The sequence below is a fragment of the Lissotriton vulgaris genome, chromosome 3_1 (genome assembly GCF_964263255.1).
Source record: "Lissotriton vulgaris chromosome 3_1, aLisVul1.2, whole genome shotgun sequence".
NCBI classification, from domain to species: domain Eukaryota; kingdom Metazoa; phylum Chordata; class Amphibia; order Caudata; family Salamandridae; genus Lissotriton; species Lissotriton vulgaris.
The window spans coordinates 849,434,401-849,578,579 of record NC_141689.1 but is presented as its reverse complement, the minus strand read 5'-3'; positions in this window follow the sequence as shown (position 1 = coordinate 849,578,579).

Below are 144,179 nucleotides of genomic sequence, written 5' to 3'. Positions count from 1 at the left end.
CACTGCACGAATGCAAGTGGGTCACTAGCTGGGGATCTCCCCATTTTCCAGCGGGAACCAGTGCTGATCAAGTGCTTACTGAGGGTCAGCCCATCCAGGGTACACATGAGGGATCCTGATCTTCCGGCACCCATTCAGGGTTTTATTTTGCGCCGCACTACATTGACCACAATTCTGTGGGGAGTGCCTGAAAAAACACTAGCCTATCAGGAGGCAGCAGCAGCATATGTGAGGTGGGGCACGGCCGTAGGACACAGGTGAACGGCCAGTGAAAAAGTGATATGAAATTAAAATGCATCTGGCCACATTTTCCTCTGCTGGGGCCTCTAGAGGCGTTGCTGGTTCTGGAGTGCTTTCCTGCCACGTGGGCACCTTGGGAGCAACAATTTAAATACAGATGTCCAGCCGTAAGGAAAGCACAACCGCACAAATGCAAACAGGTTGCCAGCTGGGGATCTCCCCATTTTCCCGAGGGAACCAGTGCCGATCAAGTGCTTACAGAGGGGTCAGCCCATCCAAGGCGTGCATGAGTGATCCTGATCTTCCGCCACCCATCCAGGGTTTTATTTTGCGCCTCACTACATTGACCACAATTCTATGCTGACTACCTGACATACACTCGCCTATCATAAGGCAGGAGCAGCATATGTAAGGCAGGGCACGGCTGTAGGACACAGGTGAATGGCCATTGAAAAAGTGATATGAACTAGAAATGTGTCTGGATGCATTTTCCTCTGCTGGGTTATCTAGAGGCATTGTTGCTTCTGGAGTGCTTTCCTGCCACGTTGGCAACTTGGGAGCAACAATTGAAATGTGGCATGTCCAGCCGTGAGGAGAGCACCACTGTACGAAAGCAAGCGGGTCAATAGCTGGGGATCTCCCCATTTTCCAGAGGAAACCAGTGCTGATCAAGTGCTTACAGAAGGGTGACCCCATCCAGGGCGTGCATGAGGGATCCTGATCTTCCGACATCCATCCAGAGTTTTGTTTTGCACCAAACTACATTGACCACAATTCCGTGGGACTGCCTGACACACACTTGCCTATCAGGAGGCAGCAGCAGCATATGTAAGGCAGGGCACGGCTGTAGGACACAGGTGAACGGTCATTGAAAAAGTGATATGAACTCAAAACTCGTCTGGCTGCATTTTCCTCTGCTAGGGGATTTAGAAGCATTGCTGGTTCTGGAGTGCTTTCCTGCCGCATGGGCAACTTGGGAGCAACAATTTAAACACGGCAGGTCTAGCCACGAGAAGAGCACCCACGCACAAATGCAAGCGTGTTGCCAGCTGGGGATCTCCCCAGTTTCCCAAGGGAACCAGTGCCGATCAAGTGCTTACAGAGGGGTTAGCCCATCCAGGGTGTACATGAGGGATCATGATCTTTCGGCACCCATACAGGGTTTTACTTTGCACGGCACTACATTGACCACAATTCTGTGGGGATTACCTGGCACACACTCGCCTGTCAGGAGGAAGCAGCAGCATATGTAAGGCCGGGCACGGCCGTAGGACACAGATGAATGCCCATTGAAAAAGAGATATGATCTCAAAATTCATCTGGCCGCATTTTCCTCTGCTGGGGCATCTGGAGGTATTGCTGGTTCTGGGGTGCTTTCCTGCCACGTGGGCACCTTGGGAGCAACAATTTAAATACAGATTTCCAGCCGTAAGGAAAGCACAACCGCACAAATGCAAACGGGTTGCCAGCTGGGGATCTCCCCATTTTCCCGAGGGAACCAGTGCCGATCAAGTGGTTACAGAGGGACCAGCCCATCCATGGCGTGTATCGGGGATCCTGATCTTCCTGCACCCATCCAGGGTGTTATTTTGTGCCGCACTACATTGACCAAAATTCTGTGGCGACTGCCTGACACACACTCGCCTATCAGGAGACAGCAGCACATATGTAATGCGGGGCACGGCTGTAGGACACAGGTGAATGGCCATTGAAAAAGAGATATGAACTAGAGACACGTCTGGCCTCATTTTCCTCTGCTGGGGCATCTAGAGGCATTGCTGGTTCCGGAGTGGTTTCCTGCCACATGGGCAACTTGGGAGCAACAATTTAAACGCTGCAGGTCCAGCCACGAGGGGAGCACCACCGCACGAATTAAAGCAGTTTGCCAGCTGGGGATCTCCCCCATTTCCCAAGGGAACCAGTGCCGATCAAGTGCTTACAGAGGGGCTAGCACATCCAGGGTCTGTATGAGGGATCATGATGTTTCGGCACCCATACAGGATTTTACTTTGAACTGCACTACATTGAGCACAATTTTTTGGGGATTACCTGACACACACTCGCCTATCAGGAGGCAGCAGCAGAATATGTAAGGCTGGGCACGGCCGTAGGACACAGGTAAATGGCCATTGAAAAAGAGATATGAACTCAAAATGCATCTGGCCGCATTTTTCTCTGCTGGGGAAACTAAAGGCATTGCTGGTTCAAGAGTGCTTTCCTGTTACGTGGGCAACTTGGGAGCAACAATTTAAATGTGTCATGTCCAGCCGTGAGGAGAGCCCCACCGCGCAAATGCAAGCAGGTCCCCAGCTGGGGATCCCACATTTTCCTGAGGGAACCAGTGATGATCAAGTGCTTTCAGAGGGAACAGCCCATCCAGGGAGTGCATGAGGGATCCTTATCTTCCGGCACCCATCCAGGGTTTTATTTTGCTCCACACTACTTTGACCACAATTTTGTGGGGACTGCCTGACACACACTCGCCTTTCAGGAGAAAGCAGCACCATATGTGATGTGGGGCACGACTGTAGGACACAGGTAAACAGTGATAGAAAAAGAGATATGATCTTGAAATGCATCTGGTCGCATTTTCCTCTGCTGGGGCATTTAGAAGCATTGCTGTTTCTGGAGTGCTTTCCTGCCACGTGGGCAACTTGGGAGCAACAATTTAAACGCGGCAGGTTTAGCCGTGAGGAGAGCATCACGGCACAAATGCAAGCAGGTCACTTGCTGGGGATCTCCCCAGTTTCCTGAGTGAACCAGTGCCGATTAAAGTGCTTCCAGAGGGGTCAGCACATCTAGGGTGTGCATGAGGGATCCTGATCTTCCGACACCCATCCAGGGTTTTATTTTGCGCTGCACTACATTGACCACAATTCTGTGGGCACTGCCTGACGTATACTCACCTATCAGGAGGCAGCTGCAGCATATGAAAGGCGGGGCACGGCCCTAGGACACAGGTGAAGGGCATTAGAAAAGAGATATGAACTCGAAATGCGTCTGGCCGCATTTTTCTCTGCTGGGGCATTTTAAGGCATTACTCGTTCTGGAGTGCTTTCCTGCCACGTGGGCAACTTGAGAGCAACGATTTAGGAGTGGCAGGCCCAGCCGTGAGGAGAGCACCACTGCACAAATGCAAGCCGGTCACTAGCTCGGGATCACACCATTTTCCTGAGGGAACCAGTGCCAATCAAGTACTTACAGAGGGATCAGCCCATCCATGGTGTAAATGAGGGATCCAAATCTTCCGGCACCCATCCAGGGTTTTATTTTGCGCTGCACTACATTAACCACAATTCTGTGGGGACTGCCCAACACACACGCAGCTCTCAAGAGACAGCAGCAGCATATGTAAGTCGGGGCACGGCTGTAGGACAGAGGTGAATGGCCATTGAAAAAGAGATATGAACTAGAAACTCGTCTGGCCTCATTTTCCTCTGCTGGTGAAACTAGAGGCATTGCTGATTCTGGAGTGCTTTCCTGCCACGCGGGCAACTTGGGAGCAACAATTGAAATGTGGCATGTCCAGCCATGAGGAGAGTACCACTGCACAAATGCAAGCGGGTCTCCAGCTGAGGATCTCCCCATTTTCCCGATGGAACCAGTGCCAATCAAGTGCTTACAGAGGGATCAGCCCATCCAGGGAGTGCATGAGGGATCCTGATCTTCCGGCACCCATTCAGGGTTTTATTTTGCATCGTACTACATTGACGAACTTCTGTGGGTATTACGTGACACAGACTCGCCTATCAAGAGGCAGCAGCAGCATATGTAAGGCGGGGCACGGCCGTAGGACACAGGTGAGCGATATTGAAAAAGAGATATGAACTCAACACGCATCTGGCCGCATTTTCCTCTGCTGGAGCAACTAGAGGCATTGCTGGCTCTTTAGTGCTTTCCTGCCACGTGGGCAACTTGGGAGCAACAATTTAAAAGCGGAAGGTCCAGCCGTGAGGAGAGCACCACCAAACGAATGCAAGCGGGCCACCAGCTGGGGATCGCCCAGTTTCCTAAGGGAACTAGTGCTGATCAAGTGCTTACAGAGGGGTCAATCCATCCACGGCGTGCATGAGGGATCCTGATCTTTTGGGCACCCATCCAGGGTTTTATTTTGCGCCGCATTACATTGACCACAATTCTGTTTGGACTGCCTGACACACAATCGCCTATCAGGAGACAGCAGCAGCATATGTAAGGCAGGGTACGGCCTTAGAACACAGGTGAAGGCCATTAAAAAAGAAATATGAACTTGAAACACGTCTGGACGCATTTTCCTCTGCTGGGGCATTTAGAGGCATTGCTCGTTCTGGAGTGCTTTCATGCCACGTGGGCAGCTGGGGAGCAACCATTTAAACGTGGGAGGTCCAGCCGTGAGGAGAGCACCATTGAAGAAATGCCAGCCGGTCACTAGCTGGAGATCTCACCAGTTTCCTGAGGGAACCAGTGCTGATCAAATGCTTACAGAGGGATCAACCCATCCAGGGCGAATGAGGGATCCTGATCTTCCGGCACCAATCCAGGGTTGTATATTGCGCCGTACTACACTGACCACAATTTTGTGGCGACTGCCTGACACACACTCGCCTTTCAGGAGGCAGCAGCAGCATATGTGAGGCGGGGCACGGCCGTAGGACACATGTGAACGGCCATTGAAAAAGAGATATGAATTTGAAATGCGTCTGGCCGCATTTTCCTCTGCTGGGGCATTTAGAGGCATTACTGGTTCTAGAGTGCTTTCCCGCCAAGTGGGCAACTTGGGAGCAACAGTTTAAATGCGGCAGGTCCAGCCGCGAGGAGAGCACCACCACACAAATGCAAGCGGGTCCCCAGTTTCCAGAGGGAACCAGTGCCAATCAAGTGCTTATAGAGGGGTCAGCCCATCCAGGGCGTGAATGTGGGATCCTGATCTTTCGGCACCCATCCAGGGTTTTATTTTGCGCAGCACTACATTGACCACAATTCCGTGGGACTGCCTGACACACACTTGCCTTTCAGGAGGCAGCAGCAGCATATGTAAGGCAGGGCATGGCTCTAGGACACCGTTGAAGGCCATGAACAAAAAAATATGAACTCGAAACGCGTGTGGCTGCATTTTCCTCTGCTGGGGAATTTAAAGGCTTTGCTGGTTCTGGAGTGCTTTCCTGCCACGTGGGCAACTTGGGAGCAACAATTTAAATGCTGCAGGTCCAGCTGTCGGAGAGCACCACCGTCCGAATGCAAGCGGGTCGCCAGCTGGGGATCTCCCCAGTTTCCTGAAGGAACCAGTGCCAATCAAGTGCTTACAGAGGGATGAGCCCATCCAGGGCATGCATGAGGGATCCTGATCTTCCTGCACCCATCCAGGGTTTTATTTTGTGCCGCACTACATTGACCACAATTCTGTGGGGACTGCTTGACACACAATTGCCTATCAGGAGGCAGGAGCAGCATATGTAAGGCGGGGCACGGCCGCAGTACACAGGTGAACGGCCATTAAAGAAGAGATATGAACTCGAAAAAGCGTCTGGTCGGATTTACCTCTGCTGGGGCACTTAGAGGCATTGCTGGTTCTGGAGTGCTTTTCTGCCACGTGGGCAACTTGGGAGCAACAATTTAAATGCAGTAGGTCCAGCCGCGAGGAGAGCACCACCGCACAAATGCAAGCGGGTCACTAGCTGGGGATCTCCCCAGTTTCCTGAGGGAACTAGTGCTGATTAAAGTGCTTACAGAGGGTCAGCCCATCCAGGGTGTGCATGAGGGATCCTGATCTTCCGGCACCCATCCAGGGTTTTATTTTGCGCCGCACTACACTGACCACAATTTTGTTGGGACTGCCTGCCACACTCTTGCCTTTCAGGAGGCAGCAGCAGCATATGTGAGGCAGGGCATAGCCGTAGGACACAGGTGAATGGTCATTGAAAAAGATATATGAATTTGAAATGCGTCTGGCCGCATTTTCCTCTGCTGGGGCATTTAGAGGCATTGCTGGTTCTTGAGTGGTTTTCTGCCACGTGGGCAACTTGGGAGCAACAATTTAAACTTGGTAGGTCCAGCCGGGAGGAGAGCACCACCGTACGAATGCAAGCGGGTCACCAGCTGGACATCTCCCCAGTTTCCAGAGGGAACCAGTGCAGATCAAGTGCTTATAGAGGGGTAAGCCCATCCAGGCGTGAATGTGGGATCCTGATCTTTCGGCACCCATCCAGGGTTTTATTTTGCGCAGCACTACATTGACCACAATTCCGTGGGACTGCCTGACACACACTTGCCTTTCAGGAGGCAGCAGCAGCATATGTAAGGCAGGGCATGGCTCTAGGACACCGTTGAAGGCCATGAACAAAAAAATATGAACTCGAAACGCGTGTGGCTGCATTTTCCTCTGCTGGGGAATTTAAAGGCTTTGCTGGTTCTGGAGTGCTTTCCTGCCACGTGGGCAACTTGGGAGCAACAATTTAAATGCTGCAGGTCCAGCTGTCGGAGAGCACCACCGTCCGAATGCAAGCGGGTCGCCAGCTGGGGATCTCCCCAGTTTCCTGAAGGAACCAGTGCCAATCAAGTGCTTACAGAGGGATGAGCCCATCCAGGGCATGCATGAGGGATCCTGATCTTCCTGCACCCATCCAGGGTTTTATTTTGTGCCGCACTACATTGACCACAATTCTGTGGGGACTGCTTGACACACAATTGCCTATCAGGAGGCAGGAGCAGCATATGTAAGGCGGGGCACGGCCGCAGTACACAGGTGAACGGCCATTAAAGAAGAGATATGAACTCGAAAAAGCGTCTGGTCGGATTTACCTCTGCTGGGGCACTTAGAGGCATTGCTGGTTCTGGAGTGCTTTTCTGCCACGTGGGCAACTTGGGAGCAACAATTTAAATGCAGTAGGTCCAGCCGCGAGGAGAGCACCACCGCACAAATGCAAGCGGGTCACTAGCTGGGGATCTCCCCAGTTTCCTGAGGGAACTAGTGCTGATTAAAGTGCTTACAGAGGGTCAGCCCATCCAGGGTGTGCATGAGGGATCCTGATCTTCCGGCACCCATCCAGGGTTTTATTTTGCGCCGCACTACACTGACCACAATTTTGTTGGGACTGCCTGCCACACTCTTGCCTTTCAGGAGGCAGCAGCAGCATATGTGAGGCAGGGCATAGCCGTAGGACACAGGTGAATGGTCATTGAAAAAGATATATGAATTTGAAATGCGTCTGGCCGCATTTTCCTCTGCTGGGGCATTTAGAGGCATTGCTGGTTCTTGAGTGGTTTTCTGCCACGTGGGCAACTTGGGAGCAACAATTTAAACTTGGTAGGTCCAGCCGGGAGGAGAGCACCACCGTACGAATGCAAGCGGGTCACCAGCTGGACATCTCCCCAGTTTCCAGAGGGAACCAGTGCAGATCAAGTGCTTACAGAGGTGTTAGCCCATCCGTGGCGTACATGAGGAATCCTTATCATCCGTCACCCATCCATGGTTTTATTTTTCGTCATGCTACGTTGACTACAATTCTGTGGGGACTGCCTGACACACACTCGCCTATCAGGCGGCAGCAGCAGCATATGTAAGGCGGGGCACGGCCGTAGAACACAGGTGAACGGCCATTGAAAAAGAGATATGTACTTAATACGCGTCTTGCCGCATTTTCCTCTGCTGGGGCATTTAGAGGCATTGCTGGTTCTGGAGTGCTTTTCTGCCACATGTGCAACTTGATATATTAATTGTTATACTTAGGCCCTAAGAAAACATTTTTATGATTTGCCAGTATCTTTGGCGCCATTTGATGAATCTTCGCAAAATTTTAGAAACTAATGGGGTGCTCCGTTCAGCTCCTGTCTTGAAAGTTTTGGAGTGATTCGTAAAGCGGGGGTTGAGAACAAAGGGGGGGTCCCAGAATGTGTCTTCCCCTGGTTTATTTCCATGGGATTTTTGGAACAGGCTACAGTCCGAACTGCTGAATGGAATTACACCAAATTTGCAAAAAGGTAGCTCTCCGTTCAGAAAGCAGCTTTTTATTTACTGGTGTAAATCTGTTAAGTAGTTCCAGAGAAATGTAAAAAAAATAAAAATCAATATCTTAGCACTGAAAAGGATTTGCGACTCCTCCCGAGCGCAAGCTGACTTCTGATTGTCTGCCAATACTCCAAACCAGGAAGTGTTGGCAGCAATCTTGTGACTCGGTAACTGAGTAACAAGAAATCAGTGGAAAAAAAGATGAAAAACTAGAAAAGTGGGCAGGGTAGAAGCACCCTTATCCCCTAGGCCTGTTCAAGGAGTCCCACAGGATGCCCAAGCCCAAAGAAAAAAGCATTTTTTTAATGGGCACATTCATGCTGGGTGCGCAAATCCGGCTGGAAAAAAAAAGAAAACGAAGAGTGGTCTCCAGCCCATCATTGTACTTAGGCTCCTGGGTGGGCCAGGTCACAGATGCAATATTTATAATGTATGCAAGGGCCTCTGGGGGCGCCCACAGCCCCTGGGCCTGCCACCTCCCCGTGCTTTATTCAAAAATATGCGGGGGCACGCAGCCGCCCTGCAGCACCGGGGACTACCACCTCCCCGGGGCTTAATTCAAATAAGGGTGGGGGGCCTCTGTTTTGAATGAATTAGTAAATGAATTAGTGAAAAAGAAATATGAGTATAATAAAATAGTAAGTAACAGGGATGGGGCTTGAATCAATAAACAAAAAAGCATTCAGCTTTGTGAATCAAACAAGGCAGGAAAGTGCTTAGCTTCCTACTTAAAGAACAAATTACAGAAAAATATGATTAAGAACTTATTGGACCAGAAGGGAGTAGCTCATTCTGACCCTGATAAAATAGCAGACATTTTAAAGAATTTTTACAGTACATTGTATAGTAAAAAACAAAACTTGGGAACGTCAAAAGCCCAAGACTATCTAAGCAAAAGCAACCTACCTACCCTCTCAGAAAAAGCTAAAGACGAAATTAATGGCCCAATAATCGCAAACTAAATTTGAGACACGATAAAAGCCCTTAAAGTAGGAAAGGCGCCAGGACCTGATGGGTTTGATGCTAAATTTTATGTCATTCTCTTCTGCTTTGATACCCCCTCTTCTAAATATGTTTAACAAATGTAATGAATCCGGCCAGATTAATAAGACGCATGCAGAGGCTATCATAGCACTGATACCCAAGGAAGGAAAGGACCCAGCAGGTCCTAAAAACTATAGACCTATATCACTGATTAATATAGGTTGCAAAATGTATGCAATGATTCTTGCTAAACATCTCCAAAAATAGTTATCCAAACTTATTCATTCTTTACAAGTTGGATTACTAAAGAACAGACTTTCTAGTGATAATATTCGTACTTTATGTCACGTCCTGGAGAAAGCCAAACTAACAGATTTTCCCACAGTGGCAATCACGTTGGATGCCGAAAAGGCTTTCAACAAAATTGATTGGTCCTATCTCAAGGCAACACTCAATAAATTTAACCTAGGTGAGCATTTTATCCGCATGATAATGTTGCAGTTTTTAAACCACTTCCACCAGAGTTAGAGCAGGTGGATGCTTCCTCGCCTCTTTTAAGCTGGAACAGGGTACTATGCAAGTGTTTCCTCTCTCCCCTTCCTTATTCCTGCTTGCAATAGAACCGTACCTTTATCAACTCCAGAACAACGACCAGATCACAGGAATACACTTCAACAAAAGAACGGTCAAAATACCAGCTTAAGCAGACGACGTGTTAGTCATCTCCGAGACCGCGGAGGCTGCTATCACTGCACTGATGTCCTCAATAGAAGACTTCTCTGCGGTATCTGGCTATATAAGCTGAATAAAGACAAGACAGAATAGAATAGAATATTTATTTTGCGCAATTAATTAAAATCGTTGCAATTCACAGAAAAAAACAAGTTTAAAAGCACTTTCTAAGTTCTATTAAAAAGAGAAATTCATGGTAACAAAGGGGTTCATAGCCTGGCAAGGCAGGGATTCATGGTGGTCATCTACTGGTAACATGGAATTGATCTCAGACATGTATTTTACAAAACGGGCAGCCATCTGAGCTGAATCCCCCTTTATACACTCCTCTAGAGCTTCTTAACATGTCCAGAGGTTCAGGACCTGCCAAATTGGACGCACTGAAAAGGTTCGCAGAGGTAGTACGATTCTGCAGGTGCACAAGACGTGGATTAAGTTCTCTTCCCCGTTGTTACAAAAACAGCACTGTGAGGACACATCTACCTTGTACCTCCGGTCATACTTGTACACCATCAGTGGAATTAGGCCAAAACATAGTCTCATTAGGTGATGTTTCACTTGTGGCTTAATAGTTGATGACAAGTAGTGTGGCAGGGTTTTTAATAATAATAATACTGAGCTTATATAGCCCCTGGTTACGCTAGCCAGTGTGTCCCCGCGCTTCCAGTTGCCCAAGTACTCCCAGCCAGACTACTGACCCCAGAACAAACTAAACCCTAGGAAACAGCAGAGTTTTAAGCTCCCTCCTGAAGGCTGACTCCACAGGCTCCATACGGAGCCTGAGGGGAAGAGTATTCTAGCTCCGCGCCGCCAAATAGAGGACAGATCTGCCCCCCATTCTCGCCCTTCTAATCTTGGGGACCTGTACCAGAGAGGCACCCTGCGACCTCAGTTGCCTAGTAGGCTCATACGGTGTTAACAAGCTGTGCAGGAAACTGGGACCGGTTCCCTGAACAATTTTGTGACTGATACACAGGACATTAAACTGAATCCACTTTTTAATAGGCAGCCAGTGCAGTGCTCCCAGCACCTGTTTGGTAGAGCTTCTCCTAGGGATCATCAGTATCAGTCGTGCGGCAGCATTCTGTATATACTGCAGTCTCTGGAGACACCTCCCACTTGCTCCCAGATAGAGGGCATTCCCATAGTCCAGCATGGAGGTAACCAAGGAATGGACCACGGCCCTCCTAGCTGACATCGGGAGCATGTCGAGTGTTTTCCTCAGACTGCCAAAGCAGGTGCCTGCCACACGCCTAGCATGGTATTCAAACAAGATTTTAGAGTCGATCCACATGCCAAGGTTTTTAACTTGATCCCTAGGAACCGGCAGGGGCCCTAGGTCCTGCGGCCACCACGCAGAGGTCCAGACCGATGGGGACTTGCCCACTATGAGCACCTCGGTTTTATCCCCATTCAGTCTGAGGCAATTCTTGGCCAACCAGCTAGCCAAATCCTGCAGGCAAGCCGCAAACCAACCCGCCGCATGCTCATGCGCATGTCAGAGCCACAACCAACTGAGTACCGTCGGAGTAGGTTACAACCTCCACCCCATACTGTTCTGCAATAGATGCTACTGGAGCCACGTACAGATTAAAACGGGTGGGGCTGAGGCTCGAGCCCTGTGGGACCCCTTGAATCAGTTCAAAAGCTTCTGACCTGTGGGGCTCCTGCTCAACACAGAAGCTGCGCTCATAGAGGAAGGATTCCAGCCATTTCCATGCCAACCATGCCTCAGACACTGTAGCAGGGTGTGATGCGCCACAGTGTCAAACGCGGCACTGAGATCAAGAAGAATCAGTGCCGCTGTCTGACCCTCATCCACGTGTTTGCGCAAGGCTTCCGTGGAAAATAGGAGTGCAGATTCTGTAGAGTGGCAGGCTCGAAATCCTGCCTGTGTGGGATGTAAGAGCCTGCGAGCCTCAATGTGTGCCGAAAGTTGCTGGTTGACCAGCTTTTCAGCTATCTTAGCAAAAAACGGGTGAAGAGAGATCGGTCGTAGGTTGCTCATCTGGGAGATACTGATATGGGCTTTTTTCTTAAGAGGAAGGACCACAGCATGTTTCCAAGTTATCGGCACCCTGCCTGATTCAAATGATGTCGTTAAGAGGTGTCTGATATACGGGAGTAACACCTCAATATTTCCTCTTAGAATTTTAGCTGGGGCCGGGTAACGTGGGGATCCAGATTTTACCCCTCTGGCTACTTTGATTAACAGCTCCCCCCCAGGAACCGCAAATGCACTCAAACTGTGTTCTTCCAAGAAAGCCTCCCCAGATGGCTCCCTGCCTAGGGAGCCTGTCCTAGCCTCAACGGGAAAGGAAGAGTAGATATCATGCACCTTTTTAAGGAAAAATTCAGTTATCTGATTACAGGATTGTACTGAAACCACATCCTGTTCTCCTATAGACGCCAAAGATAATATTTCTTTGTAGACTAGGAAGAGCTCTTTAGCAGAGCAAACAGCCTTGCCAATCCGCTCCGTGTAGTAGGCAGCCCGGATTTTCCTTACCAGGGCGTGATTCACTCTCAAGCCCTCTTTATACTTCCTCTCGGGTGCCGGTGAGTAATTTTTTCTCCATAATCTCTCAAGGCATTTACAAGCAGTCTTAGCCGCTTTGAGTTTGCCATTGAACCATGCTGCGGTTTTCGTTCGCCGCGCGGGTCCCATATTGGACCACGGGGCCGATTTATCCAGGGCACGCTGAATACGCTGGCCCAGAGCTTCAGTAGCCCCATCCATATTAGAATCGAGTCCTTCTGGAGGGCCTTCCTGAATCAAAGATGCAGCAAAGTTTTCAGGGGAGAACTTAGCCCACTTTCTCTGTTTTTTGGAGGTCCCACCCCGTTTCTCATACTTAATGCCCCCAGGGCAATCAAAATGAAATGGCACTATAAAATGATCCGTCCAGATCAACCGTTCCGGAGGATCAACCTCCAAAGATTCCCAGTTGCAGAAGATAGGGTCTAACAAGTAACCTAGCCGATGTGTGGGTAGCTCAGATTTTAAAACTAAATGAAAGGTATGTAGATCGTGGCGAACTTCCTGGGCCTGAATGTTAGAGGCATCGTCAAAGTGCAGATTAAAATCCCCTAATAATAGGAATTTGTCATAACGCATGGCCGGAGGAAGTACGTTTTGTATAAGGCTGGCAAGGAACTGAGTGCTGCCTCCAGAGGGTCTATACACCAATAGACCTTTAATAATGTAGTTATTATTGATCATTATGGAGAAGACACCCGGGGCATAGAGTTTTGATGCCCAACTGCCATGGGAGAGATTGTTCATGGCTAGCGCATCATGTTACAATGGCAAGATCTCCGCTTGTTTAGTCAGGACTTTTGCAACCATCCCTATGGGCAGCGATCTTGCCCATATGTCTTGAGATTCTAGTGCATCAAGGCAGAATGTAAAAAATTGGCTCCAGGAAGTACTAGAATTGTTTATCAGGGACCATATGCAACTCTTTAGTGTAAAGTCATGACCGTTTTCGTTTTTAAACAATAGGCAATACATCTTGCTTTCATAATCCAGTGTTGAGATGACAAGGAGAACTCCATACAGATTTGGGTGTGAGAGTTCGAGTTAGGTAGATGGAACATTCTGCGAAAACATGCTGACTGCACTCTGTCTAACCAGGTGAACATTTTGTCTTTAAAGGTTATGGCGCCGAAGGCTATTGTCGGTAAAATTTTGGCGCATATGACTCTGATTAGCCATGAGAAATCTGGAGAATGAAGAGCTTTCTTAGTTCTTATGAAAGCCCCCTACAAGCAGTGGGCCACACCCTGCATTGTGGCGATATGTATCCCTCTGTGATCTATCCAGACACCCAGATACTTACATGCAGCCACTATCTCTATTGACTTCCCTTCAAAGTACCAGAAGCACTTTCCTGCTCGTGAACCCGAGATTATCATCACCTTATGTTTTGGTGATGTTAATCTCCAAAGTGTTTGTTTTACAGTACAGTGCCAGGGAATCAAAGAGTTTTTGAAGGCCCACCTGGGTTTGAGCGAGAAGAATCGGGTCATCTGCATATTGCATTGATTGGATTCTAGTAGATTCGCTTCAAGGTGGAAATACTCGAGAGAGGGTCAATCCAATCGGGCAGGTCTGCTAGATACAGAATTAAAGAGTAGAGGAGTCAATATGCATCCCTGATTCAAGCCTCTGTTGGTCATGATTTTATTGGTAGTTGACCGTCTCGATGAAACTTTTACCCAGGTATCAGTGTATAGGGCAATGAGAGCATTCAGTAAAGAATGCGGGATGCCCAATTTTGTTAATGTATCCCAAAGTTTGGGACAAACAACGCTATCAAAGGCTTTTTGGAAATTGATGAATCCCAAATATAGCGATTTTCCTTTGGTAGCAAGCGTACTCTCAATCATGTGAGCTAAGCAGATCCAATTATCTTTGATATGGCAGCCCTTTTGGAAGCCGGTTTGAGTGAAGGGTATTAATCTGTGGTCTTCCACCCAAGTAGTCAGTTCTTGTAGTAGAACACGTGCTTATGCCTTCCCTTCTATATCAAGGAGGGCAATTATCTGGTAAAAGTCGGGATTGAACCGCAGGTCTTTTTTGTAGATGGGGGCAAGAAGAGAGCTGTGCCATGAGCCCGGAATGGGCCCACAAATTCTGCTTGCCTCAAATAAGCTGGCCAAAACTACGGCCCACTTGTGAATAGATGCTTTGTATATCTGTTAATGTTAATGTTACTGTGATTTATAAAGCGCATGAATACCTGGAGGTGTCTTGGCGCTGAGGACAAGAGTGGACCTGCTTGGGCGTCTAGTTCTGGAACAGCCAACAAGGAAGAGAGGGAGCTCGCACTTCTGAACTCACTCTGAAGATAGTTCTCAAGTTTGGAGGTGCCGAAGCAGAAGCTGCAGCCACCGCAAGGTGATGTACGGATTCTGGGCACTATCAAGAGTTTGGCTCCTGAAGAGCGAAGATATCTGGTTGGTTCATACCAGACCATAAGGTTTTGGAGAAAGACAGGACCTCTGTGGTTTAGTGCTTTGTAAGCCAAGCACAGAGCCTTATATTTTGATCCGCTGTGCAACCGGAAGCCAATACAGACTGAAAATCTCCTTGAAAACAGATTTGCACTTGGGGGTGTTAGAGAGTAACTGCGCAGCTGTATTTTGTACACTCTGAAGCTTTTTTAGGCACTGCTCCTGAATGTTCACAAACAGCCCATTACAGTAATCCAGTTTAGACTGAATAATTGAAGTAACTACAGTTTTCCTGGTGTCTGCAGGAATGTAAGGAAGTATCTTCCTAACTTTCTTGATGATGAAGTGGGCGGAAGAGACGGTTTCATTTGTGTGCTGAGTGAGTGAAAGTTTATTGTCAAGCCACACTCCCAGGTTCTTGGCCTTGACCGCAGGTTTTGGTGGCTCTCCCATCTCTGCTGGCCACCACAGATAACCACAGTTTGGTTGCATGTTGCCAAAGATCAGACTTTCTGTTTTATCAGAGTTAAGTTTAAGACAGTGTGTGCTCATCCATAGGTTAATGGCACACATACAATTCTGAAATTGCTGAGTAGGGGGGACCTGATTTTTTATATGCCGCCACCACAATCTGGTTGTTGTCAGCGTACAATGTGAGATTGAACCCGAAGTTCTGGATCAGAGGGGCCACTTCGGATACATATACATTAAATAGCGACAGGCTCAGAGAGGAGCCCTGTGGCACTCTGCAAGGGAGGGTATAAGGCTCGGAGTGATACTCATCGACCGAAACTGTTAACCTCCTATCCTTGAGAAAGGAGGACAGTAGGGCCAGTGCAGTGCCCCTGACCCCTAGACTCTCAAGCTGCTTATGCAAGAAAGAGTGATCGAGAGAGTGTTGGTATGCCCCTCTGAGGTGCATTTTCTTTTGAGTGCAACGTGGTTTGAAGTTAGCTTAATAGTGGAAGCCAATCTAATATATTAGTGTGGTTAGGACTGAAGAAGCTGGGCCAGTTGTTTCTGAATGGCTCTACGTAGATTGCTTAATATTAATGTTATTTTACTGTGATTTATAAAGCGCATGAATACCTGGAGGTGTCTTGGCGCTGAGGACAACAGTGGACCTGCTTGGGCACGAGAGATGTTTGTTACAGTGGGAGCTTGAGCAGATTTAATGCCCTTGTGTAAACAGCTCCAGAATCTCCTTTGATCCTTTGATTTTGTAATTTCATGGGCGATTGCCCAATGGTGTTTCATCCTCTGGGAGGTGAACCTTGCCTTCCTGTATTCCTTGTGAGTGATCAATATCTTTTCTCACAGGGATTTGTAATCTATGTCGTTGTAGGGATGCCTGCGCAGTAAGTTATTTCATTTGTGCTTAATGTTCGTGTTAAATTGCTTGCAATCAGAGAGGTAGGGTGTGATTGGAGTGGTGTTTTTTGGCCTTTTAATGATCTTTTTGGCTATGTTTTCTCTGAGGTACACCACTGGCATTTCCCATGACAATGCGATCAATTGGTCACTGGACTCCTGTTTCAATTTGACCAAAAATTCATCCAGCTTCTCTTCAATTATTTCCTGATTATCCAGGGTCCACCACAGTTTTCTTACAATCTCCAAATTGGATTCTTTCCCAATCAGATGGATTTTTGGGCGGTAGCACTGCAGGGATAACATTTTGCACGCTAAGATGGCATGGTCACTTTCCATTGAAGAAGTTACCACAAATTCCTGCACACGATGAAAGTGGGCAACCGAGATCCATATAATGTCCAGAGTGGCCATTCTGGAGGGGGATACATGGGAATAAGCAGCAGGCAAATCCGAATCAAGAGTTCCATTTAAGAGGAGGAGACCTTGTTGGTTTAAGTACGATGCCATCTTTATCCGTCGACAGTTGTTCCTTTGGTACTGAGACCTTATCAAACTAGACAGAGGTAAAACTTCTAAACAATCTTGGCAGCAAGGAAATAATTGGTAACTCAGGCCTTTCATGACAGCCAAATAGTTTCAAATACATAGGCTTAGACTTCACGAGAGACCTAATTTCCACCCTACAGACTAATTAGAATGCTCAAAAAAATTCAACGCTACTAGATGGTCGGTCACACAAGTTTTTAGCATGGTGAGGAAGAGCAGAGACATTAAAAATGATTACCCCATTAGAAATCTTTTTGGCCAGTATGTTACCAATGACACTCTTTAACAAATTCTTGAAAAATATTTAAAAGATATTCAACATGTTCCTCTGGAAAGGTAAGAGAACCAGAATTTCCTTGAAAAACTATCAACTACCCAAAGAAAAAGGAGGTCTGTGCCTTCCAAAGTTCAGGAACTATCAAACTGCATATCTCTGCAAGCAAGGAGCTAACTGGCTACTCCACTGCTATGACTACATCCCAGTATAGGTGGAAATAGAAAGATCAATCAACAACGAATTCCTTTTACCTGCTCTCCTAACCATGAATGTCTCTTCCATTCCCCATTGTAAATATATCATAAAAAATTCCAAAAGAGCCCTGCTACGCCTGGATCAATTATCTGCGGTAAAAATTAACAAATCAAACTTAACCTCTCTTTGGCGCAACACTTATTCGAGGGTACACGGAGAGATGCTTCTCTGGGAAAAATGGTCAAAAAAGGGCATAAATCTAATCAAAGACCTCTTTACAGGGAAGCTCCCTTTGTCTTTCTCCAAAAATCAAGCACAATATGATCTAGACTCCTTAGATTTTTATACATTTCTAAAACTAAAGTCACAACTCACGCTACGATCTATAAAGCCCACCGACCCATCGATCCTCACAGGGATACTACAGCTACTAAAGTCAAAACACACTGTCTCTAAAAACCTCAAACCTTTATCCCCTAAACCTTGCAAAACACACCTGAGGAGTGAGGTAAAATGGGAATCCAAATCTAAAACCAAAGAAATTCTCTTCGACTGGGACAAGATATATATAACTCCTTTCTCAAAATAAATTTCACCAACATTATCCCAAACAAAACATATGCTAATAAACAGGACATACTGGACACCTGAAAGGATCTTTAAACTTATCCTTAGCCAGATGCCTACATGGTGAAACTGTACTACACATGTTGGTGACCTTCTCCACATGCTCTTCCGATGCCCCACCTTACTAACATATTGGGACAAAATATACGAGTGTCTGAGCAAAACATTTAATATTGACTCCCCAAGGGAATTTTCCTATATCCTTCTGGGTTTTCTGCACCCAATGCTTCCAGATGAGAATGACACTATCTGTTAGATCTTATGCTCACACTGGCCTGCAAAATAGTACTCAATAAGTGGAATAATTCCAAAGAAGCCTCCTTCAGTATGTGGCAAGAATGTCTGTCCTCCCTCAGAGGGGCGGACAACATCTCTCTACACTCCTCTCCTAGGCGCACTCCACATAGGATGCCTTTTCCTTTGCATATGACGCACTGTGAAACCCATCTCATTGCAAAGATCGTTTTGTATACGACTTGTTTCACGATTTCCTATAATGTATTGTATTTAATCTGCTATCTCCTCTATTGTACGCCTGCAATGTCTTTTATTCTTATTATACAACAATGAAGATTGCAATGTTCATAGACCACCTGTCTCTCTCCAACGTAGCTGCAACACCTACTGCAACGCATTTGGATAACTTTTTGTCTTTCCTTCTTCTTTTGCTTTCTGAGGACCTCAGGACACAAATGGACTTCATCCCCCAAGCAGCAGCGCACCAGGAGCTGGGTTTGCAGAGTGGTTCAAAAAGGGGGCATGGCCTAAAACCACTCTCAGCAATCCAGCTGTGTGGCACTTACTGGAGTTACCTGGGGGCTAATTGGCCCCCAGGGATCCCCCAGGAATGAAGGGGACTTAATACCCCCACTTAGAACGCGCCAGGAGGTGCGTTTGCAGAGTGGTGGGGAAAGGGGGTGTGGCCTTTGTCCACCTCTCAGGAATCCCACTGTGTGGGGGTTACTGGAGGTAAGAGGTAGGCTAGTTGGCCCTTAAGGACCCTGAGCTGCGAAGAGGACTTCAATCCCCATCCAAGAGCACACTAGAGAGCATGTTTGCAGAGTGGTGGGCAAAGGGGGCATGGCCTGCTATGAGAACGTAGCAATTCTGCTGTGTGGGACTTACTAGAGGTAATAGGGGGGGTAGTTGGCCCCCAAGAATGTCCTTAGGGGCCAACTACCCCTTTTGGGTAGTTGGCCCCCAAGGATGTCCTTGGGGGCCAATTACCCCTCTTGTTACCTCCAGTAGGTCACACACAGTGGAAATGCTAGGATGTCTTTGGAGGCCATGCCCCCCTTTCTCCACTACTCTGCAAAAGTACCTCCTGGCAGACTACGGGATGGGGAAGAAGTCCAATTTACTCCTGAGGGACTTTGGGGGCCAAGAAGCCCTCCTGGTACCTCCTGTAAGTCCTACGCAGTGGAATTCCTGAGCGCTGGTCGGAGCCCTTTTCTCCACCACTCTGCAAATGTGATTACTAGTTAAAGAAGTGTTTGCACTGTAATAGGTTTTGCATTTGCGAGAATTAGAGCTATTGGCTTTGTAAATGTAAAAGTTCTTCACTAATGTAAAAAACTTGTATGTTATGAGTAGTGAAATTATGTGGTATGTTAATGTAAATTGTAAATTGATACTTGTATAGCGCACTACTCACCCTCAAGGGTCTCAAGTCGCTTGTACAAATACCGCTGTGGAACCCATCCTGGCTTTCCCTGTGAGGCGTCCACTCCTGGGCACCCCCAAGGTGGAGGCCAGGCATCCTTAGCGTTGTGGGGGCCGTTGTGGAGATTAAGCAAGCTATTGCCATAGTTGCAGAGTGGGACTCCATGATTGGAATAGGCACCGAGGCGAGAATTATCAGGTCAGTGGAATTTTTGAGCCCAAGACCCGCTGAGGCGGGGAACTGAACCCTGGTCCCGGGCTAGACCTCTGCCTCAGGGTCTGCCGCTCTAATCATTGAGCCACACTTCTCCGTTGTGCAGTGAAAGTATGTGGATAGAAAGTATGTGGTATTTAGTGTATAGAAATTATGTAGAGTGGGACTATGTGTTATGAAGAGTAATTATGTGGCATGGTAGTCGTGTTGTGGCGTGGTAACGTCAGGTTTAGTCTTCCTCGTTTCCATAGAAGTTCAACTATGAACTGTGAGACAAAAAAAAGATGGAATCACTGTGGACCTAGTCAGAGGTATGATCAGGGTCACTGGAATTATGTGACTGTTTGGCTGCACCGGTTTTTGCACAATTATACATTTTCTGCTTTAGCGACATAATTCATCATCTGCACCCTAATCTGCAATTTTAACAAAAAAAGCCTTGTTTCTAGTTCAAATGGCTCAAACGTTACCAAAAATGCAGCGATTAGTGTTACAGCATGGTGGAAGATCCTTTGCAAACCTAGAATGGTCACCTTTTACTTATTGCTAAACGTGGGTGTTAAATTGATACTAATGGTTTGCAAGCCAATCTTGCTTCCTTCTGCGCCTCTCTTGCCTCTTTCTGCATTTTTGTTGCTTCTTTCTGCAGATTTCTTTCTTTTTCTTCACTTCTATTGCATCATTTTGCAAATCTCTTCTACTTTCTGCACCTCTCTTTCTGTACCTCTCTTGCTTTTCTCTGTACCCCTGTTATGTCTTTGTGCACCCTTTTTGCCTCTGTATGCACCCTTTTTGCCTCTTTATGTACCTCTGTTCCTTCTTTCTACACTCTTGGTTCTTTCTGTACCCATCCTGCATCTCTCTCCAACCCCCTTACCTCCTTCTGCACTTCTGTTGCTTCTTTCTGCACTTATCTTGCTTCTTCCTGTACCTCACTTGCCTTTTTCTGCACCTCTATTGCCTCTTTCAGCAGTTCTCTTGCCTCCTTCTGCACTTCACTTGCCTCTTTCTGTACCCCTCTTGCCTTTTGTACACATCTCCTACCCCTTTCTGCACCCCTCATGCCTCTTTTTCCACCTCTGTTGTTTCTTTCTGTACCTCTTTTGCTTTGTTCTGCACTTCACTTCCCTCTTTCTGTACACCTCCTGCCTTTTTCTGCACCTCTGTTGGTTCTTTCTGTGCTGCTCTGGCTTATTCCAGTACCTCTGTTCCAAATTTCTGCATCCCTCTTGCCATTTTCTGTACCCCTCTTCCCTCTTTCTGCACCTCACTTGCCTCAGTTTGCCCACCTGTTCCCTCTTTCTGCACCCCTTTTTCCCGTTTTTTGCAACTCTTTTGCCTCTTTCTCCAGTTCTCCAGTTCTCTTGCCTCGGTGCGGGTAGCAGTGCGCTTTACAAGACACACACAATTTACAATTTACAATCCTCCTGCACCTCATGTGCCTCTTTTTGAATCTCTATTTGTTCTGTTCCACTGCTCTTGCTTCTTTCTGTACCTCTCTTGCAAATTCTTACACACCTATTGCCTCTTTCTGCACCCATTTTCCCTGTTTCTACACCTCTCTTGCCTCTGTCTGCACCTATGTTCCTCTTTCTGTACCTCTTTACCCTGTTTCTGCAAATCTCTTGCCTCTTTCTGCAGTTCTCTTGCCTTCTTCTGCACCTTTTTTGCTTCTTTCTGTACTTCAATTCCATCTTTCTGCATTCCTGTTGCTTCATTCTACACTTTCTATGCTTCTTAATGCACCCCTAGTTTCTCTTTCTGCACTCTTCCTCCATCTTTCTGTACTTCTCTTGCCTGTTTCTTCACCTCTCTTGCCTCTTTCTGCACCATACTTGCTTCTTTCTGCTCCCCTCCTGTCCCCTTCTGTACTTCTCTTGCCTCTTTGTGCACCTCTCCTACCTCTTTCTGCACTCATCTTGCCTCTCTTTGCACCTCTGTTAGTTCTTTCTGCACTGCTCTTGCTTCTTTCTGTACCTCTTTTGTAAATTTCTGCATTCCTCATGCCTCTTTCTGCACCCCTCTTCCCTATTTCTCCACCTAGCTTGCTTCTTTCTGTACTTCACCTGTTTCTTTCTGCACTGTGTTTGCTTCTCTCTGCACCTCTCCTGCAAATTTCTGTATCCCTCTTACCTCTGTCTGTACCCCTTTTCCCTCTTTCTGTACCTCTCTTGCCTCTTTCGGCACCTCTGTTGTTTCTTTCTGCACTTCTCTTGCCTTTTTCTGCACCCCTGTTGCTTTATTTCGCATTTCCATGCATCTTTCTGCACCTGTCTTCAGTCTTTCTGCACCTCTCTTTCCTCTTTCTGCATCTCACTTGCCCCTTTCTGCACTTTTTTTGCATCTTTCGACACCTCTGCTGCTTTTTTCAGCAATTCTCTTGCCTCTTTCTGTACTTTTCTTGCCTCTTTCTGTACCTCTCTTGCTTCTTTCTATACCTCTCTTGCATCTTTCTGCACCTCATTTGTTTCTTTCTGCACCCCTCTTGCCGCTTTCTGTACCCCTCTTCCCTCTTTGTGCAACTCGTTTGCCTCTTTCTACACCTCTCTTCCCTCTTTCTGCTGTTCTCTTCCTCTTCCTGCACCTCTGTTCCTTCTTTCTGCACTTCTTTTGTTTCTTTCTGCACATCTCTTGCTTCTTTCTCCACACCTCGTGCCTCTTTCTACACCTCTCTTCCCTCTTTCTGCAGTTCTCTTGCCTCTTTCTGTACCTCCTCTCCTTCTTTATGTACTTATTTTGTTTCTTTCTGCACTCCTTGTGCCTCTTTCTGCACCCCTTCTCTCTTTATGCACCACTCTTGCCTCTTTCTGTACCTCTGTTGCTTCTTTCAGCACTACTCTTGCTTTTTTCTGCTCCTCTCTTGCTTCTTTCTGCACCACTTGGGCTTCTTTCTGTATCACTCTTCCCTCTTTCTACACCCCTCTTACCTCTTTCTGCATCCCTGTTCCTTTTTTGCTTTTTTGTTTCTTTATTCACATCTCTTGCTCCTTTATGCACCCCCTTGCCTCTTTCTCCATCCCTGTTCCCCCTTTTTGCATCCCTGTTGCTTTTATCTGCACTCCTCTTTCTTAACCTCTCATCCCTCTTTCAGCACCTCGGTTGCTTCTTTCTGCACTTCTCTTGCGTTTTTCTGCACCTCCGTCCCTTCTTTCTCCAACCTTGTTCCTCTCTCTGCACCCCTCTTCCCTCTTTCTGCTCCCCTCTTGCCTCTTTCTGCACCTCTGTTCCTTCTTTCTGCACTTTTGTTTCTTTCTGCAACTCTCTTGCTATTTCTGTATCCTCTTGCCTCTTTCTCCACCCCACTTCCCCCTTTCTGCATCTCTGTTGCTTCTTTATGCACTTCTCTTACTCTTTCACCACCCCTCTTCCCCCCTTTGATCTCTGTTGCTACTTTCTACACCCCTGTCACCTCATTCTGCATCTCACAAGCTTCTTTAGGCACCTGTATTGCTTCTTTATGCACCCCTGTTGTCTCTTTCTGTACTCAACTTCCCACTTTTTGCACCTCTCTTGCGTCTTTCTACATCTCACTTGTCTCTTTCTGTACCTTTCTTGCTTCTCTCCACACCTCTGTTGCTTCTTTCAGCAATTCTCTTGTCTCTTTCTGCTCTTCTCTTGTCTGTTTTTGTATCTCTCTTGCCTCTTTCTACACCTCTCTTGCCTCTTTCTACGCCTCTCTTGCATCTTTCTGCACCTCTGTTGCTTCTTTCTGAACTTCTCTTGCCTCTTTCTGCCCCCTTCGTGCCTCTTTCAGCACCTCTGTTGCTTCTTTCTGTACTTCTCTTCCTTCTTTCTGTACCCTTTGTGCCTCTTAATGTACCCTTTTTCCCTTTTCCTGCTTCTTTCTGCACCCCTGTTGTCTCTTTCTGCACTCAACTTCCCACTTTTTGCACCTCTCTTGTGTCTTCTACATCTCACTTGTCTCTTTCTGTACCTTTCTTGCTTTTCTCTAAACCTCTGTTGCTTCTTTCAGCAATTCTCTTGTCTATTTCCAGTCTTCTCTTGCCTGTTTTTGTATCTCTCTTGCCTCTTTCTACACCTCTCTTGCCTCTTTATACACCTCTCTGCATCTTTATGCAACTCTGTTGCTTCTTTCTGAACTTCTCTTGGCTCTTTCTGCCCCCTTCATGCCTCTTTCAGCACCTCTGTTGCTTCTTTCTGTACTTCTCTTCCTTCTTTCTGTACCCTTTGTGCCTCTTAATGTACCCTTCTTCCCTTTTCCTGCACATCTCTTGGTTCTTTCTGCACTGCTCTTGCCTCTTTCTGCACTGATCTTGCCTCCTTCTGTATCTCTGGTGGTACTTTCTGCACTGCTCTTGCTTCTTTCTGCACCTCTTTGGCCTGTTTCTGCAACATTTGTGCCTCTTTCTGCACCTCTGTTGCCTCCTTCTGCACCGCTGTTGCTTCTTTTTTGCACTTCTATTCCTCTTTCTGCATCCCTCTTGCCTCTTTCTGCACCTCTATTGCTTCTTTCTGCATTTCTCTTGCTTCTTTCTGTACTTCTCGTGTTTTTTTCTGCACCCCTCTTGCTCCTTTATGAACCACTTTTGCTTTTTTCTGCACCTCTCCTGTCTCTTTATGCACCTCTTTTGCTTATTGCTGCACCTCTTCTGCCTCTTTCTGTACCTCTCCTGCCTCTTTGTGCACCTCTCCTACCTCTTTCTGTACCCCTCTTGTCTCTTGTTGTACCTCTGTTGGTTCTTTCTGCACTGCTCTAGCTTCTTTCTGCACCTTACTTGCTTCTTATTGCACTTCTCTTGGTTCTTTCTAAACATCTGTTGCTTCTTTTAGCAATTCTCTTGCTTTTTTCTGCACTTCCAAGCTTGTTTCTGCACCTCTCTTGCGTCTTTCTGCACTTCACTTGCTTCTTTCAGCACCTCTCTTGCCTCTTTTAGCACCTCTGTTGCTTCTTTCTGCAGCGCAGCTCTCCTGCCTCTTTTACTATGTCTGTTGCTTCTCTCTGTACATCTCTTGCTTCTTTCTGCACCTCTGAGTTAGAGGTAGTTTTAATCCCCCTGCCCTATTATGTACTAGGCCGTTACAGGGGAGGTCATGCTAATCACAGGGGTACCCCAACCCATAATGTACCCTAGTATATGTAGTTGTTTTCACTGTATTCTAAGTGTCTTTCAGCATAGCCCTGGCTCCATTCCTGGTTAGTCAGAGTCAGTTACCACCTGTTCCGGTCAGCAAAAAGTTGGGGGCACATGATGACTTTGCAACAAGGCCTCTTCCTGCACCTCTGTTGGTTCTTTTTGCATATTTCTTGCTTCTTTCTGCACTTTTCTTCGTCTTTCTGGACTTCTGTTGCCTCTTTATGCATTTCTCTTGCTTCTTCCTGCGCCTTTCTTCCTCTTTCTGCACATTTCCTACCTCTGTAGGTATAGTTAGAAATTAGCATTTAAAAAACCTTAGACATTCACTGAAAAACATAGGTTTCAGGGATGTTTTAGTTAGAAATTAGCATTTTAAAAAACCTAAGAAATTCACTGAAAAAAACACTAGTTTTAGGGACGTTATAGTTAGAAATTAGCATTTAAAAAAACCTTAGAAATGTCCTTAAAAAAACACAGGTTTCAGGGACGTTATAGTTAGTTGGATATTTCACTTATACAAAACCAGAGAAATGTTTCCATTATAGTTAGTTTAGCTAGCTATAACTCGTGTCCCTGCAATGCACTGCTGATGACATCACATATTACATCATTCATTACATGGTCAGTGACATCACTGATGATATCACTTATGACATCTCAGATGACATCACTGATTACATAATCCACGTGATAATCTGATGCACCTCCTCATACCCTAATATAACCTTTGATACACCCACTCTAAAATACGGACTACCATTTTTTAAATCATAGACACACTAATACTAGTTACTACATAGCCACTCACTGATTCCTAGGTCTTGACACACATCAACTCATTCACCCCTACAGTCACTCAGACATGCAGTCACTCATCAATACAGCACAATCATATGCACTCATATATACCTATACAGACACTCACATACCACCACTCATCCACAGAGGTACTCACATACCTAGTCAGTCATGCAAAGAATCAATCGCGCTCCCATTTACTCACCTATACAGTCATACACACACCACCTCACTTATTCATACAGATACTAACACATACTTACTATTTTATACAATCACTGATACAAGCACACACTCATCCATACAGCCAATCTCACAACAATCACTCACTCTTACATATAGTCATTTATATATTCCAACACTCACATATGCTGCCTTTCACATATGTAGTTACTCACACATGCACCACTGAGACATCCATTTACTCACCAACACACCAATACAGACACTCACCCACCCACACAGCCATTGCCATATGCCGTCTTAAACACAGACACCCATTGAATCACCCACTCACACATCTATGCACAGAGTCACCAACACAGACACTCCGGCACCCATACAGATAGTCAGACAACCAATCAATAACCCATATAGACACTCATGTAGCTATTCAACAACCCATGCAGCCACTTACACACTAATTAATAGACTGATACAGACATTTAAACACTTTAGTCACTAACCTATGCATTCATTAAGACATGTTTAATCACTCACTTATACAGTCAGTAACACATCTACTAAATCATCCATTCAAACACTCATACACCCACTCATTCTTCACAACACCTTAGCATTTAGATATATAAAACATATTTAAACTTTACAGAATCCATTAAAAAAACCATAGGTGTCAGGGACGTTATAGTTAGTTGATTCAGAAAAGGGGGTGGTGATGAACAGAGTGTCTGAATTAAGCAGACCACTCTTACCCAGTCCAAAGATCAGGGCTTGATCCATCACTGTTATTTATCTCACTGCACCATCCCAGCTCAGAACCTGGCTATATGCAAATCAGTCTGTCCCTGGCCCAGTGCATCATGGGAACAGGGCAGACTAAACTACCAAGCCAATTCTTCACCAGAAAGGAGACAAGCTACCGGGGACCGGTTTCTGGCATTTCAGCCGTCTTCGGCCCGGCTTGCTTGATTCCTGATGGTGGACAGGAACAGACTAATTTGCATACAGCCAGGTTCTGAAACTGGGATGGTGCAGTGAGTTAAAAAACGGTGTTGGATCTAGCCCTGATCTCTTGACTGGGTGAGAGCTTTCTGCTTAATTCAGAGACTCTGTCCCTCACCACCCCTTGTTGTAAATATTTTTGTCCACCCTAAGCGTGGAAGGGCATTCTCAGATGTGAGACCCTTGCTCATTGCACCATCAGGATTCAAGCAAACCGGGCCGAAGACGGCTGTAATGCCAGAAACCGGTCCCCGGGAGCTTGTTTCCTTCCCAGTGTAAGAATTGGCTTTTGTAGTTTGGTTTGCCCTGTTCCCATCATGCACTGGGACAGGAACAGACAAATTTGCATACAGCCAGGTTCTGAAACTGGGATGGTGCAGTGAGCTAAAAAACGGTGTTGGATCTAGCCCTGATCTCTTGACTGGGTGAGAGCTTTCTGCTTAATTCAGAGACTCTGTCCCTCACCACCCCTTGTTGTAAATATTTTTGTCCACCCTAAGCGTGGAAGGGCATTCTCAGATGTGAGACCCTTGCTCATTGCACCATCAGGATTCAAGCAAACCGGGCCGAAGACGGCTGTAATGCCAGAAACCGGTCCCCGGGAGCTTGTTTCCTTCCCAGTGTAAGAATTGGCTTTTGTAGTTTGGTTTGCCCTGTTCCCATCATGCACTGGGACAGGAACAGACTAATTTGCATACAGCCAGGTTCTGAAACTGGGATGGTGCAGTGAGCTAAAAAACGGTGTTGGATCTAGCCCTGATCTCTTGACTGGGTGAGAGCTTTCTGCTTAATTCAGAGAATCTGTCCCTCACCACCCCTTGTTGTAAATATGTTATAGTTAGTTGGACATTTCACTCGTTCTAAACCAGAGGAATTCAGCGGTTTTCAATTCTGGCTGCGGGGACCCCATCACCCGGGGCCATCCCTGTGGGAGCCGGTATAGTTTTTGGGTGAGGGGAGCAGCTGACATGCAGCTTCCTTTGCCCAAAAGCAAATCTGCTTTGCTTTGTGGAACCAAGAGCAGGTTTCCTGCACTCCCTTCCAAAAAGCAAAGCAGGAGTTTGCTATGACACGGTAGGAGTCATGCTCATACCCTGTCCTAGCAAAGGGCAATGTCCTGGCGGTGGGCACCCCAGGACATAGCAGGAGCTGGCCTGGGGGTGGCAGTCCCCAGAGCCATCAAGGGCTCCTGGAGAGGAGGCGGTAGTCCCGGGGTTGGGTGTCCATAACTGACCCCCGAATTTAAATAAATAGTGCCCACAATATTTATTTCAGCCCCGGGGAGGTGTCGGTCCCCGAGGCTTGGGCATCCTGCAAGAGCAAATAGAAAAAATCACCCTGCCAGGAATGATAAGTGGTGGTCCCAAGTGGGATCCAGTTTTGATTAGGGGGGAGGAATATCAGGTGAGTACCTAGGACCAAAGGGACGAATGGACCACAGAGAAAATCATTTATAGAAAATATATATTTTTTTAATTTATTTAGTTTCATTTAGTGCAATTAGTCATATTAACAAGGTATTCAAAGATTATGCATATAAAAATTCATAAAGACATCAGTGCTGTTCATCATTTTTAGAGATAATATTCATGGGGGGTAGACATAGGAGAAATATAAACAAAGTATACAGTGTTCCACTCACTCCGGGGAATAAAACAGGGGGCTCAACAGGCACTCTAATCTGGAGATTCATTCATACTCTAACACATTCAGTCACTTCATACAGGTAGATGACATAAGACCTTCAACAAAAAAGGAGATGGAATTATGGTTGCATGGACGTGGGTACACTTTAGGAGAGGCAGGGAGATGGAATATTATTGCCGTTCCTGATGGTAAACGCCGTAGTAACGCCAACGCGTGTTTCGGTGAGGGGCACCTTCGTCAGGGCTGGCATAAGAGAGTGGGGAGGGGGACACACTGGCTGAAAGAATTCAAATAAAAAGTATATAAGTATATCACATGTTTAAAAAGTTTAATATTGTGCAGATTGTTACATGATACAGGTTGGTACATTTTCAGAATTTTCTTAGGATTTCCTATAGTGGATATTCAGTTGATATATAAACAAGTTATAATGATCGGGTCTATGTGGTACATCAAACAGAGGTCTCAGTCTAGGTATTCATAGATGGCTCCCAGGATAGAATACCCAGAGGGTTGGCAGTTAGTCCAAACCAACGGGGTTAGAACGGTGAAGACACAATTTCTAATCATACTACACACATTTCTCAATCATACTTCCTATTGCGCATTTTCATATTTACGGTCCCCTTGCTAGACTGAGGAGTGCTATGGGGGATTAAGTTCTAAGGTCATACCTGGGGGAGATGGGGGTCAAGACGTCTAATGGACAAGGTCCTTTCTGAAGGATCGTAGAACGTAGAAATAGGTGACAATGGTTCCCAGCGATAAAAGAAAGGAGGTTCACGCTGGAAAGATAAGAAATAGAGAAATTCCTGCTGCAGTCAGAACGTTAAGGAGGGGAATAGAGAGTTTTTTTGGGGGAGGAACAGATGGGCGGGCCCGCTTACCTAGTACAGAGGTGAAAGACTGATCAGCGGTGGAGTAGCAGTCGATCAATTTTAAAGGGCGGGAACTTCCTTTGTTAAGGGAGCACTAAATAAATGATAAGGCATATTTCAGAGGAAGAGCATGGGTCGAGGTATGGATACAACATATAAGGACAGATGGAAGGAGTCTCAGATGGGCGGGCCTGCTTACCTGGTGTACAGGTCGGAAACGGATCAGCGATGAGGTAGCGGTAGATCAATTTTAAAAGGCGAGGGGTTCCTTTATTTGGGAAGCGCTAAAAGGATGATAAGGCATATTTCAGAGGAAGGACATATGACGTGGTAAAAGTAAAAAATATAAGAACAGATTGAGGAGGTCTCATAGGGGAGCTTACCTGGATATGATATAGTAAGCGCAGCCGCGTCTGGAAACTGGAGATGTGGAGACGTAAAAGGGACGATAGGTAGGTAAAGCGGATAGCGACTAGATAAAAAGCAGAATGCAAAGAACAAGAATGAGTATTATAGTTCCCCATATGAGGTATGAGCGATCTTCGGTGGTTGGGGTATAGTTCGATCGTATCTCAGCGTGAGCTCACCTGAGGTTGTGGGGGTTCACGCTGCCTGAAAGGCGTATGGAGGCGGCGTAGAGCTCATCATATGTTCAGCGAAGCTTTTAAATGTTTAAGTTCAGGTCTGGAGGCAGGGAGAGAAAGATAAAAAATGTGGAGTGGGTGAAGGAAAAATTTGGCTAAGGTGAGGTTTTTTTGGGGGGAAAGGACGGGAGTGTCCTATGCTTACCTCAAAGGGAATCCAGATGGCTCGAATCCACGACGCGGAGCGATCCGATCAAGGTGCTGGCTGGGATCAGGATACCAGGATGTGAATGCAAGAAAAGATCGGTCATCTTAAATATCGGTCCGATTAGGGGGATTATGTACACCTGGATGTGATTAAAGTGGTGTAGATAAAGGAGGGACTAAAAGATTGCGGTCCGCAAAATTTGAGCGCCATCTTGGAACAGGTTGCTAAAGTGAAAATCAAGTTAGGGTAAAGAGCGTGAGATAGCAAAGGCCAATATAAGGCAAGAGGCGAGAGGATCGCACTGAGATAATGCGGTGAAAGCCGAAACTGAAGGATCCCGATTTAGGAGATTTTAGACGTCATCAAAATGAGGAATTACTAATGCTGGACCCACTCACATAGCGATAATATGAGTAGATAAGGAACTTGGGTTAGTCTAGTTAGGGTACCATCTAGGGAGAACGTTTGTCAGAGGAGGAGCTTAATAACCCTGGGGTAATACAGGTAAACGACGGACTGAGAAATCGCAGTCCATCGGATTCGGGCGCCATCTTGGAAAGGGATTACAAAGGTGAAGAACAAAGGCACGCGATGGGCTTCAGGGGCGATCAATAGGTTCAGCAGGAGATATGGGCAGTAGAAGGGAACGTCAAAGTGGATGGCTGGGTATAATCTTTAGTTAGGGGATTTATCTGAAGGTGAAGTGATGGAGGCATAGGAAGATATCCGTACCAGAGGAGGGAGAGAACAGAGTTAACTTCATAGAAACGTATTCTGCCATGGGCATTCTTCATTGAGACCTTTGGAGACGGAATCCATCAGGAAAATCCAGAAGACCTCCCTCTTTTTTTGCGGAGGTTTGTGGGATCAGTTCCAGATCTTGTTTTTATTTTTTCCAGTATAAACCAACGGAGGTCATTTTCCGTATGTCCCTTTTCCATCCAATGGGATACAATGGGGGCGGTAGTCTTGAGGTTTCTGATGTTGGACTTATGCTCCCCGACTCTCACCCTGCATTCTCGTCCAGTTTCTCCCACATATGGCAGATTGCATGGGCATAAGATGACATACACCACATTACTGCTTCGACAGTTGGTGAATGTCTCATTGCGAGCCACTGAGATAGTTTGTTCTGTGGTGATTATGGAGTCTCCGGTTATGGCTTATGGACAAGCATGGCATGAGCCACATCTGTGGTTTCCAAAGACTGGTTTCATCTTGGTTATAGCAATTTGGGTGCCAATGGTGGTCTCAGTTATCTTCCCTCGAACAAGATGGTTCTTCACATTTTTGTTCCTTTTGAATGGGAGGATAGGTCTTGGTATCGGGGTTCTGTTCTTCTCCAGGTTTAGAAGGTGCCAGCTAGAGTTAATGGCTTGACGCACTTTGTGATTTAGATTGGAGTGTCGGGTAATGCAGATTAATTGATCAACATTCTCAGTAGGTCTGGGTTGGAACATATTCTCTCTGTTCGTGTATCTTGCTCGTTTGAAGGAATCCTTGACCAGTTTGGGGGGATATCCGCGGTGTAGTAGTTTTTCTTTAATGATGTCAGATTGGGTGAGGAAATCATGGATGTTTGAACAATTTCTCCGGATGCAGATCCCGCAAGGCCTGCCCCACTGTATTTTAATAAAGCCCCAGGGAGGTGGTGGTCCCTGGGGTTTGGGGGGCCACGAGGCCCCCACCCTAATATAATAAAGCCCCGGGTAGTGGCGGTCCCAGGGTCTGCGATTGGCCGCTTGCCCCCATGCATAAATTATAAAGCCACAGGGATGAGGCAGTCCCCCGGGCTGTGGGGGCCCTGGGTACTGCCACACAGAAATGAGTATTGCCCTCTGGACCTGGCCCACCCGGGGGCTTTAAAAAACAAAGTGTGAGAGCCTGGGCTTTGTTTTTTTTTTCATTTTCGGCAGGGTTCGCTCACCCAGCGCAACCCGGACGAAATTGTAAAAAAAAAATGCTTTTATTGGCCCTGGGGGTCCCTGTGAGACCCACTGAGTAGGCCTGGGGGGGACTGGGTGTTTTTACCCTGCCCCCTTTTCTTGTTTGTAATGTATCTCTCACCTTTTTCACTTTCATTGGGTCCAAGGCACGAGATGGCTGCCAACACTTCCTGGTTTGGAGAGCTCGTACTCGGGAGGGCTCAGCCAATCAGATGTCAAATTCTCAAATATTGATATCTGTAAATCTTTAAATATCTCATAAACGACAGAACATATTTACACCATTTAAAAAAAATTTGCTTTCTGTACCATTAGCTATCGCCCTGCCAAATTTGGTGTAATTCTGTTCAGCAGTTCGGGCTGTAGCTATGTCTAAAGTTTCCTATGGAAATAACATGGAGAAAACAAGTTTTGGGAACCCCTTTTTTCTCAGCCCCCGCTTGACAATCATCACAAAACTTTAAAGACAGGAGCTGACCTGAGTGAACAATTAATTTTGAAAAGTTTGTGAAGATTTATCGAACGACATCAAAGTTATTGGCGAATCAAAAAACGCTTTTCCTATGGAAACTAGGTTCTAACCATAACTACCTACTGTCTACCGCAAGTAGGTAATATTTATATATTTATTTATTAACAGTTTTATGTAGCGCGTACGTGACCCATGGGTATCAGAGCGCTTAACAACATGTGATATAAATACAAAAAGAAGTGTACAAACGAGCAGAAAACATGTTGACTAGTAAATGGCGATTTAGACATAGTAATTACTATAGCTTAAATATCTTGATAAGCAACATTTAAGGTATTGATTCAATACCTGAGATAATAAAGTTCTGAGGTAGAGATTAAAGGTGTTACATCAGATCCTATGGGAATAAAATCCATGAAAGTCTCCGGTTTCGAATTATCTAGATTATGGGAGGAACTTGTTCATAAGAAAGATCTTTATTTCTTTCTTGAATGTTGTTGTGTTTCTAATTTTTCTGATGTTTGCAGGGAGGGAGTTCCAAATCCTGGGCACTACGCCTGAGAAGGTCCTTTCATTAGTTTTTTTCTTCTTAAAGATAGGGGGTTTCAGGAGCAGATAGTTGGCATTCCTGACAAGTCTGTTTCTTCCTGTGATTTCTATTTTATGGGCGAGATATTTAGGTGCGTTGTGATGAATCGCTTTATGGGTTATACAAGCCATTTTCATCTGTACTCTGACTTCAAAAGGTAACCAATTTAAGGCCTTCAAGTGAGGTTTAATGTGGTCAAATTTCCTCGAGCCTGTTATTAGCCTTGCCGCTGCATTGAGGCAGGCTTTCAGGGGTGCCGTTGAGATTTTTGGTAGACCAGCCAGTGTAGTACAGCCGTATTCGATCCTGGAGATAACCAGAGAATGCACCGCTAGTTTCAGATCTGTTTCCGTTAAAAAGGATTTCATCTTTCTCAGATAGTTCAAGTGGAAACAAGCGTTTTTTGCCATGGAGTTAATGTGCGTTTTCATATCCAGGTTCTCATCCAGAGTGATTCCGAGAGATTTCGCCGAGTGTACTAGCGTTGGGATGCAATTTAGAGCTGTAGTCATTTTGGACCATTCTTTCACTAAGGATTGATTTTTATGTGGTGATATGAGTAAGAATTCTGTTTTGTTGGCGTTAAGCTTGAGATGATTGTTCGTTAACCATTCCATCGATAGATTGAGGGCATCATTCATTGTGGTTATGTTTTCTAAGCTAGCAATCTTGATGTACAATTGCGTGTCATCTGCATACATGTGGTAGGATATTTTTGATTTCCGTAGAATTTCTGTGAGAAGTTCGATGTATAAGTTAAACAGAGAAGGAGATAAGGTGGATCCTTGCGGCACTCCGATTGAGTTTGGGCAGGAAGGCGATAGTGCTTGGTTTACTAGGAATCTCTGAGTTCTGTTCTTTAAAAATGATTCAAACCATTTTAGTACCGTGCCTGACATTCCCATCCTAACATGTAGTCTGTTCAGTAATTTTTCATGATTGACTGTGTCAAATGCTGCTGACAAGTCTAGGAGGATGAGTAGACAAGATTGATTTTTATCTAGCGCTTGAAGTGCATCATCGACAATGTGTAGGATTGCTGTTTCCGTGCTGTGATTAGCTCTGAATCCTGATTGGTAGTCATCTAGTAAGGAGTAGGTGTTGATATGTTTATTTAGCTGATTTTGTACACATTTCTCTATGAGTTTGGCGAGAAAGGGGATGTTAGTCACTGGGCGATAATTGTTTGGATCTGTTGGGTCCGCTGTGGGCTTTTTGATGATTGGGACAACTTGTCCCGTCTTCAGGCTTTCAGGCATGCACCCCTGTGTGAGAGAGGCGTTTATGATGTCAGTCCATATTGTAATCATGTTATGGGTAATTTTTTTCAGGCATTTTGATGGAAGTGGGTCGTTATAGTGGTTGTTGGGTTTCGTGGTTGCTATTATTTTGGCAATTTCCATCTGGTCTAATGGTTCGAAGGTGTTCCAGTGGGCATTGTTTTTAGTCGTTAAGTTCTCAAAATTTGGAACAGAATTAAATGAATTAGTGTTGCCTTTGATATTATCAGCGGCGGTCTTAGCTCTTCTTCCAACTTATCTGCTTTGTTACTGAAGAAGGTAGAAAATTCATCGCAGCTTAGTTGTGTTTTAGTAACCTCATGGGCAGATTTTGCCAGTATGTTGGATTGTTGTTTTATAATTTTGAATAATTTGAGAGGTCTATTTTTGGCGTTATCCAGTTCAGTTCTGATAAATTCCTTTTTAGTGATAATAATCTTCTTGTTATATTCATTTCTGATTTTTCTGAGTGATTTCAGTGTAGGGGAGGAAGGGTGTTGTCTCCATATTCTTTCTGCTCGTCTCAGATTTCGTCTTTCTTCATTCAATATTCCATTGAACCATGGATTTTTATTCTTTTCCGTTACTCTTTTTAATTTGAGTGGTATGGTGTCATTGATTGAAATCACCTAAAAATATATTGTTGATGTCAGCGTTGGCGTTGGTGGTGATGATCTCCATCATTTGGTCAATGAAATTCATATTGTTTCCTGGTGGGTGGTAAAGGGCGTGTAGGTTGCAGATATGTTTGTTAGCCGATCTTACGTTGAGCCCTAGGTATTCGCATGATTCTAATGGATCTGATTTAAATTGGCTAACTTCAAAAGTCTGAGCTTGCGGCCCACAGGTGGGCATTTCAGCCATGGGTAAATCCCCACTTTTCGGCCGCAAGCTCTGCCTCCGGCCGCAAGCTCTGCCTCCGGCCCGGAAGCTCCGCCTCCGGGCCACAAGCTCCGCTCCCAAGCCGGAAGCCCCGCCTCCGGGCCGGAATTTACGGCTCGAGTTCGAACGTAAAGTTAGTAGTCTTAAATCTATTCAGTGAATACCGAAAGTAGTAAGTTCATTCTGTGAATCCCGAAAGTAGTAAGTTCACTCTGTGAATCCCGAAAGTAGTAAGTGCATTTTGTGAATACCAAATAGTAGTAAGTTTAGGATTTAGTCTTAAGTTCATTCTGTGAATCGGGCCCTGTATTTTTGAATATAAATTATTTTTTGCACTAGCACTAGCACTTTTCTGTACACACATTTTTTGACCTCTTTTTATGCCGGTTTGTGGTTAGAACAAGGGCGAGTTTTCAATAATTCAATTATCAGCAACAGTAGGCTTTAGCCCACTTGGGCTTTATCTGTTCTTCCAATGTTAAGCACACACTAGAAGAAGTGAGGTAGTTTGTAAGACAAAAACACAGAAATAACTGTATTGGGATTCGAAAATGAGAATTAATTATTGAACCTTTTTCAAAGTCTTACTTGTATTTAAACATGAATTTGCAATGAATTTTAAAATATTTAAATACTTATTTATGTATTTTATAAATTGTTCAATTGTGTAAATAGCATTGTTTTTGCAAACACCACAATGTACAACATTTTGCAAAAGTATTTCTTCCATGTTGTTTGCTGTAATTTGTAAATTGCCCGCGCACTAGCACTTTAAATACCGGCATTAGCTCTTAGCAACTTGCCATGTGATCAAGCTTTGTGGAAAGCGAAACGCGTAATGGCGGCTGCTTGCTGGAGGAAATAAAGCACCTTGATTAAGCACGAAAAAACGGGTCTGCTCTTTCGTCATTTGAGATTGGGCTGGGGCGGCTGCCTCAATTCGTTTTGGTGAATTTACCTGCACCAAGCTTCAGACTATCCAGAATGCAGCTGCACGTCTGCTCTCGGGGACACCCAAGTTCACTTCCATAGCAAACACCATTGATGATTACTTGCAGCTGCAGTTAGGTGTAGAGAACTGCAGATCCCAGCCTGCACTTCTTCGGTTGGTGCCGGCAGCGGAGCTTCGTTATGCTTCAATGCATGCTGATGTGCCTGGAAAAGGAGTGAGAGGGCTAAGTAACGCCTCAAGTGTCCCAATTTAAAAGTGTTCATAGCCGCCTCGAGTCCCCACCGTCTTGGCCCCAGTTCCAAGGATCCAATCGGGCCTTGACACGGAGATACCGTGATCCCGTGTCCCCGTGCAGTCACAGGCTGCTGAGTAGCAGCGGCCATACATTAGTCCTTTTCCCTGAGGCTGGCCCGCAGAAAATCCAATACCTTGGATAGTTGAATGCCACGATGCCAATATTTTTCGCTGGCCTCTTGCAAGACGGGTCCTCTCAGACGCGCTATTGGCAGGCGCGTGAAAATGTGCAAAGAACGATCACTCCAACGAAGAGACCAGAGGACACAGCAGGGGAATTCAAACAGCGGCTTTTATTCACAAATGCAAGGCATAATGCATTTCGGCTCCTGCCTTCTTCGGATGCCTTCTTGCACTGGCTGACACATAGTCCCTCCTTTATTCAGTCGTGGCACTCCCACTGGCGGGAGTCTAGCAAGCTCCGCTTGATGATTACTTGCAGCTGCAGTTAGGTGTAGAGAACTGCAGATCCCAGCCTGCACTTCTTCGGTTGGTGCCGGCAGCGGAGCTTCGTTATGCTTCAATGCATGCTGATGTGCCTGGAAAAGGAGTGAGAGGGCTAAGTAACGCCTCAAGTGTCCCAATTTAAAAGTGTTCATAGCCGCCTCGAGTCCCCACCGTCTTGGCCCCAGTTCCAAGGATCCAATCGGGCCTTGACACGGAGATACCGTGATCCCGTGTCCCCGTGCAGTCACAGGCTGCTGAGTAGCAGCGGCCATACATTAGTCCTTTTCCCTGAGGCTGGCCCGCAGAAAATCCAATACCTTGGATAGTTGAATGCCACGATGCCAATATTTTTCGCTGGCCTCTTGCTGCATCTAAGCTATGGAATTCTTTACCCCAGCACATTAGGATGTGCCCTTCCTTGTTACAGTTCCGTAAGGGACTGAAGACGTGGCTGTTTGATCAATAACCGGTTAGCACTTGGTGAGCTCTCGGGAGGATCTAGGGAACAATCTAGCACCAAGACACCTATTGGTAATCGTGCGCTTAATAAATGGCAAAAATAAATAAATAAATATATATTCTTTGCGGGGAATCCCGCGGGAATCTTGTAGCAAGAATATATACATATATATATATATATATATATATATATGCAAAGAACGATCACTCCAACGAAGAGACCAGAGGACACAGCAGGGGAATTCAAACAGCGGCTTTTATTCACAAATGCAAGGCATAATGCATTTCGGCTCCTGCCTTCTTCGGATGCCTTCTTGCACTGGCTGACACATAGTCCCTCCTTTATTCAGTCGTGGCACTCCCACTGGCGGGAGTCTAGCAAGCTCCGCTTGATGATTACTTGCAGCTGCAGTTAGGTGTAGAGAACTGCAGATCCCAGCCTGCACTTCTTCGGTTGGTGCCGGCAGCGGAGCTTCGTTATGCTTCAATGCATGCTGATGTGCCTGGAAAAGGAGTGAGAGGGCTAAGTAACGCCTCAAGTGTCCCAATTTAAAAGTGTTCATAGCCGCCTCGAGTCCCCACCGTCTTGGCCCCAGTTCCAAGGATCCAATCGGGCCTTGACACGGAGATACCGTGATCCCGTGTCCCCGTGCAGTCACAGGCTGCTGAGTAGCAGCGGCCATACATTAGTCCTTTTCCCTGAGGCTGGCCCGCAGAAAATCCAATACCTTGGATAGTTGAATGCCACGATGCCAATATTTTTCGCTGGCCTCTTGCAAGACGGGTCCTCTCAGACGCGCTATTGGCAGGCGCGTGAAAATGTGCAAAGAACGATCACTCCAACGAAGAGACCAGAGGACACAGCAGGGGAATTCAAACAGCGGCTTTTATTCACAAATGCAAGGCATAATGCATTTCGGCTCCTGCCTTCTTCGGATGCCTTCTTGCACTGGCTGACACATAGTCCCTCCTTTATTCAGTCGTGGCACTCCCACTGGCGGGAGTCTAGCAAGCTCCGCTTGATGATTACTTGCAGCTGCAGTTAGGTGTAGAGAACTGCAGATCCCAGCCTGCACTTCTTCGGTTGGTGCCGGCAGCGGAGCTTCATTATTTTAAGGACCAGTTCAGATTTTATAAACCAGCCAGACAGCTCCGATCGGCCAATCTAAACTTATTAGCCACCCCATGATCAAAAACAGTCTCTTGGGGGGACCGTCACTTTTCGGTTGCTGCATCTAAGCTATGGAATTCTTTACCCCAGCACATTAGGATGTGCCCTTCCTTGTTACAGTTCCGTAAGGGACTGAAGACGTGGCTGTTTGATCAATAACCGGTTAGCACTTGGTGAGCTCTCGGGAGGATCTAGGGAACAATCTAGCACCAAGACACCTATTGGTAATCGTGCGCTTAATAAATGGCAAAAATAAATAAATAAATATATATTCTTTGCGGGGAATCCCGCGGGAATCTTGTAGCAAGAATATATACATATATATATATATATATATATATATATATATATATATATATATATATATATATATATATATATATATATTGCTACGTTTCTTCTCACCCCATGTACATCGGCTGAAGTCACGACACAGCAACAGGTAAGTAGTAAAAGTTTTTACTTTATTCACACACCATGTGCAAGGTTTTAGCGTGCATCAAAAAAACGGATGGCCTACGCGTTTCGGCTACTCCTAGCCTTCCACTGGACCATAGAGTCCCTGTGGTCTAGACCTTCTTTAAACTGCTCAGAGTTAGTACCCTCTTCCCTTTCCATAGTCATCTAGACCATCAACCTTTCACAGTTTTACTGGCTAGTATAGTCTGCCATTTTCACTTCTTGTTTCACTTTAACATCACAGTAAAGTACTATAAATGTCTAAAGAAACTAAAAGCAAAAACAAAGTATATACATTATGTACATTATTCAACATTTTTGCATCCTTTGTGTATTCAGGGTTAGATTCCCTAAGGGCACAATCACGAGTCTTTTTCAATATCTATTATTACTATCACAGTAAAGTACCACTTTTTTACACACTGTCTTAGGTTAAAGAACAGAGTGCCTTCTAATATATTACGTAAAGTACTTTAGATTGGAATACCAAGGGATCAACCTCAAATTATATGTACCACAGATTGGAATATCAAGGGGTCAACCTCAAATGATATGTACCATAGTCCTTATTTCTGGACATATTATCATTCTATGTACACTATTTACAATTACACCAATTCTTCCAAACAATATTGTCAATTCCTAATTGTGTACACACGTAATGGTTCCATTTTTGAGATAATTACGACATGATAAACTTATATGATTATTTGTGAAGTACACATTATTTCATCTCATTTCTTTTTCATGCCCTTATTAACACCCTTCATTCCATTTCACTTCATAATCATCCACTCCAGTGTTGTATTTCATGACTACAAAAATAACTCATGATTAGGATCTCCTTGCTCCTAGGATGCAACCATACTTTTGCGTTCAGTCTGGCAGCTATACTACTTCCTATTTATCAACTTCAGTGCCTCATCACATCTATTTACATTTCTCTGATCATGAATTTAGTCTCTTATTTGTCCCACCATTCTATCTCCATGATCTATAGGTGTACACACAGTTCGGCATCCAAATTGTGTCCAAATGGGTCTTCTGTCTCCATTCCCAGTATCATTCTGGACTCAAGTTTTCGAAGTTGTATTGTTCGATCTCCACCCCTTTCTGAGATTTTGCTTAATTTAATCCATGAATATCTCAATAGATCTGGGTTGCTCTTATGACACTTAGCAAAATGTATGGCCATAGGAGGGTAGCTAGGGTCTTTGTTTTTAATCGCCCGTAGGTGTTGTAAGATTCTTAGTTTCAATTTATTGATTGTGCTCCCTATATATGATTTCCCACAAGGGCATTGTAGTCTGTAAACCACACATTTTGATTCACATGTGATGTGATCCTTTATTTTTTCTACTTTGCCATTTTCCAGTCTGTATTCCTTGATATTTACTCCATGTTCGCAGGCCTTACATTTGAAGCACTTCCAAAATAATGGAGTCGTTAGCCAAGTTGGTTTGTTTACTTCTTTTGATTCCAAATGGCTTTGTGTTAAAATGTCCCCAAGAGATGAAGTCTTACGATATGCAATGCTTGGATACGGTGTTAAATTTTTCTTTAATGTTTCATCTAGGAGTAAGATTTTCCAATGTTTTCGTAGTGCTCTTTTGATTTCTCCACTTTGGTTATCGAAGTCAATGATCAGTCTTGTCACTTCATTCATCTGTTCAGTTTCATCATCGGTGATTTCAACTCTACTGTTCCTTGGTACTAGCAGATCTGTTCTTTTCTTCACGCCATCCTCGATCTTGCAGTGGCGATAACCTCCTCCGGGTATCCCCTCTCCTTGAATCGTTGGCTCATTTTTTCAATTTCATCCTCTAGATCCATTTGTTCTGAGTAGTTTCTTTTTGCTCGCAGCATTTGTTCATATGGAATTCTCCACTTTAAGTTCACAGGATGTCCACTGTTAGCGTGGAGAATGCTGTTGCATGATGTAGGTTTTCTATGGATCTTGGAGCATAATTTGTTATTTTTTACAAATATCTTCACATCTAAGAAGATGAGATTTGTGGCGCTGATAGTTGAGGTGAAATGAAGGTTGTACTCATTTTCCTCTAAGGAATCAATAAATAATTGGAGTGTGTCTTTATTCCCATCCCATATGATGAACAAGTCATCAATAAAACGAAACCAAAGTTTAATTCTAGATCCATTTTCCTTTTCCTTCCCCACTACCTAACTTTCCCAAGCCCCCACCAGGAGGTTGGCGTATGTGGGTGCAAATGATGTCCCCTGCTTTTGGAGGTACATCTTCCCCAAAAATAGGAAAGCATTGTGCGTCAGGCAGTAGCTGAGCATATCCAACAGCATTGCTGATTGGTCCAAATGACTTACTGATCGTGCTTCAAGCGCCTTCTTGACAGTTTTAACACCATCCTCATGGCGTATTGAGGTGTAGAGAGAGGCAACATCAATAGTTGCCATTAAATAATTTGTCTTCCATTCGGTCTCAGAGATCTTTTTTAGGAAATCCATTGTATCTCTCAGGAAAGAAGGTAGTGCAGTCACATAGTTCATTATAAATATGTCTATAAATCTTGATGTTGATTCCAATAATGATCCTATGGAACTCACGATCAGTCTTCCTGGGGGCTGTATGAGGGGCTTATGTAGTTTTGGTAAAAAGTATATTGTGGCAATTATTGGACTGTCCGTTTTTAAATATGAATATTCATTGAAGTCAATTAGGCCTCTGTCTTTCCAACCTAACAATAAAGAGTGATATTCAATAGTCCATTCTTCCATTGGATTCCGCTTTAATTGTTCATAATTTTCTTGGTTGTCAAGCTGCCTATTGGCTTCTGCGATGAAGGCTGACACATTCCGCACAACAAGGTTACCACCTTTATTATCCGATGATTTAATAATTATTGTCGGATCATCTTTTAATTCGGACATTGCTTTGTATTCCTTTGGAGATAGATTTTGTTTTCTCTCCATATTTTCCACGTGGCTGAAAGATTTACCTGCAATCTTTGTTATTTCTTCCACCATTAATTTGTGGAACAAGTCCACCTTGTTGCCGGGTGGGAGCTGCGGGCAAAATCCCGAGTGTTTTTTCAACCCACTTTCTCCTCCTACATTTGTGGGTATTCCTATTGTGCCACAAAAATCAATCTCCATTTGTAGTGAACTTCTATTATCAGTTTGACTCGCTGAGAGAGTCTCTTTAATTGATGCCAATGTTATGATGGCTGGTAGGTCCTTTTGTTTGACAGAAGACAATGCTTCCTTTGTTTTGGTGGCATGTATTTTTTTAGGATCTTTTTCTGCAAAATATTTCCTTAATTTTACTTTGCGGCAAAATTTGTATAAGTCAATACGTGCGTTAGGGACGTCTATGTTCTTTGTTGGGCAGTACGAAAGACCTCTGTTCAAGAGTTTTAATTGCATATCCTATAGTTCTCTATTCGATAAGTTGATCACTATATTATCGGATATTAACAGTTTCTTTGTTGCTACTTTTGCCTTCCTCTGCCTCTTTTTGGTTTGGCTTCTCTTTCCGCCACTTCTGGTTGTGGGTTTATTCGGGGGTTTTTCAGGCGCTTTGGCTGGTGCCTTCCCCACGTGTTGGTTCTGCCTCTTTCCCTCTGTCGCGTGACCATCTGGGCCAACTGCATCTCCCCATGAAAATCCAGTGGCGTGCTGTTCGATTCTCCTTCATTAGAGCTCACCTCGAAGCTATCCACCTCCTCTGTGTGCTCCGTGCTTATGCCTGCATTTTTGTCCATTGCCACATGGCTCCTCATGTTATCGTACTTATGGGCGAATGTATATATTCGCCCATTGGTGTAGTCAACCTATCCATGGTGAATTTGTTGGCCTTACGTTTTTCTACCTTTCCTACCTCCGTTTCGTGTTTGGCTACCTTTTTCTCCATATTCTCAATGGTATATATATATATATATATATATATATATATATATATATATATATATATATATATATATATATATATATATATATATATATATATATATATTACCTACTGGCGGTCGCCAGTAGGTATATATAGTTAGGATTTTTTCCCTATGGGATTTCTGAAAATTCTATGTCTAATAACTTTGGCGTTTGTGGACGGAATCGGTTGAAATTTTCAGGAAAATGGCACATTTTGTTTCTGAGCAGCTCCTGGAAATTTGGGGGGGGGGTCGTCAAGGGGGGGCTGAGAAAAAAGGGGGGTCCCAAAACGTGTTTTTAACATTGAGTTTTCCATAGGGCGGTTGGACTCACTTTTAGCCCGAACGGCTGAATGGATTTACACGAAACTTGGCAAAATTGTAGGGACTGTTAGCCCGATGTGCCTTTGCTAGGTCTCAATATATGTGCTTCAGTGGATTTTGAGAAATTAACGTTTAAATCAAGATATATATCTGTAACAGCGCTCCGGGCAGCGATCCGGTTCGCGTACTTTTCGCTTATCGGAACTTTGCGAAGCGAAGCTGATTGGCTCTCCGGTGTCTGTCAACATTCTAAACAGTCCGGTGCGGCCGCCATCTTGTCTCTCGGTAGGATCGAGAGATAAGAGGAGGCCAAAACAAAGGGGGAAATTTCGATAAGGGGGCATAGTAGATCCTCCCTGACCCCCTAGGTTTTATGTGGAGGTTGTAAAAGGTCCCTGCAGGGCAAAAAAAAAAAAAAAAAAAAATTATTTATGCGTGGTGAGCTCCTAGTACGCGAACCGGGAAGCGTTCTGGGCAGCGTACTATAAGGATAAAAGAATGATAGACTTTTCTAATACTGTATGTTAATTATTTGTTGTTTTTGTTGTTTTTTTTTTGTTTTCTTTATTTTTAATTTTTTTTTTATTATGATTGTATTTCATAGTTTATTAAATTTTCTAACATTTCATTGTCAGAAATGTCATAATTTATTATAGGGTGTAATTTTTTTTCATTTTGAAGCAGGTTGTCCACTGCTTTAACACATTGTAGAAGTTCGTGGTCTTTACTTTCATCCATAAAGTCATCAATTTTGTCTTGGCTGCTCTCCTTCAGTTCAATTGAAAATGTAACTTGTTGTTCGCCTTCCATTTTGCCTGAAATTTTGAATAAAAAAATATATATTAGTAGAGATTGGGCACTGTTGGGATTAATTTTAGATAGGCAGTTTTTATCAGTGAATTTTTCTTTTGGCAGTGTATAGTATCAGAGTGGAAATATGACTATAAAAAAGTGTATGTAATTTAACGAAGAGAAGCCTAACTCCATTCATAACTATAACAGAGAAGTCTATCTAAATCCATAACTACTACAGAGGGATAGTGTATATGTATCAGAAAAAGTCTACCATATCAAGTTATAGTGCACAATATACTTCATTTTTAAAAATAACAACTTACCTTCAGAAACAAGTTGAAGTCTTAGGTAAGTATTGAAATGTGATGTACAACAAGAAGTAGTAGTCAAAATGGCTGTGTTTTCTTCTCTTCCTTTATATATATTCAGGTATATAACCAATCAAATATCAGGTAATAAAAGTAGAAAATGAAAGTAACATTTTTATTGGTTGTCAATTCCAACACTTCAGATGTGTTTTGTGAAGTAATTTACTTCAAGGTATTTAGAGAGGTCTACAGGCTTAATGGCTAAATGGAATTTCAATCAAATTTGTGAAAATGAAAGGGATTGTTATGTAGTATGAGCTAATCTATATTTGGTGAGAGTGTCTCCAGTCCTTTTTCTGTGAATTACTTTCCCACCTTTTTTTTGGGCCACTTCCCGGGAAGCAGTTTAGTCCGCGAACTAGAAGCGTAACGGGAGTCCACCATTTTGTGTTTCGGTCGAATTAACATATAAAATGGAGGTTAAATAATGTTCAGAAAGGGTAGAAGGGGACACGGTACAAGTATTTTGACCCCCCAGGTTTTCTGAGGGTGGCTGAGGAGGACCATATGTGCGGAGAAAAAACATTTTTTAAAGAATTTTGGGCGGTTAGCTTCCAGTTTGCGTACCGGGTAGCGCTCTTTGAGCGTAGTTTGTTGAAAATTACAGAAATAAGTTAGAGAAAAGTATTAATTGTGAGTGATCAGATGAAGGGTAGCTCTGAGAAGAGCTTTTGGGTTTATGGTACATTTAGGTACTTATAAGTAGGTACCAATGCACAGTCTTAAATTCAGAATGAAAATTCTGTTGCCCTCATCTGAGAAGTGAACTCCATCTCCTCTGTAGATATCTTGCATGTAGTAACGCAAGTTATTATTGTACAGGGAGCCCATTCCATGGTCTCTCATGAAAGCTGAAACAGATTTGTTTACATGCTTCCTCGCTTTCTCAATTTGTGGACCAAATTTGTTGGACCACCTCCATTTCTGTCTTTGGCATATATTGGAATATACCAAGGCAGTTTGAGGAAAAAGTGCCATTAATTGCTCAAAGGTGTCCTTTAAAAGCATTTCCAGACCTACTCCTGTTAAAGTGCCCAAATCATTACCTCCACAATGCACTATTAACAGGTCAGGTTTTGGCAAATGCATAAAGGTTTTCACCAATGGTATCAATTGGTGACATTTTAATCCTCTTTGGCCCAACCATTTAATTTCCACATCTTGTAAATTGAGGTTGTGTAAATTTCTGTTGTCAGCATACCTTTGAGCCCAGTGGATGTAACTATGTCCAACAATCCAGACGTTAAACATGGTGGGAGAAGGTTGGGCTGCAGTCAGTTGAAGTGTGGTAATGAAAGGGCAGTTGAAACAGTAGGAGTTTGTAAAGAAAAAAAACTGTGGATTTCCAATGCTAATGATTCATTAGCAGTGATTGGTGCATTTCCATTTCTGAAAACAGAAAGTTAGGGTGCATGGATGTGTTCTTGAAAGATGTAATTTCAATGGTCAAGGAAGAAACTTTTAATGAAAGATTGCACTGGATACGCAGGTGCACTGAGAGATTTTATACGGACATTTAATAAGAAAAGTTTGAAGCAGAAAATGAAGTTGTTGCAAGATTTAGATCCTTGCAGAGTGAGACAAATAACAGGTTTGCGTGGTCATTCACTGGCTTGTCTTTCCAGGAGAGTATGCCAGAGTGTTTTTCATCATTTCAGGATGCTAGCAGTACATCATAATAAAGTGAGAAAATTAGTGAGAATGTTGTATTATGCAAAGAGTCCAGCAATTATGCTTAAACAATTATGTGCTGCTCTTTTGCATGGTTCTGAAATAGATGTGAAGAATATTTGTGAAGAAATTGAGTTTTGTTACTTTAGTAGTAAAGATGAGAATGTTGAAATTGACCCTGAAGTAGAGAGTAATGTGGAAGATAATGTACAGGTTTACAGTACAGATAATTTTCAGAAGGAAATTGCCACGTTTCAGATGAAATCAAGTGAGAGGCCTAATTTCACTTGTGTTTGTTGTCGACGCACTTATTATAAGAATCAGACTAAGGTAGTGGATTTATATGCAAAAAGTGAAAGGGAAAATAATAGTGAATGGAAGGATTTTGCCACATACTTGATGGTAGAAAATTATTTTGATTTGGGATCGGATCAACGTGTGTGTACTTATTGTTGTAATAAATTAAACCAAAACCAGATGCCTGCTAGGGCAGTTCATAATAATCTTGAATTGGTTGAGATTCCTTCTGAATTGAAGGATTTAAATACTTATGAATCTATTTTGATTCAAAGTATCCATCCCTTTCAGGCTATTGTAAGAATGGAGCCAAAGACAGGGAAGTTGCCTCCAGCAGATTTACAGAGAGGATTAAAGGGAAGAGTTGTTTATTTGCCTTTAGATTTGAATAAAAACATTAACACAATTGGAGTAGAAGAAGTGGAAGAGGAACCTCTGGTTATCTTGGTTAATGGGGTTCCGACAAAGAATAAGAAAATATGGCAAGATTTAGTGGATGTTAGGAAAGTCAAAAAGGCAACAGTGTATTTGAAGAAAAATAATAAGTATTATAAGAATGTGTATGTTGCAGAAGAGGAAGTAAGTGATGAAGAGGATAGCGATTTGTGTGCTGGCCAAATTGAGAAAGTAGAGGCCTCTAAAAGTGAAGAAATATATGAACATTATAGTGTTCATCCTTTGCATTCCAAGGAAGTCATGGGGAATGCTATTGAGTTGTTTCAAATGAAACAAGCCAAAGGGAGTCCCATTAGTGTTTGGGAGGAAAGTTTGGAAGCTCGGTGTTTCCCACAGCTATTTCCCACAGGTCGAGGAGGAAGATATGATGAGCGATCTCATCAAATTCCTGCGTCTGAATACCGGACTTTACGATTGTATGGAGAAGATCCTAGGTTTCGTCAATGCATTCCCTATTTGTTTCATCTCCTGTTTGAAAGCGATCTGTCTGGACTGTCATATGCAGTGAACCACATCTTAAAAAGTGGTATACAGATGCGAAATATCTCGGCAAGAGACTTTATGCATAAAGTCAATGTCCAAGAAAGTATTTTGGATTCTCACTTAATTAATCTCATGGCGTGTCAGCGTGGTACTAATGAGTACTGGTATCGTCGTCATGGTGATTTAAAATGTATGCTGAGGAATTTAGGAACTCCGACATGGTTCCTCACTCTGAGCTGTGCCGAGTATGGCTGGGAAGATTTACTTGAATTTCTACGAGAAGCAAATGGAAATATTGAAAACATTGAATTCAAGACACCTGGAGAACTGTGTTCTTTGGATCCTGTGAATGTATGCAGGTACTTCAATCATAAATTTGAAGCTATGATGTCTTTCATCACAAATAAGAAGAATCCACCTCTTGGAGAGGTGTTGGATTTCTTCTGGAGAAAGGAGTACCAAGCAAGAGGTGCTCCTCATATACATATGTTGTTGTGGATCAAGGATGCACCTAAATTTGGAACAGATCCCGATCACTTAGTGATGAATTTCATAGAACAGTATTCTACGTGTGCTGTTCCAAATGCAATGGAGAAGAAAAGCCTAAGAGAACAAGTTCTACGTTTCCAAAGCCATCGTTGTGGAAAGTACTGTCGTCGTAAATTCAGAAACAAGGACAAGTTCTACACCAAATGTCGTTTCAACTTTCCACGGCCGGTGATTTCTAAAGGAAAAGTGAACAGTTTGATGTCTTCACTACGACATAATGTGACAAGGAAATCACCCAAAAATACATACAATTTGAAAAGGAACGAAGAGTCCAAGTACATCAACGACTACAACCCAGTGATTTTGTCCATGTGGAATGCTAACATGGATATACAGTTTGTGGGTGACAACTGTATGGCTGTGGCTCGGTATGTGACTTCTTACATCACCAAAAAAGAAAAGACAGAACTGAAGGATATGTGGGAGGACATTTCCCATGAAAAGAGCCTCAGCAAGAAGTTGTACAGTTTCAGTCTGAAGATGTTGTCGCATCGAGAAATCGGAGCTTACGAATGTTCAGATCGATTGTCTTCAGCAAGTCTCTATGCCAAATCTAGGAGTATCGTTTGGGCGAGTCTTGGTCTTGCTGCAACGCGAAATCGAGTTCTAAAACCTGTCCGGGAAATTGAGTATTTGGCGGAAAAGGAGCCAAACAGTACCGACATTTTGAAGACCAACATGTTGGATACATATTATCCAAATCGAAGCAGTCACCTTGAGAATGTTTGTCTATATGAGGTTCTCCAAAATTATATATTCAAGAGGAACATCAAAGAAGATATTGAGAAAGGAGTGTATGCTGTAATTGGAAGTGAGGGATGCCTGGTCAAGCAAAGAAAATGCCAATTAGTAAACCATTGAAAATTGAGTGGTGAATCTCCAGAAAAAAAGGAGTTTTTCTATTTAGCACTTTTGCAACTTTTCAAGCCTTGGCGTGCAGAAGAGGAACTGCTTGGAGATTTCCTCTGTTACGAAGACTCTTTTGATGCAGCCAAGGAGTCCATAGAATGTCCTGCTTTTCCTAAATATCAAGAAATGCTAACTTTGGAAATTGAGCAGGAAGCAACGATTGCAGCCGAGATTGCCAGAGACAGTTCTCAGGACAGTCAGAGTTCTGTTTCATTGAGTCAAGATCCACTTGGAGGACCTATTATCGAAAATGAAGCTGCCACTGCTATGAATGAAGTGGAAAGAGCCATGGCACATGCTCAGGAGGATTCAGTTAACTTTGAAGACTTGGAAAAACAACTCAACGTTGAGCAGAGGAAAATATATGATGAAGTTACCAAGGAAATTGAGCACGGATTAAGTCATGAGAAGAAAGAGTGCTCATGTACGTCGTTGAAGCCTGTCCGACTGTACGTGAGTGGAGAAGCGGGAACTGGAAAAAGTTTCCTCATTAAAGCAATTTCTTGTTATTTGCAGGAAAGGACTGAGTCATCGCTGTCTTGTGTTGTCACCGCTCCTACTGGACTGGCAGCACATAACATTAAAGGTATTACTTTGCATCGTCTACTGATGCTGCCGGTGGAGCATGACAACAAATTACAATACAACAAGTTATCTGGGGATGCTTGCTTTGAAGTTTCAAGAGTCTTGAGGAAAATGAAACTACTTATCATTGACGAAGTAAGCATGGTTTCCAATGTCATGCTTGCCTTTGTGCATTTGAGAATGCAAGAAGTACTTAAAACTGAATATGATGTGTTATTTGGTGGCAAACACATCATTGTTTTCAGAGATCTTCTGCAGCTGACACCAGTAAAAGGTCAACCTGTGTTCAAAATACTCACGCATGAAGATACCAGGAAGTGCCTAGGGAGCATTGGCAACGTCAATATATGGTTAAACTTCAATTATGCTGAACTGCATGAAAATATGCGTCAGGCAAAGGATGAAGATTACAAGAATATTCTACAAGATATTAGAATTGGAAAAGTGACCGAGCATGGGAAAGAAGCTTTAAATGCACGATTACTGTCAAATTTATATCCCAAACAAGAGATTGTGCCTGAGAATATTTTTCAGAAAATTACTGAGAAGAAATCCGGGATATGTCTCATGCCAACTCTTGCAGAATGTGCCATCTTCAACAACAAAATGTTGAATTTAGAAAAGCAAGAGATTGTGAAACTTGAAGCTATCGACAAATTAGAGCATATGGGATCAACATTTATTTTGTCAGACAATTTGAAATCAAAATTGGATTCATTAGAGAAGACTATATCTAAAACAGCGGGTTTTGAAAAGACTTTGAATGTGTGTTTAAATTGCCGAATCATTTTGAGAAGGAATTTACATGTAGAAAGAGGTCTGGTAAATGGATCAATGGGTAATGTTGTTGATATTGAGAAATACAAAAATAGAGATGGAATAGAATTTTTAAGAATTAAATTTGATGGCATTGAGGAAGCACAGCAAATTGGTCGTTGTTCTGCTAGGTTTTTGCTTGTTAAAGACTTATATATTCGCCGTAAACAGTTTCCTGTTTGCTTGGCATATGCGGTGACAATCCATAAATCGCAAGGTTTAAGTGTAGACTGTGCATTGGTGAATATTGGCAGTTCTGTGTTCAAGGAGGGTATGGCATATGTGGCATTGTCACGAGTTAGAACTTTATCGGGATTGTACTTGATTGACTGTGATGTCACAAACATTTGTGCGGATCTAGATTGTGTTAAGGAATACAATAGGTTAAGAAGAGAGTATGCGCCACATTTGCCTCAATATCCTTTGTTTGAGAAACGTGTGGTAGGCCAGAAACGTAGAAATATCAGTAATAGTAGGGAGGTTGTTGCAAAAAGACTAAAAGTCAATGAACCGAAAATTGTTAGCAGAAAGAAAGTGGATTCTGTTGAAGATGTTGTCGGTTTTCAATTTGAAAACAGTTCTGGTGTCAACTGCTATGCAAATGTAGTGGTTAATGTTCTCTTTTCACTAGAGAGTTTAAAAGAACAGATTCTGTTGAATTCAGAACAAATTTTATGCTGTTTGTTGAATTCTGTTTTCGAGAAATGTAGCACTGATCGAACAAAAGTAGAAAGTGTGTCTGAAGTTCGTTATCTGTTAGATGAATGTTCAGGTCAAACAGACTTCTCTGAAAATAATCAGCAAGATTGTCAGGAGTTTTTAATGTATATGCTTGATATATTGCAAGATGAGGGTGTAGATGTAGATCACCTGTTTGGGCTTTCTTATCAATGGCAGCATGACTGCGAGAACTGTATGGTATCAAGTACTACTAGTGTAGACTCAGAAAGATTTATATATTTAACTTTGCCAGACAGTAAATCAGTGTCCTTTAATAAGCTAGTAAATGCAGCGGATCACAACATGGAGTGTAGCCAATGTAAATGTGATATGATGTCAACATTATTTATACGTAGATATGGCCAGTATGTCATTTTAATGATCCAACGATGTAAGCCTGATGGATCAAAATTGTCAACTTTAATAAAAAAATTTGTGGCTTCTCAGCTGTCAATATCAGGGAGGACTTTTGTAACTGTAGCAATTATCTATCACGATGGTCCTTCAACAACATCAGGACATTATACAGCTTACTTAAAGTCTCGAAACGGCTGGTCATTCTGCAATGATTCTGTTGTAACTTTCAAAAAAAAATTGCCGTTTGACCTTAAAAATTCTTACCTGGTGTTTTTAAAACCAAAATTTTAAGTAGAGGGAATGTAAGTCTGCAATGCTGTCTAGATTAAAAATCCAACTATATAAACCTGATGCAAGTAAGTCTGCTTCATAGTAAGCAGTATCAGTGTCATAGGAAAAGGAGAACATGAGTGACAAAGAAGAGTAAGATATTAGTAGTCCAGGATTGTGAAAATAATCTCAAATATTTTCTTTTTGAAAGTTGCGAAAATAGAAAATGTCGGGATTTGATTGGAAGAATTACAAGACTTGCGAATCGCGGCAACATGATTTGGCCTAGTGGAAACATGTGATAGAATGAGAGAAGTCTTTTTTTCTATGTAACATATTTTACGTATCGATGGAGGTTTTCTTTCAGAAAGTGGCGGGCTGAAAATATTTATAGCACAACAGAGTGGATGCTGTTTATAGGAGATCCTTCGACGTCATTGAAAGTAAGTTAATTTTAAGGAGTTTTGAAATCAGATTTCTTAGGTTGTATGGGTTTTTTAAACACAGTCATTTTGATTGTGTTTTTTTTTCCCCGCTGTTACATGATGAATATCTTCAAGTCACTGATTTAAGTGAAATTTGATACATTCTGAGAACAGCAAAAATAAACCATTTAACATGTATAATTAATGTTATGCTTTTTGTACTTATGATATACATTTAGAAATGTGAGGTAGATATGGAGAAGCTGAGTCTTCTGTAAGTGTCAATTTTAATGCTTACAGTGCTGTACTTCTGGGTACTGTTTTTTTTTAAAAAAAAGAAAAGAGGCCTCACCTCAAAGAAAGCTCTTGAAAGCACACATCTTATTTGCATCCTAAAACAATCATTTTAAATGTTAGACACAATTTTATGATGGTTTTACATCTCTTTTGCGCTGTTATTGCATCACTATTGTGAGACATAAGCAATGCAAAAGAAGCATCATATTTCAAAATAGGCCTCATTTCATCAGCATGAAGATACTGTTTGTTTAAAATAAATATATTTAGGATTGTGTAGGGGTCGTAGAGAAGTAGAGGTTTCTGTAAGTGTCAAAGTTGTTTAAAAACTGTTTCTTCTTGAACCTGTTCCCTTCTTTTTTCTAATTTTTAAATACATGTTTTAATATTTTTGGAAATGTTTGTTCTCTCTTTTACAGATTGAATGTATGAAAAATTTTCTTTAAAAATTAACAAGAATTATAAGGTAAATGTTTTCTACTTTTTTAACCTGCATTCCACTGCTGATGATGTCACTGACTATGTTATGAATGATGTAATAAGTGGGCATGTTTTACTGCAATGGTAGGTCTTCACATCTATTATCTCGTTAAAAAAAGGAACAGTAAGTTTAAGGATAGGAAACAGACAGTTATGTTACAAAAAAGACAGCTATAGGAAGTAAACAAAAAAAACTGTTACTCGCAATCCACTGCTGATGATGTCACTGACCATGTCAAAAATAATGTAATATATGACATGATCAGAAGTGAATTGCGGGTCACATTATCTTTTCTTTACTCCCTATAGCTGTCTTTTTTGTAACATAACTGTCTGTTTCCTTTCCTTATACTTACTGTTCCTTTTTGAAAAAAAAATTTTTTGGTTCGCTCAAAGTTCGCGTACCGGAGTGCGAACTGGGAGCGAACTAATAGAAATAGAGCTTGGCAGAGTTCAAAGAATTCTACCAATTTTTTTTAATAATGGGGAGGTAGTTCTGAAAAGAACTTTTTTTTTCTTTTTGTTGTTTTAAATTTTTTTTATTAGTTTTCTGAACATTTTTTATATTTTTTTGTTTTTTTCTGAACATTTTGTATTTTTTTTTTTTTGGGGGGGGAGGGGGGAAACAAAAATGATTCATCGAAGAGGGCTCAACAGGAGCAACAAAAAAAAGAAGAATTTATTTTTTGGGGCGTTTTGGGCACACATGATTGTTGATGGCTCTCATTATAAGGGTAATGCTACTTTCGCGGTAGCAAAGTGTCTGGTTGCACCACACACAGACTTGCTTCACTTCACCCATGTTGATTTGGATGTTCGGGATCACCTCCCTCGCCTCCGGTCCCGATACCTCCTGAACAACAGATCTTCTTGCCATTTCTGGGGGATTTTGTTGTTGGTCGCGAAGCTGGGCATTACTGTAATTGTTAGGGTGCCACCGACTCATGTGCCTGTGCATTGTATAATTCCCATAGCTGTACTTTTTGTCAGTGCCCCTTGAAAGACGTTCGCCGCAAATACGGCAAAAGACGTATCTTGCATTGACTTTTTTTTGGTCAGCTGGAAATTTAAAAAATTGCCAGATGTAATTTTCTTTCCTGTTATATCTCCTGGGCTCTTCTGGCAAAAACTCAGAATGTTCTTCCTCTTCTTGATTTTCCACCTCTTCCATAATTACTGAAGCAGGTGGTCCTTTCTTCCCATGAGGAGGTGGAGGAGGTGGTGGTGGCACACTGGCTGAAGCAACCATTGAAGCCATTGCTGAAGAATCAAAAAGGGTCTTTCTCTCACCAAGATGAAAGTCAGAGTGAGGAAAGAAGGAGGGGTTTTCATCATTTAGGAGAAGGAAAAATTCTAAACCAATGAAAAGTGTTAATTTTTTATCACATGACCATTATTACATCATTAGGAAACCAAAACTGAAATGAACCAATGAAAAGTGTTATTATCGAGTCATATGACCTGCTGTGTTTACGTTTCGCGCTTTGCTTCGTTTTCCGGTCCACTTCCGGGTCCGCTAACTTGGCGCGCCCAATGACGTATTACGCGATAACGCAAAACGTCATGCGAACGTAACAGTTACGCTAAAGGAACGGTTACCGGTTCGCGTACTAAGCCGCAGCTTTAAATTGAGCTACCGGGAAGCTGACCGGTTCGCGGACTGGGAGCGAAACAAAAAAAAATGTTTTAAAAAAATTGTGTAAAGAACATGAAAAATATATTTCAAGATTTAAAGAAGAATATATTTTACAGCTACAGATATTAGCTTTTAAAAAACCATTGAAATTCAATGAAAAAACCATAGGTTATAATCCATACATAGTTAGGAATTTGCATTTACAAAACCTTGAAAATTCAATGAAAAAACCATAGGTTATAGTCCATATATAGTTAGGAATTTGCATTTACAAAACCTTATTTTACTCGCATAAAACCATTGAAATTCCATATATAGTTAGATGCGCTAACTATATATCGCGCACCCGCAATCCACTGCTGATGATGTCACATATTACATCATTCATGACATGGTCAGTGACATCACTGATGACATCACTGATGACAACATCCAGTGACTATGTTTCTGTAAAGTTTAAATATGTTTTACATATTGAAGAATGAGTGGATGTATAAGTGTCTGGATGAAGAATTTAGTAGGTGCATGACTGACTGTATGAAAGAGTGATTAAATGTGTCTCACTGAGTGCATGGGTTAGTGACTAAACTGTCTTAATTTGTGCATCAGTATGTTTGTTGTTGTGTAAGCTGCTGCATGTGTTGATCAGTAGCTATAAGAGTGGCTATATGGGTTATTGATTGGTTGCCCAAGTATTTGTATGGGAGACTGAGTGTGTGTGTGGGTGGCTGGGAGGTGTATGACTCTGTGCATAGATGTGTGAGCAGTTGATTCACTAGATGTATGGTTTCAAAAGTGCATGTGGAAACAGCTGTATGGGCGGTTGACTGTGTGCATGAGTGTATTGGTGAGTGAATGGATATCTCAGTGCTACATGTCAAAGTAAGTACATATGTAAAACACAGTACATGTGAGAGTTGACATATATAAATAACTGTGCATAAGAGCCAGTGAATGTGTGAGTGGCTGTATGGATCATTGTGAACTTGTATCGGGGATTGTATAAGAGAGTAAATATGTGTTAGTATATGTTTGAATAAGTAAAGTTTGTATAACTGTATAGTGGAGGTGTGATTGATTCTTTGCATGACTGACTAGGTGTGTGAGTAACTCCATGGATGAGTGACAGTCTGTGAGTGTCTGTTTACACTGATTGTATCTAAGGTTATATTAGAGTCTGAAGAGGTTCATTGTATTATCACATGAATGATATCATGAGTGATGTCACCAGTGATGTCATTTGAGATGTCATCAGTGATGTCATCAGTGATGTCATTTGATATGTCATCAGTGATGTCATCAGTGATGTAATTTGAGATGTCATCAGTGATGTCATCAGTGATGTCACTGACCATGTCATGAATGATGTAATATGTGACATCATCAGCAGTGGATTGCGGGTGCGCGATATATAGTTAGCGCATCTAACTATATATGGAATTTCAATGGTTTTATGCGAGTAAAATAAGGTTTTGTAAATGCAAATTCCTAACTATATATGGACTATAACCTATGGTTTTTTCATTGAATATATATATATATATATATATATATATATATATATATATATATATATATATATATATATATATATATATATATATATATGAATATATATTCACTGAAAAAAAACATAGGTTTCAGGAACGTTATAGTTAGTTGGACATTTCACTCGTACAAAACCATACAAATTAATCCTTTATAATTAGTTCAGCTAACTATAACTCGAGCCCAGCAATTTACTGCTGATGATGTCACATATTACATCATTCATGACATGGTCAGTGACATCACTGATGATATTTCAAATGACATCACTGATGACAGAACTGATGTCATCATCCAGTGACTGTGTGTTTCTGTAAAGTTTAAATATGTTTTATATATATGCCAAGGTGTATTGAAGAATGAGTGAGTGTATTAGTGTCTGGATGAACGATTTAGTAGGTGTGTGACTGACTGTATAAGTGAGTAATTAAATGTGTGTTACTGAATGCATGTGTAAGTGACTAAACTGTCTGAATGTGTGCATCAGTATGTCTGTTGTTGTGTAAGCTGCTGCATGTGCTGGTCAGTAGCTACAACAGTGTCTATATGGGTTATTTATTGGTTGCCTGAGTATTTGTATGGGCGACAGAGTGTGTGTGTGGGTTTGTGGGAGATGTGTGACTCTGTGCATAGATGTGTGAGTGGTTGATTCACTGGGTGTCTTGGTTCAAGAGTGCATGTGTAAACAGCTGTATGGGCGGGTGAGAGTGGTATTTATTACGTATGCGGATTGGGTGACCCCTTGGGGGAGGTTGGCAGCCGGGTCACTGTTGTGTGCGGCCACTGACCCGCCTCTGACTACAGGGGGGGCGGCATAACCGCCATATTGGCGGCAAGCTCGATGCTAAGCCCGCCTGTTCAATATGGACGGGTACCGCCTAACTCCCCATCCTGCAATCTGCCCAAGAACCAACGTGTGGTGGGGGCCCTCCTATTCACTTCTCTCCAAACATTACATACTTCAGACACCACAACTTCTTTGGATTCGGGGTCCTAGACCCCGGTCGTATTTATTACAGAATTAATAACCTTCAAAAATAATGATTATTTACATTATATACAATATGCAGAAAGTCCAATACATGGATAGGTACAAGATGTTCATTTACTAACTTTAATATGTCTCTAATATATATCCATTCCAATCTTATTTTAAATGCTAAACATGATTTACTTTCTGCGTAACCCTGTTAGTGCCTACAGCAAGGTCAATGACTTACAGCCTCAGATCGCAATCTAAAAGCTCCCTGCTGCCCACCGGGGTGATGTTGCGAAGGGGGTCCAGCTTACCGGAATTATACCTCCCCTGGGCTCCCCCTACGCCCAGACCCTCAACTCCATGATGGGATCCTGTAATCTTGCGTTCATGCACCCTTGAGCGCATGCACGTGCAGGAATGGCCACTCGGCCGACTGGAAGCATGGCCCCCTGGCCCCCACACCCATCCAACCTACCAGCTGCCCCTTGGAGTGAGTTCTAATGAGAGAGACAGCAGACTATGCTCACCAATCATGACCTTGCCGCCACAGGCCATCATAGTTGATTGACTATCTGGACTCCCCCTCTGCTCCGCCCAACGGTCATGCCCTGCGCCTTGCACCCTCTAGCCATGATAGAATGTCTTCCATTAAAGCCTGGCTCGCTCTAAGTGAAAGTGAAACCCAATAAGGCAAAAAGAAAGGGTCACCCAGTATGTACCCATGTCCTATCGATCCCAGTTTGGGGGTCCTGCATAGCTTTTTCATCTTTTTGTTGATTCTCTTAACCGAGTGATTCAACGCCTGCACTGACTCCCCCCTCTCCACTGGAACCTCGGGATCATGTGAGACCAGACTATAATCGCCTTGGGGCATCTCCTCGCCAGCCATCCAACCACAGTGAGCAGGTCTTACCCAACCTCCCTACGCATCATGTGCACCAGGTCATTACTCCCAAAGTGTAAAATACAGACTGAAGGGGGCCTTTTGCTGTTATGCAGCGCGCGCTCCATCAGATCCTTGAAATGCTTAATGGGCAGACACCCCCGCCCATGTAATATCAGATTTGCCACTGCTTGTGGTGCTCTAGCCTTGAATGCACCTGTATAGAAATTGGTTAGTCGGCGAACATACAAATGCCCGATGATCCAGACGTCCCGTTCTTCTTGGGCCCAGGCATGATCTTGTGCAATGATGCGTTCCGTGCATTCCTGTATTGAATATTGTTGGCCTCTTGCATGGCAGGATGGCAGTGTTCATGTCGTGCACTCCCGTAGTGCTGATTGTTGGACTCCTGCGTGGCAGGTTTGTGCCACCTTTGCCGTATGAGGGTCCCCTGCATGCTCCTCCCCTGCATTGCAGGTTGAAGAAACTGCAACATTCAACAGGCGAAAAACAACCATCAGCTGACCACTCTGTACCTGATCACAGCATATGTAAGCACACATAGCGTTTATAACAGTTTGATGACCATCTTCCTATCCTTTGGACCTCAGTTCCGCTAAGCCCCCTGGCAAATGCTTTAGTAGCAGCCCCTATTCCAAAGGAATGAGACCCAAATACTGCTGGATCCATTTTGGCCTTCTTCATTTCTAGCCCCAAAACCCTCCTGAACTGAAAATTGGTGAGAGGAGTGCCATTTGCATGAATGAGAAGAGGCCCCCCGTAGTCATTGGACTTTGTGCCATGAATGCCTCCAACCTGGAGACCCGGCAGCAGGGGCTGCCCCTAGACCTGTGCAGTATTATGCCTCCCCCCTGCCCTCCTGATCAGTTTTTGATCTGGGGAGTGATATCATAACTGATTCCTCACCCACTTTGACATGTCCCATCTGCAAGCCCCCTTGTCAATCCCTTTTGTTCCTTGCAACCAGTTCACCCACCCTGAATGCCCCATAGAAGGCTAAGCAGAATGCTGCTTGGAACATAGTCGCCTCTCTTGGGGAACTACAGACGTGTTCTGACTCTAAGGCCCTCATTAAGTTGCCCAAAATGTGAATCCCAATTGGCCTTCTCTCATCTGGTCGGCCACCCTGCAGATGCTGCCATCCTTTAAGGGCTTGGCGCACCATGAAGGCACCTGCTGGATTACCCCTTCTTTTAATTTTGAAAAAAAGGATATGGCTGCGACATGACGCCTAGCTGCTGCAGCAGGGAGCCCCTCCTCCCTCATAGCCCTTAAGTAAGAAACCAAGGAACCAATCTCCTGCCATTTTTTGCCTCCAGTTGTCCCCCAAATAATGGCAGTATGCCCAAAACTACCCTTCATACGCCTTCCTATGCCTGTCTGGGCCCACCACCGGCACCAAAGGACACCATTAAGAGCCTTGGTATCTGGTTATATAGGTCTTTGTCATTTGACTCTCAGGCAACCAGATTATCTGCCACCTGCTTTGGCCTCCTCAGAATCATTAGAAAGATCCTTCCTCTGCTACCTTTTCATGCAAAACATACCGTGATACAGGGCCTGATCCAATCCAGTTTGGACTTCGGGAACGCCCTGTATTTCGGAGCAACTGATTTTACCCTGCCGAAACTACAAACAATCCAAAACTGTGCTGCCTGGACACTATTGCAAATCCCCAGCAGGACATCTGTTAAGTCTGGGCTAAAAAGCCTACACTGGCTCCCCGTTAGGGAGAGAATCAGTTTCAAGTCCCTTTGCCTCGCTCATCAGGCATTCTGGGCTACTGGTCCAGCAATCAATCTATCCCTAGTCACCCCGTACCACCCTGTCAGACAGTTGCGCTCAACCTATGCCACCCTGGCCACGGTACCCAAAATAAAGAGAATTAGAACGGGAGGCCACTCTTTCTCCTATAACGTGGCCAAGATGTGGAATGCTCTCCCCCAATATTTAAGGTCCAATCCAGAACTCACCTCTTTTCGCAAGCAATTAAAAACGTTTTTGTTCAATAAGTAGAACCTTCTCTGGTACATCACTCTCATCTAACTGCACCTCTGTTTTAGTCTCAGCGCTTGGACGCCTCAGGGCAGCTATGCACGCTTTACAAAATTCATTTTCATTTAATTTCATTTCATTTCATTTCCTGGTCCTGGGTGCTATGCTAGCTGCCACGAGGTCCAGTAGCTGGGAGCACCAAGCTGCCAAAGTTTCTCTGAGAAAGGCGCTGGCATGGCTGCTGCATCTGGGTGGTGGAACCTGAATGCCTGCATCTTAAAACGTGATACAGCATCCGCTGCATTATTGAGCACCCCTGGCACTTGTTTAGCCCTAAATAATGTATTCAGTTTCATGCATCGCAGTATTGTTTCCTTCAGTAGTTGAAGTATCATGCTACAATTTGCCGTCTGAGTATTACTGCATTGCACTACTGCCATATTGTCTGACCAAAATACAACACTTTGGTTTCTCAATTGATCAGGCCAAACTGCCAATGCCACAAGGATGTCGAATAGTTCTAGAAAATTTATGTTGGTTGTCAAGCCCCCTCTACCCACCCTTTTTGCCACTGCTGTGCCACCCAAGCTGTGCCCAGGATGGCACCAAGCCCCTTGCTTCCAGATACATCTGTCATTAACCCCATCTCTGAGCTAGACATGATGGGGCTGGGCCACACCACCCTCCCATTGAAATCGTGCTGGAATGCCTGCCATATTATACATGAAATTATCTGCTTTACCGGATGGTGGGTGGGGAAACAGAAGTTAAAGGCGGGCCTCCCCCCCAGCCCTGACCAGACAAGAACAGGTGTGTGTCCCGCAACAAAGGGGCAGCGGAGCAGAGGGAAAGCCTCTAAGCTCCGTTCGCCCTTTTAACGCCTGATATGGGGCGGACCGGTTTAGAACTGTCTGCCCCATACGTTGCAAAGCCGGCACCGACCTGGAAGCACTTTCAAGTGCTTCCGGGTCAGGTGGCAATGCATGCGGATTGGGTGACCGCTTGGGGGAGGTCGGTAGATGCGTCACTGTTATGCATAGCCACCGAGCATCCCTCTGACTACCAGGGGGCCTGCGTGACTTCCATAATGGCGTCAGGCTTGATTCCTAGCTTCTCACTACAAAATGGGAGTCAAGAGGGAAAGACAAAAGAGACTAGGACGCCCTCCACTCAGTAAGCTAATCAACAACAAAAGTCCTAGTTCTTGTGGCAATATTTGATTATTAGTCTGTAAACATTAACGGTGGACATTCGTCACCCGAGGGAATCCTTTCAATATAAGGATAGTCCAAATGGCTGTAATTGGCTGTAAGTAGGGTGTGAATCGATAGGTAGTATTCACACCCTCCTTTTTTACTGTTTTTGTGTTCACTGTCCGCAACAAAGATAGGAACGAAAGTAAAGTTGATAGTCCTAGTTGCGCAGTGTCTTATATGTTAAATGTTTAATGTTGTTAGTTGTGTTACATATAAGTTATGTTCACTGCACCATCCACTGTCTTTTTATTTTTTTGGGGTCTGAGACACGTTTACGTTATAGCTTGATGGCACCAATGATGAGAACAGGGCCAACCTGGTGAGTACCAAGCAGGGGTCCCATTGGTGGTTCGCCCGTGAGGTGCCATCTCGCTTTTTCTCACATTTTTTGTTTGTGCTGTCTTATATGTATAGATCAGAGAGGTTGTTGTTTTAAAGAGGCAATAGACTGAAACATTTGGACTATCCTTATATTGAAAGGATTCCCTCGGGTGACGAATGTCCACCGTTAATGTTTACAGACTAATAATCAAATATTGCCACAAGAACTAGGACTTTTGTTGTTGATTCGATTCCCAGCTTGCCTGTTTAAGTGTGCTCATGTGAGTTTCCTTCTTTGCAAATTTTTATTTTTAGAGCGTACACATTCATGGATATATTATCTGGGCTTTTTATTTGCATTCTAGTGTACTTATCACGTATTTCTTTAGAGGCTAACATTGTATGTGCAATTTTAAAGCCATTAATGAAGCAGAGTGGAATATAGGTTTTATTCAAGGATGTAACGTTTTAGTAGAGATCAACTGCTATTTTGATTTTGCAGTCACACTACTAAATCAACCCTTCCACTGATACTTTTGTTCCTAATGGCTTGCACAGTCAATTCCTGAATGCTCTCTACATGCTAATTACTATGCAGTAAAGGAAAATGTATAATTGCTCTTTTAAAATTTCTTTAACATGCAATTATTAACAAACCTGTGTTGAGTGTGTTTCTGCATAAGTGATTCTCAATGCGCTGTAACACATATCACAGACTTAGTAGAACTATATTTAAATATCTATTTAGTAAGTGGCATAAACCAATTCATCACATTTTCTCAGCCTTCACCCCGTTCGTATATGTCATTTAAAATCTAATGATGATTAAGAATATTTAATGAATTTCAATTCACATTGTCAAATTGACCTTGACCTAGCTTTAAACAGAAGGAATATTTAATAAAAACGACCATTGTGTGTCAACAATATAAAATAACTATATTTTCCAAATCGTAGAAAATAAAGTAGTTAATACAATATATGTATTCACGTCTATAGCCAATTTTCTTTTCTACAAGGGAACAAACCATGCATTGGAGCAAGAGAAAGTCAATTTGCTCAATCAGCGTATATCGCATGGGTAAAGAGTAACCGATTCCTTCAAAAATACAGGATCAGATACAATCTGCCCAACCTAGGGCTCTATTTGTGTAAAGAAATCTATGTGCGGAGATTTTAGCAAACATACATTTCCAGCTAAGCATAGGTGGAAATTTCCACCTCACCAAATTCGGGCGGAGATTTCTGCCTAGTAAAAGTACGTGTCACCACCACCTTACATGAAATGATGGACACTGGAATGACTGAAATTTAGATGCGTAAAATTACTAGTTGTAAATTTACAACCGTATTTTAGGTGTACATCTTTAAGATTTCTCTGAAGAGCTCCCCTTCTGCCATGTACAACTAAGAATGAAAAGGAATAGAGAAACAGTATTTAGTGAGTGACATTACATACAGCTGTTGAAATGTACCCTGGAAGCAACTAAAACAACCCACACTCGACTCTGCCCTCTTCCCTGTGAACTGAATGGCCTTAAGGTTACCTCTGACAAGTTTCACTCTATCAGATGAAGACAAATATTCTTAGGAGGTACAAGAACTTCACCTTGTATTTAATTTTGTCAAACGTTGCCACAGGGAACTACATGGTCTATATCCACACACCCTGAGAGGGACAAAGAAGGTACCCCGATGGCAGGACCACGATGACTCTAGGATTACATAGAGGGAATCAGTGTGCACTATGAGGGGAAAAGAAATGGTAGGACGAGAGGAGATGGATAAAGCAGAAGATATCCAGGATATGTGTTGAAAAGGCTCTTCCTTGTAATGAACCTAATTTCTGCCTCTATCGCAGTCCATCTGAACCCCTCGATGAAGGTATTCTCTCAGCTATCCACCATGGCATGCAATGCAGTCTCCTCTGGATAATTCCAGTTTTGATTAAACTCAGTGAGAACAAAAAACCTCAATCTTTCAACTACATTTAGCATATCACGTGTCACTCGTGCACACCTTTGCTACTTCTTCTTCAGAGTAAATTGATTGTACTAATTTGAATACCTTATAATTATGCTTTATACTGTCCCCTTGCTTATTGCAGTGCTGCACGCAGCAAGAGCTCCTCCTGTGGCACGGCGACAACCAGGTTCCATGTATCAACGTGGCCTTATCTCAGTTATGCCTTGCAACTATCAATAGCACTATCACAATCTATTGAGTTGTATATCTTTGTGGTTGGACTGCAACACTAATATTAATGTATATTTTTGTATATACTAAGACAATGTAGTCATCACACATGTACATTGTATGCGAATCAGTGTCATCCATGTAATGCCATGTTTTATTCTGAAGGTCCTGTGTTGTCAATCTTCCTGTAATCTGACACCACCACCTTTGCTGCTCCAATGACTGCGCTCAGGGATGTACTGGCCTCTGACACCAAGCAGATGACAATGCCTGGTAATCCTGCAGCCAGGTCAATTGTGATTTGTCAGATAATATGTCCCTCTGTATCAATGTGAGGATAGCGAAAACATGACTGAATAACACAATAGGAACCCCATGTTCAGCAAGTCTCAATGACAGCTCTAATAGGTGAGCTTATAGGTCCTATGTCTTTGTCATTATGCCTAGACATCCAATGTCCAACTGTGCTACTTCATTGGTAGGTATCTGTATGTGTACTCTGTGACCCACGCAATTTACTCATGTATTCATTTCAGATAGCCATTGAGTGATATATATTTTCTTAATACCTAGCATTTTCTCTCATGTCATTTGCCACAGATAACTCACACTCCTTTCTGAAGCTGTTGAATAAAGGAACACATGTTCCCTGCAATCTTTCAGGACACTATTGAGGCTTTCCACAAAACAAGCATATGTGGCAGCCTTAGGTAATGTTGCATCTCATATGTATTGGCACAAACAATATAAGAAATAGCCTTATAAACTAGTGTAATGAGTTATTTATCTGTGACGGAGTGTCATTTCTGCTTTCTAGATAACATTTACCAAACTCTAAGAGGAGTCTTTCCAGGCTCTTAAACATCTAAATAGGTCCTGAAAACATCATACAATTACTGAAAAAAAGTATCTTCTTACAATTTGAAATCTTTGCGTCCACCACTGTTGAACAGAGGATATTTTTGGCACCAGTCATGATGGCCACTAAAACAGCACTTCACAGATGGCCAGCAATCTCCCTTCTACAGGTTTTCTATGAATTTCAAGTCTCAAGGTTCATTCTGGTTAACCTCTTCTCAGCCAACAGGTACATCAGTTACCCCACATCCCAAGTACAAATGCAGTTGTCTCTTAAGTTTTTCAGGGAGGGGAAATGTCAAGTGGGATGACTACTCTCCAGTGGTCCATCTCCTGCCTTGCAACCTTAAGATCAACCCTATATGTGCAGACTCTTGATGCCTGAGCCCACAAACACAAGACTGTAGAAAAGCTCACTTCCAGATCAGCCCCAGCAGAGGAAGTAAAGCAGTCACATTTTTTTTAGGTCTCAATAATTAGATCAATGACACAATGGGAGGCACGCAAGCGCTCTACGCAAGATGGCTGCCTCCGCGTGAGCTCCGGCGCTTTCTTGCCCGTTTTTCTTTGAAAACACAGATTTTTCATCAAAAATGCAGCTAAAGTGAGGTCGCTGTGTTGCTTATTACCAGTACCTGTAGTTTGACGCGATTTCTGCTGTTTTTAGCCAGAGAAAGCAGCGTTTTTTCCTCCTCCAGCCTTTACACCAGCTCTGCCTTCAGGTAAGGCCGGACTTGCTAGTCCCTCCTGTCCTCATAGTCCTCCTCTGTCCTCATTGTCAACTCTGTCTCCTAATACTCCCCCTTCTTTTTATACTCCGTCCTCTGTCCTCTTACTCCTCCCTCTCTCATCATACCTCTCTCTTAACAACTCCTGAGTCAGTATACATAGACTGCTGCATACACACTTGGGCACATTTACAAGCCCCTTGCACCTCATTGTTGTTCTATTGCGTCATTTTTTGGATATAATGTTGGCAAAAATAAAGCAGCAAATTGGAAATGTATTTGCAAAATTAATCAGGGTTGTCCAGTGAAATGTAGTATTTATATACATGGAATGTGTGCAGTCATTTAAACGTTTTTGTGTAGTAAATGTGTTTTGGTATAATGTATGGTCTTATATTTTTTACCTAGACTCACACTGAGCGTCTGTGTACATTAAGAAATTATAGTTGCCCCTTTTTCCTTAATCTCCCCGCTCTCTCCTCACAGTGTACCTCTCTCTGCTTATACTGCCCCTCTCTTCTGACATTCCCCCTCTTTCCTTATTGTCACTTCTCTCTCCTCATAGTCCTCCTTGTCCTCATAGTCCCCCTGTCCTCATATTCCCCCATCTGTCCTCATTGTCTCCTCTGTCTCCTGATACTCCCACTTCTTTTTATACTCCCTCCTCTGTCCTCTTAATCCTCCCTCTCTTATCCTACCTCCGCTTAACAATTCCCCAGTCAGTATACATACATTGCTGCATACACTCTTGGGCAGATTTACAAGCTCTTTGCGCCTCTTTGTTGTTTTATTGTGTCACTTTTTGGATATAATTTTGGCAAAAGTAATGTAGCAAATTGAATATGTATTTGCAAAATTAATCAGGGTTGTCCAGTGAAATGTAGTAGTTATATAAATGGAATGTGTACAGTCACTTAACCGTTTTAGAGTTGTAAATGTGTTTTTGTAAAATGCATGGTCTCATTTTTTTTGTCTAGAATCACACTGAACGCCTGTGTACATTAAGGAATTATAGTCTCCTGTTTTTCCATATTCTACCCTGTCTCTCCTCACAGTCTCCCTCTCCCTGCTTATACTGTCCCTTCTCTCCTGATATTCCCCCTCCTTCCTTATTCTCATTTTTCTCTCCTCATAGTGCTAATTGTCTTCATACCCCCCTTGTCCTCATATTCCCCTCTCTGTCCTGTTAATCCTCCCTTTCTACTCATATTCCCCATTGTCCTCATAGTCCCCCTGTCTGTGCTCATACTTGCCTCTTTTTCCATATTCTCCCCTCTCTCTCTTCACACTCCCTCTCTCTCCTCATACTCTTTCTTCTCTCCTCATACTCCCCCCTTTTTCCTGTTACTCTACCCTCTCTCCTCATTAGTCCCCCTTTCCTCATACTCCGTCCTCTCATTATACTCTCCCCTATTTTCTGATACTTCTCCCTCTTTCCTCCTACACATCCCTGTCTACTTATACACATCTGTGTGTTATTTTACTCTTCTCTATTTCTTCATTGTCACTCCTTTCTCTTCATATTCTTCCCTGTTTCCTCATACTGCTTGTGTGTCCTCATACTCTGAAGCACTTATTAATTCAGTCAGGCACTCTCCTTACAGAAGTATAATCTTTTAGTCAGTACTCAAGTATTGATGCAGTGAAGTAGGGCTTAGCAGATGAACTGCTTAATATTTTTATAATGTTATATATATTTTTATTACAGATTCTATTTATCAATAGTAAAAGCAATTTATCATGCCTTCAAAAAGTGAAAAGAGGAAAAAACATAATAAAGCTTATTATTTAAGGAGAAGTCATCCGCAAGATTTACCTGAACAACAATGTGTGAACAAAAAGAAAAAAAGTTTTGGTAGGAGAACAAAGATTTTTTTGAAGAACTTATCAAATACTAGGAGTAGTGTGCACAATGTCAAAAATCCAAATTGTGTATCTGCAACTAAAAAGAAAAGCAAGAGAAAAGAGAACAACCATGGGAATTAATCTTGTAAAAAACATTGTATAGTAAAAGGAGGAAGAATCAATTTCAGGAAATTAGAAAAAGAATGTTTTATAATAGAGTTTTGACGAATTTGATCAAGGAAGTGAAAAAAACAGCATTTTATAAGTAGAAGAAACATATAGAAAATTTAGTTGAGAAAGCTTTGAATTGAAAAAAAAAATGTTTATTTTAGTAATCAAGAGAATTCGATCACTAGATAAGCCAATCCATTTAATGAAGGCCAAAAGTAAGTAGAGAAGCGTAATTAACAGAAGTAATTTTTCTGATTTTTTTTTGGGTGAATGGAAACATAGTTCAAGTTCTAAGCCTTTTTTTAATGAAGAGAGTTATCTTCAGAGTAATCATTTGTTGCATGCAGTTGACACTAGTGGTCGTGCTTATGAAGTTACAAATGGTTGTCCGATTGAGAAAGGGAAAACTGTTCCTAGAAATGCAGAACAGGTGTTATCTGGTAAAGGTTTAGGGAGACGTCCTAAAGATCCAGTGTACACTTGGAATTGCAGTAGTATTTGTAGTGTACGGCAGGAATCTATTGATTTTTTACGCAATTTCTTATGTAACTGTACTAAGATAAGTGTTAAACAAAAAATTAAGATGTTGCAAGGACTAGACCCTTGCAGAGTGAGAGAAAATACTGGTTTGCAAGATCATTCTCAGGCTTGTCTTTCTAAAAAAGTAGGTCAAAGTGTTTTTCACCATTTCAGGATGTTAGCAGTACATCATACTGAAATGAGGAAATTAGTTTGAAGGATTGTATTATGCAAAAAGTCCAGCACTAATGTTAAAACAGTGGTCTTTTGCATGGATCTGTATTAGATGTAATGAACGTTTGTGATGAAATTCAGGTTAGTTACTTTGGTCCTGAGGAAGACAGTGCAGAAATTGATACATTAATAGAAGGAAATGTAGAAGAGAATGTACAACATTGTAGTACAGAAAATTTTGAGCAAGAAATTACAAAGTTTAAGGTGATTTCAGGTTAAAGGTCAAATTATTCTTGTATTTGTTGTCAACAAACTCATTATAAAAATCAGACCAGGACTGTTAATTTGTATTTAAAAAGTGAAAAGGAAAATAATAATCAGCCCCAGACGAATCCTTTGCCCACGTTTCCGTAATGAAACCCAGGGAGGGCTTCCTATCTGAAACAAAATCCCTGAACATGATATTATTTTTAATGAGCGAGCGGGCGTTTAGGAGAAGACACTCTTCCTTCAGAGTGCTAAGGCTGGGGGGAATGGGATGTTTGGACAAATGACTAGGTGGAGAGGGAGTGGGGTTAGCCGTACCCCTAGTCCAACATCACACGATAACTTGTCAAGAATTGCGTCAGGCGAGTGAGAATAAAAACTCGGTTCTGATCAGCGGATTTGTAAATATTGTTATAATAAATTAGATGAGAATAACATGCCTGCTAGAGCTGTGCACAATAATCTTGAGTTGGTAAATATTCCTTCTGAACTGATGAATTTAAATACTTATGAGTCTATTCTTATTCAATGTGTGCATCAATTTCAGGCTATTGTTCATACGGAGCCTAAGACAGGAAAATTGCCTCCTTCAGATTTACAGAGAGGATTAAAGGGAAGAGTTTTATATTTGCCTCTAGATTTAAATAAAAATATTGAAACAATTGGTGTAGAAAATGTAGAAGATGAACCTTTAGTTATTCTTGTTAATGGCGTTCCTACTAGGAGAAAGAAAATCTAGCAAGAATTAGTGGATGTTAGGAAAGTGAAAAAGGCAACGCTGTATCTGGTAAAAAATAATCAATATTAGAAAAATGTGTATGTGAGAGAAGAAGAAATAACTGTAGAAGAAGATAGTGACTCGCCATCTGGACAAGTTGAAAAAGTGGATGTGTACAGAACTGAAGAAATCTACGAACATTACAGTGTTCATTCACTTCATTCTAAAGAAGTGATGGGGAATACTATAGAGTTATTCCAAATGAAAGAAACAAAGGGAAGTCCCATTAGTGTATGGGAAAAAAGCTTGGAAGCTCGTTGTTTTCCTCAGTAGTTTCTCACAGGAAAAGGAGGACGATATGATGATCGACCTGTGCAGATTCCTGCATCTGAATATCGGACATTAAGATTGTATGCAGAAGATCCAAGATTTTGCTAATGTATTCCGGATTTGTTTAATCTTTTGTTTGAGATTGATTTGTCTGGACTTTCTTATGCAGTAAACCATATATTGAAAACAGGTGTACATATGCAAAATGTTTCGGCGAAGGAATTTATGGATAAAGTACTGCAGAAGGATAATGTTTTGGAATCTCAGCTAATTAATCTCATAGCATGCCAGAGTGGTACTAATGAGTACTGGTACCATCGTCATGGAGAACTTAAATGTATGCTAAGGAACTTAGGAACTACTACATTGTTCCTTACTCTATGCTGTACCGAATATGCTAGGGATGATTTACTTCATTTTCTTCGCGAGGCAAATCCAAATATACTAAATATTGAATACAAGACACCTGTAGAATTGTGCTCTTTGGACCCAGTTAATGTATACAGGTATTTCAATCATAGATTTGAAGCTATGATGTCTTTTATCAACAATAAAAACAATCAAACTCTTGGAGAGGTTCAGGATTTATTTTGGAGAAAGGAGTATCAAGCGAGAGGTGCTCCTCACATAAATATGCTACTATGGATCAAAGATGCTCCCAAATTTGGAACAGACTCAGATGACACTGTGTTGTCTTTTATTGAAGAATATGCTACATGTGATATACCCAAAAGTACACTAGATAAGGACTTGAGATAACAAGTCTTACGATTCCAAAGCCATCTTTGTGGGAAATACTGTTGTTGAAAGTACAAATCTAAGGACAAATTCTACACCAAATGCCGTTTTGTATTTCCACGTCCTGTAATATCGAAAGGAAGAGTGAACAGTTTTATGTCATCTTTGCGACATACTATCACAAGAAAGTCTCCAAAAAATACCTACAACTTTAAGAAGAAATGAGGAGTCAAAATACATAAATGACTACAACCCAGTCATTTTGTCCATGTGGAATGCTAACATGGATATTCAATATGTTGCGGACAATTCCATTGCTGTTGCTCAATATGTAACATCCTACATAACAAAATCAGAAAAGACGGACTTGAAGGAAATGTGGGAAGAGATTTCCCACGAGAAGAGGCTAAGTAAGAAATTATAAAGTAACAGTTTGAAGATGTTATCCCATCGAGAAATTGGAGCGTATGAATGCTCGGATCGCTTCTCATCTGCAATTCTATACTCCAAATCTAGAAGAATCACTTGGGTGAGTCTAGGTCTTGCTGCAACACGAAATAGAGTACTTAAATGTGTACAAGAAATTTAATATTACTTCTGAAAAAGAGCCAGAAAGTACAGATATTGTGAAAACTAATATGTTGGATACATATTATCCAAATAGAAGTCATCATCTTGAGAACATTTATCTCTATGAAGTGCTGAAAAACTATATTTTTAAACGGAATATTACAGAAAACATCAATAATGGTATATATGCTGTGATTAGTTCTGAAGGATGTTTGGTAAAACAAAGAAAAGGACATTTGATTAATCACCGTAAACTGAGTTGCGAAACTCCTGACAAAAGGGAATTTTACTTTCTAGCTCTTTTGCAACTTTTCAAGCCATGGCGTTCAGAATTGGAATTACTTGGAGATTTTGAGAGCTATGAAGATTCCTTCAACGCAAGTAAAGATACTATAGAATGTCTTGTTTTGGCTAATTATGTGAAAATGTTGAACAACGAAATTGAGCAAGAAGCAACAATTGCAGCTGAGATTGCTAGAGACAGTTCTCCAGACAGTCACACTTCTCCTCCGTTGAGTCAGGATCCACTAGGAGAACCAATTGTTCAAAATGAAGCAGCAACTGCTATGGAAGAGGTGGAAACAGAAATGTATGAAGCTCAAGAAGATGTAACAAACTTAGGAAACTTGGAAGAACAACTAAATGTTGAGCAGACACAAATATATGAACAAGTGGGAGAACAGTTTAAACATGGATTACTTCATGAAAAGAAAGATTGCTCTTGCTCATCATTTCAATCTATCCGAATGTACGTGAGTGGACAAGCTGGAACAGGAAAACGTTTTGTAATTAAAGTAATTACAATGTATCTACAGAAAACAACTGAGTCACAGTTCTCTTGCGTTGACACTGCTCCAACTGGGTTGACGGCACACAATATTAGAAGAATTACTTGACATCGTTTATTAATGCTACCAGAAGAGCATGAAAACAAATTTGAATACCACAAGCTATCTGGAGAAGCTTGTTGTGAAGTTTCAAGAGTGTTGAAGAAAATGAAACTTCTTATTATTGATGAGGTAAGCATAGTATCAAACTTAATGCTTGCCTTTGTGCATTTAAGAATGCAGCAAATTCTTAAAACAGAGTATGACGTATTATTTGGAGGAAAGCGCGTCATAGTTTTTGGAGATCTACTACAACTGTCTCCTGTAAAAGGACAACCAGTGTTTAAAACACTGGTGCATGAAGATACCAGAAAGTTTTTGGGGAGCATTGTAAATGTTAACATTTGGGGCCCGATGTAGGTAAATCTGATTTACCACTTCTAAAATACCGAATCATACCGATTCGGTATTTAAGAAGTGGTAAATTAGAGGGGGGGAAATGTAGGTAAATCAGAACCGGTAAATACCGTATCGGTAAGATTCGGTATTTACCGATTCTGAAAATACCAAATCTATATCCCCCATTGATTCCTATGGGCCTTGAAGCCCATAGGAATAAATGTGGAATACCGAATCGGTATTTACCGATTCGGTAAATTCCGATTGTTGCAAGGGTGCAGGGGGTGTCACTTTGACACCCTCTAGCACCCCAATTCCGGACTTGTGTGCCATGTGGCACACAGACATGCCCTAAGAGTATGTCTGTGTGTCACATTGCACAGGTGTGCATGCACAGATGTGCATGCACACCTGTATTCGGTATTTTACCACCCAATTGGATTGGGTGGTAAAATACCGATTCTTCAAGCCCTGTGGCACTCTGACATGTGCCAGCTACATCTCCATTTACAGAATCGGTCTTTTACCGAGTCTGTATTTACCGATTCGGTAAATACAGAATCGGTAAAATACCGATTCTGTAAATGAATGCCCTACATCTGAAAACCGTAATACCGGTCGGAAACAGCCGAATTCGGCCGTTTCTGACCGGTATTAGGGATCCTACATCGGGCCCTTGGTCATTTTTTTAATATAAGGAACTTATTACAAATATTCAACAGGCAAATGATGCAGATTATGGAAATATTCTTCAAGATATAAGAATTGGAAAAGTGACAGAACATGGCAAACAAGCTTTAGAGAACGATTACTTTCCAATTTGTTTCCAAATAAAAATATTGTTCCTGAGAAAATATATATGAGAATTGCAGAAAACAAATCTGTAATCTGCTTAATGCCAACACTGCGTGAATTTTCTATATTCAATGAAGACATTTTAAAGTTGGAAAATGAAGAAAATATTAAATTGGAAGCTATTGATAAAATAGAACATGGAGGAATCACTATTATTTTGACCAAAAAATTTAAGAGGAATTTGGATTCTTTAGAGAAATTGATAAATAAAACATCTGGTTTAGAAAAGAATTTATATGCATGTGTAAAATGTAGGGTAAATTTACGACGTAATTTGAATGTGGAAAAAGGCTTAGTAAATGGAGCAATGGGTAAAATTGTTGATTTTGTTTATCATGTAAATAGAGATGGTATTGAATTTTTGAAAAGGAAATTTGATGAAATTGAAGAAGTACAACAATTTAGTCATTGTTCAGCTCGGTATTTGCTTGTAAAAGGTTTGTATGATCACAGAACACAGTTTCCTATTTCTTTGGCGTATGCTGTGACCATTCATAATTTCAAGGTTTAAGTGTAGATAGTGCTTTAGTGAATATTGGAAGTACCGTGTTTAGAGAAGTTATGGCATATGTTGCTTTGTCTCGAGTGAGAACTTTATCTGGATTTTACTTGATTGGTTTTGATGAGACAAAATTTAGTGCAGATGCGAATTGTGTGAAAGAGTATAATAGGTTAAGAAGAGAATATGCACCCAATTCAGGTCAATATCCAGTATTTAAAAAGCGTTTGGTAGGTAGAAAAAGAATATTTGAGAATATCTGGAGTGAAGTTGTAGAGAAATACAAAAAACAAGATAAAGCTGTGATTGCAAGCAAAAAGAAAAAGGACAGTGTTGAAGAGAATGTTGGTTATCAGTTTGTAAATAGTTCTGGTGTCAACTGCTATGCTATTGTAGTTGTTAATGTTGTTTTTTTTCCTGAAAGTTTGCAACAGCAAATTGTTGAAAATCGGGAAGAAAGATTTTGTTCATTGCTGTATTCTGTTTATGAGAAATGTAGTAGTGATAAAAGTAAAATACAAAGTGTTTCTGATATTTGAAATGTTTTGGACATATATTCTGGTTGTACTCAATTTATGCAGAATATTCAGCAAGATTGTCAGGAATTTCTAATGTATATGCTTGTTGTATTAGAAGATGAAGGTATAGATATTGAAAACCTTTTTGGCCATTCTTATAAATAGCAACATGACTGTGAAAATTGTTTGTTTACATGTAGCACTAACATAGACACTGAAAGATTTATATATTTGACTTTACCACACTGTGAATCAGTGTCTTTTAACAATCTAGTTAGAGGAGCAAGTCAAAACATGGAGCGTAGCCAATGTAAATCAGAAATGTCATCAACATTATTTATACAAAGATATGGGCAGTATGTAATTTTAATGCTGCAACGTTGTAGAGCTGATGGAAGGAAATTGGAAACTTTAATTAAAATGTTGTAGCTACTCAACTATCAATATCAGGAAGAACTTTTGTAACTGTAGCAATTATTTTTAATGATGGACCTTCTACAACATCTGGACATTACACTGTTTATTTAAAATGTCTGAAAGGTTGGATACATTATAATGATAGTCAATTGGTTTTTAAACAACGTTTGCCTAAAGAGTTACCAAATTCTTACCTAATATCTTTAAAGCCAAAATTTTAGGAACACAATTTGGCCTTTTAGGATTACTGCTGTTAAGGTAGGTTGGTCTGGTGTTGTAGAGTACTTTGTAAGTGAGGGTGAGGAGCTTGAAGGTGATCCTCTTGTCAACGTGAAGCCAGTGTAGATCTCTCAGGTGGTGAGTGATGTGGCTGCGGCGGGGGACATTGATGATCAGTTGGGCAGGAGTGTTTTGTACTCATTGTACTCGTTGTATGTGTTTGTCTGAGTTGAGATTTAGAGAGTTGGGGGCATATTACCAAGAAATAGCGATAATTATCGCTATTGCTTGGTTAGAGACAAAAATTTACCGCTGAGCTGCGGAGATTTTTACCGCAAATAAACCTTGGTATTACCAAGGTTTAACGCAAATGCGATAAAAATCGCCGCAAAGCATGAATATCGCTGAAAAGTCAGCGATATTCATGCATTACCGAGCTAATGCTCTTAGCCATGTTATCCACCTCCCATTGGATAACATGGCTAAGAACTGCTCAGGGCAGGTGTTAGCTTTTGGAGATATTCGCGCTTAGCGTGAATATCTCCAAACGTTGGTAATAGGAGATAGCGATGTTAGCGACTGTTTTCAGTCGCTAACATCTTGGCACGCCCACTTTGCATGTCATTAGTGATAAATATCACTGACATGCAAAGTGGGGCCCAAGATGGTCGCTTTCTCCTACTAGCTGTCGCTAACTGGTGTTAGCGACAGCTAGGTATTAGGGAGATCATTTTATCTCCGCTTTCTTGGCTTTTAAAGCCAAAAAAGAGGAGATAAACCCCCTTGATAATATGCCCCTAGATTCTTATGCAGTTGGTGACGTCTTTCGGTGGGATATGGCTCCTTGGTGAGGGAGAAGATGAGTTAGGTGTCGTTGTCTTAGCAGATAATGATCAGGTTGTGATGGCGGGCCACTTGTGTGAGGGTGCCATGTAGATGTTGAATAGCGTCAAGTTGAGGGATGAGCCCTGGGGGACATTGCAAATGATGTTGGTGGTTTTGGATCAGAAAGGTGGGACACGGATGCTGAGGATTACTATTGTGGAACTTCTGAACTAAGAATTTGAGATATACTATTTGAGCCATGAGGAAAAGTATGTAAAACCATTAGGGACTATTTGTTGTATATTTTGTCAGCATATATTTGTAAGTTACTTTATTTTCAGTGTATGAAAATAATGATAGTATTTTGTTATTTTAAGATTGCTTGAGATATCTCATAGTTACGTACGAAATTGATGTTAGAAAAAAAGATTTAACATATGTTTATTTCTATTTTTTAGATTGTTATTGAGAATGTTGAATGTTTTTTTTTAAGATAATCTTATTGATTGTGTTTTTTTGCCCGCTGTTATGTGATGAGTACTATTGAACTCACTGTTTCTAGTGAAATTCGATATATTCTGAGAACAGCAAAAAAAGCAAATGAAATGCTTTACAAATTATTTTGTGTTGTGAAAGATATATTGTAACTGTTGTTTTTATGTCTTCCACAGATGCTAATTTTATAATATATATTTTTTTATTATTTATTATGTTTAAGGTAAGTATAAGTAACTGTTAAAAATGGTTGATGGGATGTGCTTCTACAGAGTTGAAGTATCAAAACATGGATGGAGTACATGAGTGTGCAAAGATGGTTTGTATCTTTTAAAGAAATTTGAAAAACTTAATATATACATACTGAGTGTACCAGTATTCTTTGTATTTTACTACAACACATCTACTATTTGGGACAGGTAAGGTGAATAGTCTTATTGTGCTTTTTTTAGTACTGCATTATATTACAACAGCCTGCGTTTTTTCCTATAGTGATAAGGAGTGACTGGTTGGAAAGTTTAAGAAAATTAAAAAACTGAACATTCATATTAATAATTATATTGATATCATCTTATAAAGTAGTTGAGAATGTTATTTGTATAATATTTTTTAAAGGGCAAAATAGTTGATAAACCTAGTTTTGTGTTATGTATTAGGAAAAATTATAAAATGAAGAGTTTATGTTTTTGTACAAGGACCTACAACATAAGAAATTCATTATGGAAAAACAAAAGAACAATATGGAAGACGGTTTTGAAATTAGCAACAGTCTCATAGAAGAGCTAAACATATGTTTCACAGGCAGCGAGAAAGAACAGGAAGAAATTAGTGCTGCAGATATCAGCTGTGATTTCCTAGATGAAAGCTTGGATGCTGATTTTGTGGAAGCATTAGATGATATTGAGTTTGATCATATAACTTCCGAGATTGATAACCAGGAAAATGAAATATCTGATTAAATTATTTTAGAAGCTCTATTAAATTATGATATGTTACCAGAATACATTTATTATTATATAATAATCATGGTTTGAGTACAATGTATTAAAATATTCACTGTAATAAAAGTATAGCACTTATAGATTCTCTTATACATTTTTTAAATTCTTTGCCAGTCTGTATACACTTCTTCAAACACTCTGTTACTGTTGTTTTAGTATTATAGTGAGCCATTCCACAGAATGTCCTTATCTATGCATTGTGCTAAAAATGAAGCTCTTTTAAATTCAGTCAGACACTCTCCTTGCAGAACTGTAATTATCCAGTCAGTGCCCAAGTAATTTTGGAGCAAAGTAGGCCTTAGGCCATGGACTGCTTTAAACCCATATAGACTATGCTTGCAGTCTTCTATGCACCGGCAAACGTGTCTTGTATACCTTCAATTCCCCAGTCTGTATCCATACACTTGCAGCAAATACTCTGTCATTGCTGATTCAGTATTGTACTGAGCCATTCAGTAGAATGTCCTTATCTATGCACTGTTCTAAAAATGAAGGTGCATATTACCAAGCAATAGCGATAATTATCGCTATTGCTTGGTTAGAGACAAAAATTTACAGCTGAGCTGCGGTGATTTTTACCGCAAATAAACCTTGGTATTACCAAGGTTTATCGCAAATGCAATAAAAATCGCCGCAATGCATGAATATCGCTGAAAAGTCAGCGATATTCATGCATTACCGAGCTAATGCTCTTAGCCATGTTATCCACCTCCCATTGGATAACATGGCTAAGAACTGCTCAGGGCAGGTGTTAGCTTTTGGAGATATTTGCACTTAGCGCGAATATCTCCAAAAGTTGGTAATAGGAGATAGCGATGTTAGCGACTGTTTTCAGTCGCTAACATCTTGGCACGCCCACTTTGCATGTCATTAGTGATAAATATCACTGACATGCAAAGTGGGGCCCAAGATGGTCGCTATCTCCTACTAGCTGCCGCTAACTGGTGTTAGCGACAGCTAGGTAATAGGGAGATCATTTTATCTCCACTTTCTTGGCTTTTAAAGCCAAAAAAGCGGAGATAAATGTAAATGTAATGTAATGTAAATGTAAATGTAAACCCCCTTGATAATATGCCCCGAAGCTCTTATAAATTCAGTTAGACACTCTCCTTGCAGAACTGTAATCATCCAGTCAGTACCCAAGTAATTATGGAACAAAGTAGGCCTTAGACAATGGACTGCTTTAAACCCCTTTAGACTATGCTTGCAGTCTTCTATGTACCTGCAAACTTGTTTTTTATACCTTCAATTCCCCAGTTTGTATTTTTAGACTTTCACCAAACACTCTCACACTAGTGTTTTAATATTGTAGTGAGCCATTCAGCAGTATTTGCTTATCTATGTACTGTGGTGAAACTGAAGCTGTTATAAATTCGGTCATGCACTTTCCTTGCAGAACTGTAATCATCCACGCAGTACCTAAGTACTCATGCATTAAAATAGGCCTTAGGCCATAGAGTGCTTGAAACCCCTATAGACTATGCATGCAGTCTTTCATGCACCTGCGAACTTGTCTTTTATACCTTCTATTCCCAAGTCTGTATACTTACACTTTCATCAAACACTCTGTCATTGCTGATTCAGTATTGCACTGAGCTATTCCGCAGAATGTCCTTATCCATGCACTGTGCTAAAAATGAGGCTCTGATAAATTCAGTTAGTCACTCTCCCTGTAGAAGTGTAATCATCCAGTCAGTACCTAGGAAATTATGGAGCAAAGTAGACCTTAGGCCATGGACTGTTTAAAACCCTTATATATTATGGTTGCAGTCTTCTATGTTTCTGCAAACTTGTTTTTATACCTTCAATTCCCCAGTGTATATCCTTACACTTTCACCAAACACTCTCACACTACTGTTTCAATATTGTAGTGAGACATTCAGCAGTATTTGCTTATCTATGTACTGTGGTCAAACTGAAGCTGTAATAAATTCAGTTACACACTTTCCTTGTAGAACTGTAATCATCCACTCACTACCTAAGTACTCATGCATTGAAACAGGCCTTAGGCCATAGACTGCTTTAAACCTCTATAGACTGTGCATGCAGTCTTTTATGTACCTGCAAACTTGCCTTTTACACCTTTAATTCCCCAGTCTGTATCGTTACACTTTCACCTAACACTCTCACACTACTGTTTCAGTATTGTAGTGAACCATACAGCAGTATGTGGTTATGAATACACTGTTCTAAAAGTGAAGCAGTTATACATTCAGCTTGACACTGCTTGCAGAACTGTAATCATCCAGTCAGTACCGAAATATGCTTGCAGTAAAGTAGATTTTAGAAGGAGTGAGCGACCCGGAATACCCTTGAGGGCTTGGGTAATACAATTGAAAGGGTAAATTTGCCTTCAAGGGATTTATTCAAAATACATTTTGTTTGATTAAGGTTATTTCTGAAAAGGATCAATCATTTATCCTTATAATGAATCCATCAACAATTTTGTAATTCAACACGAGCAATATATCAACATATAACATGTAAACATGAAGACAAAGACACAAGGTGTATACGAAAAATATGATTTTATCAAATAGCTTAATCAAAGAAATCAGCTACATGTACAGATCAGTAAGTGAATAAAATTAGGGCTGTAGGTACACATATAAGTGAATTATCAAGTGACACAACAGAACCTAAATAAGACACCTATCCCAAAACATATTGAACCAAACAAAAGAAAGGGATAAAGTGTGAAGTCGACGTTTCGGTTTCTCTGACGTTAGTTTGTTGAAACCATCCTCAGGACTGTTATTGAATTATGGTCTTTAAAGAGATTGTAATCTGTAAATCAAAAGAATAGTTCATAGTTTACAATCTGAAACTAAATATTAACGTAACACCTTGGTGAAAAAGACATTTAAGACAATTTACTACAAAGAAGACATACTATATACATAGGCAAACATTTTACACATGTGTGAGATATTTACAAGCAGTCACTGTCAATTTAAAAGTTTTAGTCATTTTGAAAACAACATTTCTTAGTTCCAAACAAATTACTACTAAGAGGTAAAAGGAATTTCTATTTACAGTCTTTTCTATTGAACATATGTCCACTTTAAATGAAGACAGCATATATATACAGTGGCTTTGAGTGTGGCCCGTACGTTTCTGTATATGGTTTCATATTAGACATTTATCATATGAATTTGATGTGTTCTCACAGAAAACATAAGTTCTACTGATTGGACCATTATAGGGTCCATGATTGGAGTCCTTGCTTAACTGAATACCACAGACCTTTAGATCATAGTGAACACCTCAAACAAGACCATCTATTATCTTAACATGTATTTCAATACGGATGTTCTATGAGACCATGTGGGATAAGGAAAAGAATACCTGTATCACAGGATTGACTGCATCCCGTTGATAGCTTGTCGTCAAAATGATTCAGTGATTCTAATGGAAAATAAGGATTCGATTTCAAGGTCTGCGTTTAGAGGAAAACATAGGATAAAGATATTTTAAGTGAACACATACCTATATATTATTGATTGGGAAACTATATTTGATAGTTCACACTGTCGACGGGTTGTTCCTCATCAATATTCAATCGAATGCAATGGTAGCAGAAAAATCTGCAAGAGTGTAATAATCAATATTACTAACTTTCATCTCTATCTAGGTCAACTTGACTATATATTATATGGGGATGGTTCTTACCCTGTATGCATGAGATTGTAGTTTCAAGATGTCAAATTCGGGTAAATATCGATCGGTCGATGATCAATAAAGCAGTAGTTAATTCTGCATCACCTATCCTAGGTAGATAAGACACATATGTATATAACTAACTCAGGTTTCTCATGAGCCAGCGTCACAGTGTTGATCGATATCAAGCGTCTGTCTAATCGGTGATTATAAGTGCCGCCTAGTACGCTTTCTTGTGGGGTTTCAAAAGAGCCGGTTGTCTTTATCAGAACGCAGCATTAGAAGTTAATCGTGACTAATATATAATCATTCTAGACATATCATTTAAGCTATAGCGATTTATCAGCAAAATGGTAAAAACAGCGTAATGCGCCTTTTCTAGGTGACAGAGGCTGCAGAGAACGTTACGCAACAATGAGCAAAAGTGGTTTCAATGTTTTAACAAAAATTGGGAGTCTACACACAACGTTATGCGCTTATTAAAGAATTATCAGCAAAGCGGTTTAATGCGCCTTTTCTAGGTGACAGAGGCTACAAAACACGTTACGCAACACTGAGCAAAAGTGGTTTCAATGTTTTAACAAAAATTAGAAGTCTACAAACAACTTTATGCGCTTATTAATGGAATGCAGGCTGCAAGGGGCATTTCATCAAGGATTCTAAAATGGCTACGTTATATTGATGACGTGTTTTTGATATGGGAAGGTACAGTTGACCAACTGAAGGAATTTCACATATGGTTGAATTCAAGAAACATCAATCTTCAGTTTACCCTTGAGTTCAACAACACGGAAATGCCTTTCTTGGATATTAATATTAAGGTAGATACCAACAAACAACTTTTCACGACCTTATTCACGAAGAAAACGGCCAGAAATACATTACTGAAGTACACGAGCCATCACCCTCAGGCATTGAAAGATGGTCTACCCTTTGGGCAGTTTCTTCGCCTTCGGCGAAACTGTACATACAAGGATGACTACTTTCTGGAAGCAAAAAAACTGAAAGACAAATTATTCTCACGGGGTTATCCCGGTAGACTATTAAGAAAGTCCATGAAAAGAGCATGGTACCAAGACCGTGATGCCTTGTTAACAACAAAAGAACGCACAAATGATACTAACATAGTCTGCATAACCACCTTTGGAACGCATTCAAATGCAATTAAAAAAATCATATTGAAACAGTGGAATTTACTACATTCTTTCCCTGAACTAAAGCAGAAGCCCCTTTTTGCTTTCAAGAGAGGCACGAATCTTCAAGACAGATTGATTCATGCGTATGAAAACCCCTCCACATTGAACACTGTAAACAACATGCGTCAATTAAGTCCAGTGGTCGGCCACTTCAAATGCAATAATTGTACCGCATGTGCAACCACCAGAACAGTCAAAGCATGCACAATTAACAACATTAAGTTTACCAACAAGAGCTTTTCGAATTGCAACACCACCAATGTGGTCTATTGCATTCAATGCCCCTGTCTCTTACACTATATAGGTAAGACCATCCAGCCTGTAAAAAAGCGCATTTTACATCATCAGTCGCGCATTCGTTGTAAAAAGGAAACAGCTCCGTTAGTGGAACATTTTCTAAGATTGGGCCACAAGGAAACTGAAATGACCTGGTGGGTGTTGGAAGTGATAAAACCAAATAAAAGGCAAAACAATAGCGATAAAATCCTTACTCTACGAGAAGGCAAGCTTATATGCCTCACCGACACGGTCAAATATGGCCTTAACTCAGCAACAGAATGGCATGCATTGGCATGCCTGACCTGAATAATGTTTACCCATTTATTTAAAAGAACAATATTGTGACCGCAAGGAGTTCAACTATTATGAAACTACTGTTTTATCCCCTTTTCCATTGCAACCCAACACTCTGCGCAATCCAACACCATGCGCTCTCCCGCACCCTTCCCGACTAATTGGAAGAAAGTCGCGGAACGTATTATGCTAAGTCCCCGGCCCACTGCCCCTCTTCCCACTCTTGTCAGAGATGTAACTTTAGATTCTAAAAATCTTCACATCTGGATTGACACTATAGTCACTTCCTTCTCCAACCCAACCAGCCTGAAATCAGCCCGTCGCGTAAAAAAACCAAATGCCCCTTGGTATACCCAGACCCTTGCCGAATGTCACCTCAAATGCAGGGTCCTGGAAAGGGAATGGAGGAAAACATACGATGACACTTCGAGATTCACTCTACATCTTACAGAGGAAACAATACCTCTCCAACATAAAAATAGCCAAAAGGGAGTTTTTTACTTCAGCTATAGAAGCAGCCAAACAAAAACAACAGACTATTTTCAACATAGTCAAGTCCTTTACCCACCCCAAGGCCCTGATAACGGAAATTCCCCCATCTCAAGCACTCTGCGATCAAATTGCGGATTTTTTTATTGACAAAATTAACACCATTCACAGAGACTTCCCCCCCCCCTCAATTTATATGCAAGTTGCCGGCTCCACACTACCTTCACTCGACAACTTCTCTGTGGTATCCTTGCTACAGACACAGAAAGCCATTATGACTTGTAAGTCAGGAGCACCCACTGACTCCTGCCCCCCCATTATTCTTCACCACCTCATTGAAGCCGTCAACCCTTCCATCAACGCCATTATTAATGACTCCCTCAGCACTGGCATTGTCCCTGCTGAATGGAAGAAGGCAATAGTCAAGCCCTTGTTGAAAAAACAAAATAAATCCCCTACTGACTTAACTAATATGCGCCCCATTTCTCTACTCCCTGTACTAGGCAAAATCACCGAGCGGCTGGTCCACGAAGAATTAAAAGCCTTCGTGGAAAACAACCACATCTTGCATCCACAGCAATCGGGTTTTCGCCCTGGCCACTCCACAGAAACCGCACTGATTGAGCTATCAGACACCATCAAGTTCCTACAGGATGACGGAAAACATGCCGTACTCATCCTACTCGACTTGACCGCGGCATTCGACACCATCTCTCACGCTATCCTTGTTAACAGAATGCGTGAGATTGGTGTGTCTGGTACTGCTTTAGCATGGATTACATCATTTCTATCACATAGAACACAAACAGTCTCGCTTGGACCTTTTCTTTCCAGCGAAAGACCCGTCACATCCGGGGTGCCCCAGGGATCCATACTTAGCCCCCTCCTTTTCAATCTATATATGGCCCCCCTCTTAACATTGATTGAATCCCACAACATCCTCGTTACTTCATACGCTGACGACACTCAGCTTGTCGTCACCATTGATAAAAAATACCCCGACACAGCTCTCAGATTTCAGAACTGCCTCTCCCAAGTCTTTTCCTGGCTCAATCTTAACCACCTAAAATGCAACAGTGCAAAAACTGAAATTATTCCACTGGGCAAAGACGTCCTTTTTTCACCAAAGGACTGGTGGCCTCAAAATTCTGATGTACCGCCTTGTGCGGTTTCCTCGGCCCGCAATCTAGGGGTCCAATTTGACTCCTCCTTGAGTTTCGATGACCATGTACGCATCACAGCTGGGTGCTGCTTTAACCTCATTCGACAGCTGAAAAAATTCTTCGACTTCCTCCCTATCTCCGCCAGGAAAACAGTCGCGGTGGCTCTAATCCTTTCTCGGCTGGATTATTGCAACGGCCTCCTGGCGGGAATAAAAAAGTCCTCGCTAAAGAAATTGCAAAGCGTCCAACACGCTGCAGCTAGATTAGTTCTTAAACTCCCAAAAAGGTTCTCGGCCTCTGCAGCCCTCAACACGCTGCACTGGCTTCCCCTTCACAAAAGAGTCCTCTTTAAACTCCTTATCACGGTCTTCAAAGCCACTAGGAACACCGGCCCTCTTTATCTAGCCAAACGCTTTCAGCACTACATTCCATCGCGCTGTTTGAGGTCAGCCGAAGCAAACTTGATTGTAGTACCTAGAATAAAACTAAAAACAAAAGGGGGAAAAACTTTTTCATTCCTAGCATCGAAGGCATGGAACAGTCTCCCCTTTAACCTTAGGCACGTCCCCTCGGAAAGCCAGTTCAGGAAACTCTTGAAGACCTGGATTTTCCTTCAGCCCGACTCAGCAGTTCTTGCAGCCATCTGATACACTCCTCGCCATGCTGGCTCTCTGATCGCTTAGCGCCAAGATGCTCCTTCCGGAGCGATAGCCGCGCTCTACAAGTGTCAATAAATATCAAATATCAAATATCAAACTACAACTTCTTTGATGAACTGATACTTGCCTAAATGCACCTTCTTTTTCTAAATGGAAATGTTAATGTTACATACGGTTCATGTGATTAATTGTTGTCATCTTCCTATTTTTGATATACTATGTAAGAAACGGATGTTGTATGAATAAACCCATAGACTTCCTTGTCTCTTGACTAGTCTAAGATGGCTGCCAAACTCAGTCCTATCTCTATTTCTAAACAATTCAGAAACCCATTAACTTCCTTGACTCTTGACTAGTCTAAGATGGCTGCCAAGATCAGTCCTATCTCTATTTCCAAACAATTCAGCTTTAAATACGAGTCAGTGATTAGTCACCACTTGCTAGTCCGCATAGACGAGACGTGCTTTGAGGCTGCTCCGCTTGAATTCAAGGTAAGACTTGCGTGATGTGTGGCTACACATTGCTCAGCTCAGAATTTATCCCCTTCGTGTCACCTCGAGGCGTCATCGCTAGGGGCACGTTTACTTTAATAACGTTATACTTAAACAATAAGAAAGTGGGACATTCATAAATTATTTCGGCACTGCTGTGGGTAACGCCCCCCGCAACCTGCTTTGCCTCAATGACTAGGTAAATAAAAATAAAAAAATGGTTTCTCGTAGACTTTTAAATTTTCAAGTGACTCTCTAGACCACTTTGGCCCAGCGTTGAGAAATGCCCCTTGCAGCCTGCATTCCATTAATAAGCGCATAAAGTTGTTTGTAGACTTCTAATTTTTGTTAAAACATTGAAACCACTTTTGCTCAGTGTTGCGTAACGTGTTTTGTAGCCTCTGTCACCTAGAAAAGGCGCATTAAACCGCTTTGCTGATAATTCTTTAATAAGCGCATAACGTTGTGTGTAGACTCCCAATTTTTGTTAAAACATTGAAACCACTTTTGCTCATTGTTGCGTAACGTTCTCTGCAGCCTCTGTCACCTAGAAAAGGCGCATTACGCTGTTTTTACCATTTTGCTGATAAATCGCTATAGCTTAAATGATATGTCTAGAATGATTATATATTAGTCACGATTAACTTCTAATGCTGCGTTCTGATAAAGACAACCGGCTCTTTTGAAACCCCACAAGAAAGCGTACTAGGCGGCACTTATAATCACCGATTAGACAGACGCTTGATATCGATCAACACTGTGACGCTGGCTCATGAGAAACCTGAGTTAGTTATATACATATGTGTCTTATCTACCTAGGATAGGTGATGCAGAATTAACTACTGCTTTATTGATCATCGACCGATCGATATTTACCCGAATTTGACATCTTGAAACTACAATCTCATGCATACAGGGTAAGAACCATCCCCATATAATATATAGTCAAGTTGACCTAGATAGAGATGAAAGTTAGTAATATTGATTATTACACTCTTGCAGATTTTTCTGCTACCATTGCATTCGATTGAATATTGATGAGGAACAACCCGTCGACAGTGTGAACTATCAAATATAGTTTCCCAATCAATAATATATAGGTATGTGTTCACTTAAAATATCTTTATCCTATGTTTTCCTCTAAACGCAGACCTTGAAATCGAATCCTTATTTTCCATTAGAATCACTGAATCATTTTGACGACAAGCTATCAACGGGATGCAGTCAATCCTGTGATACAGGTATTCTTTTCCTTATCCCACATGGTCTCATAGAACATCCGTATTGAAATACATGTTAAGATAATAGATGGTCTTGTTTGAGGTGTTCACTATGATCTAAAGGTCTGTGGTATTCAGTTAAGCAAGGACTCCAATCATGGACCCTATAATGGTCCATTCAGTAGAACTTATGTTTTCTGTGAGAACACATCAAATTCATATGATAAATGTCTAATATGAAACCATATACAGAAACGTACGGGCCACACTCAAAGCCACTGTATATATATGCTGTCTTCATTTAAAGTGGACATATGTTCAATAGAAAAGACTGTAAACAGAAATTCCTTTTACCTCTTAGTAGTAATTTGTTTGGAACTAAGAAATGTTGTTTTCAAAATGACTAAAACTTTTAAATTGACAGTGACTGCTTGTAAATATCTCACACATGTGTAAAATGTTTGCCTATGTATATAGTATGTCTTCTTTGTAGTAAATTGTCTTAAATGTCTTTTTCACCAAGGTGTTACGTTAATATTTAGTTTCAGATTGTAAACTATGAACTATTCTTTTGATTTACAGATTACAATCTCTTTACAGACCATAATTCAATAACAGTCCTGAGGATGGTTTCAACAAACTAACGTCAGAGAAACCGAAACGTCGACTTCACACGTTATCCCTTTCTTTTGTTTGGTTCAATATGTTTTGGGATAGGTGTCTTATTTAGGTTCTGTTGTGTCACTTGATAATTCACTTATATGTGTACCTACAGCCCTAATTTTATTCACTTACTGATCTGTACATGTAGCTGATTTCTTTGATTAAGCTATTTGATAAAATCATATTTTTCGTATACACCTTGTGTCTTTGTCTTCATGTTTACATGTTATATGTTGATATATTGCTCGTGTTGAATTACAAAATTGTTGATGGATTCATTATAAGGATAAATGATTGATCCTTTTCAGAAATAACCTTAATCAAACAAAATATATTCTGCAGTAAAGTAGGCCTCAGAATATGGGCTGCTTCAAACTCCTATTTACTATGCATGTACTCGTCTTTGCACTTGAAAACTTGTCTTTAAACCTTTAATTACCCAGTCTCTATCCTTACACTCCCTCTAAACACTTAGCCACTACTGTTTCAATATTGTAGTGATCCATACAGCAATATGTGCTTATCTATACACTGTAGAAAAAGTGAAGCAGTTATACATTCAGCTCTACACTCTCCTTGGAGAACTGTAATCATTCAGCCACTACCCAAGTAGTCATGCAGCAAATTAGGCCTAAGGGCATGGACTGCTTCTAACACCTATAGATAATAAATGCACTTTTCTAAATATCTGCAAACTTGGCTTTTAAACTTTCAATTGCCCAGTCTGTATCCTTACACTTCCTCCAAACATTCTGCTACTGCTATTTTAGTATTGTAGTGAGTCATACAGCAGTATGTTCTTATGTATACACTATTCTAAAAGTGAAGGTGCTATATATTCAGCCAGACACTCTCCTTGTATAAGTGTGAGCATTTAGTCAGTTCCAAAGTAGTCATGCACCAAAGTAGGCCTTAGGGCATGGACTGCTTCAAATCTCTATAGATTATGTATCCACTGTTCTGCACACCGGCAAACTTGTCTTTTATACCTTCAATTCCGCAGTCTGTATCCTTACAGTTCCACTAAACACTATTACACTACTGTTTCAGTATTATAGTGAGCCATACAGCACTATATGCTTATCTATACACTGTTCTAAAAGTGAAGCTGCTATACATTCAGGCAGACACTCTCCTTGTAGAATTGTAGCCAGTACCCAAGTACTCATCGTGCAAAGTGGATCTTAGGGCATGGACTGCTTCAAACCCCTATAGACTATGCATGCACTGTTCTATGCACCGGAAAACTTGTATTTAATACCTTCAATTCCCCAGTCTGTATCCTTACAATTCCAGCAAACTATTTGTCTTTGCTGATTCAGTATTGTACTGAGCTATTCAGCGGAATGTCCTTATCTATGTACTGTGCTAAAAATGAAGATCTTATAAATTCAGTCATGTACTCTCCTAGCAGAACTGTAATCATGGAGTCAGTACCCAAGTAATTATGGAGCTAAGTAGGCCTTAGGTCATGGAGTACTTTAAACCCCGATAGAGTATGCATGCACTGTTCTATACACCGGCAAACTTGTTTTTTATACCTTCAATTCCCCAGTCTGTATCCTTACACTTCCAGCAAATTCTCTGTGATTGCAGATCCAGTATTGTACTGAGCCATTCAGTAGAATGTTCTTATCTATGCACTGTGCTAAAAATGAAGATCTTATAAATTCAGTCATGCACTCTCCTAGCAGAATTGTAATCATGCAGTCAGTACCCAAGTAATTATGGAGCAAAGTAGGTCTTAGGGCATGGACTGCTTCAAATCCCTGTAGCATCAGCTTGAGATTTTTACATTTCTGGATACTGTTAACCTGACATGCTGTTTCTTACTGAAACATGGCTCTCCTCCGACTCCTCACCAGACATACTAGCGACAATTCCTGACCCTTACTACATCTTACGCTCAGACCGCCCAAGTGGGAAAGTCGGAGGTGGAGTCGTGATAATAATTCATTCAAACCTCCAGTTTCTGCCTATGCCCTTCCCTACCATTGCATCGGTCGATTTCCTTGTTGTTCGTTCTACCTCCACCACTGTCCCTTTAACTTCCGTTCTTTATTACCGCCCACTGCAGTCCATGCCCCTCTTCTCACAGGCAGTAGGGTAATTGTTGGCTACGCTTGTTGTAAACAACTCTTGTTTATTGGTGCTGGGCAACTTTAACTTTTGGCCCTCCGACCAATGGGAGGACCCCCATTCTAAAGAGTTTACCGATCTCCTCTGCAACCTCAATCTTTCCCAACACATACATTCCCCGATATATTCATGGCCACATCCTTGACTAGGTTTAGTCGATCAACTTAAATATCCCTACCCCGATCACCAGCCCATGTCCCTGGTCCGGCCACTCCCTTATTTCATTTTCCTTTGACCTCGTGGAGGTTAGTAAACCCCTGCTCCCTTCCAACACCTGGGCCCAAAATTGGGGACTAGTGGACACATCTCTCCTTTGTTCTACCCTCTTATCTTCACCTCCTAACTTACATGACTTTTACCCTCACTCCCAGGCCAACGCAATCAACAACTGGCTCTCTTCAGCCTGCGATCAACTCGCCCCTCTAAAACGCCTCAAGATTCGCCGCCTCCATGACTCCAACAGATGGTTCATTTCTGAGCTAAAATAAAGAAAAAATGGCCCTCCGGCAACCTGAACGTCACTGCAGGCTCAGGTACTGCCCAGTTTTAAAACCATCATACCTTACTTTGCTACACGACTATAAAAAATCCATTCTTCATGCTAAATCGGATAAATTCACCTCAAAAATTCTTCTCTCTGCGAATAAGCCCAAAGATATTTTTTCCATCGTTCATGACTTGTCTACATCTGCAAGAGCCACCCTCAAGCCTTTCCCTTTACAAGCCCTCTGTAATTCTCTCAATGAGTATTTCATTGAAAAAATCTGCACTATTAAAGCTAATATCCTTTCTCCTTAATCCAACTTCCATTGCTCTGACCCCTTACCTAACTCTCACTTTTTGGAACAGTTGCCTCTCATATCTAGGGAAAATTTCATTTCTTTACTTACCAAAGTTAAATCTGGTTCTCCTACGGACAGCTGTCCTGCTCACCTATTAAAAGAGGTCTTTTATGTCTGTCCTGATCCCCCTCTAGCACTTCTTATCAATTCTCTTTCATTGGGGATGGTCCCTGACTTTTTTAAATCCGCTAAATTTATTCCCATCTCAAAGAAGGCAGGGGCCGACCCGTCCTCTCCTTCTAATGACCCCCACCAAGCGGGCTTTTGTCCCGCGCATTCCACAGAGTCTGTCAAACTCTCTGTGCTGGATGAACTCAGATGTAGAGCCGATGCCAATTCTACTCAGGCCTTGGTTCTCCTGGATCTTTCGGCCGCCGTTGACACGGTCGATCATACCATCTTGATCAGCCGTATCAAGAGTGTTTGGAGAATCACCAGCAGGCCGTTCAGCTGGCCGGCTTCTCTGCGGCCGCTCAACCTGTCACCTGTGGTGTCCCCCAAGGTTCTTCTCTTTCTCCTCTCCTCTTTAATCTGTATATTTTTCCTCTAAACTTTACCCTTCAAAAACTGGACGTCACAGTATTTAACTACTCTGATGAGCTCCAACTTATTTTCAATATCTCTTCTTCTCCTTCTTCAGTCTCAAATTTTCAATCAGTAATGACCTTTATCAGCGACTGGATGAACACCAACCACCTTAAGTTCAATCCCAACAAGACTGAGCTTGTACTTACGGGTATTGTCTCCAGTCCCAGGTCCCCCACATTTTAGCCCCTTTCCCTTGGTCCCCCTCCCTCTCCCTCAGCCTACGTCAAAAACCTCGGTATTAAAGTCAGAAGCAACCTCTCCATGCACAACCAAGTGAGCGTGGTGGTCTCATCTTGCTTTCTTAATCTATGTACAATACATAAAATCTCCCTTTTTTTTAATGAGGCACTTAAACTAATCTTGCTAGCCATGGTTATGTCTCGCCTGGATTACGGAAATGCTCTGTATGTCGGAATTCTGGCGTGCGAGCTCCACCGTCTCCAGCTAATCCAGAATCAGGCTGCAAGGTTGGTTTATAAACTTCCCAGACACTACCATATCACTCTGCTTCTAAAAACATTACACTGGCTTCCACTCACTGAACGCTCCTTTTTTAAACTCGGCTGTCTGATCTTTAAGGCTTTAGCCAGTTCAGCTCCTGCTTTTGTAGCCGCCAAACTCAAGCCTTATGTCCCTACCTGTGACCTTCGGTCTTCATCTAAACATCCTTTGTGCATCCCCCGCTGTAGAAGGAAGAAACATGGCGGCATGAGTTTCTCCTGCTTGGCTCCCTTTTTACCCCTCAGCATTAGGACCACAGCTCTTTACATGGACTTCCGTAGGGCTCTGAAGACCTGGCTTTTCTTGCACGCGTTTGCTGAGTAGGCATCTTTCCACTCACTCATGTCCTCAGCGCCAAGAAACCGTTTGGTCTACGTGCTCTCTATAAGTCTTTTTCAACTAAAACTTCAACTATGCATCCTTACAGTTCCACTAAACACTATCACACTACTGTTTCAGTATTGTAGTGAGCCATAGAGCACTATGTGCTTATCTATACACTGTTCTAAAAGTGAAGCTGCTATACATTCAACTAGACACTCTCCTTGCAGAACTGTAATTATTCAGCCAGTACCCAAGTAATCATGGTGCAAAGTGGGCCTTAGGGCATGGACTGCTTCAAACCCCGATAGACTATGCATGCACTGTTCTATGCACCAGCAAACTTGTCTTTTATACCTTCAATTCCCCAGTCTGTATCTTTACACTTCCAGCCAACTCTCTGTGATTGCTGATTCATTATTGTACTGAGCTATTCAGCAGAATGTCCTTATCTATGCACTGTGCTAAAAATGAAGCTCTTATAAATTCAGTCATGCCTTCTCCTTGCAGAACTGTAATCATGCAGTCAGTACCCAAGTAATTATGGAGCAAAGTAATCCTTAGGCCATGGACTGCTTTAAACTCCTATAGACTATGCTTGCAGTCTTCTATGCACCTGCAAACCTGCCTTTTATACCTTCAATACCCCAGTCTGTATCCATACACTTCCACCAAACACTTTGTCACTCCTGTTATAGTTTTGTAGCGACTCATTAATCAGTGTGTAGTAATCCATTTACTACATTAAAACACTAATCGGCAGATGTACAATAAGTGGTACATCCTTAGGGATATGCCAGTTATTGTGCACTGAGACATCACCATCATGGACTCTCCGTATTTACAATGTGGTGCATTATGGGGCAAAAACGGCACAGATATGTGATGTATCTGTGCTGTGAATGCGGTGCAGTGCTTGACTTGCGTTTCAAGCGCAACACAGCTCCAGCAATGCTCTTGGGGCCCTATGCTCACCATGCTGTGTCAATCCTTACACCTGCTTCAAGCAGGTGCAGGGTTTTGACGCAACATAAGCCCAAAAGCGACTAAATGGAATCTTATAGATTTTACTCAGTCACTTTTAGAAGGCGTTCCTGTGCCAGAACACCCCCCCCCCCCCCGTGCAGGAAAGCCTCCTTCTGGTGCAGGGCTTTACAATGTTTTTTTGTTTTTTTTTTATAAATATTTTTATTGTCGCAGGAATCGTTAAGAAACAAACATCATACATAAGTACAGTTACATTCTCAAATATTTTTAGAAAACATAAATTTACATTGCTTATAATAAAGGGTTAGGGTATTGGAATACAAAAACAAAAAGAAGAAAAAAAGAAGAATAAAAATGAGATAGAGCAAGAGTTAAATTTGACAACTTCTGGACGGCCCTATTAAAAAAAGAGCTATTTCCCAAAAACAAATAATGGTGATTCAATTAGTTCTCACAAATATCTTCATATATCCACACTAATCCACAGTTTTTATACCTCAAAAAATTGCTTCCAGATTTTTTCTTTTCTAGCTAAAGTTTTTGGTCCTCTATGTTTTGCGAGTGTAAGTTCCATGGTTCTGATTTCTATAACCAGTGTTAGCCACTCAGCTACAGTTGGAGTGTTCTTAGATATCCAAGCTCTTGCTATAATTAGTCTTGCACAGGCTAATAAGATTGTTATGAGATCTTGATTGAGACAGTGAGTCTCATAGATATCAAGTAAAACCAGTTGGGGTGATAAATCCGGTAATTTAATCTGACTGTCTTGAAGATGTTTAATAATTCCCATCCAATAGCTAGAATACGCCGGGCAGGAGTAGAGCATATGTTCTATATCAGCAGCATAAGTGTTACACTTCATACATTTTGTTTTTTCTGATGTTTGGTTCCCTTGAGCCCAAGCGGAAATTCTCTATGGGGTGTAATATAATTCTGTAATAGTCCTGTATGATTGCAGTCTTAAGTTGGAGGAGTGTACAGCATCATTTATATGAATTAAAGCTTTACTGATCTGTTCTGAATTTATGTCCCGATTTAACCGGCGAGACCATTTAGTAGCTAAGTTGGTAGTATTTTCACTTTTATCCTTGGTTAGAAGTTGATATCCCAACTTTATAAGTGATTTAGTTTTATCGGAATATATACACTCTATTATTTCAGACTGAGTAATTGATGTTAATTTCATTTTATTGATAAAAAAGTCTCTCAGCTGGCGATATCGGTAGTGCATATCATTTGTCACACCATTTAAAATTTTCATGGTGTCAAAATCTAACATACCATTATGTCCAAATATGTCGCCTAGTGTGTTAAGACCACAATTAATCCAACGATACCCAGTCCCATCCGAGAAAATTCCTGGAAGACCCGGGTTGTCCCATAGCCTGAGTTCCGTATTATAAAATGAAATCTGACTGATGTGCATAATCTTCTTCCAAATATTTATAGCATGCTTAGCAGTCTTAAATCTCACCCTTTTGTAGTAATTTGGGTCATGTGTGCGGAGCAGAAATTGGTTGGAATCAGTACCTAACAAATATTGATAAAAAAAAATGCAAGACTCTTTCTTTAATAAACTCCGAATTCTAAAGAAAAAAGTTGCCAGGAAATATAATTTAAAATCTGGAAAAACAAGTCCCCCTTTTGAGATTGGTAGTTTCAAAAATTTTATAGCCCTGCGTGCCTTTTTGTATCCCCAAATAAAGCTGCTACAAACGGAGTCTAGTTTTTTAAAGAAAGATTGGTTCGGTTGTAGTGGTATGGCTCTAAACAAATAGAGTAGCTTGGGGAGTATTTTCATTTTGATCAGATTTAACCGACCTAGCAGACTAAGAGGGATTTTATGCCATTTTTTAAGAGTTGTGGAGGTTTCTTTTAGAAAAGTATCATAGTTTGTTTCCAATATTTTCCCTACTTTCGCCATTAACTTGATACCTAGATAAGTAGCTTCTTTGCAAGTGTCATAGATATGTATATCGGGAGTATAGTTAGCTATGATTTGAGTTTTACTCACGTTCAGTTTATAACCTGAGATTAGACCATATATATGTGCCTCGTTAATAATTTCTGGCATAGCTCTGTTAAAGTCGCTCGTATAAATAGCTATGTCATCGGCATAAGCCGTTAATTTCAAAACAGTTCCTCCATGACTCACTGGAATAATGTTTACTTGGTCATTTAGTGCATTTAAAAAAGGTTCTAAGGATAGGGCAAAAAGTAAGGGGGAAAGGGGGCAGCCCTGTCTCGTGCCTCTTAGTATTTTAAAGTTTGCTGATTCTTTATCTCCATAACTAATCAAAGCTAAAGGTTCGTCATAGAGGGACATAACCCAATCCAGGTAAGACCCGGAAAGACCCAATTTCCTTAATACTTCCCACAAATAATCCCACCCCACTCGGTCAAAAGCCTTTTCTGCGTCTAACAAAATCATACCGAGTGGGGTGTGTGTACCTTCAGCAACATCAAAGGCAATTATTGAGGTGTTAACGTGTGTGGTAGTATCCCTTCCCATGACAAAACCGTGTTGTTGTAGATTAACCATGGAAGGCATACTAGGGGCCAGCCGATTTGCCAGTATCTTAGAAAAGAATTTAACATCAGTGTTAAGTAAAGAAATCGGTCGATAAGACCCACATTCTTTTTCCGGTTTCCCTTTTTTCAAAAAAATATTATTTTCGCTATTTTCCATGAAGGAGGTGCTTTTTTGGATACGCTAATTGAGTTTATCACTTTCTCTAATAGAGGTAGTAGTTCTTGTGCGCAAAGTTTATAAAGTTCTCCTGGTAGGCTATCTTCTCCGACCGCTTTCCCTGATGGTAGACTATCTATGGCCCGTTTTATTTCCTCTAGTGTTATTGCAGAATTGAGTTGTTCAATAGTTTCTATACTGAGTGTTTGAGATGCAGTTAAGTATTTTTCTAAATATTGTGTTATGGCTGATTTTGCAGGTGATGTCTCTGGAGTGTACAATTGTTGGTAGAATTTGACAAACTGGTTTAATATTTGATCCGTTCTGTCGTATGTATTTAAGTCATTCCCTACTATTTCTTTAATTTTTGTTTTAGCTTTCCTGTCCGCGGTTTTAAAGGCCAGTAATTTCCCAATGCGATCGCCGCCCTCATATTGTCTGAATTTATATTTTTGTAGTTGTGAAGTGTATCTTTCTCTCAGTGTTTTTAGTAAACCTGCTTGTGATTTCGCCAGCTTTAGCCTAATACTCTCAATGTTATTCTTTGCATATTTCGTTGCCTCTGCCAAGCTTATTTCCAAATTTCGTATCTCGTCTATTATTTGTTTCTTTACAATGTGATGCACCTTCCAGATGTGTCACAATGTAAATACCACACACCATGGCACATCTTTTGCACCACCACTGCATCATCAAAGTGAAGCAACGGCTGTGTAAAAGAGGCACAAGGGGGGTGTAAATCCGCCACTAACACATACAAATGCACCCAGGCAGTTTCACCAGCAGTGCAAATTGAAGCATTGACTTGTAACATATTTATGTGCATGTGTTACATTCAAGTGCTACGGAAGTACTACAGTATACTATAGGAAACACCTTATAGATTTATGCTGTAGCACTTCCTTATAGCTGTGCACTTTCACATTCACCATTCACTACTATTGTATTCGTTCATTCATTTAGGCACTACACATTCATTCAGACAAAGTTGTATACACTATCATAGAAATATAGCTCTTTCTTTGACAAGTGGAGGTAGTTCTGAGAAAAACTGTTTATTTTGTCTTTTTAGTTTTGTATTTTTTTAACAAGTTTTTTTTTGGTTTGTTTTTTTCAAACATAAAAATTAAACTGAAACCCAAAAAGTGTCCAACGGGAACAAAACAATGAAATTAAAAAAAAGGTCGTGGACAACGATGCTCTTGTTTCCTTCGTTTGATGAGGTCAATTGACTGTTCCCCATAACACAATAATTCATTGCAATAAATGCAAAGAATTTTCAGTTCTCCAAAATCAGGATCTATGTTAGGATGTGGACTGCTTGCCGAAGGTGGTGGTGGTGCAGTTGATGTACTTGGTATAGCAGGTGGTGGATTCCCCTGCAACCTTCGTGTTGCAGCTCTAGCAAAGTTGTTGGGGTGCAGAGTTTTTACGTGTCGCACCATACTCGCTGTCCCAAACGAGTACTTTTTGGTTGGATCGCCCCTCGAAAGAGTAGTCTCGCATATTTTGCAAGTTACTTTGGGTGCATTAACCTTTTTTTCCCCTTCAGGGAAAGTAAACAATTTCCAAATTAAAGCTTCTTTTTTTTTCTTTGGAGGCTCTTCAGAGATAAATTCTTCCTCTGAAGAAAGATTAGAAGAAGACTCCACTGGTGTAGTCATGGTGATCTTCTCTCTATTTTGACAAGATTCACAGAAGAGATGCTTCTCCTTAGAAAGTCAAAGTAGAATGATTAAAGTGGGAGGGGTCTTTCAACATTTGGAATAGGAAGTGTTCTGAACCAATCAAATCTCTTCTTTTAAAGTCACATTGCTTTGCGTACGCTTACGGTGTGCTTACGGTGCTCTTACAATGCGAGTATGTACGACGTACGGCCGCGATTTCCGTAATTGCGTAATATACGCTTATTAAAAGTTTAAAAAAACAATTTTCATGATTTTCCCAGATAATGTCTTCCCTTAACAAAGTACAGTACGATTATCCCCCCCAAAAAATGAAAAGGGAATTATATAAAATTTAATTTTAATATATTGAAAAAAATTGTTTTATAAAAAAAATATTTTTGAATTTAGTTCTGTTATTATTTTACATTAAAAATATGGAATATAACTTAAAAAATAAAAAATATATAAATATTTATAATAAAAATGTAGATAATTAGTATAAAAATAAAGAAATATATTGCTTAATACATTTAAAAATTATCATTTACAAAACCTTTGAAATTCACTGAAAAAACCATAGGTTTTACACACGTTATAGTTAGGAATTAGCATTTAAGAAACCTTGCAAATTCACTGAAAAAACAATAGGTTTCAGCCACGTTATAGTTAGGAATTAGCATTTAAAAAACTTTAAAAATTCACTGAAAAAAACATAGGTTTCACACATGTTATAGTTAGCTGGACATTTCACTCATACAAAACCATTGAAATTCCCCCGTTAGAGTTAGTCCAGCTAACTATAACTCGCGTGCACGCAATGCACTGCTGATGACGTCACATATTACATCACTCGTGACATGGTCAGTGACATCACTCATGAGATCACTGATGACATCATCCAGTGAATGTGTGTCTTTCTGAAAAATAAATATTTTTTATATATGTATATCTAAAGGTCAATGGAAGAATAAATGGGTAAATAAGTGTCTAAATGGATGTTTTTTTTTGTAAAATTGATTGTATAACTGACTTATTAAGTGCATCTTAGTGAATAAATGTATTAGCGAGTAATGTTTAAATATGTAAGTATCTGTATCAGTGTCTCACTTTGTGTATAAGTGGCTGAATGGGTTGGTGAGTAGCTACATGAGTGTCCATATGGGTTATTAGCTGCCATTGATTAGAGCTGCACAGTATTGGTAAATTAGTGTGTTTGCACGCAGCGATGATAAGTGGTAGAAAGAGTTAGTGGCACCTGAAGCAACAAAGTTCTATGGAGTCTGCGAATATGCGTGGTCCAAGCAGGACGCACTGTTAGCAAAGTCTTTAAAATCAAGTTTTCTAATAAATATTGGTTGTCCATTCACAGAAGTAAGTTCAAGTATATCTCCAAATGATATATTTTCTTCTAAATAAGTCACCTCATTCAATATGGTCATGTGGCAATGATTTCTGGTGCTCTGAGTTAGTAGTACCTTCTTTGGCGCTGTACGTACCCTGCGATGATGCGTGGTAGGGGGGAAGCACAGTAATTGAAGTAATGTCTTTTGTTGCTTGAATTCTACATGAATTCCATTTAAATGTGACAGTTTGCCTCACTGTGACATAAAACTGTACACTCTTCTTTGAGATGATTTATGGTGTACTGAGTTAGTACTATCTTTGGCGCTGAGCTTGTACGTACCCTGCGATAATGAGTGGTAAAGGGAGGACCACATTTTGACCAATGTCTTTTTTCTATTGAATTCTGCTTGAATACGGCCACGTAGCAAAAGCAACTCAGGAAGCGGAGTTCTGGTATTATTTCAAGAGTATTTTATTTTTCGTTTCAGCCTTTCAGAATGATAAGATTTATTTGATTTTTCTTTCCAAATGGTGCGTATAAAATGCCTAGCATGGAATGTTGCAGGTTTAAACAGTAAAAGTAAGAGAAGGCTGGTCCGGGAAGAATTAGCTCTTTATGATCCGAATTTCGTTTTTTTGGCTGAGACGCATATAGCTTATAAAGATAGGAAGATACTTGGTCAATTGGGCTATGATGTGATTGTTTGCTCTACTTTTAACGCTTCAATAAGAGGGGTCACCATTCTAAAGGACAAATGCTTTAAGATAGAGATTTGTAGAACTGTTTGTGACAAGAATTGTATGTGGGCCTTAGTGCAAATATTTATTGAAAAATGTAAATTTGTTTTTTATGTGGTATATGGGTCAAACTCTGATGAAGCATTTATCTTTGATCAATTAAATATGGAACTGTAACAGTGGGAAGGGGAATTAGTTATTATGGGTGACTTCAACTGTATAATGAATTACCAGATCGATACCACCAGGCGCAACGCCTTTCAACGCATGCGGAGAACCTGTGCTGCCATATTAGAGTTAGCCCGCATATAATATCAAGGATGCTTGGCGTAGTGCCTTACCCAATGTGCCAGGCTACACATATTACTCTGCTCCCCGTAAGCTCTGTTCACGGATTGATATGGTCTGGGCACCAGACAATCTGGTGAACGACAGTACCATAGAACTTCGCCCAAGAATTAACTCTAACCACAATCCTATCTTATTTTCCTTTGACAGCAAACAGAACCGTACAACGCCCGAGCCTCTTCTTTTCCTAGGCACTTATTCACAAACACTCTATTTATTTCTCAACTTAAATTGCATATTATGGATTTTATCGAACTTAATATTAACTCCACTACATGCCTTATTGTTTGGGACGCTTGCAAGGCAAGCATTCGGGGGTTCACGCAGCAATTTCTTTACCAACAAAATGCTGAGCGCCGCAGGAGAGACAAAATACTGGTTAATGATACCTTGACTGTTGAAGTGAAATTGGCTGATGCTCTTCGCTCGCGCCCTGAAAATGTGATTTCACTGGGGTTACAACTTGGGTGCTTGAAGGCTAGATTAAAAACTATTTTCTGGGAAAAGAGTTGTATAAATCTACACAAATCACGCCTCTCCCAGTATGAAAGTGGGGACAAGGTCCGGAAACTGTTAGCCTACAAAATAGCGGATGAAAAAGCTAATACCTTGATAAAATATATTAATGGTCCTAACAATATGATATATGGTCAACCATCTCAAATCTTGGAGCAATTTGCAATGTTTTATGAAAAATAGTATACTCCCGAAACATGCCTTACCTCAGCTGCCATTCAAAAGTATCTGGATCTTTTTACAGGAACATCTGATTCTCTTGAACTGGAACAACTGTCTAATTATATCAGCCAACAGGAGATCAGACAGGCGATTTCTTCCTTACCATCCGTAAAAGCTTCCGGGGAAGACTTAATACCTATAGAGATCTATAAAAGATGCCTGGACGAACTGATTTCGCTTTTTCAACAAGTTATTAACTATATCGGCGATCATGGCAAAGCCCCTTGCTCGTAGAATAGGGTAAAACTGGTGTTTTTCTTGAAAAAAGGGAAACCACCTGACAATTGTGGCTCTTATCGCCCTATTTCATTGGTTAACGCTGATGCAAAAATATTTGCTAAAGTGCTGGCCACTCGGCTGGCCCCGTATATACCAAAAATAGTCAGCCCGTATCAACATGGCTTTGTAATGGGCAGAGACACCACGGCACACATCAATATGGCAATAACTGCCTTTGATATCGCAGATAAGGAATCCACCCCACTGGGTATGATTTTGCTTGATGCAGAAAAGGCTTTTGACCGAGTGGGGTGGGGGTACCTTTGGCAGGTGGTGACTAATTTAGGCTTCAGCAGTAAATTTTTGAAATGGACCCATTCACTATATGACAATCTCACAGCTAAAATCAGTTACGCCTGCATGGCATCAATACCGTTTTCCACAGCCCGGGGCACCCATCAGGGATGCCCCCTCTCACCTTTATTGTTTGCCTTATCAATGGAACCATTTCTTCATGCTTTGCAGCCCCAACCCTGTATTCCTCCTTTTAAGTTTGGCCCCCATTTATTAAAAATTACGGCTTATGCGATTACATAGCTATTTATTCGAACGACATTACAGAAGCCCTGAAGGGTATTACAGAGGAGGCTAATCGATTTGGAGATATCTCTGGGTATAAATTGAATTTAAATAAAACGCAAATTATCACGAATTTTAAACCCGTATTGCCAACCAAAGGGATATGCCAGACTGCCACCTATTTAGGGGTTCAAATTTCCATTAAAATGCAGAGCATAATTAAAATAAACTATGATGCCCTAGTTAAAACCACGGGTTTACTATTAAAAAGTGGCACAAAATTCCCTTAAATATCATAGGCCGAATTAATTTGATTCGAATGATTATATTGCCTAAATTTTTATATTTATTCTGTTCTATCCCTCTGGCTCTTAACAACTGCTTTTTTTAAAACTGGATGGCATATTTAGCAGCTTTATATGGGGGTATTGTAAAGCTCATCGCTCAACAGCTTTGTTAAAAGGGTCTCTAGACGTAGGGGGGCTAAACTTTCCGGAATTTAAGCTATATTTCTGGGCAACTTTTTTAGGACGTCTTCGACGCCTAATTAATACGGTGACTGAAGATAACCAATTTTATCTCTTTACCTTTATGTTAGAAACGGACTCTAATATGTTCCTCTGGAGGGTTAATGACCCCAATTACTTTAAAAGGGTCAGGTTTAAGACCGCCAGGGATTTAGTTAAAATATAGCGGAATACCCTGGATTTTTGTCAGACCTCCTTTTTTCACCCTAAATTACCATTGTGGGGTAATCCGGGACTCCCAGAAATTTTCAGTAATGGCACAATAAACACTTGGTCTGCACACGGCATAAGGACACTTGGGGACCTTTATGGAGCACAAGGATTTTTGAGTTTTGATACATTAAAAACGCTATATAAAGCAACCGACTGCATGAGATAAAAATATATACAGATACATGATTTCCTCATTCGAAAGATGAAACTCTCTAGTATCTCGGATTCGGATATTTGGGACTGTGTGTATTTACATAAAAATAAGGGGTTAATCAGCGCTGGTTATAAGTGCTTCAATACCTATAAAAATAATGATTGCAATAAACTTGCGGAAAAATGGAGCAAAATGCTGGATAGTAATATTACACCTGCGATGATTAACACATTGTTGCATAACATTAATAACGCCAACTCTTCGTCTAGTTTAAGGCTCCAGCAATTCGGAATGACTTGTATGCTCTATCATACTCCAGAAAGAGTATCCAAGTGGGCCGGGAACTCCTCACATAATGACCGAACTAAATGCCCCAAGTGCGCGCTAGTAGCGGCAGATTTGGTACACATGCTGTTTTCATGTCCTATGTTAGTAGAATTCTGGAGAGCCTTGGATAAGATAATTAATCAAAAACTGACTTATAATCTTCCGCTCACAGCTTCCTAGGTTCTACTAGATATCAACACCATCAACACCGCACACAAGGCTATTATCACTATTATGCTGTCCTGCGCCAAACTTACAATCTCCCGCGCCTGGATCTCCCCAAATCCCCCGCTAATCATGGAGTGGTGGGCTTTGTTTAATGAAATTCACGGTATGGAATCCTTGCTAGCTAGACTCAGGGGTACGAAATCATTAATGAGGTTTGATAAGATCTGGGGATCTGTAAGCATCTGAAGGTTATCTATTTGCTGGATAAATTTACTTTGTATTTTGTTTTGGAATTATTTTGATATTGTTATCTAAGTAATGTTCATTCTGGCATCGCTGTTCTATTTTTGTGTATGTTATGGCCTTTTTGTACATGTTTTTCTGAGTTGCAATGAAAAAATAAAAAAAAAGAATACGGCCACGTAGCGATAAATTATTGTGCACTGAGTTGTAGTACCTTTGGGACTGAGCGTATACGTAACCTGCGATGATGCGTAGTCCGGGCAGGCCGCACTGGGAGCAAAGTTTTTTTCCTAATGAATTCTTCCTTAATAAGGCGACGTGGAGATGAGTTGTGGTGCAGTGAGTTAGTGGTACCGGAAGAACTCAGTTTGTGCTCACCCTGCGATGATTCGTGGTTTGGCCGGGTCGCACTGGTACAATGTCTCTTGGCTATTGCAATGCGTCATGTGCAATCGCCATTCCACCTGAATCGTGAGCCCTCACAATGTAGATCGAAGGCAGTTGTCAGCACAGATATTGATGAATGATTTTTGTGACTTATGTAAAAAAAATCTGAACATATACAGTAGAATTGTCTTCACATTTCATAAATCATAGCTGAATTCCCTACTGATCGTAGTGTAGATGGAAAGTTGAATTCAAGTTGTGAACCCTGCTGTCGGCAGAGTAAATTTTGGCAAGAGTCCACAGAAACATCGACAAATGCTTTTTTGACACATACGTTAACAAAATCTGACGACACAGTAGAATTGTCGCTGTCTTCAATAAATCGAGAATTAATTGTAGTGCTTCACCACTTCTGGTATCAAGTGTTTAACTCTGTTGATCGCAGTGTACACTTGAAGGTAGTACTTAGTACAGACGTAGATGAACGTTTTTAGTGGCATCCATTAATAAAATTGACTCTTCCTTTCATAAATTAAGGCTAACTTGCATGCTGTCCGTAATTGTCTCTGTATTAAATCAATGAAGGTTGAATTTCCTACTGTTCAAACTTCAACAAAATCTGAGGACATAGTGCAATTGTCTCAGTTTAAAATAAATCAAGCCTGAATTCAATGTTTTCTGTAGTGCTGATGTGCAACTGGTATCAAGTTGTCAACTCTACTGACCGCAGAATAGATTGAAGGCAGTTCTCAGCCACAGATATTGAGGAAAATATTTAGATCCAAAGTTGAATTCAAGTTGTGAACCCTGCTGTGTGCAGTGTCAATGGAAACCACTAGTCGATACAGACATAAGTCTGCGGTGGTGTGTCGCTGAGTTCGCAATCGGCCTGTATTGAGGAAGCACGCGGTCATGGCGGCAGCCACGCGGCAGGGTGGGAACCTTTGCTGCGGTGCAGTCTCTTCTCTTTGCAGTAGTGAACCATGCACAAGGCGTAGCCTAATTATTTATAGTCTTACGTTGATGTTGTTTACGTTGGACTAGCCCACTCCGCTTCTGTTTCAAAGGAGGTGGGTGAACACAGGTACATGACCGTAATGTTCCCCAGTGTCTGAGATAATATGGTTGCATCCACTATTCAGTACACCACACATATCAATGGTATATGTACACACTGAAAAGTTTTTGATTTCTATAGTGAATTGTTTATAGTATTTCACCGGTAGTCTTAGCGTTGTGTACATTATTGTTGATGTTTGAGTTCTTTCCCTTATACATATTTGGTTGCCACATCTTTGTAGATTGAGCTAGTGTACTGTTGAGGAGATATATTATTTTGGAAAGGTCCGTAGTACTGTTTTGTGCTGCCTCTGAGGTAGTAGGAGTCTGTGGGTATGGTTGTGGTGATCATGGTGCTGGGTATTTTGATTTTGTTGGAAGTGGGAAGTGTATAATAAGAAACTCTATCACATATTGCTCTTTAAACATGGGTGTGAGTTGAATGTAATTCACAAAGTACATATTCGACATTCTTACAGTACTTAAATGTTGATGTTAATTTGTTAGTGGTAAGTGGAACTATTGCCTGATTTCTAGGTAGCATTGCAGATTTGGTTACTTGTTGAAATATGTGAAAGTGGTCAACATTATAAGTAGAAATTGTGATTTAAAAAAACCTTTGAAATTCACTGAAAAAAACATAGGTTTCAAGCGGGTTATAGTTAGGAATTGGCATTTAAAAAACCTTCGAAATTCACTGAAAAAAACCATAGGTTTCAGGGATGGTATAGTTAGCTGGACATTTCACTCATAAAAAACCATTGAAATTCCTCTGTTATAGTTAGTTGTACTAACTATAGCTCATGCGCCCACAATCGACTGCTGATGATGACACATATTACATCATTCATGACATGGTCAGTGACATCTCTGATGACATCACTGATGATATCTCAAATGACATCACTGATGACATCATTCATGTGACAGTCTGATACACCTGATTATACACCAGTATAACCTTTCATCACTCACTAAAAAATATAGACTACCATCTTTCAAACAATGACACACCAATACAACTTTCTAAAAACCCACTCACTGCTTTGTAGATCTACACACGTACGTATACATTTACTCATACATGCTGACAAAGATCAATAGAACACTATTAAATATACTTATACACCTATATTGACATTACCCACCAGCACACATTTTATTAACTTATATAATCATTCTACTCACTTATGCAAATAATTCATCATACTTACATTTACTCAGTTACACACTTATAAAAACACCACTTTATTTATTCATATAGATAGTAACTCATATGAAATAGTGTTATGAGATCACTATTAAAAGTATACAGTTTTCCATACAGTTACTCAGGCAAAGACTGACTCTTATTTATACGTATTTATATACAACAACTGTCACATACAATGCCTTTTATATTTCTACTTTCTTGGATATGTATCATTGAGAAATATATTTACTCATCAACACACCAATAAAGATGTTCACCTACCCAAACAACTGTTTCCACATGCAGTCTTACCCGCATATACCTACTAAATCAACTATTTTCACATCTTTGGACAGCCACGCTCCTCCCACCCAACCACACACACATTCATTCTCCTATACAAATACTCACTTAAAACTACTTAAAAACTAATATAGAGTTTCACATAGGTGGAAACCAACGTATGCAGTAGTTTACACAACAAGAGACTGAGTGATGCAGATATTCACACAGTTTAATCACTATCCCATATATTTAGTGAGACACTTTAAATTAGTCACTTAGATAGTGAATCACAGTGCTACTAAATCCTCCATCCAGACACTTATACATCCACTCAGTCTTCAATGCAGATTACTATATATATAATACTTATTTAGGTATAGCACCAACCCACTTCTATTTCTAAGGATTTTTAAATGATAATTCCTAACTAGAACATACCTGAAACCTATGTTTCTTTCAGTGAATTTCAAAGGTTTTTTAAATGCTAATGTCCAATTATAATGTTCATTAAGCATATCTGTGTTTTCTGTCTTTTTTCATTATCATCCCATTCTAAACCTAGTACAAACTGCAAGTATGACCACTCTTCATTGATTCCTTCCGCCAAAATAATCGCCACAAACCAGAACCACAGCTAATGCTAATGATATACAACTAGGAGTTCCTGTTGAAAAAAAACCCCACAAAAACACCACTTCCCTATATTTTCAACAACCAGACAAATCTGGAATGCTACCTAAAAACAGACGATAGCCCCTCTTACTAGTAACAAACTAACATCAACATTTAACTGGTGTAAGGAGGTTGACTATCTACTGCGTAAATTACACCCAACTCACACCCATATCTAAAGACAAATATGTGATAGAGGTACACATCAAAAATAATTTACAAAATCCCAAATGTACCGGTGATATGCTGCACACAACTCACTATACAAACAACAAACCTTTCCATGTGGAGATATGGTATTGATACGTGTAGTGTACTGCACAGTGGACACAACCATATTATTTCAGACAGTGGGGAATATCTCGGTCATGTAGCTGTGTTGTCCCCCCCTTGAAGCGGAAGCGGATTGGACTGGTCCAACGTACGCAACTCCAGCATAACAGTATAAATGCATAGGCCATGCCTTGGGCGTGGTTCACTGGTGCGAAGAAAAAGAGTCTGCCAGAGCAATGGCCCTCACCCTGCCATGTGGCTGCCACAATGACCATGGGCCTCCTCGACACAAGCCCCCTGTGAACCCACCGCACAGCACCACAGACTTATGTCTGTATCAAGTACTGCCTTCAATCTACACTGCGGACAGCTAGGTTCACAACTTGAATTCAGATTTGGATCTACACTATTCACAACATTGAATTTAGCCTTGCTTTATTTAACGCAGAGACAATTGCACTGTATGTCCTCAGATTTTGTTAAAGGATGTGAAAAAAAGCATTCCTCAATGAGCAGGGCTCACGATTCAGGTGGAATGGCGATTGCAGATGTAGCAGTCCAGTAGGCAAGATACATTGTACTAGTGTGGCTCGCCCGGACCATGCATGATCGCAGGGTGTGCACAGGCTGAGTTCTTCAGGTGCCACTAACTCCCCGCACCACAAGTCATCGCCACATGGCCTTATTAAGGCACAATTCTTTAGACAGTAGACATTGCTCCCAGTGCCGCCCGCCCAGACCACGCTGAGTGACAGAGGTATCACTAACTCAGTGCACCATAAATCATCCCCAGGTGGCCTTATTAAGGCAGAATTCACAGGTCACCTTTTGTCTAAGGAGGGGCGTGCACTCACATCAGATCGCATTCAGGGAATTTTAGATACACCAGTACCTTCTACACAGAAATAAGTTTGAGCATTTTTAGGTCTTACTTCTTTTTGTAGGCAATGTATATGGGGATTTTCGTACATTGTTAAACCTTTGTTAGCACTTTTGACAAAAGACACTCCAATACCCCTTCCATGGACAGATGAATGTGAGATTGCTTTTCGACAGTTACGACAAGCCCTTTGTTCAGCACCAGTGTTAGGTACTCCAGATTACATGAATCCCTTTACACTGTATTTACAAGAGAGCGATGGATGTGCATTGTCGGTTTTAGTACAGATTGATTTGATTTGATTTTGATTTTTTCTATTTGTATAGCGCGCGATTGCCCGAGGGCGTCTTGGCGCTGGGAAATCTCACTGGCTCATTAAAGATGTATGATTAGAACTGTTTAGCAAAAAGCCATGTTTTAACTTCCTTTCTGAAGGATTTCAGGGATGGATTGGTTTTTATGTCTAGCGGTAGTTGGTTCCATGTTCTTGCCGTCTGTACCAGAAAGCTTCTTCCGCCCCAATTGGTTCTTCTGAATCTGGGTACCTTTATGAGTTTCATTTGGCTGGATCTGAGAATTCTGTTTGGCTCATATAGTTGCAGATGTGTTCTTAGGAATTTTGATCCAGTTCCGTTTATTGCTTTGTATGCCAAGCATAGTGATTTAAATTGTATCCTGCTTGCGATTGGGAGCCAATGCAGGCTCTTTAGTTTATGGCTTACTTTTTCGAACTTTGGTATTTCTAGTATCAGCCTAGCTGCTGCGTTCTGCAGGCGTTGTAGTTTAAGAAGAATTTTCTTCCTTGCTCCGGCATATAGGCCGTTTCCGTAGTCCAGTCTGGACAAGGCCAGTGCTGTCACCACTGTGTTGCGTGAATCATACGGTATGTAAGGTAAAATCTTTTTAATCATTTTTAAGATGTACCAGAGTGATGAAGCTAGTTTGCTTGCTTGAGCGTCGAAAGAGAGGTTAATGTCTAACATGATCCCTAGGTTTTTCACCTTTTCTGACGACTCTGGACATCTTCCCATATCGGTAGGCCACCATAGGGGGGACCATATGTTTGTGTCTCCTCCTAGTATCATGACTTCACTCTTGTCACCGTTTAATTTTAAGCAGTTCATTTTCATCCTTTGGCTGATTTTTGCCATGCAGCATTGGAATTTTTCTGCTGTGTCTTGTACCTCCTTACTTATTGACACTACAATTTGGGTGTCGTCGGCGTAAGATATCGGGGTGAAGCTGTTGTTCCTTATTATTTGTGCAAGTGGAGCTACATATAAATTAAAAAGAGTGGGGCTCGTTGATGAGCCCTGCGGGACTCCGCATGGTAGGCTGAACAGATTGATTTCGCTTCTCCTGATTCAACTGAGAAGGTTCTGTTCTCTAGGTAGGAGGCTGTAAGTGCGCAAGTTGAGTCATGCATGTTTGCTGTTTTTAACCGCGTTATAAGGATTTCGTGGCTGACCGTATCGAAGGCCGCTGATAGGTCGAGTAGTATCACCGCGGCCTTCGATCCGTTGTCCATTATTTGCCTGAGTTCCTCCACTGCTGTGATCAGGGCTGTCTCCGTCCCATGTTCTACCCGGAAACCGAACTGAGAATGGTCGAGCCAATCTCCGTCCGTCAGATGTTGAGATAGCTGTCTGTTTAACAGCTTCTCCAGAATTTTTACGGCAAAAGGGATCCTGGCTATGGGTCTATAGCTGTTGGGATTTTCGCAGTCTAGATTGGGTTTCTTTAGCAGTGGCCTGATAGATATCATTTTCCAGTCATCTGGGAAGGTATTAGTATTAATAATTTTGGAGAATAATTTTTCCAGTACTAGGCTTAGTTCTATGGAACAGACCTGCATGATTCTAGGTGGACAAGGGTCCATTGTGCTACCTGAGTTGGTAGTGTGGATTTCTTTCTGGATCTGCTCAGCTGTAGGGGTATAAATCTAAAAGCTGATGTTTGATCTTGTTGGGTTACTGGATTTATTGAGTGTGATGAGTCCTTTTCCATTGTTTCGGTACTCTGATTTTTGAAGGAGTTATATACCGATGAGACTTTATTAACGAAGAAGTCCCCTAGTATATTGCAGAAGTTTGATGACAATGCTTCTGGGTTATTGTTTTCGAACTTTGAAAGTTTTTGGACAGTGTCAAAAAGGGTTTTGCTGGAGTTTTTTGACTCGTTAATCTTATTAGTGAAGTATTTACTTTTTTTTTCTATTATTAGTTTTTTATAACTATTTAAGGTATCTTTATATTCTTGTCTGAGGTGGGCATCGTAGTTAGTTCTCCACTTTTTCTCTGCTCTTCTACACGTTTGTTTTTGTGTTTTTAGAGCTTCTGATAACCATGGTTGTGATGGGGTTTTTCTTTTCAAGGTTGCCTTTTTTTGAGGGACTGTCGAATTGACTGCCTTGTCTATCCAATCATTGAATTGTTTGGAGGCTATGTTACTATTGTCGTTAAAAGTGGGATGGGATGTTTGGAGTTTTTCTATGAATGCCTGGTTGTCAATTTTAGGCCAGTCACGATAGGTTGCTTGCTTAATAATTTCCACTGGTCTTCCAGTGTCCTCTTTAACTTCCAGCATAAATCTTACTAGTTTGTGGTATGACCATGGGATTGACAGACACATGGTGGTAAGCAACGCCCTTGAGCATATTTTTCAGCAGTACTTGATCCTGTTGCTCGAGCGCTGCCTGGATGTTTTCGCTCTGTTGCAGCATCAGCTGTGTCAATACGCCAGAGTGAAAGGATAGTCTTATCACATAAGCTGTTGGTGCTGGTACCCCATGCTGTTGATGCTGTTAGGAATCAAACAATGACGCAGCATTTAACTAGTGCTCGTGTGACAGGATATGAGCTGACGCTGTTAGCTCCTCATATTACACTGAAGAGATGTGCAACACTAAACCCAGCCACGTTGTTGCCATTTCCGGCGACTCAGCCTGAGGCGCAAGAAACACATGACTGTATTTTCCTGACTGAGGAACAGACAAAGGGTCGTATTGATTTGCAAGATACGCCCCTTCCAGATGTAGATGGGGAACTGTGGGTTGATGGGTCCTGTCTGAAGTTACCGGATGGTACAACTTCAGCCGCATATGCAATTACTACGCTTCACACAATAGTGGAGACAGCTCACATACCACAGAAATCAGCTCAAGCAGCAGAACTGATAGCTTTAACACGAGCATGTGAGCTTAGTACAGGTTTGCATGTGAACATTTATACAGATAGCCGCTATGCTTTTGGAGTGGCGCATGATTTTAGCCTGCTCTGGAAGGAAAGAGGTTTTCTGACATTATACGAAATACAGATAATGCACGGAGAATTAGTGCATAATCTTTTGACTGCATTAACATATCCAAAGAAGATAGCTATAGTGAAATGTAGTGCGCATAAGAAAGTGACTGATAAGGTGGGACTAGGAAATGCTTTTGTAGATCGAGTGGCACGTGAGACTGCGATGCAGCCTGACACTACTTCCATGTATGTAGTGAAGTCACAAGCTGAGCGGTGGCATGATGCTAGGAAGGAAGTATTAGAGATACAGAGGACCGCTTCTGACAAAGAACGGGAGCAATGGTCCAAGGATGGAGAGTTGGATGATGAAGGTTTTTGGCGAAGTAAACAGATGGATAGATGGAAGTTGCCTATAGCTTTTGTACAACCTATGGTTCAGATAGCACATGGGCTAGCACATGTTGGAGCTTCAGCAATAGTGAAATTGCTTACGCAAGTTTGGGAGCATCCAGAAATTGCTAGCACAGCTAAGAGAGTAGTACAGTCCTGCATGATCTGCCTGCATATCAATCCTGGGAAAGGGACACGAACTCCAGCAGGAATATTTGCTACACCAACTGCACCTTTTGAAGTTTTGCAGATGGATTATATTCAGCTTGAACACTGGAATAATCTGAAGTATTTCTTGGTGGTGGTGTGTGCCTTCAGTAAATGGATTGCGGCGTACCCTACAAAGGACAATACTGCAATTACTACGGCAAAGGTGCTTTTGAAGGAATTTTTCCATCATTATGGTGTTTGCAGATTTTTGTGGAGTGATAACGGGCCTCATTTTATAGGGGACGTTATCAAGTATGTCCTGAAAGGATTAGGGATCAAACAGAAGTTTCATGCAGTGTTCTACCCACAATCAGCAGGATTGGTGGAAAGATACAATGCTACTCTGAAGCTGAAATTAGCCAAGATACAGGCTTCTACTTCTCTGCCTTGGCCAGATACGTTGCCACTGGCATTGTTGTCTATTAGATCAGTGTCTCATTCTCAAACAGGTCTCACCCCTTATGAGATCCTGTTTGGTAGGCCTATGGATATCTGGGGAATTCCTAAACCAAGTTCTGTGTATGTTGTACCTTGTGTCTTAATGAATGACTATTTGGCACAGTTAACTGATAACTTGGTTTCTATTCATCAACAGGTTTGAGAAGCACTTCCTGACAGATCTACAGGTGAAGGCCATGATCTCCGACCTGGTGATTTCGTTCTCCTGAAGTCCTTTGAGAGATCGAGCAGTTTGGAGCCAAGGTGGCGTGGGCCAGAGTAAGTGCTACTTGCCACAAGGACAGCAGCTCGAGTCACGAACCGGAAAAATTGGATCCACAGCACCCATTGTCGGCGAGTACTTCCTACCTTGGTGGAGCCTGCTGTGTTGACCGACCATCGAGAAGTTCTGACTGCAGAGAAAGGCCGTGCTGTGACACCTGATGGATCTGAGGAGTTCTTCCCGGACCAGACAATCCCTGGAGCAACGAGATATAATTTGAGACCGAGAAAAGAGTCTGCAGTGCTTGTGAAAGTTGTCTGAGCATTCCCCGTCTTGGCCCGTGGTGAAGAAATCAACGGCTGCCCAGGGGTAAGAGCTCTGACAACTACTTTAGTTTCAGAATTCTTTTTTTTTTTTAAATGGATAAGAAGAAGAAGATTATTTGTGCTGTAGGGCTTATTGTTGTCCTGGTGATTGTTGCAACAATAACATGGTCTGTTGAGGAGACAACTCCTGCTCGTGAGTTGTTTGTTGTTACTACACCGACACCTGAGGAGCATTATTTCTTTATGCTCCCATATCAAGAATTGAAGCATCGACAATACTACCTTAATAACACTTTTATTCAGATGTTACATCATACCCACATTGCTACGAATGCCACAAACTGTTGGATTTGTGGGATGATGCCTGCACATCAAAAGAAAGGAGGTACACCGTTTATACCTCTTCCTTTTTCGCATAATGGCTCCTGTCGAGCTGGGTATACTCAGCTTTTTGCGACTAGGAAGCCCACAGTGGGTAGACTGCTTTTCCGGTTGAACAAAGAGTGTCATCAAGACAAAGATGGGTATCCCTAAGCGAATTGAATTAAATGGGAGTGGGAGGAATATCGACCGGACAATATTTCAACGCAGTATATCTTCACCATATGAGTACAGAGCATTGGACATATTCCTGTTGGGATCAGCGACTGTATTACTGTTTTAAATATAGATGGTTTGAATAACAGTACCTTTTTATCTTCACATAACATCTACTTTGTGTGTGGGAATCGTGGATATTATCAATTGCCAGCTGGGTGGACAGGTGTTTGTTACGTATCATTTTTGTTGCCCCCTGTGTTTTTGACACCTCCATTGTATCATCGAGATCTTAAATTATTCAACAATATTACTGTAAATTAATATAAGATGACCTTGAATGCTGATGATATTGATCAAACAGACACTAGCCTACAACAATATATAGATTTTAATTTAGGATTGTTCTTTTTGTGGGAGCTGCATTAAATAGTAGAAGGGTGTGACGACTAACTAGAGTTGTAGAAGCTGTTACAGATCAAGCAGCTGTAGCCCTAGGAAATCTCACTGAAGAATTACAAATTGCCAGAATTGTTGCTTTACAGAACCGAATGGTTTTAGATGTTATGTTAGCAGATAGAGGTGGTGCATGTCACCTTATAGGTAGTAGTTGCTGTGTGTTTATCCCAGATCATAAGCCATCAGTGTATAAAGCGATCAATAAACTTCATAAGATCGCTGCAGACCTCCATACAGAAAATGGTACGTGGACTTTTGCTGGATGGTTTTGGACTCGAATTTTTGCTTGGGGCTGGAAAGTACTGACTGTTCTATGTATAATAATTGCAATAATCTTCACTTGTTGTATGTGTATCCAGTGTAGTCCGATGATATGTTCTATGTGTATTACTGCTTGCATACCGACCAGAAGAAATCTTGCAGAAGTTAAAATGCAGAATGATTTAAACAAGGAAATAGCTGATATGATGGTCATTGATATAAGGGATGAGTATCTAGCTTATCCTAGGAAGTCGAATGTCTTCAGCTAATGCTGAAAGGGTCGTCTGTTGTAAATCAATGGCGATTATGTTAAGCATTAGCCGAAGACATGCTGTATTTGACCATTATCGTATTAAATGAACCGACTCCATCTTGTATTCGCAGCGGCCATTTTGTATGCCATACATTGCCATGTGCTCATCATCTGCTTTGTCCTACCTCCTTGTTACCTGCGCCTGAAGTCTGCCCGGCAACAGGCTATATTTAGTATCCTCCACTTCCAGCATGCCCAGACATGCCGAGTACGGTCTGAAGCTGTTACTAATTAGTTCCAGATAGGAATGTGTTTACTAGTTTCTGAAGACTGTTAACTCCACCCACTCATCGATTGTACTTTCCAATATGTCCTTATATGTACATAAAACTGTTCTTGTATTTTGTGCCGCCTTCTTTTAAGCCCCCTCATTGTGTATAAAAGGGGCCATGTGCTTTAATTTGGTGTGCTACTCTATACAATACTGAAGGGTGTTGTGTGTATTGCAGTACCACCTTTAACCCCTTCGATGCTGATGACGAGCTCAGCTCGTCATGGAAAAGGGGGATCAGAGTATTTCAGCACCCAGCGGGAAAACGCCTAGCAGCCAAGTGGTTAAAGGTTTAATAAACTTTGCTTTTGTATTTTCCAGTTTCCGTGCCAACTTCTTCCTATGGTCTGAGGACTCTGTGCAGAGAAGGGTGAACCCCTTGCATTGATAGGCCAAGCTGAGGCCTGCTTACATCAGGATCGTTCTGAGGCTCGTTGTACTTCTGCCTATATGTTCTTGTATATGTTCTCGGATGTGGTAGATTCAGCTTGGATTTTCTTATTTGCTATGACAACCTTTGTACGTCCTTCTTTCAGGGTGCAATGCCCCCTTTGTTCGTGTACTCTTCCTAGACTGGGCTTCTTTGTTGGCACGGTCAAGAGTGATTTAGTCTAGCACAGTCTGATCGTTTTGTCTTGTTGGACGGTGGGGCTAGCTTTTTTTCTCCTCTATTCCTTCATCTGTGGTATCTGCCGCTCGGTGTCGTCGGGTCGAGCTGGGTGTTGGTGGAGCGCACCGTGAGTCAGACTTTCTGCCGCCTTTTCCCACCTTTGCGCGCGACGTGTTCACCTCTGTTATCGCACTGGGGGTCGCTGCTGCCCGCGTTGCCTTATTCTTCATTTTGTCTGCGGGGTGACTGGTCTCTGTGCTCCTCTGATTGGTATGTTGCTTTCTTTGCCCGGGGGCTCTGCACTAGTGCTGGCTCTAATGGACGCCTTTGTTGTGCTTCGTTTGCAAGCGCCTTAGTTATTGTTATCGTTCGCACTGGTCTGATCAAGATGGCGGCGCCCTTATCTTGCTTTCGGTTTCTCCCTTTTCTCCTGGGTCTCCACCGAGCGCTAACACAGTGCTGTTCCTTCCGTTTTCCTATGTGTATGATCGCGCTGGTAGTACCTCTCGTTAGGCTTGCGCGGGCTGCTTCTTTGTACTCTTGTTCCCGACAGTTAATGTTAAGCGTTTTCCGTGCTTGCCCTCCTCACAAAGGCTGCACCCCAATGTGCCTTTTTGGTTTCAATTTCTGGCCGCTGCAGTGGTTACAATCGGGCACTTTGCATTTGTTGCCTTCCTTGCTCGATCTTATGCCTGATTCTATTGGACGCCTTTGTTACGTTAGCGAACGCTTTAGTTCTTTTTTTAATTTTTGAAAACCTTTATTCAGAGCGGAGCACACAGCTATTCAGCCTGACATCCCGGAGGCAAGGCAGCATGGGTAATATGAGAGCAGTAGTGCAAAAAGATCCAAGCATAATCATCGAAGGTTAATTTTATATTAAGATGAAAAACTCAACAAAGGAGCGCCCAAGGGCGCGAAAAGATGGCAATAGAGTCAACATGAATCAGGGCGTCAAGGGACGGGTAGGGGAGGAAAGGCAGGGAAGCGATCATCAAGGAGAGGATATCAGAATGGAAGGGGGGGGGGAGGACAACAGGAGAATGAGGTACATCAAAGCTCAGTTGGTGTTACAGGTCAGAGTGACACATGTTCGTCCAGGGAGACTGGTTCGGGTGGCAAGCACACGTCTCCTCTGTATTCATTCCAGGCCCTCCACACTTTATTCCATGTACGGGGTCTCCCTCTTGCCACATAGACTGTCTTCTCCCGGAACATGCACCAGTCCATATTGGCTTTCCATTGTACCACCAGGGGGGCCGTGGACGCACCCCACTTCTGAGCAATGTCTCTTTTGGCCACCATGTTCCCCAGGGTCACCCACCTAGTCTGCGCTGCGCTGTGATCAGAGGGCTCCCATACGTTCAGGAGGCATCTACGAGCTTCCGCGTGAGCATTCACGCCAGTAACTTCTCCCATGATTCGGTGCACCCTCCTCCAGTAGGAGGCTATTACGGGGCATTCCCAAAGGATGTGTAGAAAGGTGGCGAGGGCCCCACAACCTCTGCGGCAGAGCCCATCAGGCGAATATCCCATGCGCAGCAATCGGGGCCCCGTCACGTACACCCGGTGCAAGATCTTAAACTGCACGAGGTGGAGACGAGAGGAAATTGCGACCTCCTTAGGGGAGGAAAGTGCGCTCTGCCAATCCTCATCGTCGAGTTCCAGACCATCCGCCACCCACTGGTCCCGCAAGCCAAGGAGGAGATCTATGCGCACGTTTATCAGTTTCTTATACGATAGGGAAATCGCACTGTCCGGCATGTGCCCATCCAATATCCTATCCTCCAGAGGGGAGCTTTCAGGGATGTCGCCATCCGGCGGTGTGGCCGAGAGCAGCGCATGCTTCAGCTGGGCGTAGCGGAAAAACTCCGTCGCACCCAGTTGGTATTCGGTCTGCAGCTGGGGGAAGGTCTTAATCGTGCCCCTGGAGAGCATGTCCTCAACTCTGCTACTACCGATGAGGTCCCATTTATCAAACCCCTTGGTGTGCCACAGTCTACCCAGGATGTCCGAATCAAAGAGGGGGGTGAACCTAGTCAGTCTGTTTTGCCAACCTTGCGCCTTGGTGACCGTCCGCCAAACGTGGACCGCCGTCCGTGTAGGACCCGTCAACCGTCGGTCGAAGGACTTCGAGTACAGGGCCCGATAATAGTTGCCGTCACCCACGAGCCATCTATCCATGGCATAGCCGGGACTATCCACAGGGCCATAACACCCGTGGTTGAGGGCAGCAAGTTGAGAGGACCAGTAGTAGCGGCGCACGTCCGGAAGGGCGATGCCGCCGTCGTACCACGGAAGCGTGAGTTTATGGATGGCAACACGAGGTCGACCATCCCAGAGAAGATTCCGCAGGAGACCTTCAAGGTCTCGGAAATAGCGCGCGGGAACCGGATCTTGGGCGTTCTGCAGGGCTTACAAGAACCTGGGCAGGGACATCATCTTAAACAGCGCAGCACGGCCAAGGAGGGAAAGCGTGAGCTTACGCCAGCTATCCACGTCACGCTGTAGACGCTGGAGAGGAGGGAGTAAGTTGAGGTCATACCGCAACTTGGGGTTACCGGAGATGTAAATGCCCAGGTACTTGAAGCCACGTACGGCAATCTGAATGTTGCAGCCCCTGGGGAGCCGTGGAGTACCCCCTTTAAGGACATACAAGGAAGACTTGGCCCAGTTTATGATCAGGCCAGAATAGCGTCCAAAGAGTCTGAGTACGTCACAGGCCACGATGAGGGACTTGCAGGGGGAAGTCAAATAAAGTAAAATGTCATCGGCATACAAGGACACCCTGTCTTCAAGACCAGGGGCCCAAGCAATACCGTCTAAGTCAGGATGCGTACGCAGTAGGGCTGCGAGCGGTTCAAGGGCCAAGGCGAACAGAAGGGGCGACAGGGGACAGCCCTGTCTGGTACCCCGATGTAAGGGGAATGGCGTCGACAGGCGACCGTTAACCGTGACGTTGGCCATTGGTTCAGCGTACAGCAGCTTCACCCAGCTCACAAAGACTGGCCCAAATCCGAGTTTGGACAGAACTGCCCAGAGGTAAGGCCACTCGAGGGAATCGAAAGCCATCGTGGCGTCAAGGGACGCGAGGACAGCTGGCTCTTCGAGGGTGTGGGCTCTAGCCATGACACCGTGAAGGCGGCGTAGATTGAGGGCGGTATTCCGGTGGGGGATGAAGCCCGACTGGTCGGGGTGTACAAGGTCGCCAATGACACCAATCAGCCGGTTGGCGAGCAACTTGGCGAGGACCTTGGGTTCCACATTTAGGAGAGAAATAGGACGATACGAGCGGCAGACGTCGCGTGGTTTACCCTCCTTGTGGATGACCACAATAGTGGCCAATCTTTGATCCAGGGGGAGACGACCCCTCTCAAAGGATTCCAGGAACATTTTTCGCATGTGCGGAGACACCGCGTCCGGGCGGATTTTATATAATTCAACCGGGGTACCGTTAGGTCCCGAGGCCTTACCGGCGCGTAATGAACGGATCGCCAAGGCAATCTCGTCAGCAGTGATCTCTCTGTCTAAATCCGCGCTTTCATCTTCGGAAAGGCAGGGAAGTTCAATACCCGAGAGGAAAGCCGACGAGTCCGCCTCAGCGAAGTCCGAAGCGGACTCATAGACCCCCCGAAAGTAATCAGCGAAGGAGTCGACAATGGCACTCGGGTCCGTAAGTACCACTCCGTCGTCTCCCAAGAGTTCAGGCACCACTCGGCTGGCCATCTCCCTCCTGTCCAACCAAGCCAGCAGCTTCCCCGCCTTGTCTCCTACATCATAGATACGGCCTTGCTGCTCTTTAGCCAGAGTGAGTGCGGCATTCGTGGCAAGATCGTGGTATTCCGCTTGCTTCAATGAGAGGGTATGCAAAACCGAGGGGTCTGGCTCGGGCCCCAGCTGGGACTCGAGACGTAAGACCTCCTGCTCAATACTCAGCAAGTCGGCATCCCTAGTCCGACGGGCCTCCGCAATGAGCGCCTGGGCCTCGCCCCGGAGCACTGTCTTAAAGGCCTCCCACAACGTAGCGGCCGAACCCACCGAGCCCACGTTTTCAGCGAAATAAAGGTCAATGGCTTTGGCCAGGAGGGAGCGGGTCTTGATGTTGCGAAAATACCACGGATTGACCGTCGCCGGTCGCTCCGACAAAACCACGCCAAAGTCAAAGGAGACCCACAAAGGGGAGTGGTCAGAGATACCCCGCGCTAAGTAGCGGGCTTCGGAAACGGCCGATGCGTGCAATGCCAGTGTAAGGATATAGTCAATGCGGGAGAGACTCCCATGGGCACCCGAGAGAAAGGAAAATTGACGGAGTGTCGGATGGAGAAGGCACCAGCCGTCCACCAGACCCATGGACTCAAGAAAGGAGGGAAGCCACATCTGTGAGCTGCGGAGGTCCCGAGACGGTTGGCGATCGAGCAACCCAGAGCAAACCGAGTTAAAGTCACCCCCCACTATCAACAGGCCGTCCGGCATAGACAAAATGGCACCACCAAGGTCCTGAAAGGTACTGGATTGCAACCCCGGGGGGACGTATACAGAGAACAACGAAAGGGAACGCCCTTCCCATCTACCCGCCACGGCAGCGTACCGCCCCCTGTCGTCAATCATGGTGACATCTATCTCTAGGGGAAGGGACGCGCGCATAAGGATACCCGCCCCCCGGGAGCCGGAAGAGAACCCCGAGTGAGCCACCATTTTGTAGCCTTTACGATTCAAAGCTTTACACGTGTTACCCACCAGATGTGTCTCTTGAAGGAGGACAATATCAGGCATATGACGTTTGATCAGCTGTATCACCATCCCTCTTTTGACACGGTCACCCAACCCGTTGACATTCCAACTGAGAATTCTTAGCTTCCTACCCCCCATCACCCCGCAGCCCGCCCCACCCAGTCCCAGAAGACGCCGATCTCAAACACAGTTCAGGAGCATAAGTGACCCATTGCCAGACAGAGAAAAGAAAGAAAGAACCAACAAACAAATGAACTCTTCCCAACATACCCCCCACCCTGCACCCCTGCATCAGACTAAAAAGCCCTCCCAACCAGCAGTGTGCCTGTCGCCCCATTAACTAACCTACGAAAGACCCAGAGGAGTAGGGAATCTCCATGAACCCGTCCCGCCACCCACCATGTAAGGAGAGGAGAGTCAGGTTAAGTTACGGATACCAGCTCCGGCAGTCATTCGAGGCGGGGGTACCGCCAGCCCCCATTTAGTCTCCCTGTTCCGCTCCACCAGAGGCACCTCCATCTCTATCTTCCTGTTCATCCCGATGAGGCGAGACTGTGTCCAACCATTCGCTGACGTTTTCGGGGTAGTCAAAGACAAGGGCACGTCCCTTATGTTCAACACGGAGTTTAGCGGGGAACATCATCGAGTATTTGTAGCCCATGTCCCTGAGGCGCCTCTTCACTCCCGCGTAGCTCTGGCGTTGGCGCTGTACCGACCTAGTGAAGTCCGGATAGAAGTGTACCTCCGCATTCTGGTAGTGGAGTGGCCCATGCGATCTAGAAGCTTGCAGGATCACGTCCCGATCTCCAAAGTTGAGGAGGCGCGCCACAATCGGGCGTGGCGCCACCCCTGTCTTTGGCGGGCCACCCGGTACCCGGTGGGCACGTTCCACCGAGAAAAAGTTACTCAGTCCAGAGGGTGTCAAATGGGTTTTAATCAAGTCCTCCACGAATAGGTCCGTCGCAGCATCTTCGGATCCCTCCGGTACGCCGACTATGCGGACGTTCTGCCGCCTGGCTCGCCCCTCAAAGTCCTCCAGCCGCCTCGAGAATAGGTCAGTGGTCATCCACAGGTTGCGGACCTCGGTCTGCAACTCGGAAACGTCGGAGGTCAGGCTGGAGGTCTTAATGTCTAGCGCCTTCACACGCTCGTTGGTCTTGCCCAAGTCGGCCCTTATAAGAGTGATATCAACGGCCATTGAGTCGACCTTGTGATTCAGAGTTTCATGCTGTTGTTGCATATCGGCCCGGAAACTCGTGATGGCGCCCATGATGTCACCGAGGGTAGGGTCCGATCCATCAGGCGGGCTCGTCGACGGGGGCCCCTTAGAAACGGCCCCCGATGTAGGCGGCGACTTTAGGTTCACATAGCGCTCAATGCGACTCTATTGCGTTTGCGACTTGCCCCGGCCACCTTTGTTCGATGCCCTGTCCGAGTCGCCTCTGCCCGCCATGATGGGTTCGAGAGAACAAAGGCAAGGCACCCCTCAAGTCCGGGTCCTCAGCCGACGGGCAAAACCCAGGGTGTAGAAGGCACAGGCTGGAAACACTGTCACTCCGCCAGTGAGGACAGCAGGCGGCCACTACGCAGACCAATCGTGCGAAGTGGCGAAGTTCGAAGGGACAATGGCACCGTCCCGGCGCGGAGTTCAGCTCGGTGTAACTCTGCAGAGGAACCACCGATTTGGAAGCCGAGGGCAGTCCCAGCCTCAGCAGACCACCAGCAATAAGGTTCCACCAACGTGAATCAGGATTTCGAGCAGGATATTTGCGGTGGGTCGGACGGTCCACGGAGCTCCGAGCTTACGCAGCCATCTTGGTTGCCCGCGAAGCTCCTCCCGAACGCTTTAGTTCTTGTGCTCTCCCGGGGGGTCTCTTCAAGGTGGCGGTGCCCTTATTTTGCTTTTGGTTTTGCTCTCTCCTCTGAAACAACTCCTAGCACGGTGACTTGTTTCCTGTTTCTCTTTTTGTTTGAAGTGCGTTGCTCATGCTTCGCTTACTGGCTTGTGTGGGCTTCTGTTTAGCACGCCCGACCTCCGCTGTTGTTTTTAAGCTCTTACTCGTCCTGCCTGCCCCAAGATGGCTGCGCCCTGCGTTGCCTTCGGTTTCGGTTTCTGATCGCTGCTGCGGTATCGGTACCGGTACCGGTAAGGCTCTTCGTGGCACCTCGGTTGTGGGGTTTGCCACCCAGGGTGGGGGGTGTCTAGCACTGACCTTGAAGTGGTTCTTCAGAGTCGCCGTGATCTTCGCTACTTTTGTGCTCACGCCGGATCATTTTCTTGTCACCTCAGACCGCCGCCAGCATTTTGATCTCCTCTTTTCTCCAGGGGTCCGCTTCTTAGAATGACACTTTATCAGCTCTGCTGTTCCTATTGCTTGATGTGGGTTAGACCATTCTGCTCTCCAGAAGTTCTGATTTTGTCTGAGCTGGTTGGAGCTGCGTTTTGCTCGCTGGAGTCACGCTATTGCCTCGCTGTTATCCCTGGGTGTAGCGAACCTCTGGACTTAGGCAACTCTTCCCATTGCCGTCCAAGCCACACCCACATCCTGGTTACAGTAAGAGGGTATATCCATGTAAGTCACTGGGACCTGGGTGCAATATGGTACAGGAAAGAGGGGTCCCAATAACAGTTTTATATGTAAGACACACTGAATTTTAAAGAAATGAGAAAACATATACCAAAATATGAACACATTGTTATTTAATCACAAGTGTTAGCATGATAATTACAGTTCTCATCAAACGACAATAGTGCCCCATGAAGTAAAAACGTGCAAGTGAAAGTAGTGTTTGTGCAGCGTTCTCAAAATTGTGACAAAGAAAGCAAGATCCACAAAATCACAATAATACTTTCTTCCTGGCTTCAACAGAGCTGAAGAGTACATGAACATCCAATGTTCAATAAATCTCGAAGAACCATGCCAAATGCATTTGCAAATAATGTCCACAGTTTATAAATGGCGCTGGCTGGTTATGATGTAGAGTAAAGTTGACGTTTTGACCCCAATGGAGGTAGGTGTGGATGCAACCTTAAAGCGGGGTCTTCCTCAGGACAGGGTGAGGTGTAGGGGGGTGGTTGGCAGGGGCCAGGCTTATCTATAATAATACACAAATAACGATGTGTTACAATCAGAGGTTAAAAATAAAGAGAAGCCAAGTCTCAAGGGCTTGGCACGCTAATAAGTATGTAGGGCCATGAAGGCTCCAAAGTGGCAGAGAGCTAAATGACTCAATACACTCAAACAGAAAAAACACAAACTCGTAATAAGACCCATACTTGGTATTAAATGATACGGACTTTGGAATCGTCAAGTCACAAAAGTTTAAACTGGCAACTTACAAATTAAATATAGGGGGGGGAGGTTCTTAGAAACAGTGAGGCCGGGGTAATCTAGTCATCAATTCCATGCATTCCGTCATGATTATTCTGCAGAGGGAGTAAAAATACACCGGAGGTTGCAGCAGTTTTATCCGGTTAAAGATAGCCGCAATATGTGTCCATACAAAAAACCATCAGTACTCACGTTCAGACCTAGTGTAGAGTTGAACTTGTCAGAAGCATCATTAATCAGCTGCGTCCGCGGTCCGTAATGCCTAAAAACATAATTGAAAGCCATCAGCTAACAGAGGGCTAGAGCGTGTTACCGTTAGTCTTGAGCGTACAGTAGAGGCTACTAAAGCCGCTCAGGGTTAGCGCATCGTCAAGTCATCAAATACCTGAAAAGGAAGAGCCTCTGGCTTCTGGAAGGATTCCGTGTGTCTGCCGCGTGAATCAGCAACAAGTGCAGTGGGGTGGGGAGTTCACTAAATAGCGACGCCCTTGACCAGCGTGCATGCGGTACTACCGCTGGATGCGTGAGCGTGTCCACAGTAAAAAGACTATGCGGGAGCAAAAGAGTGAGCGTGTGCAATGATATAATCAAAACATGATGGCATAAGTTGGTATAATCTGGGATGGTTAATATAGGATTGCACATAAGAACCTCAATAGTTCCACATTAACAATAGTAAAACATCAGAATTCAAACAGTAAAGTGGTACGCACCTCTCAGACATGAGGGTAGGGCCTCCACATCGAGATTGACAACAGTATATTGGGACGTACCAAAGGAAGCAAATAAAAGCCAATTATACCAATTATTAGGGACGTGCACCTCTCAAACATGAGGGTGAGGTGTCTGCGTTCAAGTAAAATGACAATTGCGATGTGTAAGAACAGTGGTGCGCACCTGAGTAAATTATTCATACAGCAGCGCCCCCTTATACCTAGGCAGATTATTCATACAGAGGCCCTACAGTGTATTGAGGAGCGAAATCAGAACTTGCTATTCTATAGTGAACCCACTATGGGTATCTAACTCCTGTTTGTGTTGTTCTGACTGACACAGGCTGGTGTCACTAGTTGAATAATGCAGCGAGTTGTGCATGGCTGCTGTCAGTTTCGTTGAGGCCATTTTTTATAGAGTCAAAAAAGGACATCCATTTTGCTTCACGCATGTTGAGAAACCTATTGATATCTCCACCTCTAGGTCCCAAAGTTACCTTTTCCAGCACAGTCCATTTAAGAGACTCCAGTGTGTGTCCTGTCTTCTTGCAATGTTCCACCTAGGGTGCGCCGGTTACTTCGCAGCGGATGCGGCTGCCATGCTGTAAGATTCTGGCTTTTATTTTTTGCTGGGTTTGGCCTATATATAGCAAAGTGCACGGACATTGTATCACATAGATAACGCATGTGGTGTTGCAGTTGGTGTAGGATTTCAACTCTACTTGCTGCTGATTGTATTTGAACACATTGCATTGTATTGGTTTTGCACACGCTTTGCAGGTTCCACATCTATGATGACCTACTATCGGTGGCATGTTCCACATTGTGAGCACAGTTGTCTTTTCCGGGGGGTCCAGAAATGAATGGACTACCTGGTCCCTGATGTTCTTAGCCCTCCTATAGGAATGTAGGGGCAAATCCTTTTGGTCAATGTCATCTGCTATGAGTGTCCAATGTTTATTGACAATCTTTTTCATAGCGTTGCTCTTGGTGGAGAACGTGGTCATTCTCTGATTGGTGGCATCACTTCTGTTTTGAGGTTGGAGTAGTTCCTCTCTCGGGCTGTACCATGCCTGTTTGCATTCTTGTTTGATAAGTCTCCCCGGGTAGCCTCTTTCACGGAGGCGGCCAGCAAGTACCTCAGACTCCTTCATGTAATTATTTTTGGATGAGCAATTCCTACGAACCCGCTGGAATTGCACAAAAGCTAGATTGTTCCTAAGTCCCCTAGGGTGGTAGCTGTTATATTCAGTGTGTCTTACATATAAAACTGTTATTGGGACCCCTCTTTCCTCTACCACACCCACATATTGGAATTTTTTTAATTTGAAACCATAATGATGACAAATATTCTGAACAATTTTTTTTGTATCTCTTCTATTTAGAATTACAGCAATTAATACATGTCTTAGTCATGAGAAACAAAATTACATTGTTGGCAGGGTAACAGTTTTTAAGCTCTCCAACATTATCGATATACGTGTGAAGATTGAAATCAAACCTTTATGGCTTCACATTTTCTAACTTTTCTTTTGTCCTGGCGGCCATTTTGCTGCTGCTCTCGGCCGCTTTTCTCTGGACCCTGACTTGCCATCTTGTCCATTACCTCGTCCTTTACACTTTTCCATCGTTTCCCCTTTGATGATCATCAAATATTTCTTCCCTTTTCTGATTTGCCTTTTCTCCATACCCTTGTATCCCTCCCACCCTCCCTTTGGGTCTTGACCTGAGAAAATCTACTATGTGAATATATGTATAGAGAGATAACTAGTATATGCAGTAGACCTTTGTACTCTCTACCATTCCTATGTGACTCTTAGAGTATATCCATTTGTATCTCTTCCTTGAGTGACTTTACTATTTGTACATTTGCAATTTTTCTTTCTGTTTGTATCTCTTCCTTGTGTGACTTTACATCTTGTACATTTGCCATTTTTTCTGTTTGTATCTTTTATGTAATGCATGTAATCCTAAGTCCTTATGTTTTGCAACTGGTTCTTATGTAACGCGGTCTGACACCTTCGGGTAAAGTTTGCGCTATATAAAATCGCATAAAATAAATAAATAAAATCCACAAGTTACACAGTGAAAACATGAGCATGTCTCAACTGTAAAATGTGACATCTAAATGAGCGGAGCCCCATGTTCCTTCCATAGACTATTAAATAACCAAAAAGTATATAAACTACACCCATTGATTGATTAATATAGTTTGTGCAAGTTATGTACGCGTGTCCTTTCAGCGATGCAGGTTCTGTTATCTAGCGTGTTCTTTTGCGACAACAAAAGATATTACGGAGTTGTAAGTTGTTTGATTATGGCATAGTCGATCCTTATAATACGTAGCTATTTCTCAATATTTACTGATTTTTATTTAGAAATGTATACTCCATTTATATGTATTGTCAGCAGGTTGTATCCAGAAATACCGTAAATAGAGAAAACACTGTTCCTTTTCTGCCTCTTTTGAGATCATATACTGTAACTATGTACATTTGTAATAATCAAAGTATAGCAGATCTCAGAGGTGTTGGTGACCCCTGGCCGCGAAGACTAAAAATATGTTAATAACCTCACATGCTTCTGGTTCTTACTCTGTTTCCCCCCTGGGATCATATAGTGTGAGTATGCATAATTTATTAATTACATTCATACTGAACTCACAGCAGTTTATGAACCGTCGGCTCAATGACGAAAATTTTCGAAGCCCCAGAGAAAAGAAGCTTGCAACATATTCACCACTGGAAAATATTCTCCTACTCTTTATTGAATATATGGATATAGTAGTGTATATTATAGTAGTATCCTATATATTCCTAAAGGAGTACTTGATCTATCAGTGAAGCAGTAAGCAACCTCTAAGCACTACGACCGAACTTTCTCGCGTTCTACAGAATAGAAATGTAAAAAATGTTGGGTTATTTTGTAGTGGCCGTTATTCTTCTTCTCCTGCGGAATACTATGAACTCACCCCGTATATTCTAATACTTTGAGTTTATAGTACTTCAAAGGGGTTGGACATCTATCTGTGCGACAAATGTACACAACATACTATAGTTATTTCCGTTGATAAATTAGTATTGCACAGTTTGTTACACAGCTAATGTTCCTTAAAATAATAGTTGCTAAAAATAAATTGTATACATAGTGCTTCATGTAATGTTTTGATGAAGCGTACATTTCTATGTAATATCACGTCATTTGTGTTTAACAGTTTTATACTGGTGATTGTTGTTGAGACCTGAGATGATGTAGTACAGGAGTGCTTCTCGTAGCACTTCTTTTTCTACTCTATCTAAAAGTAACTGATGCTATTTTATACTAACAAGAATATGGGGCAACACTTTTACAAACTATAGCCGACAAAAAAAGGGAGGATGTCACCACGAGTCAGGGATATTTTATGAAATTGCGTTTTTATTTGTCACCCCTCTGATATATACAGCTTCACTTTCCTAAGAAAGTATATTTGTGTTGCTTAATACAAACAGTTTCAAACCTAGACTGAATTTTTTGCAGTGTAACCACACCTTCCCATCACAAAAGTAAATTACATTATAAGTAAATAGTGCTTCTGGGAAGTATCCCACCTGCAGACTAAATTAAAAGAAGTCCGCAACACACTCTGTTATTTTTCGACCTTGCTATGTAAGACCCACGCAAATTGTATAAATGGCATTTACAATATAGAAAAAATCAATTTTTCTCTTCACAGTCCCTATCCACCACCTTGTGTGCACTCTACAGAGTTAATAGTGTTCCTTCCTTCCCCAACTTTTTTTTCCCGTACTCCTCTGAACTGCATCATAAAATGGCTGACAACAGTAAACCGTTCCCTACCAAAAAGGAGCAATCTTGTGCTCGGAACACTTTAGCCAATAAAATATCCTTGGCGCTCCGCAGATGGTGAGGGAATAGCTCCCAACACTTCTACTTTTGATTCTTCACAGCTAATGAACATTAAAATTAGGAAGCTACTGCTTGGAACACATTACCCAATCAGATGACCCTGATATTCCGCGAAGGGGAAGGAATGCCTGACAACACTTCTACTTTCAATGGTTTTCAACCAATGAACATTAAGCTTGGGAAGGTCCTGCTTGGAACACGATACCCAATCAGATGTCCCTTATGCTTCACGGAAGGGGAGTGAATGGCTGTCAACACTTCTACTTTCAATGATTTACAGCCACTGAACAGTAAGCTTGCAAAGGTGCTGCTTGGAACACATCACCCAATCTCATGTCCCTGCTACTCCGCTGACGGGGAGGAAATGCCTGGCAACACTTTTATTTTAAATGGTTTGCATCCAATGAACATTAAGCTCTGGAACATGTGAGCCAATCAGATTTCCTTGCTACTCCACGGAGGGGAAGGGAATGGCTGGCAGCACTTCTACTTTCAATGGTTCACAGCCAATGAACATTGAGCTCGTTGTTCGAACACCTCAGACATTTAAATGTTAATTTTCTTCCGCACACGGGGACAGAACATGCCCTCCGACATAATATTAAATTTCATTTAAGAAAGTGACACTGTCCGTGATAAAAGTGAACACTGCATTATATTAAAGGAAAGCTGCAATAAGGAGCATTGTTATTTTCCTGGTATAATTTACACAGCCTTCTGAACATTGCTGCAATACCGCAGGTTCACACTACTTGTGTGTTCACCGTTACACAGCCTACTGTACATTGCTACAATAACGCACATTCATAGTACCTGCGTGTGCACCCTACACACTGTTTGCCACAATACGGCGAGCGAGCCCCCCCTATTATTTTTTTAAAAATGCCCAGCAACTTTTCCCACCCAGATGCCTCAGTCAAACCAAACGCAAGAACCCGCGACACCAGCGCAAATTGCGACGATTAATTATTTTTTAAAAAAATGCTTTTTTTGCCCCTGGAGTCCTTCTATGACCCCCTGAGCAGGCTTAGAGGGTCAGGGTGTTTCTACCCTGCCCCCTTCTCTAGTTTTATATCTTTGTTTCTCTTTTTCTGGTGATTCGCTTCTACCGAGTCACAAGATGGCTGCCAACACTTCCTGGTTTGGAGTGTTGGCAGCCAATCACATTGAAGCTTGTGTTCGGGACTTAGGCTCCACCCAGATATCAAAAATATTATTTCTCAATTTTCTCAGCAAATACAGAACGGATTTACACCATTTAAAAATAAAGTTGCTTTCCAATCCAAGCACTTCCTTTCTGCCAAATTTGGGGAAATTCTGTTTAGTAGTTTCGGCTGTAGCCTTGCACAAAGTTTCCTATGGGAAAATGTTTTTTTTTAATTTCCCAAAAAATACTAATCGAATTTACACCATTTAAACGAATTCGCTTTCTGAACCAAGCTCTACGTTTGTGCAAATTTGAGGTAATTCCATTGGAAATTAACATGGAGAAAACGCGTTTTGGCACCCCCCCTTTTTTCTCAGAGCCCGCTTGACGAAATACACCCAACCTTTCAGGATAAGAGCTGACCTGGATAGACCTTTTTTTGGAGAATTTCAGGAAGATTCGTCAAAAACGCCAAAGTTATTAGCAAATCAAAAACTGATTTTTCTATGGAAACTAGGTTGTAACCATAACTACCGACTGGCGACCGCCAGTAGGTAATATATATATATATATAAACCGTCTGTGTGCGACTCCATTTCCCGCGTTGGTGGGAGTGTTGTGAATAATTAGCGGCGTGGTTCGGCCGCAGGAGGACGCACAGTCAGTAAGTGCGCCAGAGGCTTTCCCGACTTGAACCACTGCTGTTTGGTCGTGACGAGCGAAAGGGAAAGCGGTTGCCGCCGATGACCGGCATCGGCTTGACTCTGCAAGCGGACTTCAAAGCGGTCTGCCAGCAGCATACGGAACAAGCGGAGAATTCCAAACGGAACATAATACATCATAAAACACCGCCTAATGGAGGGCTGAAAAATAACTGTTGCCAGCAGAACTACGAGATCCAGCATGCCTTAAATCACGTGATGACCATTGAAGGTCACGACCATTGGGGGTCGATAAATAAAACTTGGGTAATTGCTTGTGGACTGGCAGCAGCGAGGGTGTGATGAGGTGACCTTTGAGAAAGTCCAATGTTTGGACGAAACGCGTCAGGACTTCACCTACTAAAGAATAAAATACCTGCTTGTTTAAACCGTCTGTGTGCGACTCCATTTCCCGCGTTGGTGGGAGTGTTGTGAATAATTAGCGGCGTGGTTCGGCCGCAGGAGGACGCACAGTCAGTAAGTGCGCCAGAGGCTTTCCCGACTTGAACCACTGCTGTTTGGTCGTGACGAGCGAAAGGGAAAGCGGTTGCCGCCGATGACCGGCATCGGCTTGACTCTGCAAGCGGACTTCAAAGCGGTCTGCCAGCAGCATACGGAACAAGCGGAGAATTCCAAACGGAACATAATACATCATAAAACACCGCCTAATGGAGGGCTGAAAAATAACTGTTGCCAGCAGAACTACGAGATCCAGCATGCCTTAAATCACGTGATGACCATTGAAGGTCACGACCATTGGGGGTCGATAAATAAAACTTGGGTAATTGCTTGTGGACTGGCAGCAGCGAGGGTGTGATGAGGTGACCTTTGAGAAAGTCCAATGTTTGGACGAAACGCGTCAGGACTTCACCTACTAAAGAATAAAATACCTGCTTGTTTAAACCGTCTGTGTGCGACTCCATTTCCCGCGTTGGTGGGAGTGTTGTGAATAATTAGCGGCGTGGTTCGGCCGCAGGAGGACGCACAGTCAGTAAGTGCGCCAGAGGCTTTCCCGACTTGAACCACTGCTGTTTGGTCGTGACGAGCGAAAGGGAAAGCGGTTGCCGCCGATGACCGGCATCGGCTTGACTCTGCAAGCGGACTTCAAAGCGGTCTGCCAGCAGCATACGGAACAAGCGGAGAATTCCAAACGGAACATAATACATCATAAAACACCGCCTAATGGAGGGCTGAAAAATAACTGTTGCCAGCAGAACTACGAGATCCAGCATGCCTTAAATCACGTGATGACCATTGAAGGTCACGACCATTGGGGGTCGATAAATAAAACTTGGGTAATTGCTTGTGGACTGGCAGCAGCGAGGGTGTGATGAGGTGACCTTTGAGAAAGTCCAATGTTTGGACGAAACGCGTCAGGACTTCACCTACTAAAGAATAAAATACCTGCTTGTTTAAACCGTCTGTGTGCGACTCCATTTCCCGCGTTGGTGGGAGTGTTGTGAATAATTAGCGGCGTGGTTCGGCCGCAGGAGGACGCACAGTCAGTAAGTGCGCCAGAGGCTTTCCCGACTTGAACCACTGCTGTTTGGTCGTGACGAGCGAAAGGGAAAGCGGTTGCCGCCGATGACCGGCATCGGCTTGACTCTGCAAGCGGACTTCAAAGCGGTCTGCCAGCAGCATACGGAACAAGCGGAGAATTCCAAACGGAACATAATACATCATAAAACACCGCCTAATGGAGGGCTGAAAAATAACTGTTGCCAGCAGAACTACGAGATCCAGCATGCCTTAAATCATGTGATGACCATTGAAGGTCACGACCATTGGGGGTCGATAAATAAAACTTGGGTAATTGCTTGTGGACTGGCAGCAGCGAGGGTGTGATGAGGTGACCTTTGAGAAAGTCCAATGTTTGGACGAAACGCGTCAGGACTTCACCTACTAAAGAATAAAATACCTGCTTGTTTAAACCGTCTGTGTGCGACTCCATTTCCCGCGTTGGTGGGAGTGTTGTGAATATATATATATATATATATATATATATTCACTGAAAAAAACATAGGTTTCAGCCACATTTTAGTGAGGAATTAGCATTTAGCATTTAAAAAACCTTAGAAATTCACTGAAAAACCATAGGTTTCACACATGTTATAGTTAGCTGGACATTTCACTCATACAAAACCATTGAAATTCCCCCGTTATAGTTAGTTCAGCTAACTATAACTCGCGCGTCCGCAAAGCACTGCTGATGACGTCACATTTTACATCACTCATGACATGGTCAGTGACATCACTCATGACATCACTGATGACATCTCAAATGGCATCACTGATGACATCACTGACTTTACTTAACTTTTGCTGCTAAATCGTTTATTGTCAACTCGTTGCACTTTATTTCACTTTTGCTGCTAAATTGTTCATCTTACTACAGCTGAACTAAGTATGTATATGAGCGCCGGCTAATTTGGTTCTGTGTTTATATAACTTTTCTCAAATCAGGTTGTAAATTGAATTTGCTTTTTGCTGTTTGTAATGGTTTTTAATTAATCAACAAAATAAATTTTACTTGATTACTTGACATCACTGATGACATCATCCAGTGAATGTGTGTCTTTCTGAAAAATAAATATGTTTTATATATGTATATCTAAAGGTGGATGGAAGAATAAATGTGTAAATAAGTGTCTGAATGGATTTTTTTAAATGATTGTATAACGGACTTATTAAGTGTATACATGTATTAGCAAGTAATGTTTAAATATGTAAATATCTGTATCAGTGTCTCACTTTGTGTATAGGTGGCTGCATGGGTTGGTGACCAGCTACATGAGTGTCGATATGGGTTATTAATTGGATTTTAGAGTATCAGTATGAGTGTCTGTATGGTTTGGTGGGGGTATTACTTACCGCATAGATGCATGAATGGGTGAATCACTATTTGTATGTGTTTTGAAGACAGCATGTGTGCAGGACTGTATGGGTCGATGAGTGTGTGTATGGGTGTGTTAGTGAGTGAATCACTGTCTCAATAGTATCTTTATGAGTAACTACATATGTTTTAAACTAGTATATGTGAATTTTGTGAGAGCGAGAGATTGTAAGAGTTCCTGTATAAATAGGTATGTGTTTCTATAGGTGATTGTTTAAGTAAGTATGTGTACGATTCTGTAGAAGTAAGTGTAGTGGTGGGTGTATAGCTGTACATGCAAGTAAATGGATGTTTGATAGTTTATTTGCATGTGTGAGTATGTGTGTGAGTAACTCTATGGATGAGTATCGTGTGTAACAGGATGTATAGGTGTATGAGTACCAATGATGATTGAGTATATGTATGTGTGACTCTATAGAACTGTTAGTGAATGACTGGATGTGTATGTAGATTTTGGAATTACTGAATAGGTTGTTCTAACTGGTATTGGTATCTCCATTTTTTTTTTAAATGTTAGTTTCTATTTTTGAATGTGTGTATCAAGGGTTACATTATGCTGAGAGGAGGACTGCCACTCTTTCACAAGGATGATGTCATCAGATATGTCATCAGTGATGTCATTTGAGATGTAATCAGTGATGTCATGAGTGATGTCACTGAAATGTCATGAGTGATGTAATACGTGACGTCATCAGCAGTGCATTGCGGGCGCACGAGTTATAGTTAGCTGAACTAACTATAACAGGGGAATTTCAATGGTTTTGTATGAGTGAAATGTCCAGCTAACTATAACATGTGTGAAACCTATGTGTGAAAACACCTATTATTCCGCAACTTTCTTTCCGCATACCATCACTCCGCATACTTTCATTACGAAAGCACCATGACTCTGCAATGCCATTATCACACATGGCATTACATTTTACATGCTTTAACCACGCATGCATTTACAACGAAATTCGTTGTAAATGCATGAATGGTAAAAGCATGTTTTTTTAATGTTTGGATAAGGTAAGTATGGGTATAGGGGCTTATGTTTTGGGGTACTGAGGTATATGTTTTGGGGTGTTTGGGTATTTTAAGGGTTCAGATATAGTTTTGGGTTATGGGGTACAGGGGTAGTTTTAGGGTTTAGGGATAGGTATGGGTTTTGGGGTACAAGGGTATTTTTAGGGTTCAGGGCTAGGTTTGGGTTTAGGGATACAGGGGTATTTTTAGGGTTCAGGGGTAGGTTTGGGTTTGGGGTACAGGGTTATTTTTAGGGTTTAGGGCTAAGTTTGGATTTTGGGGTACAGGCGTATTTTTAGGGTTCAGGGCTAGGTTTGGGTTTTGGGGTACAGGGGTATTTTAGGGTTCAGGGGTAGGTTTGGGTTTTGGGGTACAGTGGTATTTTTAGAGTTCAGGGCTAGGTTTGGGTTTTGGGATACAGGGGTATTATTAGGGTTCAGGGGTAGCTTTGGGTTTTGAGGTAGAGGGGTATTTTTAGGGTTTAGGGATAGGTTTGGGTTTTGGGGTACAGGGTATATTTATAGGGTTAAGATGGGTTAGTGTTTAAGGGTGTTGGGGTATTTTAAGGAGTAAGGGTGGGTTATGATTATGGGGTGCAGGGGTATTTAAAGGGAGCAGGGTGGGATTAGCACACGATATGAGACATGGCATGAAGGGCAGAACGTACCACACGCCCCCAGCGTTTGTCACGCCCCAAGCAAACGCCCACAGCACAACGCAGACACGCCCACAAGGGACTACTTTGTTGGCACGGTTCTTTTACCTTTTAAATGTATATCGTAGGCGTCTGCATAGCCTATGTCCTTCTGCTACAACTGCCCTTTCCAACGCTGTATTGGGTGTTGTGATTGGTACTGTGGTTCCTGAGATTACCAGCCTCAAATATTTGGGCTCTCTCTTTATTATATTAGTATGGATTTGTGCTTACCAACTTACCAGCGTAGATCGTCATTGCTCTAATACAGCGTTTGCGAGAAAAGAAATGCAAAGGACAGTTGAATAAAGTATTTAATCAACATACTAACTACAACAAGAGAGAGGCAATTACCACTGTTAGCACAGGTAAAAAAATTGGAGAAAACTCGTAGGCAGGTGTGAATACATTGTTTGGGTTTGAACACTGCTGTGTGAACTAGTAATCTTGTGCTTTGTAATTACAGGTGTGGGAGTTCCTCACGGGACTTCCCCTTTCCCCCTCTCTACTGCTAGTTAAAAGAGATTTTGGCTGCAGTGGAGTAGGGGAGTCGGGAGCTAGTCTTCTGATCCTGTGGATGCCTGGTTCTGGAATTCGGCGCTCGACACTAGTATTGGTATCTCCATTGTTTTGAAAACTATAGTTTCTATTTTTCAATGTGTGTATCAAGTTATATATTAGAGTGAGAGGAAGTCTGCCACTCTTTCACAAGGATGATTTCATCAGTGATGTCATGAGTGATGTCATTTGGGATGTCATCAGTGATATCATGAGTGATGTCACTGACCGTGTCATGAGTGATGTAATATGTGACGTCATCAGCAGTGGATTGCTGGCGCGTGAGTTATAGTTAGCTGAACCAACGATAACGGGGGAATTTCAATGGTTTTGTATGAGTAAAATGTCAAGCTAATTATAACATGTGTGAAACCTATGTTTTTTTCAGTGAATTTCGAAGGTTTTTTAAATGCAAATTCCTAACTATTTCGTTGCTGAAACCTGTTTTTTTCAGTGAATTTCTAAGGTTTTTTTAAATGCTAATTCCTAACTATAATGCGGCTGAAACCTATGTTTTTTTCAGTGAATTTGCATGGTTTTTTAAATGCTAATTCCTAACTGTAACGTGCCTAAAACCTATGGTTTTTTCAGTGAATTTCATAGGTTTTATAAATGCCAATGTTTATATCTATTAACTGTTATATTTATTTTTTTTATACTAATTTAGTACATTTTTTATAATAAATATTTTTAGCTTTTTTATTTTTTACCTTACATTACATATTTTTATTGAAAAATAATAAAAAACAAAATGTAAAAATGATTTTTTTATTATGTAATTTTTTTTCAATATATTAAAATTAATTTCTATATATTTTTTGCATATTTTTTGTGGTAAACGTATGGTACACATACTGTCCTCACAATATCCTTTGCACCTGTAATCGTACGCGCACCAGCCCATATGTTGCGTATACGTTTTGACATTCCCCGTCGCATCGGCGCTTCCACGTGTCGTTATGTGTGTTTCTACGGCGTACGCTACGCATACCCCATGATTTTATTTAATACTTAAAAAGATATATTTATGTATTTAATGTTAATTTTAAGGCAATACATTATCTGAGGTTATCATAAAAATAGTATTCATTTAGTTTAAATAAGTGTATATTACTTTTAAAAGCAATTAGGCAAAGAGCAGGGTACGTCATACGTTCTCGCATCGTACGTGCACCCTACGTGAATTCAAAACAAGAGATTTGATTAGTTCATAATGCTGCCTATTCTAACTGTTGAAGGACCCCACCCATAGTAATCATTCTTCTTTCACCTTCACTGAAGAACCATCTGTTTTGAGAAGTTCCTGTGTTTTCCAAAACATCTTTAATATTGCTGCATATCAAATTGAACATTTATCTGAACACTCTTCAGAAGAAGAATTTGTGCAGGAAGACCCAGCCCCAAAGAGGAAGGAGCCATTAATATGGAAAACAAATCCTTTCCAGGAGGAGAACAGAAAGTGAATGCTGCCAAGGTCACCTGTAAGGTGTGGGGGACCATGTTTTCTCGAGGTGATCAGAATAAAAAATATTCATTTGGAACCGCCAGCATGGTGAGACATGTGAAGACTGTTCATTCCCACAATTATGCGAGAGCTGCATTCAACAGGCTGTGGAAAAACCCTCCACCAGCAGTAGCCAGCACTTCCACAGCACCATTGAGTCCGCATCCGGACACCCGTCGCGATTTTGGAGATCTTAGCATTCTTTGCAAATTTTGTAAAGATACATTATGTTATGGCGAATAGTCCATTGATTTGATTTGCAGATGCAAACAAGAGCACAGTTGCTCCCGCCATTAACTAAAAAAACCTGTTAAAAAAATCCCCAAAAAATACAAAACTACAAAAAAGACAATAAAAAGTTCTTTTAAGAACTAACTTCACTGCTCAAAAAAAGAGCTATATTAGTATGATAGTGTGTAAAAGTTTTTTGAATGAATGTGTAGTGCATAAATGAATGAAAGAATACATTAGTAGTGTATGGTAAATGTGAAAGTACAGAACTATAAGGAAGTGCTACAGCATAACTCTATAAGGTGTTTACTTACAGTATTCTGTAGTACTTCCGAAACACATAAATATAACATATGTACACATATATGTTACAAGTCTATGCTTCCCTCTGCACTTCTGGTGAAACTGCCTGGGTGAATTTGTTAGGGTTTTAATGCAGTGAATGAAGTAGCACAGTCTGCTGAATGAGTCACTACAATAGTGCAACAGAAGTGACAGAGTGTTTGGTGGAAGTGTAAGGATTCAGACTGGGGAATTGAAGGTATGAAAGACAAGTGTGCAGGTAGATGCAAGACTGCATGCATAGTGCATCGGGATTTGAACCTGTCCATTCCCTAAGGCCTACTTTGCTGCATGAGTACTTGGGTACTGACTGAATGATTACAGTTGTGCAAGGAGAGAGCCTGACTGAATTTATAAGTGCTTCAGTTTTAGCACAGTGAATGGATTAGTACATACTGCTGAATGGGTCACTACAACAGTGGAAGAGCAGTGACAGAGTGCTTGGTGGAAGTGTAAGGATACAGACTGGGAAATTGAAGGTATAAAAGACAAGTGTGCAGGTAGATACAAGACTGCATGCATACTGTGTAAGGATTTGAAGCAGTCCATGTCTTAAGGCCTACTTCGCTGCATAAGTACTGGCTACAGACTGAATCAGTAGAATACTGTAAAGAGAGTGTCTGAGTGAATCTATAAGTGCATGAGTTTTAGTACAGTCAATGGATTCGTACATAGTGCTCAATGCTTTATTATTAAACAATAACATTATTCTTTAGACATCTCATATTTAAACACAGCTTCTAAAAGTAGTTAATCTGGTACTTCTTCAAGATCATACTGCTGGTTTGCCATTTCAGAGTTTATAGCTTCCAGCAACTCTACGTGATCCAGTGCTTCCAAAAAATCAGCATCATTGCTTTCATTTTCATAATCACAGGTGATATCTGCAGTACTGATGTTCTCTAATTCAGTCTCGCTGCCTGTTATAGGTAGATTTTGTACTTCAATTAAACTGTTGCTCATTTTCAATGTGTCTTCGGTAATATTCTCCTCTTTATCCATAACAATTCTGTTATGTTGTAGGTCCTTGCACAAAAACATATACACTTCACTTTAACAGTTTTCTTAGTACATAATACAAAAGTAGGTTTATCAACTATTTTGGCCCAAAAAAATATTATGTAAATACCATTGTCTAATAACATTCCAACAGTAGAGTTTAAGTACTTCATAAGGTTATATAAATATAATTGCTTATAAACATATCCTGTTCTTAATTTTTCGTAAAATTGGAAACCAGTCACTGCTTATGACTATGGAAAATAACTCAGGCTCTTATACTAAAATGCAGTACTAAAAATGTAGAATATGTCTATTCACCTTACCCCTTCCAAACTAGTAAATGTGTTTTAGTAAAATGCAAAGGATACTGTTGCTTGTCTAGAATAACACTGTGAATCTGTGTGTATTTAGGTACCATTCTCACACTAGTTTTTGAATACTTTCTGTGTTTTCACACGCATCAATCCTTAAACACTTATCTAATACCCACCTTTTAACATAATTAGAAATTAGTCATTACTTATATAAGTTGAAAATAACTCACAGCAACAGCTATAGAACACCCCTTCAACACAAAGTATTGTGTATAATGAGAACATATTTACATAGAGAAGAAAAGCTACACACAGTAACTTATCCTGTCCTTCTAAATATGAAATAATATTTGAAAACACACTTTGTGACATATTTTATGTTGAGCAATTTGGTCTCTTTTAATCCTGAAAGTCCCTGGTCTCTACTAGCCAAGCATGTCTTTCTATCCAATACCATACAGATGCGTTGCAGAGACCTGTTCTCAAGCCATGTCCCATTTTATACACTATGACATCTTAGCCTACCACTATCTCACTGTAAGTAATACCTTGCTTAATCTTCCCAACGCCCCAAGCGCCAGCACACGTTTCCGAGGGTAGCTTTACGATTTACAAATGCTAGCATTTTTTTAATTAAGAAGCATAGTAATAACAAATATTAATCCGTTTTTTTTCTTCTATTGTAAACAATATTTTTTTTAATGTCTTCTATTTAGATGTTTTTAATCAAGAGAATGCAAAAAACACAGTTTACCGAGTAACACTTTTTAAACTCTCCAACGAATGTAGATAACAATGACCTTATACGTGTTACTATGGAAAACGAAACCTTTACAGCGTCACAGTTTGTAACCTTTCCCAGCACGCGCAGAAGTAAAACAGTTAAAAAGTGATCACGTGTAAACAGTAAAACGTGACATCTACATAGGCGGAGAAAATCTTCTTTCCATAGACTATTAAAGAATCAAAAGCTTTATAAACCACACCTACTGTGCAATTAGTTTTGTTTTCTTGAGTTATTTCTAAGTCATCTGTGATGCAGAGTGCCTTTTCTAGCATTGGATTCTTCTTTTGCGTCAACAAACATATTCCGGAGTTGTAAGTTGTTTCAATATGGTATAGGCATACTACTTAGTTATAATTTGTGGCTATTTGTCAATATTTAAACATTTATATCTAGAAAAAAATGTATTGCATGCTTTTCGCTTTTTCTCTGTAACATCAGCAGCTTGTTTTCAGAAACAGATAGATTACAACAAACATTGCTCCTTTTCTGGCTCCTTTCAGCTTATATATTGTGACTTTCTATATTAAAATGTTGACACTGTACTTCGCTTGAGAGGTGTTGGTGACCCGTCGGCGCAAACCCTAAACATTTACAATCAACGTCACCATCTTCCAGTTGTTACTGTGTTTTCTCCTAGAGATCATATACTGTTAATATGTATATTATAACATTAACAGTTATGCTGATCTCAGTGGAGTTCATGATACGTCGGCACAAAGAGTAAAGATATATAAGCAACGTCACCGGCTTTTGGTTTTTAGTCTGTTCCCCCTTTGTGATAATATACTGTGAAAATATATATATATTATAGTTCTCACAGTCATGATCTCAGAGGAGTTTATGACCCGTCGCCATGAAGATCAAACTATTTCACCTCCCGGATAAAAGAAGTTCAGTAAATAATTAGCGCTTGAAAGTATTTCATTATGGATGTTCTGTTAAATAGATAACTTTATTTTCCTTTTCTTTTTACTGTAACAATGGTATCAATCGTTATATTGTGATAGATTGTCCTATTGTTACAGAAGAGGAATAGGAGATTTTTCAGCGCCATCTGTAACATATATCTGTATATATTTTTTTCAAGAAACATATTTTACGAAATTTCAGAATAAAAAATATAGCTATCATGCAAACTTTGTTACTTTAAATATTTCATAAACCCTACATTTCTGAATGTTATTTTCTAATTTCTATTCTTATTTGCGGTTCTTATTCACCTTCTCCCTAAGGAATATATAGGACCAATCCATACTAATATAATAAAGAGAAAGCCCAAACCTTTGAGGCGGGTAATCTCAGGAACCACAGCACCAATAACAACACCCAATACAGCGTTGGAAAGGGCAGTTGCAGCAGAAGGACATAGACTATGCAGACCCCTACCATATACATTTAAAAGGTAAAAGAACCTTGCCAGCAAAGTAGTCCCTTGTGGGCGTGTCTGCGTTGTGCTGTGGGTGTGTGCTGGGGGCATGACAAACGCTGGGGGCGTGTGGTACGTTCCGCCCTTCATGCCATGTCTCGTATCGTGTGCTAATCCCACCCTGCTCCCTTTAAGTACCTCTGCACCCCATAATCATAACCCACCCTTACTCCTTAAAATACCCCAACACGCTTAAACACTAACCCATCTTAACCCTATAAATATACCCTGTACCCCAAAACCCAAACCTATCCCTAAACCCTAAAAATACCCCTGTAACCCAAAACTCAAACCTAGCCCTGAACCCTATAAATACCCCTGTACCTCAAAACCCAAACCTACCCCTGAACCCTAAAAATACCCCAGTACCCCAAAACCCAAACCTAGCCCTGAACCCTAAAAATACCACTGTACCCCAAAACCCAAACCTACCCCTGAACCCTAAAATACCCCCGTACCCCAAAACCCAAACCTAACCCTGAACCCTTAAAATACCCCTGTACACCAAACCTACCCCTGAACCCTAAAAAAAACCCTGTACCCCAAAACCGAAACCCAGCCCTGAACCCTAAAATACTCCTCTACCCCAAAACCCAAACCTAGCCCTGAACCCTAAAAATACCCCTGTACCCCAAAACCCAAACCTAGCCCTGAACCCTTAAAATACCCCTGTACCCCAAAATCCAAACCTACCCCTGAACCCTGAAAATACCCCTATACCCCAAAACCCAAACCTAGCCCTGAACCCTAAAAATACCCCTGTACCCAAAAACCCATACCTATGCCTAAACCCTAAAACTACCCCTGTACCCCATAACCCAAAACTATATCTGAACCCTTAAAATACCCAAACACCCCAAAACATATACCTCAGTACCCCAAAACATATACCCCTATACCCATACTTACCTTATCCAAACATTAAAAAAAACATGCTTTTACCATTCATGCATTTACAACAAATTTTGTTGTAAATGTATGCGTGGTAAAAGCATATAAAATGTAATGTCATGCGTTATAAAGGCATTGCGGACTCATGGTATGCGGAAAGAAAGTTGCAGAATAATGGGTGTTTACCCTCCCCCGGTAAGTACATTGGTGGCACGGCGGCCCACATCTCCAGCAACATACTCATATTTTTTTACCACCCATTTGAAAAATGCACAGGTCTCTCTCGTTGATGGCCAGCACCGACATACACTTTTAGACACATCTCCCGCCACAAGTTCTAGAACTGCGAACTTTAGAGCTGGGGAGCTACGTTTGAGTCTCGGCATCAGCTCAACATCCTGTGATTCCAGGCAAATCGCTTTGTCTCCCCGTGCCTACCACAAATGAATGTGTTCTTCTGTAATGTAAATTGTGCTCATGCCATGTTGTCGAGTTTGCGCTATATAATATTGCAAGGAAAAATAAAGTAGGGAAACTCGAGTTCACACACTACTGAACGCGCACTCTTAAGTGCATCAGCAGTGCACTGTGAATCAGAGCGTTTCACAGGCCTGTCACAAATAAGAAATGCTATCAAAACGAAATCATACAAAACAATATACTACTGGCCGGCAGCAATTCATACCTGGACAACGTCGGGACGGGCTGCTAGTACTGTATATTATAAGAGTACCATCCTATATATTCTTAAGTGAGTATGTGATTTGTTAGTGGAACAGTGTGCAACCTCTAAGCACTAACACAGAATGTTCCTGAATTCTACAGAATACAAATTTGAAAAATAATAATGCATACATTTCTATGTAATATGAAGTCACTTGTATTTAACTGTTTTTTACTTGTTCTCTTGACCTCAGATAATGTAGTGCGGGAGTTTTTGCTGTAGCACTTCTATTCTACTTTATCTAAAAGTAACTGATGCCCTCTTAATTTATCAACAATATGGGGCAACACTTTTACAAACTGTAGCAGAAAAAAGGAGGGTGTGGCCACACTTAACTGATATTTTATGAAATTCCATTTTTAACTCTCACCCCTTTCATATATACAGTGACAGTTTCTGAAGAAAGTTTATTTGTATTTGCTTAATAAAAACTGTTTCAAACCTAGATTAATTTTTTTGCTGTGCAACCACACCTCCCCATCAGAAAAGTAAACACTACATTATAAGTAAATAGTACTCATAAGAAGTATGTCACCCGCAAATTTGATAAACAAACAGCGCAAGACACTGTCATTTTTCCGCCGTGATTTATATAAATGACTCTTGAAACATATAAAAACAATTTTTCCCTCATAATCCCTCTCCACCACCTTATAAGCACTGTACAGAGGTAATAGTGTTCCTAACCTACCCTCTACTACTTTCTTTTCCCATACTCCTTTGGAAGTGCGTCACAAAATCACTGACAACAGTGAACCGTTCCCACCCAATAAGGAGCAAACTTGTGCTCGGAATACTTTAGCCAATAAAATGTCCATGTTGTTCCGCAGAGGAGGAGGGAATGACTACCAGGATCTCTACTTTTAATACTCCACAACCAATGAACATTAAGCTTTGTAAGGTCCCACTTGGAACACGTTTTACACAAGTATTATGTAATAAATAAGAGCCCCATGGGGGTGGCATCCCCGGGGCAGCAGGGGGCCATGTGCCCCATCAAATTTAATAATGAAAGCCCTGGGGGTGGTGGTCCCTGGGCTTGGGTGGGCTTGGAGGCCCCCACACATAAAAAAACAAAGCCCCAGGGGGTGGTGGTCCCCAAAGCTGCGGGGGGCAAATCCCCGGGGCCAATGACCATGTTCTGTGTGTTACTGTGTCCAAATTTGGGACACACGTTTTTCACACTGTGTATGATCTATGATTGATGTGATAAAATTATACAGGGCACATAGGTGTTATGTGCATTTAGCAATAGACAGTATGAAAATTAGTTTGTATAAATTCAATGACCTTACTATTCTTCATAAACCTACCTATATTGCATCATGAACAAGTTATTCTTAACAAACTTGAGACAGCATTCTATACACTTGTTGGAATAATGAAAACATAACATAGCCTTAGAGCCCAACCTAGCGGGCTCTACCGGCCGTTAAAGGCTAGAGCCGAAGACAAGGGACTTTAACAATAGAGTGGGCCTTTAATGGTAGGTAGAGCACCCTAGGAGGGCTATAAGATTCCACTGCAGAGGGCAGAATCTTCTAATTGCTAAAAACAAAGGCCTCTTGGAGCCCGAGGTGATTTAAATCCCCTCAGGCCCCGAGAAGGCTTTGTTCACAGCAGCAGCTGTGAATAAAAAACAATATTAGAATGATTTACTGCTGCTTTCCACCGGCCCAGTACAGAAAAAAAGAGGCTATAAGGAAAGGGTCTTACAGGATGCAGAAAAGAGGATCAGACAGAAATCTAGGATTGATACACTGAAACAGTGAGAGCTAACTTAAAAAATTCAGAATAAGAAAACCAACTTAACTTTGTTAAGAAGTACTACAAACAAAGTCAGGGAGACTATAAGGTACTTCTAAAACAATGGACCTTGCTTCAAGAAGTGTCAGGGTTTAAGGGGGTGATATCATCAAAATCCAAAGTAACGGCATCGCACAACCTTACGGGACATGTTGTGTCCCATTTATATAGCACCCAAAAAACAGACAAGAGTTAGCCGCCCACACAAATCCATGGCTTTTTCACATGCACGGACTGTAACATATGTCAGTAGGAGAAGAACAAATTGAAGCAATTCAAATACAACACACAACAGGTGTACACGATTCACCACACTATCATGTGCAAAACATATTTTGTAATGTATGTTATTGGCTGTAGCTGCAACATTATTTATGTTGGCAGCAAGGTTCAGCCCTGTAAAACCAGAATTCAGGGAACATGTGAGGTCAATCAGGTGAAAGGATGCTAGATATCCGATAAGCTTAAAAATGACAGAATTGCATGCAGCTAAACCTGATATTTGGGTTCATGCAATAGGATACATCGTGTCCCACAAAGGGCAAGGGGGGGACAGAGAATTGGCCTCTGATGTAATGAGGCAGGGTGGATCTGTTGCTTACGCAGTGTCACTATGGGGTACAATACAGATGAGGAGATGCATTATTTCCTATAGTTGCCATCTCAGAGCACAACACACAACACCTATACAGTTACTAAATTGGTGGCAGAAATGTTTGGATTGGCATTCGACCCATGGGCATTATGGACAATCCTGTGAAACATCCTATACCTCGCTCTTCTAAGGCTTTTGATTAATCGACAAGAACATTAACATCAAAAAATAAATAGGGCACAACTTAGGGGGTCATATCCCAAAAAGGTGCATAGAATATTCAATTCATTACAAGCCCCCACAGGATGTGGTGAATATTAATGGGCCAGACCACAAAAAAGGCGGAATTTACCAGTTTTTGTCCACTGACTAGGCACATACCCTTACCATCAGTAATTACAATTATATACCTTTTTGCCAAACTAACATCCATGTATATTCTCTCATACATCTATGATTTGAACAATGTGAAACATGCCTATATGCACTTAGGTACAACTTCATTATCAATTCTTCAGATTCTATGTTATTTTTATTTTTGTAAATGATAGCAGAGTTTGCATTTATATATTTTGAACGTAGAATTATATTATATATGATTCTTTTTTATGCTTTGGGATTGCTTCCCTAACATTAGGAGACACGTTTTTCATTGATTTACATTACCAGATTATAACTTAAAGACATTCCCTATTGGATTTGCATGAGTATGAGGAGTTTAGAGATATTCCCTGGAGTGCT